Source organism: Plasmodium gonderi (genome assembly GCF_002157705.1).
Source record: "Plasmodium gonderi DNA, contig: Chr14, whole genome shotgun sequence".
Classification (NCBI taxonomy): domain Eukaryota; phylum Apicomplexa; class Aconoidasida; order Haemosporida; family Plasmodiidae; genus Plasmodium; species Plasmodium gonderi.
This window is the reverse complement of record NW_021628939.1, coordinates 1,451,871-1,557,576: the sequence shown is the minus strand read 5'-3', so window position 1 is coordinate 1,557,576 and position 105,706 is coordinate 1,451,871. Positions and strand designations below refer to the sequence as shown.

Genomic DNA, 105,706 nt, shown 5'->3' with positions numbered 1-105,706 from the left:
CCCCCCCCAAAAAAGAAGGTATAGAACTTATCTTCTTAAAAAATTTCTTCTAACAAGAGGATGAATAAAACCACGCATCCCCCATGTAGTAAACACAAACACGTTGAAACATTTTGTCTGATAAAGTGACCTAGCTTCCATTCACAAATAAGGGTGAGGATGGGAAATAAAAATATTGTTACATGTAAAAACGTTTTATTTTGTGTTGTCCGTTTTTTTTTTTTTTTTTTCATACTGTTTTCTTTTTTTCATACTGTTTTCTTTTTTTCATACTGTTTTCTTTTTTTCATACTGTTTTCATTTTTTCTTTCCCTTTTTTTTTTTTAACGCAAAGCAAAATTTATTGTACATTTTACACGTTTCTATTTTTATGCCAAGTTTCAATCTTTTTAACTGTTTTAATTAGTTAAATTCTGAATATGAATATTCCATTTATCGAAAAAAAATGAAGTAGCTTTACCATTCGTTAACCTAATCATTTTTTGTTTACGATTTCACAACACACCGTTCTCACAATTACGTTATAGGATAGACTGTATCATTTTAAAATTACACAGCCGATTATCATGTTCTGCATATTTTTTTTTTACAATTTTTAGATTCTACTAATTAGTTATTGCACAGTGGAACATTTACTTACATATTACACATGTAAAAATAGAGGGTGAGCGAAAAAAGGTTAGAAGTGTAAATAAAAACCCCTCTCCTCCTCCCCCCCCCAAAAAAAAAAAAAAAAAAAAACTTGCACATGCGTATGTGCATATAATACACACATTTAATAAAAAGGAAACATGATGAAACCTGAAGTAATCAATTTGAACGACGATAGTAAAGATTATTCTCGATGGAAAATTATATACCCCAATTATTTAAATAAAAAGAAAAAAGTTAAAGAAGGAAGAAAAGTAAATTTAAATTATTGTGTAACTGATCCATCCGTTGATGAAATTGCATTAGCGTGTAAAGAATTAAAAATCCAATGTGTTGTAGAAAAAAATAAATATTATCCAAGGGATTGGCTAGTTGAAGGGAGGATACGTATAAAAATGCCAGATGCTCAGAGTAACATATTAAGTAAATTTGCTTTAATGAAACAAATTGGATTGAAACTGCAAACCATAAAAGCCAATGTAGAATCCAATGTTTTAGTTAATACGCACAATATGCCAAAAAAAAAAAAAAAAAAAAAAAACAAAGATTAACTTAGACATGTGGAAAATGTACATAATTTCAACTACGCCTTGCTTATTTTTATATATATTTTCCTTATGTATTTATTCTATATTAACATGATCATTGTTAAATTGTTAAGAAAGGGGGTTATGTCAAGACTTATCAAAATTGTCAAGATCGGATATAATTTTGGCCTACGTATCTTGTAATTTTTTCCATTGAACGTAAAACCCCAACATGCCATTTTATGGGAGTATTTCCAAATTTACAGTTTTCCAAATGAAAACCCCTCTTATTTTTTATGTCGTGGCAAATATACACAACATATACATGTGTGTGTGTATGTAACCCAACACCAACCAAAGCAACATGTATGCGGAAAAATACACATATTTGTGTCCCGAAAAACTGTAAAATACATCAGCTAAATTGTTTTTAGTTATATATTATGCAATACAAAAACGGCGCACACATGTCTTCAACTTTTGCTTGAAATTTTTTTTTTTGGATTTTTTTTTATTAAAAACCTATAATAAAGCTTGAATGTTAAAGTATGTGTAAATTATCAGGAAAAATAATCCCTTTTTTTTCGTTCTTATTCTCTTCATTTTTTCGTTCTTATTCTCTTCATTTTTTCTTTCCTACTCTTTTTCATTTTTTCTTTCCATTTCTTTTTCATTTTTTCTTTCTTATCCTCACAAGTTTCATCTCTCTCATTTTTTTCCAAAAAAAAAAAGTAAAAGCATAATATAACATAAATAAAATTAAATAATATGCCTTATTCAATTTAACTACTCATACTGTTGTTGGAGTCGGAGGGGTAAATATTTAATAAGGCTTGTTTTAAAAAAAAAAAATGACACAAAATAATAATGTACAAAGAATGCATAATTAATGATACGTTTTATTGAGGGTATAAAAATTGAACAAGGAATAAAAGAAACACTTAACCTTGTATTCTTATACATTGCCAATGGTAAAAGAAAAAAAAAAAAAAAAAAAAATATATATATATATATATATATATATATATATATATATATGCTAAATAATGAATAAATAACAAGTTCATAATTAAGCAAAAGAAAAGGGTTATTATACATGGCTTGGAAAATAAAATAGAAACATCGTTACAAATATTTTTATCTCGGATTCAGAATTCATATTATTCTAATTCAAATTGTCATATAAGTGGACACGGAAAGCAAACAAGTATTCCCGCGCATAATATTGAACATATGAACACAATGTTCGTGCGAATATTTATGTCTAATATATACACGTACCGAATGCTTGAAGTAAACCATTCATCTTTTTACTATGGAGCTATAGGAGATACAACATTATTCATAAATGTTTTCAGCAGTTCATTGGGGTCTTCATCTTCAAATGATATTTTGTGAAGCACAGTGAAAAGGGGAAATTTATTGGTTAAGTTGTTCTCTTTAATCATTTGATATACGTATTTTAGGGTTACGATTCCCTGTAAAAAAAAAAAAAAAAATAGCAAAATATGGTATTAAACACTTCAACAAAAATCAACACATTGATAAGCGGGATGGACACGTTTCCAATGGTTCATGCGTGTGGTATCTGTATTTTTCACATTAAAAAATAATCCCTCTTCTTTCCATTTTCACAATTTTTTTTTGTTATTCCACTAGTTATATTTTTTCCTTTGCGAAATTTTATATGTGAGAAAAAAAAAAAAAAAAGAAGAAATTATTAACCTGTAATTTTTGCCCCTTAAGGATTTCATTCTCCAATTGTGCCCACGTCTTCTTAGGTTTACTTTTCACAAACTCGGCAGAACATTTTGCGTTTCTTCCTCCCAAAAAGGATGTAATAACATCAGCCACTCCGCAGCTCTCAAAAAATATGTTCACATCAGTGTAACTAAAAAAAATTTTCCCAAACATAAATGATTCTTTAACTCCAATTCTGATAATTGCAGATTTGGAATTAGGGGAAGCTTCAAGCCCATCGCAAAATCCAGCTGCTAGGGTTATAATATTTTTTAATGCACCAAAAATCTGCGTGTCGTGGATATGCAAAAATAGTTGTGCAAATATGTAGGTATATTTTTAATACGTGTGGCAATAAGATATCTTTAAAATACATTTTGGGGATAATACATATATGCATAAACACATATATATATATATATATATATATATATATATATATATATATATATATATATATATATATGTATGTATTTTATTTTTTTCATCAGTTTTAACCTCAACTCCCACAGTTTCATTAACGCAGTTTATTTTAAAATATGGCAAATCGAAAACCATTTGCCATATTAGCAATGCATGTTTGTCATTTCCTCCTATGGTTGCTTCCGAGAATTCTTCCTTAGCAACATCCTGTATTACGTGGATAGACAGATTGAGAAATGGGATTGGGAACATTTAAGGACATAAAAATTTTTTTTTTTTTTTTTTTTTTTTAAAGAATAAGTGGATATGGGAAATGTCCAAGATGCACTTGTGTGTGCTTAAGAATGTAATATTTTGCACTGCTTCCATTCTTTACAGAAAGTTTAATGTGCATATATAGTAGCTCATAAATATATAATTAAATATGTGTATACGTACCATAGCTATGTTTGCACCTGACAAAGCACAACAAGGGATATCCAAATAATTACTAATGTACTTAGAACAAAGGTTCAATTGATTATTTTTAACAATAAATCCTTTAGTTAATGATATGGCCTCTGCGTGCTTCTCTATTTTTATAGATTTGTTTTCTTTTATTAATGCTAATACACTTTCCAGATATTGGGATGGGATAATAAATATTAACAGGTCAGCAGTGTTAATAACTTTTGATAAATCTGAATATGCAACAATGTTATGCGGTAAAGAAACTCCTTTTAAATATTTTATATTTTCATGTGTTTTGTTAATTATATCTGATATTTTTTCTCCGTTTACCATTTCATCTCGAATCCACATTTTTACTTCATTCTCAAATAAATAATTATTCTTTGCATTTGTTCCTACAATTTTGCTGATTGCGCTGGCCCAATTTCCACTGCCTAGGATTGATATCTGTATATGCGGATGAGTGTTGAAAAAAAAAGAACAAATAATAGTAATAATAGTAATAATGATAATACATAAATAAACAAATACGTAAATAAATAAACACAAATGTATCATGTACAGGTAAACAATCGTTAGACTCATGCGAATACACACTTGTCACTGCATCATAGGCTTTTATTCTATGTTTACAGTAGCACTGTGGGACAAAACAAAATGGTACATATTTGTATGAACCTGCACATATATATATCTGTGCTTGTGTGCACGTATGTATTTGTGCTTTGCTTGTTTGTGTGTTACCTTCAAAGGGCCTTCCTTCAATTTATCGAAAAGGTTCCTGTGCATATTTTTTAACTTATAAAAATGGCACGCTTGTAAAGTTAGGGTAGGGGATGGGTTGTATATACATATGCGTATTAAATATTATTTGTTTTATTTATTGAATTATTTCTTTATGAGAAAAAAGTACTAGCTAAAGTGGCTGTATTCTTTAGTAATTCTTCATAGTATTGGAATATGTGTGCCTATATAGATATTTACACACTATCGGTATGGTTATTCCCACAATTTCTCCTTTGATGTTATTTGAATATTTTTTGGGGTTTTCATACACCTCCTGTAGTATATGTGATAGTTTTTTTCATCTTTTATTTTTTAAAAATAATAGCACTTATTTTCTGTAATATATGGGCCCCTCCACCTCCCAAAAAAAAGAAAAAAAAAAAAAAAAAGTAGCCTCAAACAACAACAAAAAAAGTAAATTATTTTGTACCCCCCCCCCCAAAAAAAATATTATTTTTTTCGTCAATAAAGATTAATGAAATTTAAAAGAAAATCATTTTAACGTCACCCATTTGTAATACTTTATCTCTCTATTTCCATCATATGCTCATGCATCCACAATATGCTGAAATGTTTTTACAAAATTTTAATACAGCATTCTTGAAAGGCCCTTAGGTGCTAATTTATATATATTCAGCGGCAACTTTCTTTTGGTGTTGGCCTTTTTTTTGTGCACAGTCCAAATAAAACAAATATGTGTGAAAATTATTTTACGTTTTATTAATGGGAATATTTTTAATATAATATATTTTTTTATTTTTCTTCAACTTAAATTGTGTATTTATTTTATAATTTGATATATATTAATTTTTTTTTTTTTTTTTTTTTTTTTTTCCCTTGTAAATTTTTAAATGACATTATTATCAAATTGAGAGAAGTGTTGTGGATCATGCATTTTTGCTTAAGTACAGAACCTCGTTAACCTTAACCACTTTTTTTAAAACAGAATTTAGTGAATCTTTTCAATGTTTTGTGTATTTATTTTTTATATATATATAAAGGTAGCACATATACATATATTGTAAGGTTGTTCTTTTTGATTTTATATCTTTATGAAAAAATATAGAAGTTCCTATATTGTTCGTTCGTTCGTACGTACGTATGTTTTATTTTTTTATTTTTTTTTTTTTTTTCCGCTTTATATTTTCTTTCATTTTTTTATTCACCAACTTTCATACACGTTTATTTTACACATTTTATTCCGTACGAACAGCTTTTTTTTTTTCCTGGAAATGTTATTTTTTTTTCCTGGAAATGTTATTTTTTTTTCCTGGAAATGTTATTTTTTTTTCCTGGAAATGTTATTTTTTTTTCCTGGAAATATTTTTTTTTTCGGATCAGTCATCTAATTGCATGGAAACTTTTCTTCCCCTATAAATCTGTGCCTCACTTATTAATAATAGAAGCAAATTAAATATAATAAAACAAATTAAAATCTTACACTGTCTAAACATCCATGCTGGTGTTAAACACTTGGTGTGTAGTAGGTAATAATTTAATAACAGTGACATATATGATATGATTAAAAGGAAAATGCTATCTCTTGGAAAATTTTCACATAATGATGCTGTTATTAAACCAAAAAATAAAGGGATTATGGAAGAAATAAAACGTAAACTGTTGTATAAACCTTTGTATTTTCTTTTTGGTGGTATTCCATATTGAATTAATTGGAGTAATGAATTAAACCCCCCATGAAATACTAAAAAACATGAACAAGAATAAATTTCTAGCGAAAATATATCTCGTATGTAATTCTCTTTATCTATTTCTGGTAATATGTGAATTAATAATACGCCGCTTGAAATAACAAACAAAAAAAGGTACTGACTAATTTTAAAACCTTTTGGTACATTATTTGTTCGTCCTTCCATGGGTAAATATTCAAACAGCAATTCGTTGTGACTCTTTTTTGTCATTATATCCGCTATTTTCCTCTCGATTAATTTGTTGTTAAAGTATATGTCTCTTGGATCTTCTTCATTTGATGTTTCGTCCAGTAAGACATTTGGTTTCCTATTTCTGTTCTCCTTATACTTTGTATTCAAATTTCTCTCCCATTTTGCCTTGTCGATATCCTGCATTCTATTTTTAATACCTCTGATCTTGCCATTTGAAAATTTCCTACTCAAATAATGTCCGTACCTAAAATACAATTCCCAATTTTTGTAACCTTTTTCTTGCTGAGCAATGATTGAAGCTGCGTAATTTTTTCGAAATAAACGCATCATCCTTGTGCTATAAAATCCATGTGGAAAAATAAAACATTCAGCATTTGGTACATTCTGCGTGCACCTGTGGATCATCATAAAAGCGTTAAAAAGTACATGATTTACATGCATATATTATACATACATATATATATATACACATTTATACATCTATGCAGCCTCTACATTTTTATTCTACCACAACCTAAAATTGTTATGTCAACAAGAACTTATTGAGCTAGCGCAGTTTTGCTGTTTCAAAAAAAAAAAAAAAAAAAAAAAAAATTGAGATAGTTTGTTAACATGGTTGTAGCGAGAAAATAAAATAATAAAATGAAAAAAAAAAAAAATGAATCTCATTTATAGCTTAATAATTTAAAAGAGCACAACGTGAAAGTAGCACACACAATGAGTGAGGAGAAAAAACTAAACAAATGAAAAAAGAATGCATAATTATAAAAAAAAAAAAAAGGAAGCTACGTGGTTTCAACAAAATAAAAACATCGACATCCAAAATTATATATGACAATAGCACAATCCACAATGCCCTTTATGACCATAATATAATAAGCATACATACATGCACATAACTAAATGAATACTTTCCAACAGAATGGTACAAAAATGGAAAAAAAATTAATTCACACCTTTGGCTAAAAAAATGTATTTTTATATCATCACATGCTATAAATTATTTCTCTTTTTTCCTTATAACTTTTGACAAGTTCGAAAGAGATGTGCAAAAATAGATGATCCATAAATATTATATGTGAAACCACAAATATGTGTAACATAAAATCGAAGCCTTTAAGAGGGGTAAGACTTGGTACATAGGGTGGGGACGGGTATCCTGTTTATACTACTGTTTATGGGGAAAGTATGCCAAAATAAATATGTACACAGGGACACACATAAACATGAAAAAAAAAAAGAAAAAACAGCGATAATGATAACGATCAGAGCAACGCCAGCAGCAACATCAGCAGCAACATCAGCAGCAACATCAACAGCAACGACAGCAGCAACAGGATCAAAATTTGAACGCGCTCTACAAATTAATGGTTGCCGCGTTCATAAATTTTCGTAAGGCCTTAGGAATAGTTAGCTGATTTTGTTCGCCCTTTGAAGTTCTCTGAATTTGATACTGCTCCAATATAATTGCCAAGACCCGCCCCACGGCCAAACCAGACCCATTTATAGTATGACAAAAATAATTATTCTCAGCCTTTCTATATTTTAAATTTAATTTCCTAGACTGGAAATCCAGGCAATTGGAACAAGAAGAGACTTCAATAAATCTGTTTTGACTTGGTAACCAAGCTTCTATATCATAACATATAGAAGCAGCAAATGGAGTTTCAAAAGAATTCAGGAGGACTAATCTGTATGGTATTTTTAGTTTCTTTAAAATATATTCACATTGTTTTATCAAATCATTGTAGAACATATGAGAAGTTTTTTTATCACTGATATTAATTAATTCGACTTTTTCAAAAATATGTTCACGTAACAACCCCTTGGATGCTTTTCCATAGGTGAAATTTTTTTCTATTCTAAAACATGACGAATGACTAACTAGTTTTATGGGTAAATTTTCATGATTTAAGATGGTATTTCTAAATAAATTTAACAAGGAGACTTCACTAGTGGGGATTAGATAAGCTTCTTCATTTAAAATTTTATAATTGTTATTAATTTTAAATAAATCATTTTCAAATTTTGGTAATTGTCCAGTATTTGTTAAGGCAGATTTTGTAACTATTACTGGAGTTTTAACATACGTATATAGAAATTTATCTACATGAGTATTAATCATAAAATTTATTAATGCCCTTTCTAACTTTGCAATATTATTTACTAGTATATTATACCCAAACCCTATTTTATTTGTTATATTAGAAAAAATATTATTATTATCATATCTTTTTAAAATATCTTCATGTGGTTCTAAAAATTTATTGTCTTTCCCAATTTTTATGTTTTTTATTTTGTACGTTTTAACTATTTTATTCTTGTTCATCGTTTTTCCATCTGGAACCATATCCAATAAGATGTTGGGTAGTATATTTAAATGCTCATCTATTTTGCATTTCAAATTTAATATCTTCGTTTCGATTAGGTTAATATTTCCGTTTATTTCATTTATTTGATTTTTCACTTGTTCAATTTGTTTTTCATCACAATTTGTGTTTTTCAGATTTTGCTGTTTTTTCACGTCTTCGATGCGTAAATTAGGCTGTTCATCCTGATTATCATCATAACCATTCTCTTCTTTTTTCCCGAATGTGTTGACTAAATCTGATTCGTTTAATTCCTTATCATTTTCATTGTTTCCATTAATTAATGAATTCTTTTTTTTTTCCTCTTTATCCTTCGTTGCATAGTGAACTATAGAATTTTGTGCAAACATCAAATTTTTCACCTGCTCGGACAGAATTTTTCTCCTATTCCTGAGATCATTTCTCAATATTTCAAACTTATTTTTTTCCTCTTTCAGATTTTTTAATATTTGAGCATGTATAATATTTTTTTCCATGCCTCTTTTTTTTAAATTTTCAATTACTACATTTTCATTTTTTTTTAAAATTCTCAGATGCATACTACATTCATTATGTTTTCCTTCACAAGGTTCTTCACGATTGCATTTTTTCGTACACCTAAAAGAAGTATTTTTTTTTAGCAAACTTGAACATTTGGATTTGTAGTTATTATGAAATACGTTAATAAACAACTTGTTCCCATTTTTGCTTACTTTTCCAAACACACAATAAACGCATAAAAATATGCTTAATAATGTTTTTCTTTTTATATGCATGCTACATATTTTGCATTTTTGCTGTTATGGTAATGTTTTCGCTTGGAAAAACTCTCCGCTTGCATCTGTAAGCGTATACACATATGTATATATATATACATGTACAAATACATCACCATCCAAGAATATCAACATGTGAAATATGAAAGTGTCTCTTTTCAATACATTTGAAAGGGTCCTCTGAAACTGAATTTTTCTTATTTCTTTCTTGTCGTTATTATGAGCTCATAAAAACCTCCTTCGCGTGAAAAATATGGCATAACCCATAGGCCTCTTGAACATTCTTGCACTTGTATATATTTACATATATATATATATATGCACACGTAACAGTGTGGTAAACACAGGACGAAAAATCAAAAATTTTGCAGCAAAATATGATAAAATGAACACTACACGCAACCATGGAAAATTTTGGTTGGTAATGTCACTAATGGGGCACTGGTTAACAACACAGCATACAACAATTCCCCACAGTAATAGGCATACGTCCTCACTTATGCCAAAGTTAATTAAAAAAAAAGAAAAAGGTAAATCGCTTTTCTTTCGAAGGGAATAGTGCTAAAATTTCACAATTTATTAGAAAAGAAGTGTTTAATCACGAAACCTTTTGATGCAGTATGTATAAGTGTGCATTTATATACATACATTCACACATGCATACTTTTATGGGTTATATATAATACAGGTAAATATGTACGCATGGGGAGGAACAAAAAAAAATCCAAATTTCTAGAAAAATGTTACAAAAATATTACACCAAAACAAAATTGTTAAAAAATAAAAATATGCAACGGAATAACAATTGTTGTAGATGCAAAAAAAAAAAAAAAAAAAAATTTTAATGTTTAAAAAAAGTTAGCCAGGGAGTGAAGGGGCAATTCGGAAAATCACATAATTTCTTTTAAAGGAATGAAGCATGTTGATATGCTATATATTCAATATGTATCATTCTAAGTAGGAACAGATATAGAGTAGAGGTATTCTAGTGCCTTATTTTGTGTTGGTGCATTATACCATTGTCCAATTGATATACATAAAAATATCGAATTTAAAGTTCACGTGGGACTGAAGCAAATATGTGTATGCATATACATTTTTTGTTTATATGTAACATGTTTTTTTTTTTTTTTTTTTTTTTTTTTTTTTCCTTATACTTTTTTTTTTTTTTTTTTTTATTTTTTTTTTTTTTTTTTTTTTTTTTTTTTTTTAACTACGTTTTATATGAAAACAAATTAATAAATTATTTATGAGGAGAAAAAGTAAAAAGGGTTAAAATTATAATACGAAATGCAGATATACAAAAAAGAAAAAAATAAGTAGCTTTATTATTTTATTTTTTTTATTATTTTGTTTTGTTATTTTGTTATTTTGTAATTTTGCTATTTTGTTATTTTGCTATTTTATAGTTTTTTTTATTTTACTTTTTTGTCTTGTGTTTAAGGGGATATGCCTATGATACACATCCTACACAAAATGAGGCACTAGTAAGGAAAATGTGACAAAAGGGAGTAAAAATATAGTGCAATATATATATAACAAATTTGGAATGGTTGATAAATATGTTAAGCATCGTTATTCAGAAACAATTTCATTTATTTTTTTTGCTAATACGTGGATGTAAATATCAACTTGTTTCAAACACGCATATTAATTTTTTTTTTTTTTTTTTTTTTTTTTCATTATAAAAAAGCTTAGAGAATTCACTTAAAAATTTTTTGTGTGCATACGTTATTCCACTATATGGTTACACATTGCAAGGGACACTTCAAATGATATTGCAAACATTGCTACAAATGGCAAGCTTAGGTGACATCTTCTGCAGTTGTCTTAAAATTGGAAAAATCCTCCATCTCGTCAATATCACCAATTTCAGTAAAGTGTGAAATTCTCTTAAGTCTATCGGATGGTCTGAACAACATAAACATGGCAGTGAGTATGATTAAAAACAAGCAGCTTACAATTCCCTCGCTTATGTAACATTTTAAGCTCCATATGGTGTTATCTACAATAAGCATGACAACAATATCTATGAGAAAAGCCATGACTGAAAATATAAGTGTAAATATTAAAACGTTAAAAAATTTTTTGAACATATTTAATTTTTCATATTGTTTGTCTTCATTTAATTGAATAATAATTTTGCTAGCTGATGTAAATACCCATAAGTATATGATAGAATATATGATTGTTACTGGTAAAATGCAGAAAAGAAAATAAACTGTATTAACTTCTGAATCAGTTAAGTGCATATCTAAGAACTGTTTTATAAAATCAAAAATGATAAAAAAAAAGAATAAGACTTTTATCTTGATAAATGTTTTCCTATCTAATGTTGGTATTACTAATCCCCAGCCTAATGCTCCCAATAATATTAAAAGATATGAACAAACATTTTTTAATATGCTTGAACAAACCGAAAGGAATAATAAATTGCTATTCACTCTTGCATGTAAATTATATGCCAAGAAGTATAGAAAGAGAAAAAAATTTTCTATAAGATATAAAAATATACAGACTAAAATCCATATTTGAATTTTAATAACAAATTGTTTATTCCTTATTAGTAAATAAATCCATGCAAATAAATAAATTGAATATATGGTCATACAAAAAACATATAAATTTAATTTCGGAACTTTATCTCCTGGCAAATATCCATACTTATTTAAAATATGTACATTTCCATGTAATTCTAATTCATATTTTTTACTTTTCGAACAATTTGACAAAAATAATGCATACACATTGGTTTCATCTATATTATATACATACTTATTTTCAATTTTTTTTAAAAGTTGTTCATGATTTACTTCATTTTCTGACTCGGATACTACATCATTTTGTATCCTATCATTTACAAAATACACTGGTAATTTTAATGAATACATATTTGATTCATCTACATATCTCTTTAAATATCCATTCCCTGGACAAGTATAAGAATCACTTCCATCCATACCTGTTTCTTCTGTATGACAACAAACATTAGAATCTTTAGGTAAATAATACTTATTAAAATCGCTTTCCTTCATTATTATCATTTCCAAAAATAGGTCTGATGAATCTAAAGATTCATCCTCCCCTCTTTGCATATATTCTTTTTTTTTTCTTAAATATGGGTTGTTTTTATACAAGTTTATTTTAAATTTTTTTTTTTTTTTTTTTTCATCATCAGAACCGGAATCATCATCATTTTCATCATCACTTTCATCTTCATCACTGTTGTTTCTATTTTCCCCTTTTGAATTATCGTCTCCTGTGTTTTCATCATCTGATTCATCTTTTCCCTGATCATTTATTTTGTTATCATCAAGATCGAAGCTGAAATATTTTGTATTCTTATTATCAGTTGTACTAATTCCTATATTTTCAAAAATTGCATGTGGCCCTTTTATGGCCATATCCTTTTTTTCCCCTAACAAAACATATGGAGTGTCATTTTTTCCAAATATGTATAATCCTTTCAAGACATACAGTATATAATTTGTGTTTATTTTCTGTCCATCCAATTTTATTAATTGGCTGTTTGTTATTCTAGTGAAAAACAAAAATAATGCAATGATGAGAAATTCGATTTTTCTTTTAATTTTCTGATTGGGCTTCCATGTCATCATGCTATAGTTCGTGTGCAAAATTTTAGGCCACAATGGCTGGTTTGAGAAAGGGATCCCTTTTCGTTTGCCTATCCGTTTGACTATTCGTTTGTCTGCTCGACTGGCTATTCGTTTGTCTCTTGGATTGGCTATTTATTCGCCTATTTGTTTTTTGCCTATTTATTTGCCTATTGGATTTCCTATTTGTTTGCTTTATTTATTAGCCAATAATTTATGTATTTGTGTATTATACGCTTTGCTGTGTATATGTGGATATTTGCTTGCTAATCCAAATAGGATAAATTCGGACAAGTCAAAAAAAAAAAATGATCTCCTGTTCCCGGTTACTGTATGCATACATATACAAGGCAAAAGCGTGGTCGTAAAAGTGGTGAGTTTATATGTGTGTATAAGGTTAAACAAATTCAGGGATAAAAGAACAAAAAAAAAAAAGTAAAACAAAATAAAGCAAGCAAAATAAAAGTAAGCAAAATAAAAGTAAGCAAAATAAAGCAAGCAAAATAAAGCAAGCAAAATAAAGCAAGCAAAATAAAGCAAGCAAAATAAAAGCAAATCGAAGAAAATCAAAGGGCTGAAAAGAGAAGCTAAACTGTATTTGTTTGCAATTATTCCAATTTCATCATTTTATTTCCTTTCCATTTTAACGAGTTACATTAAAAAAAATTGGCAACGAGGAAGAAAAAATTAAATTGTGAAAATGGAAAAAAGTGGATTAAGAAAATACCAAAAAAAGAACGATTTACGAAAATAATTTAGTGAGCATTGCGAAATTAAAAAGAAAAAAAAAAAAAAAAGAGGGGGCAAATTACGAGAATAATGAAGTACGGATTGCGAAAGAAAAAAAAAAAAAAAAAAAAGAGGCGGCAAATTACGAGAATAATAAAGTACAGATTGCCGTTTACCTTTGTTTGTTGTGGAACTTGAATTAAACGAAAAAATACAACTTGTACATACATTTACATATATTTATTTATCTTTGCACATAAGAAAAAAAATTAATGTATGTAAAATTTATGAATTCCTTTATCTCTTTTAATGTTGTTTTCAATTTTTTAAGCTCTCAGCGGTGGGAGAGCGTATTTCCATATTTATTTTATTTTGAACTCCTCCCAAGTTTGCAAATTAAGGCATTTATATGTACACATAAGAAGGCCTTAATACCCATACGACGAGGAATACTTTTGTTTGCCTTTCTTATAAAACAAATGTGTGTGAGAATATCGTATGCACATATGCTTGTGATTTTTGTGGAACGTAATATAAGCATGCATTTATTATTTTCCTTAACTCCCCTTAGATTGAAAATGATCTCCTTAAAGTTTTATTCAGTATTTTTTTAACTACCCAAAAATTTTCCACATGGCAAGTTCCCTCAGTTGGTATGACAACTTAGATCCATATTTTCGTTCTACTTTTTCTTTCGATTTTTACATTCGAAACATGTTAACCCCTCCAAAAAAAAAAAAAAAAAAAAAAACACCCATGTATAATCTATCAAAAGTGCTGATAAAGCGAATGAACATTTCGCAAGCACCCTTACGAATATTTCAAAAAAGGAAGAAATGGGTAAATACTGTACATGCATAGGATAAGAGGGATGAGAACAGCAAAAAAGCAAAATAAATAAAAAGAAATGAAATAAAAGGTATTTTACTTAGCAAAAAACTTATTTTATGTACGTCCTATATTTACACCAATGCTGTAAGGCATGAGGAATTATCTCATACCAAGGGTAACGAATAATTCTCGACCAAATAACATTTCCCCTGAAAAAATTTTGAGAAAATAGTAGCAATTTACAAAAAGGTACCCAGAAAAAGGTATCATAAAAATAAGCACAAGGGGGATGAATAGAACAATAGAATGGGCTACTTTTCTCGAAGGACACGCATATAACCCGTAACCGTATGCAAAATATGTTGCACTGAGAAATTTGCGATTGTTTGGAGTGAATCAAGTGGATCTTTACATATATTATTTCATATTTATTTTTATTCTTACTTTTTTTTTACATGTATTTTTTTATTATTTTATGAGCATTCCATTTGGAACATTAACATGAAGTCCTATTAAGTGTCCCCAATTTTTCACAATTTCTCGACCCCCGTAAAAGGGCGTAAATAGTTGTATTAACAAAAGTGACAGAGTTTAAACAAAAGTTTTATATTTAAAGGGTCCAAGGAGTGCATCCCGTGTGCATGTAATTTTATTTTGTTTCGACTTATTTTGTTTCGACTTATTTTGTTTCGACTTATTTTGTTTCGATTTATTTTGTTTCGATTTATTTTGTTTCTTTTTTTTTTTTTTTTTTTGCGTATATATGTAAATGTTGCTACGTGCAATAGGCACAGAAGCAACGATACATCTGCAGCCCTTTTTTTAAATTCGAAAAAGGCACATATTATTTTGTAATACACATTTGAGATGTATATGGATTGACATGCCTTGTTTGGATTTTTTTTCTCATTTTTACTTTTCTTGCACATTTTGCACACGATGTTATTGCTTACAATCACCTTAAATTCGTCATGCACTAAGGCAACAAAAAAGGGAGATCATAGTTAAATATTCCATTTCCTATGTATAAAGAGGCGTAAAATGGTGTGTTAAGAATATGGTAAAAGACATAACCCGGGTATAGACAATTCATGATTGAAATTTTACTTAACTGTTCATTAACTTTTATATTCCACATGCTTGCTGGAACATCGGATTTAATGGAATCCAAAAAATTATTTAGAAAAAAAGTATTACAATTTTTAATTTTATCATATGTTAAATTTTTAGGGTATCTAAAATGTACCCACGATGTTAATTTTAATGCATCTAAAATGTTTAGTCCTGTAAAATTGGCAAATTTCATTTCTAGATTATTTGTTATTTTAACGGAATTGTAGGGTACAATAAATGCTTCTTCGTCTATTTTCCTTACAATATAAGACAATCTCTCAAGTTCTGTCACAGTGCTCTGCTTCTCCTTTTTTGTATCTTTTTCGCTTTTTTTTTTTCCCTCTCTTTTAGGATTCCCGCTTTCTAATTCTTCACTTTTGTCGTTGTTACCTTTGGAGATGTCGCTGCAATCGCTACCATTGCTACCATTGCTACCATCGTTTTCATCATTTTCATCATTTTCATCATTTTCATCATTTTCATCACATTTATTACTTTCATCACTTTCATCATTTTCATCATTTTCATCACTTTCGCTGGTACCATCATTTTGACTCTCCACCTCTTCCCATATAGACTCACAATCGTCAGCATATAAACTGCTTGGAATTCCAGTAAACAATGTAAAAGGAATTTTCTTTCCTATTTTCTCGATCAACATGTCATTCCCTTTTATTATTTGTTTAAATTCATAATCATTATTACAATAATAAAATTTCTTTTCTGGAAAAAATTTGTCATTATTCAAATTGTAAGTTATATAATAATCATTTTCTATACCTTCTATTTTACCCCATAAATAGACTTCCTTATTTAGTTTCTCTTCCAAATTTGTCATGCCGTATAGTAACCCAAGTTTTTCCTCTTCATTAAAGCATCTGTTGGATTCGCTTAAATTATGTAAATGAAAATCTAAATTCTTTATTTCTATCATTTCGGCTTAATAGAAAAAAAAAAAAAAAAAAAATGTATACCGCTGTTTTTGTTACATGCATGGATTCAAACAAACATGAGATAATACACAGCTTCTATTTGGTACTCACAGATGACTAAAACGTGAATAACTCGAAATAAGCAAAAAGCTTTTTTTTTTTTTTTTTTTTATGTTATTGTGTAATATTTTTATTTTATTTTTTTTTTAGAAAATATTACTCTCACTTATTCTATACCTACGTTGGAACATTGAGGAAAAACAAAGTAGTAATAAATCAAATTCCATAATATTTTCTTCAATTGTACAGACATAGGGATTTATACATATTCTCTCTTAAATTTTAGACCATACCAATATGGTATATATATATATATATATATATATATATATATATATATATATAAATAAATAAAATGGATAAACCTAAACAAATTTTCCTATTTATAAGTGCATTATATTAGTTCTTTCTAAAATGCGACGCAATGAAAATTAGACATTTGCCTCTCGGTGAGACAAAAAAAAAAAAAAAAAAAAAAATTCATTCATTGGGATAGAAAAAAATAAGGTGAATATGCTTATGTGTGGTTATTTTCCTCAGCATATATCTGCAATTTTATTAGAGTAATAAAAAATAGAATAAAATAAATAAATAAACAAGTAAAATATAGACAAACTTACTTGTCTCTTTTCATTCGTCCGGTACTATTTGTGAAATGGAAGCGAATAGGTTTAGAGACTACTTGTCTATTTATCTCACAGTTCAAATTTTATTTATTCCTCTTTTTTTTGAAAAAAATGACAATTTTTTTTGCACATTTCTAAATAAAGTGAAAACAATTTTTGAGCTCTGGTGATAAACCTACGTTAGTGAACACTTATGTATGTATTCACATATGTATGTATGCATGTATGCACTAATGTATGTATTCACTTATGTATGTATGCAAAATCTTAAAGCACCGAAGATAGCACGTTAAATAACGAAAAAATATTCCCATTCTAATCATAAGAGAAAATGAACTATTTCATGAAAAGAAAAAATGAGTCTGTCAATAAAAGAGAGGCTTTTATAGCAAACGGTAAACATACGAAAAATGATGGAACTATCTTAAATGAAGACATATTCAATAGCATAAAAACATTTGAGAAACGAAATTCTCATCAAATAGAAAGAAATAACCACCAAATAAATGATAATCATAAAGACAAGGAGATAGACACAAGCTCGAACTCTTTTCTAGATAGTAGTTTTAACGAAGAAATGGGTATTGTGCCTCATAAAAGTGCAAGAGCAAATTCTAAACAGAATTTAAATAAGGATTCTCGCTTTGAAGAAAATAGCCATCTTCATCGCTCTAGCAGTAATTATGGCATGGAAAGCTACAACGAAGAAATACCAAAGGAGTATAATCAGAAGGAGCATAGTCATAAGGAAGTTACTTCAAAAAATGAAAATTTAACACATACGATAGAACAGTGTAACATTAACAAGAATAATGAATCCTGTGATAAGGATATACATAGCCAGGTTGAAGAGAGACACAGTAAAGATCAATCCATGCATAACAGTGGAAGGAATCGAATATTTTCAAAAGGTGTAGATAAGGATAGACAAAATTTTCCGAGTGAGCAAATTCAAAATGATTTTAAAAGATTTGTAGGTAGTCAAAAATATAATAAACATAATTCATCCTTTTTAAATAATCAATGGAAGGAAAAATATTCATCAAAAAGTGATGAACGAATAAATGAAATAGTATCAAAAAATAGCAATTCTATTTCGAATGAAAATTCTAACAATAGTGCAAGCAATAATCAAAGAGATAATAAAAACATAAATCAGAAAGAAGATGAACATTTTTATCAAAAGAAAAAATCAATCAACTTACATTCTGGATTAAATACAAGTAAGAGTTTGTATATGAGTAATGGAGATAACAAAATTCAACTTGATAATCTCATTTTTGGTCGCAGAAATCGAATATCACACTCAAATGTAAAAGCAGAAAAAGACACAGATGATTCTTCTTCTGAAACCTATTTGGAAAACACAAAGGATTATAAAAATAGTAAAGAATTTGCTTACGGAGAAGAAACAAACTTTAATGGAAATTCGTTAGACCAAAGAGAAAACCTAAAAAATTATGGTAATACCAACGGTGGATGTGCTGTCAACATTAGTACTAAAGGTAGTGCTTATTCTCATACAGGAAGAAATCTTAAGGAACCAACTAACGAAAATGTAAATTCACTTCACCTCTCGCAAAGGTATGTAGCCATAGGTGAATCTGTTAATATTCAAACTTCATCAAGTGTAAATCAAGAAAATAGTAAAAATATAAATAGCGAATTTTTGAAAACAAATATTTCTTCCACAAAAAATATGGACTCTTATAATAAATTAAAAAGTAATGTCATAGGAACCAAGGAAAAAATCAGTGAAAGTGATTTGCAAACAAGTGCGGATGTTGCTCTAGGGCAGTTAATGAAAGCTAGCAGGAAATTTAGATATTCCAATAGATCTTACACACAACCGATGAAGGGACATGCGGTAGTTAAAAACAGCTCTCTGTTGTTGAGCAGGCACTCAGTAGAGTCGAACGAGGAACTAGCCGAATCGAACGGGGGATTAGCCGAATCGAACGGGGGATTAGCCGAATCGAACGAGGAACTAGCCGAATCGAACGAGGAACTAGCCGAATCGAACGAGGAACTAGCCGAATCGAACGAGGAACTAGCCGAATCGAACGAGGAACTAGCCGAATCGAACAGTATATTATCTAAAAAAATTCTAAGTCACAATAAAGCACAGAATTCAATGCAGCTAAAATCGAGTCACATAATGTCAAGGAACAACTTACACAAATCAGTAAGCTACCATGATAAGTCATCCAAAAATGCAACAATACATAAAAATAGTGAAGTAGAAGAAGCATATTATGATATGGATCTCTCAAATAACATACCCATGGAAAATGGAAGAAGTTATATAAATTTAAACAATCTAAAGAATGAGTCAAGAAGTTATTCCATAACATCAAATAGAAGACACACAACAATGTCGAGGGAAAATTTTGAGGATTATAAAAACAGCATAATTCTCTCTCAAAATAGAACTATAATACTGCCTGAAAATTTAATAGAGTTAAAATTTAATCTAAATGGATCTGTAAGCGCCATTACAGAATCGACGAGCCAGATGCATATGGAAAATAGTTCAAACAAATCACAGACAAGACAAGAAAATTTAATGAACAAATCAGAAGAATCAATTAGCAGCAGTCGGAATATGAACCATCAAATGGAACACAGGAAAAGTTTTGCAAGGCAGAGCAGGAATCCTCAATCAGAAAAATACCACCAAAGTGGACATAACAGTTTATTAGAATCGAGAAGTGATGAAGTCACTAACCATTTATTAGAATCACATTATGAGCTACACAAATATAATGATAACATGCTAGATACTAATGATAGCTCTATGAACCTAAATAAAAGTCGAAACAAAACGAGCAAATGTACGGGAAAATCGTGTAAGAACTTCATTAAATCCGAAAATTCCACGCACGAGTCACACTATAGCTTATCAAACTCTGAAATGAAGAATATACAGTCTGAACGAAGTTCAATAACTTCTACAAGTAGTCAGATGCAATTAAGAAATAATATGTTGAATTCAAATAATAATCTTACTAACCAAAAAGAAGTTTATAAAGAATCGAATAGCGTTTCTATGGAATCATTCAGAGGTCATATGAATTCAAAAAATCATCACAACGAGCTGAAGGGAAATTTGATAGAAACGAATGATACCTTGGTGAATTCTAAATTTACCGGAAGTGTGACAAAATTAAGAGGTAGCAACTCAGGGCCAAGAAGCAGCAATGTGGATTCAAGAAACAGCCAAAATGATAACAGTAGGAATCATAACAATAGCAGTAGTAGTAGGGAGGTAAAAAATTACTCGATCAAATCAAAAGACTACAATGGCCACTCGAATAACAACATGGTAGAACACAACTTGAATTTCGCAAAAAGATATCAAGAGGAGTCGCAGCATCATTTTGTTGACGAATTTCAAAAAAGTAAAAAAGACGGAAATGAATTGAAATACCGATATGATGATAAGAGAAAGTACCATTTGAACAGAAGTGAGTATGTTCCCAAATCAAGCATTCAGTATGAATATAAAAAATTTAATACTTGCGTAAATAGTGAAGAGCAGAAGGCTGATTTGTTACAAGAATTTCAGAAAAATATTAAAACAAAATGGGAAACGAAACCTTTACAAGCTGAAAATGTGAATGTAAGGAGGAAATCACGAGAGAATTTAGAAAATTATAATGACCATCTACCAAGTTACATGAGTCAAACCTCTATAAATCGCAATATGAGACAAGATCAAAATCAAAATAAAAATTATTTCTTAACAGATAGTGGGAATTCTAATATGTCTAATATACATGAACAAGAAATTGAAGCGGGATTACGGGGGAAAATGTACTACAATGAATTAGAACATAGTTTTGAAGCCTTGCAAAAAGTTGATAATAATGATGATTCCAATATGGAATTTGACTTTATTCAGGAAAATAAAAAATGTCAATATATATCCAATGATTTTTCAAAATGCATTATAGATTCACAGATGTTAATTAATAGTTCTCACAATTCTATGCAACATTCTGATTTAAATGCTTCTAGCCACTTTGATTTAGGGGTGTCCAATAAATCAAATAAAATTTCTGACATAGAGAAATTTGCCATAGAAAATAATTTTAATTCCAATTATATTAAACGGTTGTCTATGAATGATAATTTTGTTAACACTGACTTGCAAATATCGTATATAGAAAATGAAATTCAAAACAAAATAAAGAATTTTGACAATATATTGGGCAAAAACTTTGAAACCAAATGTAATAAAGTGCTCAACAGAATTGAGAAGTTGCTTTCCTCAAAATTTTTCAGTGAGACATAGGCTCTTTAGATTTTATTTTAGACTTTATTTAACATATATTTTATTTCACTTATTTTATTTTGTTACATTTATTTTATTTTGCTCATTTTATTCTGCCCATTTTATTTTATTACACCTATTTTACTATTTTTTTTTTTTTTTTTTCGTTTGTCCGGGATGTGCACCGCATGGTACATTTCACCAAAAGACAATTTTTATCCAACACGTTTGGGTACGTCAAAAAACGAAAAGTTTTTCTTTTATGTAATTCTTCTCATTTATTAATGGGCACATTTGCTTATTCATTGAAAAAAAGTACGTTTTCCAAAAAAATTTGTTAAATTACCATTTTTAATCATCCACTTATTTTATATATACATATATATATATATATATATATATATATATATATATATATATATATATATATATATATATATATATATATTTATTTATTTACATCTTACTTTTAAATGATTAGCATTGCAAAAAGATGGAATTTGAAAAATCCAATAAACTTGAGTAACCCTACGAACTTGAAACGTTAATGTACTTTTTGTTTCTTAATTAAAACACCTATTAATCAATTCGAACCTTTACATAAACTGTAACATGGTAGATGAACTCACATGCGGGGTTCACATTTATACATGTGTGTATACATTATGTACATATACATGCTGAACCAAACTTAATGATTGTAATATTTTCTAAAAATCTGTGACTCTACAATTGTGTGACCAATCACCAAACATGGTTGGTTCATGCTTTTCATATTTATATCCATATTCTTGGGATACATTATTTTCGAAACCTGGTACAATTTGACCTTCCTTTTCTTCTATTATAGTTCCTTTTGTTATTTTTTCTGTTTTGTCAGTTTTTTCAGTTTCACTTATTTTTAATGTGTTGTCATTATATTCATTATTCCCTTGATAATTATTTACATTTTCCTTAGTATTACTACTTCTTTCTAGGGTTGAATATGCCTCACAGTAAATTGTGTGTGTTTTTTCTGCAAAATTGCATTTTCTAAAATGCTTACAAATATATTGTTTACTCATCATCCATTTTGCAGTTCTATAATAGTAACATGTGTTAAGGTTAAAGAATATATTTTTATTTCTTTTTATGAATATTATGGAACATCCTTTTGTCATGATTATATGTAAGTTTCTTCAATGTGTGTAAGCGTGAATTGGGACATGTGCTAATGCAATATTTTTGATTATATGTTTTGCCCTAAGCACAGGGAGTAATAAACTCTAATATACACACATACACTTTTATTTGTGTGTGTGTCCTTTCTCCCTTATTTCATGTGCTCACTTTTGTCTTTACATTTATGTGCAAATATGTAGATTTATATAGAATAAAAAAATAAATAAACAAAATAAATATTAATAAAAACAACACTTAAAATAACACTTACAATAACACTTACAATAACACTTAAAATAACATTTAAAATAACATTTAAAATATCACTTGCTTGCACATGTACATTTTAAATTCCTTTCCTTTGAATAATTATTATGAAGTTAGCTGAGACAGCATAGGCTTATGCATGTGTATTTTTACACGTATATTTCTACCCTTCCATCAATTTAATGGTTTATAAATGCAAACATTCGATAGTAATAACAGTTTTCCATTCGGCTAAGAAATGTTAATTTTTGAAAAAATTATCTACTAAGAAATTATTTGGCTCTTGTACGTTGTAGAAAAAGAAAAAAAAAAAAAAGCACAATACTTTTGAAGTACCAAAACAACTAAATTTATGCATATACGTATTGTTTGTATACACACAGTGTCATTTAAAATTTTCAAAAAGGCAAAAGGATAAAATAACTTTATTTATAATCCTCCTTCCCACACATATATATATGTACATATATATATAAAAATGGGAGAAAAGGATCTTAATTTGATTGAAAAAAATAACCTTGATGAAGAGACGGTATAAATATATATGCAAACATATGGAACGTGTGAATTGGATTAATTAGCTCCTAATTAGTGTTTTGTTCAACGGGAACATGTCAGTTAAATGTATATCTATTCACATTAGCAAAAGATATACCTAGGCACAAACTGGGGAAATTAAATAAACATGTGTCACATAAGTCGATATGCACACAAAAATATATACATACATGTGCACATTAATTTGGTCACCTTCGCCTCAGAACAATTTAAAAAGTGAAAATTCAAAATATATGGAAAACCATCCAGAGTTGAAAGATCTACTAAATGATTTCATGTCTTCTGTTTTGTTACATACACCGGTAATAATAAAAAAAGTGATGAAATTTTCTCTTTAATTGCAATTGAGATAAGGCAGAAAGCATAAAAAATAATTAACAAGCTGATAAAAGAATAAGGCAAAACAGAGCAAACAAAACAGAGCAAACAAAACAAAGCAAACAAAACAGAGCAAACAAAGCAAAACAAAACAAAACAAAAAAAAATATAATAAAACAGTGCAAAGTGAAATAAAAAATCAACGCAAATTCATTGTTGGCAAGTACACATCATAGTCTTAAAAATTGTAAAACATGTGCTCACGTTTTGAGAAAAATATTCACCACTATAGAGTTGCTTAAAAGCATGAACAAATTCCCAAACGAGTGAAAGAAAAAAGCAAAAATAAAGAAAAAAACTAAATCGATGCTTCATGTATATGCAAATTATATATACATATATATATATATATATATATATATATATATATATATAAAATACATACGTCAAATGTTTTCTTCAATCCCGTATAAAAAAATCCATAATTTTATGTTTCCTTTTTTGTTTCCTATTTGCTTCCCCGTTTTGTTTCCATTTTATTTTCCTTTTTGTTTTAACTTTTAGTTCCATTTTTTTTTTTTTTTTTTTTTTTTTTTTTTTTTTTTTTTTTTTTTTTTTTTTTTTTTTTACCATTTAGCATTTTTATGCAAAAGTTTTTCCCATTTTTTCAGTATTGCTAATTTTTAAAAAAAAATATGAATATGCATTTACCTAATGTCATATGGTGTAATTGCCGTTCAATTCCCAATTCGTTTTTTTATAAAAAATGTACATTACATATATATATATATATATATATATATATATATATATATACATACATGTTTGGTATATAAATTCAGGAAGATATTTTTAAGTACGCAAATGAGTATTTTTCTTACTTTAAAAAAAAGTAATTCATATATTTTGAAGACATAAAAAGTAAGGGAAATTAAAGCGAGAAGTTCATTCATACACAGCAGTTGCTGCCATTTGAAGAGTACACACAGTCTTGGTAGATCACGTTTGTGAAAGTTTTATGCACAAGTATATTTTTGTGCATACATGTGGGGTATGTATGCATTTGCATACACACATTAGTAGGCATTACCATCGTATTCCCTTATGCATACAAAATACCTGAAACAACACAAATACATTTACGATCAATTAAGCTAAGCAGAAGAACTGTGAAAAACTGAGGTTATTTCCTTGTGCTAATGCTAATAGAGAAAAAAGGCAAGAAGTGGTTCAGGGGAAATGTAACAATGATTAGACGTGAAAAGTATCCCTAGCTTTTGCAAAAAAAAAAAAAAAAAACATTATTTATTTATTTATTTTTTTTTTTTTTGTAGAGAAGAAATATTTGTTTGAAAAATAATTTTTTTATAATTTTATTATCAATGGCATATTTGTAGGAAGAAAAAAAAAAAAGATGACACTGCCGTTTTCATTAGTTATTTATAGATGTTGACACTTGTTTGATTTATTTGAAATTTAAACACATACTGTGTATAACAACATATTATTGTGGAAGACCGAAAATTATCTAATATGTATATAAAATTTCTTATACATTATTAAGCATTTGATATGGTATTGCATATACACATTTGTGCCAAACCTTTGCTTTTATCGTGTAACAAAAAAACATGTGTCATTAGTTCTATTTTAACAATGCACCTTTTTTTTTTTTTTTTTTTTTTTTTTTTTCATTTTTAGTAGATTGAAAAATTCAAATTAGGCATGTATAGATAATATATTCTTTTAAAAAATATCTTTTACTGTGGAAATGAAATACATATAAACTGTGTAAATATATATATATATATATATATATAATTATTTGCACTGACCGATATATCTGCTTTCCTATGAATGAGTATTTTAAAAATATATATATAAATAAAAATATTAAACTTGGATAAAAACACTCAAACATCATGTAGTGATGGCGTTTTTTTTTTTTTTTTTTTTTTTTTTTTTTTTTTTAGTTTGTATTAATATGTCTTATAAGTACATATGTATAGACACAAAAATATACATATGATATAATATTTGCCTTTTCACTGTTTACCCTTTCACTGTTCTCCCGTTCACTGCTTACCTTTTCGCGCATTTATTGCGGGCGTAACTAGCGAATGATTAGCCTCGCGGATATTGGAATAAAAATTATTACTTCATTTTAAGTTGAAACAATGGAAGAGGAAAGCAAAGTAAAAGACGGTGCATCGAAAGAAGAGAAAACAAGAATTTATAAAATTCTGCTACTAACGTACGCAAGAAGGTTATCAAAATATCAAGATCAAATAAAAAATATATATTTTCATAATAATATCATTTCATCTATAAAAGATGAAACGCATGATTATTTACTAAACGAACATGTAACATCACAGCATTATTTCATTGATACTTTAATTAAATCAAATGAGAATCAGGAATTTTTGAAAAGTATACAGTTAATTCAGAATCAAAATGATAAAGGGGGAAATAAAATAAACAAAGAACAAAAACAAGATACAGGCAATGGAAACAGAAACAGTAATATGAACAGTAGCAGTAACGATGGTGGTAATAGTAGCAATAGCAACAACAATGCAGAAAATGACACTGCAGCAGAAGTAAGTAATGACACACCAGGTGTCAATCAAGTAAATCAAAGAACCCAATTTAATAATTACATTATGGATATCATGGAAAGATTTCACTTATTTATGTTATTGAAAATATTATTTGTTTTATTTTTGTTTGAAGCAAATTCAAAAATGTATTTTATTGTTTCTGGATTGTTTATTTTATATAATAGAGGTTTTTTTGATTTTCTAATTAGCAATTTTAATTTTATATCAAGCAATGATTCCATAGAACAGGTTTTAAGACGCATGAGTGAATCCAGAAATATGAATAATATGATAGCTAATGAAAACAATGTTCAAATCAGCAACATGAGTGAGGGGGGGCCAGTTAATAATCAGCAAGAGGAGGAAAATATGGAAGAAAATGACAATCAACATCTTATATATGCATTGGAGTTTATACATAAAGAGGGAAAAAACACATCAGAAGAGGATATAGAAGAGAAGGAGGATGACGACAATATAAACAAAAAAACAAACGAACAAAACATCTTATCAACATCCACATCTAATTCTAGGGATTTTATTAATGAAAATAAGGATGATGAAGTAGATTCTTTTCATGCAGCATGGTATGAGGATGACATTACAGAGGATAAAGAATTTGTACGTGAGATTTATGATGGATATAATTATGAACTTAATGATGAAAATTTGCAAGAGACACATGGAAGTGATCATAATAGTAGTGTTAAATATATGAAAAAAAAAAATAAAAAGAGTTTATTTTTTTTAAAAAAAAAAAAGATAGAACAGAAAACACATGCAACTGAATTAGACATAAAAAATGATTCCTGTGCAGAATTCAATTCTTCTACAAATATGAATGAAAAAGGAGATAGTAATTACATCGACCATAGCACAGATAATATATTTCGAGAAATGAATGATTCTAAAAATGTTGATCTTGGGAACTTTTTAGGATCTAGGATAAGAAGAAGAAAAATAAATAATATCAGTAGTAACCCTAATGAAGGGGGGAACAAGGATGATAGTAATGACGACAAAATAAATGTTCAAAATGACAATGGAAGCGAAAAAAATGCTTTCAGTAATAACAAGATATATTATCACAAGAACTCAAAAACAGTAAGTAACGTTTTAAATAATAGCATGAACGAATTTGTTAATTCCGATTGCAACGATTCAGAAAACAGTATAGACAGTGAGCAATCCAGCAGTGGTACTTCTTCCTCCATGAAAAAAAAAAAAAAAAAAAAAAAAATACATATAGCTCAAAATACAGGAGGTGAGGAGGATCGTAATACAGATATTAATGTTAGACGAAAGCCAACAAAATTAGAAAAGTATATTTATCAATCTGTTGTAATGTTTTTCATGACTTTATTACCATGGTGGGTACCAGATATTGCGTATTTGGAGGATTGAAATATTTCCATAAGAAGTGTGTGTGTGGGGGAAATAATAATTTGTAAAATTAGAGTAAAAAAAAAAAAAAAAAAAAAAAAGAGTAAAATGGAATAATAAAATGGGGGAAATGTAGAGGGGAAAAAGTGATATTATCACTTTTGTGCTAGTAAGAAAGCCCTTATGACAAACTGATAAATATATATATATATATATATATATATGTGTATGCGTATGCTTATGTATATTTATGTGTGCGTACACGCAATTGACGGAGAACTTATTGCGATGTAACATATGCCAGTAAATCAGAAGAAGGAAAAAAACAAAAGAAATAACTTCTGTGCATATTGATTTTATTAAAAATTCAAGTGTTGAATTAATTCTATTATTTTTTGTGTGTGCGCATAATTTTACGCATAATATCTAAATTATTTGTAAAAAAAAAAAAATAATAGGAGGGAAATCAGGTGTATATATATGTATACACATTTTACATTATATGTTATGCATATCTCCCTTTTTATTTTATTTTTAAAAATTAAAATTTTATAGAACTCCTACATATTTGTTACTAAATAATTATTGTTTAAGAGCAAAAATTTACGTATAGATTAATCAATTTTTTGTAAAAGTGATAAGCCATTCTAGGTACTTATCTTTAACTAATATATTTCCAGGTTTGTGTCGTTTACGTGTGTTACAAACAGAATAAGGCCAATAAATGGGGCTTTGGAATTTTCACAACTATATACAAAAAAGAACATCCATGTGAAGTAGGTATATACATGTATACGGTGGTGTATTTAAACTTTTGTTTAACGTTTGAAACGTTACAAAAAGTGAAATTCATCTGTCAAGGAAATTCTTTTCTTAAATTTGGCAACTGCATAAAAAATAAGATGAAAAATGTTTTATTATGAATGGATGCAATTCATACCTCTGAAATAGGGAAAAAAAAAAAAAAAAATTATGCACAGGTATATATACACAAAGCACTAAATAATGGTAAAATTATGTCAAGCAACATCAAAGTAGTTAAAAAAAATAATAAATAAAATAAAGTGACTTTATTGTTTCTTGTGCACACAACCGAACGTTGCGATGTATATATTTTTTTTTTTTTCGTTTCGGTGCTCTATAATTTTTACTAAAACAGTAAGTTGCTTATGGCCCTACAAAATAAGATGATGTAGCATAATAATGTTGGAAGGATGTGAATAATTCATGTATGAATATATGTAATTGTCATATGAAAAAGGGATTCATTTCATTCCTCTTACATGAAAAAATAAGAACATAAAAAAGTACACAGTTATGGGGTAAATTATTTATACATACGTTTGCACTATTTAACAGTGTGATCCAAAACATCCAAATTTTTCGAATTTTTAATAAACATTATCGAACTTAGTGCGTAGATTTATGCACATAAAAAAAAGTGCCTTTGCTTTGAGGATGTTATAAAAAAAAAAATATAGAGATATTACATTTTAATGTAACATATATACATGTAAACATTGATGTACAATTTTTTTTAACAACAACAAAAAAGCATATATTTAAGCAAAATTTTACATTTATGAGTATACATATATATAAAATTTTTAAGCAAATAATAGCTGGAGATTACCAAACATATATACTTCCTTTTTCTGAACGCCATTTTTTATTTACGTGGAAGAAATTAAAAGTACCTTATTTATAAAAGAATCCATAACACATTTACCCCCGTATACACAGATCATACGCAGGAGTTTAAAAATGGTAATTTTGCAACAAGGAGAAAATTATACTTATTCAATCGTATATTCAATTGTATATTTGTAGAGTATATATATATATTTACATATTGTGTACCTTATGAGTGAGAAGTAAAGAACTTTGTTGCATATATATACAATACAAACCTATGCACATCAATTTGTATATCGATAAAAGTTTTAATAGTTAACTTAATGAAATACACAAAATAAGCAAATTGTTTACCTTAATACTTATGTTGTATAATTTAACATATGCATAAGCATGTATACATATATATATATATATATATATATATTTATATATATATGCACATATATAAATTTCCTTCTTATAGAGCTCTACAATAGCTAAAAAGTTTATTCCCTTAATGGATAGAATTTTGATAAGTAAAATTGTTCCAAAAACTACGACGAAGTCCGGCCTTTTTTTGCCTGAAAGCGCAACTGAACCGTCCTATACAGGAAAGGTAAAATTAGCGCAAAGTTAGCGCAAAATGAGCACATACTTGAACACAGTGTAGAGCATGCTGGGCACCAAGTTGAAGCATCATACATGGCACATTTTTTATTATTTTATTTTATTTTTTTTGGTATTCATTCTTAATTGGAATATCATTTAATGAGCACACTTTTCTTTATTCGTTGTACATTGCCCATCCTGCTTATCACAGGTTTTAGCAGTTGGACCTGGTAGGATAACGAACAATGGAAGTAAAATCCCTCCCAGCGTAAAGGAAGGAGACGTGGTTGTTTTACCTGAATATGGAGGTTCTTCCTTGAAGATTGATGGAGAAGAATTTTTTGTTTACAGGGATGATGATATAATTGGTATTATTAAAGATCAATAAGAGGAAGATGCTTGAGTAATATCCTATAAAAGACTCAAACATTTAATGGGGCTATTTTTTTTTTTTTTTTGCAACACTTACAATTGTACGTTATTTATTTTAAGTAACAAATTTGAATACCCTCATTTAGCATTTTTACCATTAATTATACTTGTAGATTATTTACTGAATAATTTTTTTCTTTTAATATTTTCGTCAACATTTTCTTCAACATTTTTTCAACATTTTTTTCAACATTTTTTTCAACATATTTTTCAACATATTTTTCAACATTTTTTCAACATTTTCGTTATTTTATTTTATTTTATTTTATTTTATTTTTTTTTGCAAAAAAAGTGAAAATATGAAAATGCCAAAATATGACTGGAACAACCACATGCATGTATTTTCAAAATGTGTCATTTCCCCATCTCTCCCCCCAAGCGCATTTTAAAATTAGTATGTCCTAATGTGGGAAATGAGGCATCCGTTGAGGAAATTAATACACAGCATAAACACGAGAAAAAAAAAAATTAAAATAGTAAAAGTGGTAAAAATGTGAAATAGTTTGTAGATGGAAATGCACACACACACAAAAAAAAAAAAAAAAAAAAAAAAAAAAAAAAAAAAAAAGGGAAAAAAAAAAAAAAAAAAAAAAAAAAAAAAAACAAACAAAAAAAAAAAAAAAAAAAAAAAAAAAAAAAAGAAGAAGAAGAAGCAGGGAATAAAAAAAAGGAAAACAAAAAAAAAAAAGAATAATAGAAAAAAAAAAAATAATATAATTATTGCACATAATAGAAATTGTATAAATTCAATAAATTGTAAAAACAGCTAGCTAAAAATGCCCACTAGGCATAGACATAAAAGTATTCACAAAAAGAAAAAAAAAAAAAAATGTTAATAAAAAAATTGTCCTTTATTACAAGATAAGAAAACAAATAAGTTACCATATAAAAGTAATAGTGTTACACGTAACAAAAGGTGTGTATAGTTAAAACAAATCGGCGTTTTTTTTTTTTTTTTTTTTATTTTCGAAGGTATTGAATTTTTAAGAAAGTACTCATTTCTGCTTTTCAGGTTTTTCAATTTCATTCATTAAGGACTGCCTCTGCTCTTCAGACAAATTCTCGAATTCTTTTTTGGAAATAATATTTTTATTAACATTGTCTGAAATGTTCATCATATTAAAAAATGGAGGACCATCCTGTTCTAGGCTTTTGTACAAACCACAGTTAATAATTTTTACATTATACATAGGATTGCCTAATTTTGTACCTACATTTTCAATCATTCGAATTATATCCATGCCTTTCAAAACTGTTCCAATAACTACATTATGTTTGTGTAATATTGGCATTGGAGAAAAGGTTATAATAAAGTGGGAGGAGTTACTATGTGGCCCTTCATTAAATAATGCCACGTCACCATCTTGTACAAATTCCATATCAAAATTTTCATCTGGAAATTTCTTTCCATATATACTTAGGCCTTCCTTATCATTTAATACATTCCCTCCTACTAACCCAATACCCGGATAAATTTTATGAATAAACGTATTTCTATATCCAATATATTTATCTTTAACTTTATAACCTTCAGCTAATTGAATGAAATTTTCAACTGATAAAGGTACTTGATCAGAATACAATCCAATAAGAACTCTTCCTATATATTTATTTTCAATTGCCATGTCAAAAAAAACATAATCTTTTATCGATCTATTGTAGTATATCTGTTTTTCTCTTGCCTTTCTTCTTTCATTATAATTCCAAAGAGGTGGAAACAGAACGGAAAAACCTATTGCAAATTTCCATGATACATTGAGATTATCCCACCATTGGAAACATCTCTTCCCTATTATTTTAGTTGCCCTCAAGCTTTTGTTAAGCATATTACAAAAAAAAAAAAAAAAAAAAAGAGAAAAAAAATGGTACAACCCCTGAAAAAGTTATTTTAAAGCATACACCTTTTTTCCTTCTTTTTTATATCTATTATGTATGCATTTGGTGTGATTCCCAAGAATAAGGAATACAACAGGGATATATAAATGAAGTCTTAATTTGGTTGCCTCAATGGGAGATAACCCAAATGGAACATGTTCTAGCAGTTAATGTTTAAGTGTTTCTCCTATTTACAATGATAAGCAATTGGGTTCCTTTAAATATTTTCTCCTTTTCATATTTTGCCATATAATGTATGGAATAATTTCCATTTTGTTCAGGGACGCATTTATTCCTCTGTCATTAAACATGGCATTATGCATGTTAGAAGTGCTTCACGGATGCTTGACAAATAGTTTACTCTTTTTTTCTTTATTTTTTATTTTTCATGCATTTAGTGAACGACACACGTGGCGTGGTTAATTTTAACCATATATATAACAACAAATAATGTGCAAGAAATAATGAAAAATAAAAAATAATTCTAACGATAGCATCAGATCAGTAATTGTTTGCAATGGTATAAAAGCATGTTCGAAGACGAAAAAAAAAAAAAATAAATAAATAAAAAATAAAATTACATATCATTTGTTTAATCAAAATTTTAACAAAACTTCAGATGACATGTAGAAATGGAAATGAATCAAAATTTAATAATATTTGACATTATCAAATTACTGAAGGAGTATCTCACGCGAAGATAAAAAGAAAATAAGGAAATAGTAAGTAAAAGTGCTTGAAAGTATACGAGGGTACACATGTGCAAATATTGTAGAAAAGTATAAAAAAGAATAAACAGAAAAAAAACGTAAAAAGGGCTAGTCAGTAATAATTAAAAGAAAACTAGGACGAATTTTGCTATGGTATATATTATAACAAATCCACTAAAAATGGGAAGATCCAAAATATGGAGCTATTATAAGAGCATTTTAATATGCTCGAAACACAAAAATATGTTAAATATCACGTAATTCATCCATTGGGGATAGTGTATAAAATGCAATATGGATGAGAATTACAAAAAAAAAAAAAAAAAAAAAGATTAACTCTGTGACAATAAAAATGCTACTTGTATTTACGTGTGCATTTTTTGCCATGTACCTTCAGTCTGTAGACACATGTGTATGGGGCACCATAATTTTCTGTGAATTCAAAAATTATGCTACAAGTTGGGGAAGGATTGGAAAAATAAAATAAAGTAAAATAAGAAATGGTAAATAAAACAATGCGCAGGGTCAGATCATGACATTACGCAATTGCATGAGGAGTGCTATCATAAAAATAGAGATGAGTAAAGGGGATATATATTTTTTTTTTTTTTTCAGAATTTAGCAAATTCTGTATTAGTCTCCACAATTGTTCCATTTAAATTCACATGCTTACCGCTTCACTGGGAAACAGTGCCTAGTTGGGTAGGTAGATATGCGTTTCTTGCGATCGAAGTAAAAATCTCCAAGGTGTATAAGGTTAGGGTTTTTGTTATTTTTCAACCATTTTTCGAGAATATCTCTTGATTGTAAATTTCCATATACAGAGTGCAAGCAGGAGTATAAAGCACTATTTTTAAAGTCGTCAAAGTTAATATCTTGTGATTCGAAATTTTCAGGCCAATTTAAATCTACTACACCATAAACAGAAAAATATTTAGGTGTTGCATTGGAATTATTACTAATATTCTCATGGACATGTTGAATTGAAATGGATGAAACGTCAATAGTTGCTGGTAGATGAATTGTTATTTTTCCTTTATTTCCATTGAAAGAAAAACAATCTCCTGGAAAATTTGAAGGCTTTAAAATAATAGAAGGATCTTTCCCCATTGGTTTAATCATTCCATATATTTCTTCTGATGGTAGGAAAGAAGCAATTTGATTTAAAAATTTCTCAATAAAATCATTTCGATTTAGAGGAGAACTTGTCATTTTGTAAACAATTCTTGCACCTAGAGATTCTAAAGCCCAATCAATTTCGTTGTAATCTAATATAAATTCGTTGTATAATTCGTCAACTTTTTTTTGTAATATTTCTAAAGAGTCATAATTACCTTTCACTGTTTTGACAGCATCCATGTTATCATTTTTGATTTGTTTCTGTTCTACAAGAGTATGTAAATACTTATTTAAATCATCTTTCATAATTTTCGTTTGTGTCTTTACTTGACTATTAATAGTTTTTAGCAATTCAGATTGTATTTTTTCTTGTTTTAATGCAATGTTTTTATATTTCTCTTCATTATATATCACTTTCGATTCAGTAATTTCATTTATGATATCCTTTTTATACATTTCTAGATAATATTTTGTTTTATTTTCTACATTTTTTAATATTTTATCTTCAAGTAATGGAAATACATCATCCAAAATAATATCTGTTGATTTTTTGGTACTTTTCTTCAGTATTTCTAATTCATTTTTTATATCTTGTATGATACTGCTATGTTCCGCATTCCACATGGCGTCTTTTTGTTTGGTTATATTTACGTTCCCTGTTTGTTCATCATTTTTTTTTTTTGTCGACCCTTCATTTTTTCCATTGATTTTAGCATCTGAAGTAGATGCTCCGTCGTCTATCCCGTTTTTATTTGAACTCTCTTTTGAGAAATCAAGCAATGAATGAAGGGGAGGTGTGTCGCGAAAGTTCAGTTTAGATTCCATAAAATGGATTTTTTGTTGCAACTCATTTATGGTATTTAGAAGGTTTCTTTTTTCATTTTCCACCCTGGCAGACATGTCCTTTTTTATATCAATTTGGTTTTTATTCATTTTTTTTTCGATATCATTTATAATAGAATTTTTTTTATGAATATCCTTTTTAATTGCATCAGTAGTTTTGAGATAATCCTTTAGTTTACTTTGAAATGATTCATAATTTTCTTGTAATAATTTTTTAATATTTTCGACTTCTTTTTTTGAATTCATTTTAAAATAATCTATGTCTTTCGTATTAACAAGTAATTTTTTTTCTAACTCTTTTAATTTATTTTCAAGATTTGTATTTAATTCATATAATGCATTATTTTCTTTTTTATTTATTAAATATTTATTCACATTTTCATTCATCCTTATTTTGAAATCTTCTAGCAATTCATGAAGTCGTGATAAATCGTTTCTGTTACTATCTTCATTTCCCATTTTTATGTAATTCATAAATTGGTTTATATCATCATAATTATTTTTGGATGTATTTAAATTAAAATTATTTTTTTCACTTGTGTTATTAAATAGAGTGATAAATCCAGAAATGAATGTAATTAAAACAGATAAAATTATCATAACTGTTGCTATGTAAGTCATACCTCTTTTATCATTTAATGTATCATTTATTAGTATGCTTAAATTATTTGTAATAGCATCTATGTAGGATTTATTTTTTGAACTTTCTAGCTTCAGGTCATAATCAGGGTTATCATGTTTTTCAACTTCATTCCACATAGCCGCTCTACTGGTTAAAAAATTTGTGCCCTGGGATTTTTTATTATTATTACTACTGTTATTGCTATTTACACTTTTACCATTGTTATTTTCGTCTAAATTTATATTGCTCATTGTGAATAATTTCACTAGCGATTTCCTCATTTTCATTAATTGAGATTCTCTTTTCCTATATGGGTTTACTTTCCCATAGTTCATATTTTTCTTCTGAAAATCTTCATAGCTGTGTAGAACCTGTATTAGTGTATTCGGCTCGTCATTGTCTATGCTGCTGTTATTATCCTCTACACGATGTGTTACTCTATAACCTGTATCCGTGTTTTCATTTTCTCCAAAATTTTTGTAGCTCGGATTATTATGGCCATTGAGGCCGTTCTGTGTATTGTCCTCATTTTGTATATTATGCGTATTCTGATTGCTCTTGCTACTTTTGCTACTTTTGTTGATTTTTCCTCTATTGGTTCCGAGGCCGTTGTTAATGGCGTTTGCACACATATTCACTCTCCTTATGTTCCCACTCTGTACTTTTGCATATGTTTAATTGGTAATGGTTCTCAAAATACACACAGATGATTCACCAGAGCAACGCAATAATTAATGTGTACCACTGTCTGTGTTTATGTTTTTGTGTGTGTACCTATATGGAATGTATAAATTTATATCCTGCTCGTTTATGTTCTTCCCTCATGGGCTCTGCTAATTTATAGCTCCATCTGAGGCCATATTTCGGGGATAAGTTTGCTACACAACATTAACAGAAAAAATAAATAAAATAAAAATAAAAAAAAAATGCATGAATGAATCAATGAAATGAAAAAGCTGAGGAAATAACTAAAAAAAGAGGTAATTTGTTAATTAAATTTTAAATGGATTATACCTATTTGATTTTTGTTCTTTTTTTTTTTTTTTTTTTTTTTTTTTTTTCTAATTATAGACTGTTATTTTGTACGATTTAAAAAAATTTGCATTCCTTATGTAGTAGTATGCCCTTATTTTTTCTCATTTTTTAGGGCAATATCTTTTTTATGTGTAATTTTTTTCGAGAATGTATAATTTTTTTGCTCTCAAAAATGTTACTTTACATAGACCTCTTTTTTGCCAAATAAATAAAATAAAATAATACCTGAAAACATTTTTGTTATTTGGGAACTATATTATATTATGCTGCCTCTTTTTTTTTTTTTTTTTGTGCTCATTTTGTAGGTACCTAAAAATGTTGGAGCTATTTTTTACTTGTTCAATTAGAGATCCACTTTTTTTTTTTTTTTTTTTTTTTTTACTTTACACACAAAAGGAGGTATTTTTTTTTTTTTTGAATCAATAATAATTCATATATATATGTGCTTGTGTTATGACCTTTTAAAAAAAAAAAAATAAATAAATATCGCACTTGTCCAGTGTGTAATTTTGTTTATTTATATACCCAAAACTTATTTGTATATTTACCTACAAGTTCTTATGAATATGCAATTTTTCGTATCATTAATCATACGCATATAAAAAGTTCATCATATAATGTATCGTTTAAATATTTCAAAATGTTTTCTCAGTGGTAACTTTGTGTTTTGTTCGAAGGTACGCACATTTCCTTTTACAAAGTTTGTTTATGCGTAACTGCTACAAGATGTTGGATTATATATAACTGATGAGTGCGTGGGATAAATGGAGATACAGGAAAGAAAAAGACTTCAACGGGTTGAATGGATGCGCGTATGAATAAACAATGGAGACTTCTAAAACGGAGATGGAATAAAATTGAGGTAATAACGTAAACCGGTATTATAAAATTATTAGTTTTTTTTTTTTATTTTTTTTTTTTTTTTAAAAAACAAAATAGTATAAATGTATCATTTCGCTATTTTGAAATAATTATATTCTTGCAATGAACACATATAAGTGCATGTGTACACAATCATATATGTAACTTGGCCTCGTTCTTGATATTCATTTTGTTCCTTTTTACAGATTCATCAGCTCATATTCAGGGGAATGGGGCATTTGGAGATTGTTTACATTCGACACATTTTTTTCAATTTCTACATTTTCTTCATTTTTTTTTCATTTGTTTGGCCCACTTTTACGGATGAATGACACATAAACTATTAAGCAGGTAGAAGATGTATATTATGTGGACGTGTTTGGGGATTATTATTTCTTGATTTCAGTGTTTAAATAGTCTAAGAGTGATTCATTTGTTGGCTTAAAAGATTTGTCTCCTTTCTTCCAATTAATTGGACAAACATCACCACTTTTATCTACATGAATAATAGAATCGATTGTTCTCAAAACTTCATTTACATTTCTACCAATTGGTAAATCATTTACAGTTTGATGCCTGACTTTACCCTGTAAGTCAATTATAAATAATCCTCTTAATGCAAAAGAATTTTCATACAGCACATTATACATTTTAGAAATTTCTTTATTTATATCAGACACTAGTGTAAAATTAACATTTCCTATTCCTCCTTTTTCAATTGGCATATTTTTCCATGCCAAATGACTGAACACAGAATCTACTGATATTCCTAGCAGTTCCACATTTTTCTCTTCAAAAGATTTTACATGTTTATTAAATTCTATTATTTCTGTTGGACATACAAAGGTGTAATTTAACGGGTAGAATAATAAGCAGCAATATTTTTTGCCTATGTACGAGGATAATTGCACATTTACAATTTCGTTGTTTTTATTTATTCCTTGCGCGGTGAAATCATGTGCTTTTTTCGTTACCAAAGAAAAATTTCTTCTTCCTGTTCTGAAGGCATTGTTAAAAAGACTACTTAAAATTGTCATTTTGGCTATTATATATATGTATATATAAATATATATATATATATTTTTATTTTCGTACTACAAAAAAAGGGCACTTCAAATGATTGCAAAATATGATATTACGAAACGATATGAGTTGATTTATGCGAACATGTATCATTAAAAGAAGCTTGTGCATAACAATCTCTATACTAGCATGTGTAATTGCTATGGGAGTGAATATGTTTCCTTTTGCCTTTCTTAATTTAATTCCACTTGATTTGACGTAGAAAAGTATGAATGCACGTAAAAGTGGTAGTTCTTCGGTTGTACTACAATATTGCTTCGATGATACTTCAATATTGTTTCGAAGGTACTACAATATTACTTCGATATTGGCTTATTATTGCTTCACTAGTATTTTGGTAGTACACTTACGCTTTTATCGAATAATAAATAAAATATCTTAAAAATGGGAACAGAAAATTGCACAATTTAAATATTTGTGCATGTGTTAAATTCCCAAACACATAAGTAAATATTGTGCATACATGATTCACTCATAAATATATAAATAATGCACATGCATAACGCATCCCCCCACATAACCTTTGCATGTGCATGGGTAATACTACCATAACATTTCGATGTTATGTTGAAAAAATTCAAGGCACGTAAACTTTGCTTCAGCCAAAAGCTGTACCATTTCCAATAGGTGTAAGCCTTAAGGAATATATCCGGTTTGATGAATGGTGATGGTTCATTTACACATACAGAATACAGAGGCTACCTATATCATGTTTCTTTTTCTTTTTTCCTTTTTTTTTTTAAAATAAAAATTTGATTTGTTAAAACAAAGTCGTAAGAGAAGTTTTCTTTTTTGCTTTTGAATGTCAACACATTTTATCATTTTCAGATAAATTAAAACAACACATATCAAAAGTAAAAATGAATAGAAAAATGAATAGAAAAATGAATAAAAAAACGAATAGAAAAACGAATAGAATAATGAATAGAATAATAAATCATACGCGTGAGAAATGAAGTGAACAAAAACAAAAAAAAAAAAAAAAAAAAAAAATGTGAACAGTTGCATTTAAGCCAAATAAAAGATTTTTCTTTTTTTTCTTTTTTTTCTTTTTTTTCTTTTTTTTCTTCTTTTTCTTTTTTTTCTTCTTTTTCTTTTTCTTTTTTTTCTTATTTTTTCTTCTTCTTTTTTCTTTATTTTTTTTTTTTTTTAATTCTGTTCACTTAAAATTTTATTTTTTCGGTTTAAAATTTACACGCGAAAAAAAAAAAAAAAAAAAAAAAAAAAAAAAAAAAAAAAAAAAAAAAAAAAAAAAGGGGAAATAAGAAATAATATGCATTCCTAAACTTCATCATCAAATTCGGTAACGTTTTCAATTTTGTAGGCTTCACTTTGTTGCCTAAAAACTTCATTTCCAAATCCTGCCTAAATATATTAAAAAAGGAGGTAACATGAAATAAAATGAAAATGGTTAACATGTCCATATTGTAAGGAAGGCTCGAATGGGTTAAATGTAGCACACACGTATACACACACACACAATGGAGGTGAGGAATATAAATTTACTAATCCTCCTAGAATAGCCCCTAAGGGAAAACAACAGTTTTCTGCCTTCATCAGAGCCAAGCGAATATGATGGGATGATTCATCTTCTACATCAAGCAAGCCAAAAATAAACCCGAATATTCCACCCATTGTTATTGTAAACAACAGAATCAAATAAACCTACAAATTATGAATACATTACAAATGTGTGTTTATGCACGAGTCTGGGAGAGGATAGCATTTACATTTTCGAACAAGTCTCCATGCTTTTATATGCATTCGTTCTCTTTCGATCTTTCTATCGTTCGCTCCTTCTATCGTTTGCTCCTTCTATCTTTCACTCGTTCGTATGTCCCCGCACTTTCTCGTGCAAATTACCTGCGCTACTGATTCAATCAATGGTCTCGTTATCGACCCTTGAATAAATCCAATTAGATAATTAATCAAATCTATTAAACTGAATGTTAATGCGAAAGAAATGCTAATTCCGAGAACGCAATAAATGGGAACTTTTGATAAGGGGGATAGGGAAAAAAGCCATGAACGCTCAAAAAAGAGACACAGAATTCCTGAAAAAACAATCTGAGCAGTAAATTTTGGAGAACACGTGTAAATCCATAATATGTATTTGTATTTTTAGCTCTCCCATTATGTATATATATACAATGTTTGGATGTGCACCATTTCCTTTGCATGATCGTAGCAACATAAACATGAGTAGTTGTGAGATCTACAAAAAATATATACATTCATACCAGTCCTGCTAGGATCATCAATTGATTTCTTCTATTTTCAGCTTCTTCAATCACATTCGCGTTAAGCCTCCAAAAAATTATAATTCCAACAACGATAAATAGTATACCAAAATACTGAGATGGTAGGGGTGTCAAAGGGATATATATATATATATATTTAAATTAAATAACATGCTCCCAATGCAGATTTATGCAGCTCTCATTCATACGTGTGTGTAAAGGATTATGCATTTCTACACATGTGTGTAATGTACTGAGGCTTCTACAGATGCCCCTTTCCATTCGTAATGGTTGGAAAAAAAAAAAAAAAAAAAAAAAAGGGGAAATCTGTACATACATATGAATATGTACATATGTATTACGGTGAGAAACTTACCATAGAAAAAAATTTCGACAAGGAAACCTCAACTAATGTACAGTTAACTATGAGAGAACACATTATTCCTAGTATCATGCCTACTATGGCACTTATACTTCCCTTAAAAACCAAATCCTTTGTGCAGTTAATTCTAAATCCTGAGAATTTATCGAAATCCTTAATTTCCATGTCCATTGTTCTTACTCAAATATTTCAATTGACAAAAATTTTATTGTGCAAATTAGTATATATTATTATGTGTACCCTGAATTGATATATAAATAGAAATGTATGCATAAAAATACATACATATGGCATATATATACATGTATAATATGTACTATCATTTAATCGTCATTACTACAAAAAAAAAAAAAAAAAAAAAAAAAATTAGAATATACATAAATCCTTTAAGAAATGTAATTTTTTATTATTCGTTTCTATGCAGTTTTTTTTTTTTTTTTTTTTTTTTTTTAATTGTACTTTACAGGAAAAAATGTGCAGATAATATTGTTCGTTTGTGCTTCGCATATTGCTTGGGATGATTAATACAGGTGAATACCGATGTGCTCTTATTTTCATGTATACATTTTGTATTTTAGTTTATTGAATTTGTAACGAGTTAAGAAGTACTTTTCATACATTCTTGAAAAAACATTTTAGCAAAGAAAAAAAAAAAAAAAAAAAAGTTTTCCCCTGTATTTTAAAAATATAGTTTAAAAAAAGAAAGCGCAATTTCACTAAATTAGTTTTTCATATATATACACAAAAAAAAAATCAATTTTGTCGCAAGTATATGTGAGTGTTATATAATACTATACATACAACAGGTACAACACACAATTGTTATAAGCATGAACAATGTATATGACATTACACCAAAATGTTATGATCTGATTTTGTTACAATAATAATATTCATTCCACGAATTTGACAACATTTTTTTTTTTTTTTTTTTTTTTCACTTGTTGATACAGAGATAGAATACTCTTATTATCGTTTCATTTCAGAAGATAGCAGCTAAAATGAAGCTACGTTGTTTTTGTTTCTTGTGTTATGTTTGGTTTATTTTGTTGGATGTGTTTTATTGGTGTGTTTTGTTTGATACATTTTGTAGGATGCATTTTATCCGTTCTGTTTGGTTTAATTTTTATTGTTTAGTTTTACGTCTTTAGTTTTGCTTGTTCAGCTTAATGGGTTTAAATTTTGTTAGTCGTGCTTTCTCTTACATTATCCACCGCTTTTCGTTGTATTCCCTTTTTTTTTTTTTTTTTTTTTTTTACCATATTGTTTAAGTTTAATGTTTAATTTTAAATCTAAAAAATTACGAATTTTGTTTGTACGAAAAAAAAAAAAAAAAAAATGTCTCAAGCGCTGTGGAAATGTTATAAAGGGAAAAAAAACAGGAAAAAATTGGCATAAAAAATACATCCAACGTTTAACACACTGTCCTTTACTACTTTTTGAAATATATGAATTTGGTAGTCTCATAAAGGTGAAATGAAGAGAGGCATGTATAAATTGTTATATATATGTATATATGTGTGTATATATACATATATAATCATATGCGAGTAAAAATATAGGCACACATTTTTGTTGGGAAAGAGTCGTAAAGAGAACTAACACTGTAAAGATATTTCTCCAGGAACACATGATGAACTTTAAGCATGATTTTAAATCAGCATGCTTTATTTTTTTATTTTTTGAATTCGGAGCATGTATTATTCTGTATCATTTAATTTCATCTTATCTGTTTTTGTTCGCTTTTGTTCGCTTTTGTTCGCTTTTGTTTGCTTTTGTTCGCTTTTGTTCGCTTTTGTTTGCTTTTGTTCGCTTTTGTTCGCTTTTGTTTGCTTTTGTTCGCTTTTGTTCGTTTTTTTTTTTTTTTTTTTTTTTTTGTTCATATAATCCAAAAATCATTTGAAGTGACAGGTGTGTGACGCATCATTTACTTTCACTCCGTAACTGCTCGAAAGGGCATATTTGAATAACATTTTAATTTTCATATTCCAATCGCTGTCGTTCTACTTGAAGGGGAATTGAACTGAATCATGCAAATGTGTGATAATTCAGGATCTCTTAAAAAATATATATTGTTTGTAAAGAACTCAAATTTTATGTATACATGTATATATATATGTGTACACTTATGTGTATCGCACCCACAAGTTACTGTTTTCAAAATTAGAGTAAACTTTTTACGGATACACGAATTTTATAATTTTAACAGGTCCGTTCACATTTCTTTTTTAGACATTTGTGCACCGTAACATTTTTATTTATTTTTCTTTTCTTTCCCCTTATTTTGGAATTCGTCTTACCATTTTTCTAATTTTTCAAATGTTCCTAACCCTCAAATAAGTACTCTTTAAATTCTTCCAACTCCTTAAATGGATACGTCATTGAGTAAATTAAAATGGCTTTAATTTTCTCTGTATTGTAGTATGGTGTTTTCGGACTTATGTAAATAGTCCAATCTCCTATATCAACGTTCAACTGAAAAGGAAACAATAAAAAAAAAAAATTAAAAATTAATCGGGAGAAGGATTTTTATGAGCTAAAAGTAAGACCACAATTATGGAAAATATCCTAAATAAAAAGAAATCCATTTGTAAACCTACAGAGGTACATCATTATATGTTTCGTAATTATGTGCATGTCTTACTTCGTTTTGCATGGAGTCCTTCGCCCTTGACCGAATTTGATGAAAATTGGTCTAATGAGGAAGTATATTAAAAACAAAAAAGGGGTGAAGAAAAAAAAAAAAAAAAAAAAAAAAAAGGCAGACAAGTATAATAACAAAAATATATTAACTGTGTAAAAGAACAATCAGGATGAGGAATTTATATATATATATATATATATATATATATATACAGGTTTTATCGCCTTGAATCCTTGAGATAAAATTTTCAGGTTATTTATGTCTTTTAATCTTCTATAAGCAAACATTGAATTGATACTTAGCGCTGTCATTAAAACGTAAATGAAAAATCGAGCCCTCATTTTTGCTTTGCGTCTAGTTGTCACACAAAAATATCTTTGTAATGATTTCTTTTTTTTATTTTATTTATGCTTTTTTTTTTTTTTTTTTTTTTTTTCAATGTATTCTTATTTATTGTTACTGAGAATATTAAATCTTATAAAATGAAAGAAAATGATGAAAATAAAAATTCGAAAAAAAGAAATTGTTAAAAAATAAATATGTCTTATGAATTTCAATTTTTTTTTTTTTCATTTTATTCTTTTCCATTTCACAAAAATGAGATTTTATTTTTTGTTATATATGGGTAAAAATCCACATGCTCATGATACATTATTTACCCATTGAATTAAAGTGTACCTACACTTTAACAATAATTGCAAACAAACGCATATGCATGTATGTATACAGTTTAAAGTGGGAAATCTTTCTGTTGTTCGCATGAAATTACTAATACATTTGATCTGAATCATGTTATATTAAATTGATAACTTAAGACATACAATCCTTTTCCTCAGTGTGGCTTCTCGTGGGGTCATGGTAGGTAGTGAATCACGTGAATATGTATACATGCACGTGCATATATATATATATATATATATATATATATATATATATATATACACGCACGGGTAATGATTTTAAAACGTTTTGAGCTGTTTTATAACATTCTGCGGTATCCCAAACGCATTGCGTTGTTTTGTAAAAATGGGGGTTATTCAGTTTTACTCAATTGAAGTATGTTCATGCGTGTATGGACAGATTTCCGTGTATAGGAGAATGCATATGGAAATAAAAATGTGTAAACAAAATTAAACAAAATTAAACAAAATTAAACAAAATTAAACAAAATTAAACAAAATTAAACAAAATTAAACAAAATTAAACAAAATTATACAAAGATTAAATGGGGAGAATTATAAAAACAGAGATAGGGAAAAAAAAAAAAAAATTATAAACATTTATGAATACATAAAAAGAAATTCTGTGAATACTTAAAATACTAGTCATCTTTTAAATATGAAAACTTTTTCGTTGAGTACTTTTTTATGAGAACATTTATAGACTGACTTAATTTTCTTTCATCAAAAGATTTGCAAAAACGGGTATGCGCATTTTTTTTCTAAATAAATTCTCAAAAAAAATAAAAAAAAAAAAACAAAAACAAAAACAAAAATTCTCAGCACTACAAATTATCTAACGATATGTCCACAAAAAATTATATTAGCAAGTCACACCTTAATTTATGATTATTCTAATGAATGCACAATGAATGTTAAAATGGGGGAAGGTAATCTGAGTCATCGACAACTATTCTATATAAAAAGGAATTGTAATTTGTATAGTTTTGTATGTTTTTGATTAAAATTTGTCCATGCATCCTATTGCAAGCCAAGAGATAATTCTCACTTTTTAACCAAGTTGAAACAATAATATATTTATTTAAATTATTTAAATTATTTTTTCTTTTAACTATTTTGGTGTATAAATAACCAGGTTGCTTTTGATAAAATCTACACAGGTCTTTAAGTTTTTCTTCAAATACATTTCCATGATTTTCATTAACTTCTAGAAATGTTAAATAAGCATATTTATTTTGCTTGAATATGGGAAAAAACTCATATACTGTATCTATATCAGGATTTGCAAAACTGTAGGTAAAGGCACCACCAATAATGAAACACACTAGTCTGTTATATGTACGTATTCGAAAGGCATTATCAAATATTTTCCCTATCATTTTTTTAATTGTTGCATATTTTTGTGCGTAAGAAATGTTTCGTCTAATGGATTTTTTACTACGAGTCAAGTTCCTCTTTTTTTTTTTCCCCTCCTTTAATACTGTTCAATTTTGTTTTCTTTATAATTTTTAACACTTACTCCATTTAATGTTATTTCCTTTTTGATTTATTTTATATTTTTATTTTTTTATAATATAGTCTCTATTATCATGAGCTTAGACGGTAAGACAATAAGGTAAGTTTTTTTTTTTTTTTTTCTTTTTTAAACTACCTATGCTCTCATTTGATAGTTTCTCCTTTTTTTTATTTCCTTGTAAAATCGACTGTAATTTGTAATGATCCCTATTATAACAATATCAACAATCCGATAGATGTTGTAGTGTACCCAAGTATTCATATGTCTGAAGTTTTTTTATGTATATTTATGCATACGTTTATTTATACATGCATAAACCTACGTAAATGCGCAAATGCCTTTTTTTGAATAAACTGCTATATATATAGGGCACGGAGAAAAGAAAAAAAAGAAAAAAAAGTGTTATATCAGGCTAAATGGTAAAATAAAACTTCACATTTTTGGATCTCAGGGAATGAAAATACACAAAATAAAAGGAGTAAAATGTACCAATAATATAAAAAATGTCATCTATGTGTAATTCTGATTTCACGCTTTTTTTTATTTTTATAGTTTAATATGAATCCATATATAACATATTCGTGGTAAAAAAATATTCCAAAAGATGACAAAACTTCAGATTTATAACTACCAGCTTTTAACGACACTTGATTGAAAAAAATACAGAAAAGTGAAAAAAAAAAAAAAAAAAAAAAAAAGCGGAACTTTTCTAATGGTACTGTAATACATATATTGTGTCATATACATGTTTTTTAAAATTTATTTTGCCTTTTCCCTCTTACTTTTCCATTTTTGTTTTTCCCATTTTCAATTTTACTTTTGATTGCATTCAAGAAAAAAAAAAAAACAATTTTGAATTTTTTTTTTTTTTTTTTTTTTTTTTTTTCCTATTCAAACCAGTCCCAATACATTTTCTTTCCACTATACCATTTTCTTCCCATGTAGTGTATAAAATAGGGAATTAATTTTTTAAACATCCTTTAAAGCACAATTTTGAAAAGCACCATTTATGGCATCTTTTAAGTTATAACCTAGTCTCTTTTCATTATTTTTGTAGCACACATTTACACAGCCTGTTTTGAAATACAAGGGAACTACACTGTAACAAAATAAAGCCGAAATATATACAGTAAAAAGAGCAAAAACAGTAAAAACAGCAAGATCAAAGTTTGTGCGAATATATACATAGTTTTGAGAACAAATTTTACAAGTTAAATGACGGAGAACAAGGAAAATGATTACAAGTAAGGGGAACAGAAAAAATGGGAGAAAAAAGACATAACTGTATACAACGTATGAATAACTTACGTATGTACAGATATATAAATCTGTACATGTAATACAGCAAATGCTCATGTATACATATAACACTAATGCATCTCTCTTCCCCCCCAAAACAGAATTTAGTTTTCTCAGTAGAAACGATACATTCAAAAGGATTTTATTGAACAAGATAAAAAATAAATGCTTTTGCTTTAATTATATCAGAGAGTTCACGACTCAGAGTACCGACGAAATGTGAGTTCACAAAGGTGATATATATATATATATTTTCCCATACATGCGCAGATGCGTGCGCACATATATATATCAAGAAAAATATACACTGCCTGTACTTTTAGGAACATTCAATTTTTCATACCCTATATAATTCCATAAACAGTTAACATCTTTTTTTTTTTTTTTTTCTCTCCATTTCCTAGTGACGTAACTTTTATAAATCAGGACAATTATGAAAAAACAGTTAAAGCTAAAGTTGGGGATAGCATATTAAAAGTTGCTCATGAAAATAGCATAAATATAGAAGGTATAGTTGGCATGCCAAATCAGCACTTAACAATTTCACTATTTCACAAGTAAATGTATATTTATCTTGTGCTAAATAACCACAATTTTATTCTTTCCTTTTCTTCTCGCTTCTTTTATTTTATTTATATTCATTTATGTTTTTATAGGGGCATGTGACGGTTTTTGTGCTTGTTCCACCTGTCATGTGATAATTGATGAAAAGTATTACGACCTTTTGCCTGAAGCCCAAGATAATGAAATTGACATGTTAGAGCTAGCACCATGTATAACCGAAACGTAATGAAGATTGAGTGTTGACACAAATGTCTGTGTACTTGTACCATATGCTCACATAGATATGCAAATATGTATATATATAAAATATATGCACATGTTCATAGCGCGTTATTTTTCCTTTTACTGAGGAGGGGGGGGGGGGGGGGGGGGGGAAGTGGGTATACACACACAAACCTTACACTTATCAAAAAGTCAAGGCAATAAAAAAAAATATATATATTTGTTATGTTTTTCTACCCATTTTTCCATTTATAGTTCTAGATTAGGATGTCAGGTGAAACTAAAAAAGGAGCTAGATGGAATAAAAATTAAATTACCTCCCATGACAAGAAATTTTTATGTAGATGGTTATGTCCCCACTCCCCATTAATTTTGTTTTTTCCTTAAACTTTTAAAAAAAATAATTGTCTTCTTTGTTATTAAATTTGTTTGAAAAGGAAAAAGTGGTATACTTGATCCTAAATTTATACATTTGTATATGCACTTATATATACGCATATGTGTGCTTAAATATTTTTTACTTTTTTATATTATTTTTTTTTTTTTTTTTTTTTTTTTTTTTGTTTAAAACCTCCGTTTAGCCTGAATTTTGCCATTCATGCAAAGATATATAAAATAAATAAAACAATACGAAACAAACTAGATAATTGGTATAGTATTTTTTTTTTAAAAAAAAAAAAAAAAAAAAAAAAAAAAAACGCATAGAGTATGATTAAGTCACTTGTCTCCTCTAAACGTACCTCATTCTGTACTAATTCAATTTTCCTACACTGCCTTGCTCCTTCATCTTAAGTATTTCTTCAAATTAAATTTCCTTTATCGTGATCACATCATTTTTATGAGAAGAAAGGGAAAATAATATGAGGTTTTTTTTTTTTTTTATTTTTAATGAAAAAAGCCGTGCATTTTGAATTGTTATATAACATAGCACGAGATTAAAAATGGAGCTGTGTCAAACTGCGTTATGCTAGGTGCAGTATTGTAGAAAAATTAAAATCCAACTTGTAATTTTCTGCTTTTTTCTCATTATATGTTTACCTTTTTTCTTCCGTAAAGCGTTTTTGCTGTTCGTCAAGCTGTTTGTGTGCAGAAAAGGGAATAAGTATGTGACAACTTGTACACAAGTACGTATATATGCATATATATAAACGTGAATAAATGTGCTAGTTTATCGTGTATATAGACATTATTATATATTTCTAAAATAAATTTAGGCACATCAAACACATACGTCACGAATTCTTGAAAATGCCACGTCCATTTGTTCTTCGCCCGTTAGATCTCGAATGTCCGAGTTATCCAACCTGTCCGTAGTGTTATTCTTGAGTGGAAGGTGTTGAAAAAGAAATGGAAATATTTGTATACATATGAAAATAAAATAAACTGTATTTAATCGAAAATTATATTTAATCATGAGGAATGTGTTTGTGCCATATACATGATTGCAACATTCTGTTGTTCCTTTTAGCAATTATTATGAATATATATTTTTCTTTTCTTTTACTAATATTGATTTTTCGAAATCGTCTGAATATGTTCATAAAAGGAGGAAATAAAAAAAAAAAAAAAAAAAAAAAAAAAAATGGATGTGTACTACTGTAAAGGTCACTAGTTTTTTATTTTATATTCAATATAGGTGTAATATTATGTTAGTTTTATTCTTAATGCACAGGGAGGGTGGTGGTGGAGTAATAAAATAATTTAAGAATAAATAATAACAATATATAAATAATGTAACCATCATCTATTCTACTAATAATGATATATGGAACAGGCTCAGCGAAATTTCTTTCATTTCCATTTTCCTCATCCTGAATTAAATAAGACAAGTCCTCGTAATCCTTAGAATTAGGGAATTTTATTTCAAGATCGAGAGCATTGCCCTGTTCATGTTCTGCAAAAATTATAATAAGAAAAAGGTGTTCTCATATCGATGTAGCAACGTGAGTATTATACATGTATATATCGAGCATAGACCAATGTCTGCACAAAAATGTGAATATCACATAATTGTCCCTTTTAAGCACAACCACGTGAATGTATCAAATATAACCTGACTTATGTGCATCCTTTTCATCACGTATATCATACAAAATATTTTCCAGTTCGGCTAAAATAAATTTAGAATTGTTATATATATTTGTTAACTTATCATGGGAGCATAAGACACTAGAACAGTTATGCAAACTATTCCTATCATAGATATTTGTCGTAAAACATTTTATATTTGATAAGAGGTAGGAAATAATAAGCAGGGACACGTGGAATATTCTATACATTCTGACATGAAAATAAATAAAATAAAATAAAAGGTGTGAACAAAATGCAAATTTTGCTGAGAAAAGGAAAATAATCATTAAATGTTCTAATGCCTGAACCTATGCATATATGTACGTCTGTATATATAGCACAGTCATGTACAGGTACAACCCAGTTTTACAAAACAACAAAAATGACAAAGGATAAAGGAACAATGAAAATTAAACAAATAGTAAAGACACCGTCACGGGGTTAACAAAATTTATGAAAACTGTATTCAGTAAATATCGATTGGAAATGTCAATTAAGGGTATGTTGGGAGGATGTTAAAAGAGATTTTTCATTTTTATATATTTTGTCTGTACACATAATATAATGCATTACATATGCTTTTTTGGTGCATGCACAGAAAGCCATATAAAAATAGTTCAATAGAAGTGTCTACTTCCTACAGATGAAATGACATATGTTAAAAGTTTTAAGAAAAGAATTTTAATTTGTGTATCTACACATTTTTTTGTTACTTGTAAAAAAGGGAAAAAAAAAAAAAAAAAAAAAAAAAAGAGTTGTATCTTTTCATACATGCCTGTTTTATAAAACAATAAAAATGAAATATGTGTGAAAAAAGATTAACCTTTTCATTTTTATCACCTAATATTATGTTTCAGTAGTGGCATAACTGTATTATAGTTGTTAAATTAAAATGATGTCCTATAAGATGTCATTATGCTTTTTTATTCTATTTTACTTATTTATACTTTTTCAAAATAACCATAAAAAAGGGAAAATATATGATGCACCTTCATCAGTTTTGTAAAATTTTTAGAAGGTGAATGTTAGATTGGCGTATTCTTTTTTTTTATTTCTCTTTTTAATTTCAAGACTTGGTGGTAATAATTAATCTTAGGATTTACATAAATTCAAGTAAAGGGAAAAAAAAAAAAAAAAAAAAAAAAAAAACGAAATCCTTATAATGTCCCATGTAACATTACTTAAGGCTTTAAAAAAGGAATTCGTATTCCCTCATTATTGTAACATTAAATTTAGAACTCTAAAGTGCATATAATTTACACGTTTGAAAATTTTCTTTTTCACAGGGGGATGAGAGGAGTCATTCCCTGTAAACTTCTTTGCACCACTTAAAAAAGCATAACGAATTTTTGACCTGTACGTGTTAACTACTATCACTTCCTCGCTGCTTACCATGAAGCTGTAAAAAATAAATATTCAATTTCAATATGTGTTTTTCTCAAAATTGTTAATGTAACATGCGGAAATTTTTTTACACCAGTTTAACTGAAAAATACGCGATCATATAAAATTGTTTAAAGTATGCAAACTCTTTGAGAGCCTTATTTAATGGATACTATTGCAAAACAACGAAGATTTATTTTCTTCTTTTTTGATTTAATTCTGACAAGATCATTGTGCCCAAGTTAGGATTCGAAAAGGGGGAAAATGCGTTTTTTCTTTTTTTTTCTATTTTTTTTCTATTTTTTATCTATTTTTTTTTCTATTTTTTATCTATTTTTTATCTATTTTTTATCTATTTTTTATCTATTTTTTTTCTTTTTTTTTTTTTATTTTTTTTGACATGTTCTGCTAGCTTACCTAGCATAGTTTTCATAAAACTGCCTCCGTGATCCACACAACCTGAATAAACCTGAATATATCTGAATATACCTGAATAAACCTGAATAAACCTGAATAAACCTGAATAATTTATTTCTTTCCGCTTTTTCAAATCAATAATGGAAGCAAAGCCAAATGTGAACAAACAAAATGTAGTCATTTTAAAAAACATCTTAGACGCTAAGTTGTCAAAGGATAAGAATTATAATGAGAGAAGAATTAGGCACAATAAGCATTCATTAATTCTGAGCAAACAATTTCACGGAATAATTGGGGGAATTACTGTTGGTATTTTAGGGGTTCAAGGTATTTACGGTTTTTTGCTTTTTTCTATATTTACTATGATAGGAACTCTTATGACCTTTTCTCATATTCGAGCAGATTACAAATCATTTTTTATCAAAAAATCGGACATTTTTTGTCGTGACTTCTTTAGTGGATTGATAGTAAGACCTAATTAAAAACACATCCTACGAATTGTGTATTATGTCCATTTGTACATCATCTAGTATGTTCACACGCTGTTTTATATGTGGGTGTATACACCCATGTACAAATTATATAAATAGTTCAGTTTCATGCGAAATTTTTTTTTTTTTTTTTTTTTTTTTTTTTTCTTTTTCTTTTTTCCCATTCCACCTTTTTCCTATTTTTAGTCCTTTATTTTGTTTTGGACCCTATCGTACGACCTAATATATATTTTTTAACGTCCATCATTTTTAAAATATTTTGGACTTACCTAACTCTATGTGAAAAAAATTGAATTATAGTTATACATCGTTCCCATGATTATTTGCTTTCGCCGTTACCACGCTTATGTCCCATTTCCCAACTCACATATCTATGCCCTTGTGTATTGGCCAATTATAAATCTGACATACCTATAGGAGTAGCATGGATTTAGACTTAAAGTTACATGAAAATTATTTTTTAAACATAATAAAAGAAAAGCTAGGAAATAAATATAGTGAAAATGATGTATGTAGTAAATATGAATCCATATTTCTTAGTGGTATTTTTTGGGTTCTTAGCGGACTTTGTATGGTGAAGAAAAACAGAATGAATTTAGACGAAGTACTAGACAAGAAAATAATAGACACTTTATACAAATTAGTAATGCAGAGTTTACAAAAAAAAAAAATTAAAGAAAAATACATTTATAAGTTAAAAAAAGAAAAATATTTTTTATCTAATGAGGATATTAATAGAATAGTTGCTACATCTAAATGTGACCCTAGCTATTTTAATAAAAATGTTTCTGCAATGGGAAATAGTAGTGGTGGTAAAATCGAGTCAGAAAATGAGAGAATTTCTTCCAACTTTTTTATTGAAAAAAGTGTTCATCAAATCGAAAATATTAATTCTCGAAATGAAAGCAAAACAGATAATTGCAATGTTGTAATGAGTGCGGTAACTGAAAAGATGAGTAACCAAAAAATCTCATCTGTCGAAAGCATGAATAGTAAACAGACGGATAGTACACAATATGTAAATAAAATGGAAGGCAAAGAACTTAAAATAATTATGAATATGACATCTTTAGGTAAAAGAAAAAAAAAGAAATTCCATTTGACAGGATTTAGCCCCTGTGGCAAAATATGTTTATATGAAGCAAATGTAATATCAACATTAAGTGCTATTCAAATTTTATTCTTATTAAATAAAATAAGTGAAGATGATATAAGCACGAATATACTATTAGAAATATATAATTTTTTATATTTTATTCTTGATGAAGAGAAAGGATTTTATCATTTTTCTTTAAACAGTACACGATTTCATTATGATGGCGATATGCGTTTTATGTTTTGCTCTCTCTCAGTCTTATATTTTATAAATCTTTTATTAAAGAAAAGAAATATATATATGAACTTATATAACAATAACGAGAAATGTGCGCAGTGGATATTAACATGTTTTAATCTAGATGGAGGATTTTCTAATTTCCCAGGTTCAGAATCACATGCAGGTACTACATTTTGTGCCATCAATTCCTTAAACATGCTAAGAGCTAACAGTAATGGGAACTACATATTGGATAATGTCATAGTACGGGAAAAATTAATTAGGTATTTAAAACTATAGTTACTCGTTAAAATTCATCTTAAATGTGCATACAAATATATGAGCACACTCGTACGCACGTGTTACATGCATGCACATCTGTCAATGATGAAATTCGATCTACTTCAGCAAAGTAGAACCTATACATCTGCATCGATTGCAGCAGCCGTTTTTTGGCAATATCTACGCAAGACGTGCCTGTGCATGTCTGCACAAATATATACACATACATACGTACATATATATATATATATATATATATATATATATAAGCATATATTTGTATGTATGGTTACCCCCCCCCCCCCCCCCCCTGATTAGATGGCTTTGTGATAGGTGTGACAACTTGGGCATTAATGGGCGAGTAGGAAAAGAGCACGATGTATGTTACGCTTGGTGGGTTTTGGGAAGTTTAGTTTCATTGAAAACAAATTTAAGTGAATTATTCAATGTGAATATATTAATAAATTTTATTTTGAAGTGCCAAGATCAACAGAAAGGTGGTTTTTCCAGAACTGAAAATAAGGATAATTATTTTAAAAAAAAACACTTCTTTAATATTTATGAAAAAGAAATGTTATCTCACCAAGAAGTGGATCTGTTTCACACATTTTTTGCCTTGTGTGCTTTGTCTCTTATATATCAAAATATTTGTTATTATAAAAAGAAGCAAAGAAAAAAATATAAATTCTTTGATGATGTTGTAATCCCGATGCATTTAGAATCTATTCTGAATGATATGGCAAAAATACACCAGTTTCTAGCAATGCCTATTCATATGACATACTAGCATTTTTTTTTTTTTTTTTTTTTTTTCCTTAAACGGTTACATGTTCCAATAAGAACGTAAAAAAAGTGTCAATTTTTTTTCTTTTGCTTCGTCGTCGTCGTCTTCTTCCACAGCTACATGTGTATATACGTATATGTATGGGTATATGTATATATATATATATATATATATATATATATATATATATTTTTTCTCTTTTTTTGTCACAACTGACATTGTCAGAAACGCTTTTGAATATATGGAATCCCTTGAATGCCATTTTCTTATTTTGACATACGTTCCAAGTTTTTTCTTTTATCACATGACATGGCATGACTACATTTTTGATGGATGTACAACCGCCTTTCCATTGCTGTGTGAGTAGGTCAAATATTTTCTTAAAAAAAAAAAATATGCATAATTTATTTCCTGATTGAGAATTCCAAAAATTCATAACTTGTGAATTCATGCTAATGATTGGGCAAAAAAAAAAAAAAAAAAAAAAAAAAAAACTAATTAAAAAATGGAGAAACAAACTTATGCATGCCTGTGTTCCAAACGTACATATATATACACATACATACTTAATATGAAAACATGTATAAAGGCGTGAATAAATACGCTTGCACACATTTTAAAAGCAGCTTCCATTGGCTTTGGCTTGCGAAGATTAGTACGCGCCGTACTCATTTTCTTTTTTCGATTACCCAACTTTGTCAAAACACACGTTACATATTTTCAAATAAATATAGGAAAATATATTATAGGCCAAAATAAGAAAAAAGGCCAAATCCTTAAAAAGGATCGATTTATAGAACGCTACTGATTGAAACCAGTTTAGAAGTGAACTTGTAAATATATATTTATTTGATTTCATACATGCCCATTCTGAAAATTTGAAGAAATACGCATTTTTTCACACTTAACATGATATATGGAATTGTAACTAGTAAATATGTACCACTACTCAAGATTGGTTAAGTTAAAACGATTTATGTTTGGTCATTCGAAAAAAAGGTTTTGTTAATTCGTTACGTAACATTTTTTTTTACGCATTTTGCTCCTTCCCAATTTTTAGTTGTACTGTGTGCATAAAAATGTGCAGATGCACACATAGACATAGATATACATACACAGATATAGATACATAAACATATATACACATGTCCAGAATTTATGCGGTCTGATAGTATAACCCAAATGATTACTGGTAAAAGAAGATTTCATAATTATTTTGCAAAACATGCTTTAAGACAGGCTTTAAAAAAAGAAGAGATAAATTTTCACGAGTTGCACAAAAGAGTATACGTTGGCGATTCTTCCCTCAACGGAGTTGGTATATTCTCGTGTGACAAAATAAAAAAAAATGAAATTATTGAAATATGTCCAACAATGAAAATTAAAAATGAAGATATTCCAGAAAAGTTAATTAATTATTTATTTGAGGGAAAACAAGAAAACATGAACACACAAATAGTGGAAATCCTTATCAAAAAAAAAGACGCTGTGAATTATAAGCTCTTTCCCTTGGGTTACGGGATTTTATACAACCACTCTGATTCCCCCAATGCCTCTGTTCATATAATACCAATGCAGGAGCACAGGGACGAGAAAAATGTTACACACCTTTTATTAGCGCTATTACTGCTACTACTATTGTTGCTACTGCTATTATTGCTACTGCTATTATTGCTACTGCTGTTATTGCTACTGCTATTATTGCTACTACTATTATTGCCATTCCTGTTACTATTTTTACTTGTAGTTAATATCCGTATTGCTGCTTCTGTAGACCATTTCTCACGCCTTCTCCCCCTGTGTGCTGTATTTATCTTTTCCAAACTTTTCTACATTTCCATATCACCTGTATTGTCAGCTACACATATTTTACTTCTCTCTCTTCTATCCCCTCTACAGGAGACAATTGCGTCCAACCAAATAATAATGTTGCGCGCTCAAAGGGATATACAAGAAAACGAGGAAATTTTCATTTCTTATGGACATTCTTGGTGGAGCGTAAGTTAAGGATGAGGCGAAATGACATATTCGTCAAAAAAATGAGAAAAAAAAAAAAAAAAAGTTCGGAATTTTAAAAATTAAGAGATTAGAGCGCTCTTCACGGGATGTAAGGGGGAGCGCACGTGAACTCGCGTGTTTATATATACATATATATGCCCAAAAACACAAGCAAATTTTTTGTTAAAAAAAAAAAAAAAGTTTGTAGACATACTATTACGTGACATATTTTGCATGCATTATAAATGAAAATTTATAATTAAAAGGTATAAATTAAGTTTGTAAATGAAAAAAAAAAATGAGGCGGGGATATACAAAACAACTTCGCGAAATGTTCATGTGATGTGAAAAAAAACGAAAAGTATAAAGTGTTTTCCTTTTCTTGTTGATTTTCAAATATGTTGTTTTTCTTCGTCGACATATTTATGGGCTACATATATGTAGGTACATGTTAAGACCCAAAAATAAAATTCAAAAATGATACAAAAATATGCTATTCGTAATTTACATAAATTGGTGTGACATGTTTATGCGTAGGAGGTTGGAAAACTTGTACATCCAAATAACTGCTCATCGTTTTCGTTCATTTTTCTGTCCATTTTTCTGCCCACTTTTCTGTCCATTTTTTTGCCCATTTTTGTGCGACAGGATAGGGGCTGGGCACCCTTAGGACGAGAAGACACAATGAAGAAAATTTTTCATCCATCCAAACAAAAAAAATAATAACTATCTTAAAAATATGTACTTCGTCAGGGATAGTATTAAAATAGAAACAGTGATGAACACAATATTTATTGAAGTTAAAAAAAAGTAATTCGGTATAAAATAGTCATACAGCTGAAAGAGGTTAAAAAGGGAAGGAAATGAATATATGTGTAAAGCTTATGCGTGTACTAATACACGAGGAATGCGGAGTGGGGTGGGGGAAGGGAGAGAGAGAGAAGCATGGGATAAAGATAAATACAATGTGTTATTAGGATCCATTCAAACATGTGTAGAAACATATTTTCTTATCCGTTCTACACATGTTTTCTCATGATGATGTGCATACCATGAGGTGCGTCTCCAAGTAAAAAGCCACCCATAAGGAAGTAAGACACTTACAGCAGAATATGAAAATGATCCTAACAAAACCGGGGGAAAAAAAATGTAATGATGAGTAGTAATTAGTAGTAATAGCAGGATCACGGTGGTGCATCCAATTTTGGCATGATAAGGGGACCATATGCTGAGATGCCGTTTCAGTTGCTTAACCGCGTAGGTACACTTTTTTTTTTTTTTTTTTTTTTTTTTTTTTGGTGTATATATTTTCTAGACTTACTTGAAACAAAAATTAATCAAGGGGTAAAAATAAAAATTATACAAATCGACTTGCTTAAAGGACGTCAACAATTTTATCTTTCTTAAATTGAACACATAAAGAATGAAAATAAGAGAAAATAACATAGGGAAAAATACATGAATAAATATATATAGCTGACTTATAGGCCAAACATATTTGTTAAAACCAATATATGCCGCAGTTAATGGAAAACTATTTAACACAAATTTATGTCCTGTTAAAAAAAAGGAATATTTAATAAGTATTGCTGATAATAAATAAAAATCTGTATCATTAATATTGAAAAATGGGATACTTTTTACTAACTTGCAAATTTGAATTTGAGTAGCATCTACTTCGTTAAGTATGCTGCATTTATCCAATAACATACACTTTTGTTGCACAAGTTTCAAATCAAATTTTTCTTTTACCCATGTATTTACATGATTATGATGATTATTTTCAGTATTACATTCTTGTTCTTCATCTATCTGGGTAAACATATCTATATGTCTATTCTCTTCAATCCATTTGATTTTAATATTATTCATGTCTATATCTCCTTCTGATTTATTCGTGCTCACAAAAAAAAAATAAAAAAATATTAATGTTGTATATAAAAAGAACACTACACTTAAATTTGTATTACTATACACAATAAACGATAATTGAAGTGAGGAAAACAAGATGAGGAAGAGACTGATAGAGACTTCATAAATTTTTTGAAAAGATTCTGATACTTTTTCTTTTTTTATTATACTACTTTTGCTTAATATAACGAAAAAATACAGTAAAAAAGTTATGAGATAAATAACTGGGGGATTCCAAAATATTACTTGTTCATTTACTTTAAGGAAATATAAAATTACAAGTGCGAATTGTAGGGTCCACCCTACTAACATTATTAATTTTATTTTTCTTCTCAACTTTTTATTTAAACCACAATTTATTAATAATATGCTTAATAAATAACACGAAATTGGCAATGCCATTTCCAGAATGGATTTTTTTAAGTAAAATTTTTCTACATCGTGCTCGAAATAACGAGGGGTATAACTCAATGCTCCATTCAAAACCAAAACGATGAGAAGTATCATTCCTCTGCAGAGATTCAAAAGGTGGGAAAGAGTGTATTCGGATCATTTGTCATAAGATGGTATATAAAACAAACATTAGCACGGGCTATATAGGATAAGGAAAGAGGAATATATCACAAATTGGAGAAGATTATTACAGGCTTGGCTATGTAACACACACGGACTCAATTATTGTATGGACGTATTCGTGCGGAGGATGCATGTAAATGGGAGGGAATATACTAGGAAAACATATGCGAACATATGCACATCTGGGTAGAAGCAAATCTGCAGAGAAGCACAACCACACGAAGAGGTATACACAAGTGCCTACCTTAAAAGGTGCAAGGAAAAGAAGGAATCATTCTTGAACAGAGATAAGAAGACGTAGGAAATTAAAATGAAGTGGATGTAATGTTTCTCATTAAAGACATAATAGTATGACAATTCAAATGAGCTCCAAATAACAACAAATAAAAAGTAGTTGTTATTGACTAATATTTTAAATAATTTTTTCATTTTCGTGAAAAAGAATTTTATAATATTAAAAACATGTGGAAGTACTATATTTGTACTTTTGGTAATACTTCTCTTAATTATTACAAACAAGCATTTAAAAAATCTGCAGAATTTTCGAAAAAAGGTGTCCTTATCTTGACATTTGTTGTTAAAATTTTTATTTTTCTCATTATAAATGGATTCCGTATGTTGAGGATGTATAGCTGTATATTTCTTTAGGTTTTCATCTGGAAGATTACTATATATTAAAAATACTTTTATATACATAATAAATCTGAAAAAATCTGTATACTTATTTCGAGAAAACAAATGTCCAACAACTAACAATGCAAACAAAAATGTAAACGTAAGTAAGTTTAAGGACTTGTTATAAATGTCTAGTGGAATTAGCATAATGAACAAAATTGTTAAGAAGAGTATAAATGTGCCTACTGAAATTGATTTGTAATAATAATTTAATTTCGAATTGAGATAGAATATTTTAAATATAATAAGAAAAAATATGTTTATTATAAAACATAACAGAATAAATGATGGTTTCTTAACAGCAAAGATAAAATAAAAATATTTCTGTGTAATTTCCATTAAATTTCTCATTTTATTTATATATTTTATATATTCTTCCTTTTCACTTGTTAAGATTTCTTCAATATCCATAAACTTTTTATATGGTTGAAAAAATTTCTCCTTTTCATCTTCAATATTCTTCCAATTATTTTTAATGAAAAAATAATCTTCATTTTTTACTATACTATAATGTTTTTCATACTCATTTAGGTACCTATTTATTTGCCATAAATTGGCATAATTAAGTTCAGCAATGTAGTGTAAATTTAACAATTCATAGTATAAGTCTGAGTGCTTACTATCATCCTGAATTTCATTCAATTTTATGTTTTCTACATCATTTTCAGAAATGTTATTCCCATTAATTTTATTTTCACTATTTTCACTATTTTCACTGTTTTCATTTTTTTCATTTGTATTATGCTGAGCCTCTGCAGTTTTACCATTACTTTTATTACTCACCTTTCCATATGCATTTGGAATAAGGTCCATCATAACATTTCCTACGTTACAAAACGGGATAGTAGATCCAATTAAAAATGACAAAGTACTTACTAAATTTATCTGTCTTGTGTTTCTTACATTATAGAAGTAGGTTCTATCGTTATTAGAATTATTTAAAGCAGAATGATAATTTTTATAACTTTCAATCAAACATGCATTATCCTCCTCTGGAATACATGCACTAGATGCATATGGTGAATCTGAATTGTTTCTATCTAGCCACTCCTTATCATATAAAATAAAATTATTGTTGTTAATATTTTTATCTAATTGCATAAATGTTAAGGGGGAATACATAAATAAAGCAGTATCAGTTTCATCTGCACTTAATCCACTGTGATCTCCTGTTTGTGTTTGACCATGGTCACCCATAAGAACAAATAAAGTTTTCTTCTTCTCCTCTGATTTTACCTTCTCTACTATGTCGTTTATAAAAATATCGAAATCTTTTAACACACTTTTCATCTTTCTAGAATTAGGTTTTCCAACATGTCCTACATGATCAACACCCAAAACATGAACATAGAGGAGGTCCCAATAATCTAATGGATATTCTTCATAAAAATGATTCTTGGATTTGATGTCTAATGAATATAAATCAAAAATATTAAAACTTTCATATACTAATTTTCTACTTACATTTTTTGTTAATTTTACCATTGTATCATCCCCAATAGCAGTAACCGTTTTTCTATTATAATAAAGTTGTTCTATAAAATTATCTTGTATATCATCAGTTGGGGAAAAATTTTCATTTATATCTAAAAAATTTGGTATAGATCCAATTACCATAGATTTTAGTCTTGAAGTTGTAACTGTAGGTGCATCTGCTTGAAATCGAAATAACCTTGTTTTTTCTTTTTCACTTTTTAATATATTGTGCAAATTCATCATATTATTTTGAAAAAATCTCACATTATTTGTTGTATTCTTCTCTTCATCTATAGACTCATCATCTTCTTTTTCTTTTTTATAATTTGGATCGTATAGTGTAAAATCAAATCTCAGCGCGTCTATAAGTAATATAACTATTCTATCATACGGAGCATTCATAATGGAATGCACATTCTTTTTTTCTTTTAGCGATTCTATATATTCATCTCCAAATACATTTCTACTAAATGTTTCCAAATCCTCAGATTTGTTAGTAATTCCTTCTCTTGGAAATAAGAACCCATTAATAAATGAAAAGAATATCAATGCATTTAGTAGAAAAATCAAGAAAAATATTAGTACATGGTTGGAGAGCAAATTATCAAAGAGGTTGTATTTCACTTTAGCCTTCATTCTTGCCTTCACTCTTGCCTTCACTAATTTATGTTTTCTCTCGCCTATAATTGCTGATGAATTAGGAGTTTATTTTTCAGCCCCCACGTATAGATAAATATGAAAGTGTCTACTGGTGTGTCTACCAATGTGTCTATTAATGCTTCTGTTAGTACTTCTATTACTACTTCTATTAGTGCTTCTACTAGTGCTTATGGTTTTGTACGTGTATTCACACGTGGAAATATTCATGGGGGAGAAAACAATGTTATACGGCAAAAACAAATACAAATGGGATAAGGAACAACGGTATAAACAAAGAAAGTAAATATTACAATGGTCAGTGCACTTTTAAAAAGGCATATCCAAACCTAGGCAGGATATAACAGTAATGTGTGGTTACCCCTCATATGTAAGCGTACCCTATACATATACACATATTCATGCACAAGTTGTTTTATAAATGAAATGCTTAATTGTTGCTTATGATAAAAAATTAAAAAGGAAAAATGTGTCAAATGATCCGGGCATAAAATGGAGAAACAAGCTAACAAAATATACACACACACACATACATGCATCCATATATACATAATGGATAATGCGACTGCCCGTTCATTCAAAAAAGAGGATGAATATTTAGAAACTTTGTGTAAAAAAAAAAAAAAAAAAATGTATGGGTGTATATATACTGGTATAATAAAGTAACTCAGGGTGATCTAATAATGTACAAAAAAAAAAAAAAAAAAAAAAAAAAAAAAAAAAAAAAAAGAAACGTTTAGGTTTAGCATACTTTTGGAAAAAAAAAAATTTCTTATTTGCAAGAAGGAATGTCAATTGTTAAAATAGTAACTTTGCACAATATTTCGGGAGAAAAAAAAAAAAAATAAAATAAATGAGTAAACAAAACAAAACAAAATTTGCTAAATAAAATATACACAAAATAAAAAAAATTTGGAGACTATTCTCTTTGACGCTCCTTTTTTTTACATTTTTTTTTTTTCTTTTCTTACCTTTTATTTTCTTTTCTTACATCTTTTTTTCTTTTTTTACATTTGTTTTTCCTTTTTTACATTTTTTTTTTTTTTTTTTTTTTTTTTTTTTTTTTTTTTTTTTTTTTTTTTTTTTTTTTTTTTTTTTTTTTTTTTTTTTTTTTTTTTTTTTTGGTATAAATATTTCAAAATTTCCTAAGCACAATGCAATAATGGGGAAATAACATTATGTACATTTGATAATGTTTTTAATATCAGTGAAACATGTAAAAGCTGCTAAAGAGGCAAAACAAATAAAGCAAATAAAAAGAGCAAGGGAGCATATTTTATATTCTTGTTACTACCAAGTGTTCATGCGGTAAATTCTTATGCAGGTGTAAGGAATTCCATATTGTTGTGTAAGAATCTCGCTTTTTGAGACATTAGGAGTACTTTTAAAGGGGGCCATAAATTACATTAATCATTGCTAGTCATAAGTACATATGTGAATAGATATGTATGCTTACATAAAAAAAAAAATTATATATTACATACACAGGTGAAGTAATTACATAGTTTGCATACATATGAGCTGCATTCGTATTATACTTAGCATCGAAATAAGTTTGATCTTTCAGAGCCGTGTAAAATTAATGAAATGTGTAACAATTGGGAATTCAATGTAAAATTAACATTTTCTTATAAAAGCGTTGAAATACATAGTAGTTTTTAGAGGAACGAAAAGGAGAGGGAAAAAGGAGAAAAAAAAAAAAAAAAAAAAAAAAAAGAATGTTCAAATTTCAGCAGATAAAAATAGGATGGAACGAATTAGGTAGGACAGCAAAAATAGTGTATGGATGCTTCTTTTTCAACATCATTTTACTTATGGGAATAACCACTAGAAGACATATGGCTAATAAAAAGGCAATTGATTTCTACACAAACAAAATAATAGATTCCAAAAATGAAAATAGTGATTGGAGTTGTTACAACTCAGCAAAGCAGTATCATTATGAGTGTGCATACTTGAATGAGTAAGCAGACATAATAGCAAAAAAAAAAAAAATAAAATAAAAATAAGAAAAAATATGAAAAAATAAGGAAAAAAAAAAAAAAAGAAAAGGAAAAAGAGTTTTATACAGCATACACGTTCATACACATTCATGTACCCAATGCATCCAAGAGTTCAGCATTCATCCATTGTGTAGTGTAGGTTTCATATATGCAATACGTATATAAATGCACTTATATTATGTTCTTATTTGTGTAAGCATAATGGAATTTTTTTGTGATTAGATCATCTAAAAAAAAAAAAAAATTCCAAAAGGTTATTTTATTGTTATATATACTACATATGACTATTATGAAGAACGCCATTCAAAAGAAATCGCCTTGGTTAGTACAAGGTATATGTTACACACAAAACGTGATTATTTTATTTTATTATTTTATTTTATTTTATTTTATTTTTTTTTTTCCTTAATCTCACGCATTTAAGAGAAGAGACGCAGCAGTTAGATATATGTCAGAAACTAACTATTGAATTGGAAAATTGTCGAAATGATTTGCACAAGTTTATAAATGAAGATACACCACCTGCTATGAAAAAAATTCCATACATTATAAACAAGCCCAAGTGGTTGAGAGACCCAATTTGGTTTCAAAATATGCAAAATCAAAAAAAATGAATGATTTTAAAATTATAAAATAGAGATGTTTGCAATTTGGTAAAAAATGTTCCCAATTCTATAAACCACAATACTATTGTTTATAGAGTGTTTCACACACATCACATTGTACACTTTATTATAAAAAAAAAAAAAAGAGTATATTGCTTTTTCTTTGTTGCTTTTCTTTACTTTGTTTTTACAGTTTTGCTTTACCGTATCGTATCAGAGATTTGGTTCGCCACTTCATGTCAGATATTTTATTCATCACTTCTTATCAGAGATTTTATTCCCCATTTCGTTTTATAGTTTGACTTTTTTTTTTTTTTTTTTCCTTTATTCATTTAACCATCCTCTTTTCTTATATGAATAAAATGTTTTAACTAAAGAATTCTCCTTATTGTGTATTTTAAAAAGTAGTAAAAATACACCTATTTCTTTCTTTATATTTTGTACAAAATTGTGGAGCACACATATATAATGTGAAGTATTTTTTTTTTTTCTCTACCATTTTTAAATCGTGTCGATTTTTATATTCTGAGACTCCATTTAATGGTTTTTTATTTTTCCATATATTATTCATTGCCTTTCGGATGCCAATGAATACACATAGTGGATAACAAATTAAATGTTTTTTTTTTTTTATATAATGTTCTTCTAATGGCGTACTTATTTTATTTTTTTTTTCTGATTCATCCCTTAAGAGGCACATATTTACTGAAACATGTGTGTATGTATGTAAATACATAGTATGAGATAGATAAAATAAAAATGTATTCATTAATCGCGATAAACCTTTGCAAATAATGTATTCATATTCGTTCTATACTTGTATATTTATAAAGTAAAATTATGTTCCGTGCACGGCGGTTTTTAGTTGGTGAAATGAGTTTGTTTAAGTGTATAAATGTATAAAAACTGTATACATACATACGTATATATATATATATATATATACCTGGTGAAATATTTTCCAATTTGTCGGTTCATTATACCATAGGGTTTTTATATTTTATTTCTTTCCTAAGTATACTTAATTTGCTTTTACATTTTATACACTTTATGAATTAAGCTTTTGCTTTGAACCTTGTATTTTATTTTGAGCCTTGTTTTATTTTTTATTTTTAAATTAAACATAAGGACAATAAAAAAAATTAACACTGATTACTTCGAATGTAACATGAAAATTTGGTACCCTTTTAAATGAAGAAATAATTCCGAACTTTTTTTTTTTTTTTCTTTCTTTTTAAAACACGTTAAAAAAGTTACATTTTTTTTTTTTTTTTTTATCTATCTTTATCTCTCAGTTGCAAGTTTGTTGTAATTTTGAAAAAGAGTGAAAAGTCCCTTTTTCTTTTTTTCCCTTTTTTTTTTTTTTTACGTGCCATATAGGCATTTAGCAAAGATATATAAGGTATACACATGAATGCATGTAAATTTTCATTCATCACAAGAGATTACATTTACACAAAATAAGGAGAACAGAAGAAAATTTTTCATTGTTTTAATGAAATGTACAATAAAAAAAAAAAAAAGAATAAAAGAATAAACAAATTAAACAAGAAGAAAAGTACAGCTTTAACTTACGATATATAAGTATCTCCTTCATTGTTATATTATTATAATATTCTGTTAACCAATAATTAAAGCTTAAAAGAAGGTACTCGTGGAAAGTAAGATAAATAAGAACTTGCTTTCTACAGGTGACATTACAACGAAAGTTTTGTAATTCCCCGTTTGTTACACACCTAGTAAGGAATAAACGTGTGGAAAGAAGAGCCAAGAAGATTTAAAAAAAAAAAAAAAAAAAAAAAAAAGAACAAACGAACGAACGAAATTGCAAAAGGGTCAAATACACAGAACAAGTACTAAAAAACTAACAGATGTACAGGAGGGAAAATTGCATAGATACACCAATGCTTGCGTATAAAATTCGAGGGAACTGAAAAATGAAAAAGGATGCAGATTTTAACGTGTTCTATGATGAGGAAAAGAAAAACCTTGTAGGGTTATTAGTTGAAAATAATTTTGATGAAATATATGAGCCGTTAACAACTGAGAGTCTGAGATTGTTTTTGCCGCTTAATGGAGTGTACCTAATTGATTATCAGTTACATTTTTTTAAGCAAAATAATATTAAAAAGATTTATATAATAGTAACTCATCATGAAAAAGAATTACTTCATTACATTGAAAAGTTTCAAAAAAGTAAAAAAAGATACCACGATTTAAATATAGAGATAATTAAATTGAGTAAAAAAGTAAAAACATTAGGAGATGCATTGAGAGATTTTAAGAAATGTGTAGAAATTTATCATGATGTATTATTGTTACTTTCTGATACAATTCCAATTGCAAATGTAAAAGAAATTATAAAAGCACATTTTACAAATAAGGAAAAGTGCAAAAATCAAATTATGACACTTTTCTTATCTCATTGTAGTGATGAATATAAATCACACAATGACGATTTTGTAATAGGATATGACAATTTTTCCTTCAAGCTTTTATTATTTGAATCATTAAAAAATAAAAATTATTTAATATTAAGTAGTGAAATATTTGATGAGGTAAAAAAAAACGATAAAGCAGTAGCAAGTGGAAAAGGAAAAGGAAAAAGTGGTGGATGTGATGGAAGAAAGGTAAATGAAATATCTTGTGTAGATAAATTAAATGAAAATAAAGAACACAAATTTCCATTGTCCAATTTTAATACATGTACTAACTCTATTATTATTTCGTATGATTTAGTAATACCAAACATTTTTATTATTACTCCTCAAGTTTTCAAATTATTTGATGATAATTTTGATTATCAGTGCATAAAAAAAGATTTTATATACAACATACTGAAACAAGAAATTAAAATAGAAGAAATTTATGTACATATTTTGAATAATGATTACAATTACACCGAATGTAATCAAATAATAACAACTTTAACAGATTTTAGAATATATTTTAAATTTTTTAAAACATTAATTGAAAGAAATATACATCCATTTCTAGCCAATTCTTCTCATTTATTACCAGATTTACCAAAGTTTACGTTCTCGGAACCAGGATTATACAAGGCAAAAAATGCCATTATTAATGATACCTGTAAATTATTAAAAATTGTACTAGTTGAAAATTATACAGAAATTTTAGAAAATACAATTATTGAAAATTCCATTATTTGTAAAAATTGCAAAATTGGAAAAAATGTAAAAATTGTAAATAGTATTATAGGAAAAAACTCTATAATTAAAGATAACGTAATTATACTCAGTTCATTTGTCAGTGAAAACAATATCATTAATCAAAATGTGCTTATTGATGAATGTTGTGTAATCGGGAAAAATATGAACATACCATTCGATACACAAATTAATAAACATACTAGGTTAAGTGTGTACAAACATATAAAGGAACAAATGAAATTGCACAAACAAAGCAAAAAGACGGAAGACAGTAGGCTTGAGAATGAGGAGGAAGGGAAGAAGAGTAAGGAAGATAATGAGGATAAGGATTTTATCACAAACGTAAACAAAGATGTGGGTATTATGAAACTTGAGCAATTCTCTAATGCAGAAATAAATGGAGAAAGCACACGGAATGAAAATGCGAACCAAGAGTGCTATCAGCCAACCTGTGCAGAAGTTGTTCAGGAGGAGATGAATGCCTCTAAAGAAGTAGATGAAATGAAGGTAGAAATGGGTTCTTCCAATGAAGTAGGAGAAATGAAGGAAAATGTGGATTCTTCAAAAGGAGGAGAAATGAAGGAAGATGTGGATGCTTCAAAAGGAGGAGAAATGACGGAGGGGACAAAAAAAGGAACCCACGAATGTGACATTTTTAATGCAGAATCATTTGATCTGAACAACTTCATCGTAAAAACCAAGTATTCAGAGGATCAGCTGAGGTTATTTTCGTTAATTGGGAACGCCGAAAATTATGAAAAAATGAAAATGGCTAATTTTTCAGAATATGATTCAGAAGAAGAAAGTGACGAAGATTCTGTTTATTCGACATCTAAAAATTACAGCACTTTGAGTGACACAAATGTAAGTAACAAAGAAGATGAATTGAATAAAGATAACTCTACAAGCATTAGTGATATTAATAATCACTTTGAAAATATAAATGTGGAAAATGAGAAAACCTCCTTTGTAAAAGAAATAAGCTTACTGTGTAAAGAAGCACTTGAGAAACCACAATATATGAGTCACAAAATATTGGAAATGAAAAGTTTCAGACTTTCATTAAATTACACAGATTTAGATGTTATCATTTCATTTTTTCCAATTTTCTGGGATTTTATTAACAACATGCAGTTTGATAAAAATACATGGGTTGGAAATTTCGACAATGCAAAATTGGATTTGTTATTTTCTTCCTTCCTTCTAGATGATCAGATATACTATGAGACAATTTATGGGTTGATTTTAGACTTTTCCAAAAAACAATACTTGGAGAATAATGTTAAAAATAATATATATGGCTCTGATAAACTGTGCGGGGCCTTTGAATACATTTACCACTCGGATATATTTGAATTTAACCATTTTAATGAGTACGCAGAAAAAAAACAAACGTAAAAAATAATAACAAGAATGATGTTTATATTAAGCACTCATCACTAAAGATACAATCCGTTTTACACACCAATCAAATGATGTGTGAATCAATTTTGTATCTCCCCTAGCTGTGCATATTATTTTCGAATTTGTACTTCATCTGATGTGCATTCATCCCACTAAAGGTGTGTGTAATAAGTATTTTCAATTTTTATGTATGTATAATTAATTTACATGTGTTTCTCCTTTTTTTTTTCTTCCCTCCCTCTTATGCAGATGGGTCTGCAAGAACGAAGCAGATGAATATTTGACAAACAACAAGCGCTTAAAGGCTTTTGCAGAATGGCTATCAGAAGAATAAATTCATGTTAAAAAAAGAAAAAAAAAAAAATTAGCACTCGATTTTTTCTCTTTTATAAAGAAGACAGTTCTTTTTTTTTTCTTTTTTTTTTTTTTTCTGTTTCTCACATGTTGCTATATATTACATATATGTTTATGAATACTAATGATGCGCAACAGGTTGCATCATTTAATGCCTTATTTTTAAAAGTTAGAAAACAATTTACGTGAATGTTATGTTTACGTACTTTACATATATATTTCTCCCATTTACACCCATCACTCATTCTTGTATGAATTGTTCATTTATGAGATATATATAATTCAATCGAAAGAATTTTTTTTTTTTTTTTTTTTTTTTTTTGTTACATATAGAATATAAATTTTACGCATTTTTTATTTATTTTTTTTTTAATATCTTTGAAATTGCCTTTCTCATTTTTTTACCTGACGAAAAAAAAATTCATAAATTTAAAAAAGGAAAAAAGGCTGCAATGAATGTGCCGTTATTATGTGTGTATATCCTATATGCATGCCTATCCATGTATATCAATAAGTGTCCATATTTATACACTTACGTATCCATATGCACATTTACAAGTACATGAACATATGTGACGCCTTTTTAAAGCTAACAAAAAAACATGCACAAGTTTCATTATCCATAAGTTGTTAGATTCGTTCTGCATAATGATATTTTTATAAAATTGTCATGTCGTGTTAAAATCGACTATACATATTTATATGCATTTAAAAAATATGTTTAATAAAAAGTATTTTTCAAAAAAAAAAAAAAAGACAACTAACAGATGACACTCCACACTGGATGATCATTTGTTATGTCACTTTTGACATTTTTCACACGTCATTACTGATGCATACTCCATATGTATATGCTTTTTTGTTATACACCTGTACATATAAACATGTATAAATACCATACATACATAATAAAACTAAAGTATAGGATAAAAATGTGAAAAATTCTTTATTAAAAACTTTTATTAAGTTACCTGTACCAAGATGTGAAAAAGAAAAAAAAAAAAATTTGTACTGTATAAAAAAATGGTATGTTTTTACATTATATTTTGATAAAGCTCTTTCTTGTATCATAAAAAGAAAGGCAATAAAAAAAAAAAAAAAAAAGTATTAACTCATGTGTAAATTTAGTGAACCTCCCAACTATGGTCTCGATTCTGATTGGCCACTTTATATGCATTAAACCTTCATCAGAAAAGTAAAAGAAAAAGTCACGAAATGGGGTTTCCGTCATGTATGGAAAAACAAGAAAAAAACTTGATAATAAGTGACAATGAACAGATCACAAATAATAGATTAATTACAAACAATAGATTAATTATAAATAATAGATTAATTATAAATAATAGATTAATTATAAATAATAGATTAATTATAAATAATAGATTAATTATAAATAATAGATTAATTATAAATAATAGATTAATTACAAATAATAGATTAATTACAAATAATAGATTGCATTGTTCACCAACTTGTTAATTAACATACAAACCTGACACCAAGTGGTCTCATTCAGTACCCAAAACAACGCATAAGTGACAAAAGAAAAAGAAAAAAAAAAAAAAAAAAAAAAAAAAACCATAGCGTAGCAGTGAATTGTATACAGATTTAAGTAATCCTTTATTTTTCCACTTACTATTTTAGGAAAAAAACCTTATTGTTATTTTTCCATAGTTTATTTCTGAATGTATAAATTTAAAAAATATGTTCTTAAAACAGTTTAAAAAAAAAAAAAAAAAAAAAAAAAAAACTACATTTTTTGTAAGGTATTTGCGTTAAAGCTATGTTTCAAATTATGTATTTACAAAATAATATATTCTATCATTTTTTTTTTTTTCACACATTCGCATGTAAAAAGAAATATTGTCAAATGTTACACTTTCTTAAAGAACCCTCTTTTAAATGTACATAATTAATGTTATTATCACTGTTTTTATTTTATTGTACTTTAACCAAATTGCTTGTTTTGCATGTACCTTAAGGTAGTTTATATATATATATATATATATATACATATGTAAGTCCACACTTACATGACATGTAATACTTAAACCTTTTTTATATATACATATTTTTTCATCCCAATATAAAAAAAGTGATTTGTTCAACTTTATTCATAAGTAAAAAAAGTTTGTGCTTAGATAAAAATAGATATATGACAAATTTGTGGTAAATATAGTACCATTCTTCACTGTACCTTTTTTTTTTTTTTTTTCGCACATGTATTATATTGTCATTTTGGTGATCTGACTTTTCCAGTTTGAACAAAATTGCTGCAATTTATGTTCGTTCAGTTGCAACCGTAACTTAGAGCACTCGTTCGTCCATTCTGCTACTTTCTGTATTGAAATTTTTATATATTTTTACATACCCTTGTACATATTCATCAATATATATATATATATATATATATATATATACCGAGTATGCCACATACGTAGCATTTCCTGGTTGCGTACCATGGTTTCATCAAAGAAAAAAGGGAAAAAAATAAAACAAAGACGTATGTAAATAAAAACAAATCGATTATAAACAAATATTTTACATGTGCATATATATACGTACATGTATATGTGTGTACAAATACACAAAACTGTGTTCATGAACCTATGCAATAACCCACCCCTCCTTTTCCGTTGATTATCACACGTAAGTTTTCATCTGGATTAAAAGCTAAGCTTCCCATTTATGGTATCATGAAAAATTCATGAGACTTTTAGAACCCCTTTTACATAATATAATAAAAGTCCCCAATTGTAACAAGTTATTGAACACCTTTGTAAGAATTAATTATATTTTTAAAAAAATGAACAACCCCAATTCTAAGGAAAATGTGTTAGAGGAAGAATTACAGAAGGCTAAAATTTTATGTAACGAATTAGACGAATTAAAAATTAGCTATAAGGAGGTAAAACATGGAAAGGCTGATTGTATTCAGGATTTATTAGATATGAATTTAGAAAATTCGAAAAATATTATAAAAAATTTATTTTTAAAAGATAAGAAAAAAAATTATTTTTTTTTATGTACAGTAAACTGGAAAGTAGTGGACTTGAAACATTTATCGAACATGTTAAATACATCAAATTTAAGATTTGTTGATGAAGGAAATTTGAAAAGCATGTTAAATTTGCAACCAGGTTCTTTAACTCCTCTTGCAATGAAATATGACAAAGACAACCTCGTAAAGCTTTATTTTGATGAAGAAATGAAAAACATGCAAGAAGTTATTATTCATCCACTGCATAATTACAGCAGTTTATATATGAAACTAGAAGATGTAGTAAAATTCTGTGAATTGCATAATCATTCTCCAGAGTATGTTCACATTAAGGAGGGAAATGATAAAATAAAGAAAGAAGATATGAAATTGGAAGAGGATAAAATGGAAAAGAAAAAAAGTAGTAGTAATGGAGAATCACGCATAAATGGAAAAGTAAACCCAAATAATGACGACAAGGGAAAGGATATCAACATATTGGGAATTACATCCAAAAAAACTGTAAACTTTTCAGATTGGTATACACAAGTAATTGTAAAAAGTGAACTTATAGAATATTATGACATCTCAGGTTGTTATATTTTACGACCAGCTTCCTATTACATATGGGAATGTGTACAATCTTTTTTCAACAAAGAAATAAAAAAACTAAATGTCGAAAATTCTTATTTCCCCTTATTTGTAACGAAAAATAAATTAGAGAAGGAAAAAAATCATATTGAAGGTTTTAGCCCAGAAGTTGCATGGGTAACGAAATATGGTGATTCTACACTGCCAGAAGAAATAGCCATTAGACCAACAAGCGAAACTATTATGTATTCTGTTTTTTCCAAATGGATAAGATCTCATAGAGATTTGCCTCTTAAACTGAATCAATGGAACACTGTCGTTCGATGGGAATTTAAACAACCAACTCCATTCATCAGAACAAGAGAATTTTTATGGCAAGAAGGACATACAGCACATAAAAATGAAGAAGAAGCTGTCAAAATGGTTTTTGATATACTAGATTTGTACAGAAGGTGGTATGAGGAATGTTTAGCTGTACCAATTATTAAAGGAATAAAAAGTGAAGGGGAAAAATTTGGAGGAGCTAATTTTACATCAACTGCAGAAGCTTTTATAAGTGAGAATGGACGAGCGATACAAGCAGCTACTTCACATTATCTTGGTACGAATTTTGCAAAAATGTTTAAAATTGAATTTGAAGATGAAAATGAAGAGAAGCAATATGCTCATCAAACCTCCTGGGGATGCACTACGAGATCCATAGGAATTATGATTATGACTCATGGAGATGATAAAGGATTAGTTTTACCACCGAAAGTTGCAAAATTTAAAGTTGTTATTGTTCCAATTTTATATAAAAACACAGATGAAAATGTTATATTTAACTATTGTAAAGATATAGAAAAGGTTTTAAAAAATGCACAAATTAATTGCATTTTTGATGACAGAGATTTATATTCTCCAGGGTATAAATTTAATCATTGGGAATTAAGAGGAGTACCCATAAGAATAGAAGTAGGACCAAAAGATATTCAAAATAATTCCTGCCTTCTTGTAAGAAGGGATTCTAATGAAAAATTCAATGTGAAGAAAGAATCCGTTTTGTTAGAAACACAACAAATGCTTGTTGATATTCATAAGCATCTTTTCCTAAAAGCAAAAAAGAAATTAGATGAATCCATCGTTCAAGTAACAACCTTTGGAGAAGTTATGGATGCTCTAAATAAAAAGAAAATGGTTCTAGCTCCATGGTGTGAGGATATATCAACAGAAGAAGAAATAAAAAAAGAAACACAAAGATTATCGCAAAACCAAGGAAATACTGAAACGTCACTATCAGGCTCCATGAAACCTTTGTGTATTCCATTAGATCAACCCCCACTTCCTCCAAGTACAAAATGTTTTTGGTCAGGAAAACCTGCCAAGAGATGGTGCTTATTTGGTAGAAGTTACTGAGAATTCTTTTCTTTTTTGCAAATCATTGTATAGCTGGACTTACTGTTGAATTTGCAAAAGTCTACACTATTTTAGTTAATAATATATATATATATACTATAGAAACATTTTTACGTACAAAATTTTTCTTTTTCTATTTTTAAGACGAGTCAAAATAAAATAGTTTACATTTAATTATTCCATTATATCGAGTAACCTTCTTGCCACTTTTACGTTTTGTGAAAAGGGTGGTGGGCCACCATAACCCTCGCCACTTTATCACATTTTTATCATATGTTATATGTATACCGTCATAAGCACGTAGCGAATAAAATTATATAAATATTTTAAAAAAAAATTGTAAATTGAGGTAAAAATATGTAAAATAAATAGTATCCCCATTTATTTTTTCATAGCTGTGTATTACAATTTTTTTTTAATTTTTTTATCTTTTTTAAATTCCGAATTATGTGTAAAATACACCCATCAAAGGGACTTAACCGTTATCTGTATGAATAACACTGTATCTTAAGAACACTAAAATAATTTGTATCAATTTATGTATCACTACGCCAGAGCTACAAATTGAAAATCATATTTTGTCTTTCATGGTATAAAACGCTTTCTTCTGCACAAAAATGTTCGCAATTATATCTCCTTTTTTTTTTTTTTTTTTTTTTTACAATTCTATTTTATACTATTTTTCTTTAAAAAAAGTAAAAAAAAAAAAAAAAAAGGATTTAAGCTTTTATTTTTCTTTTTTGGCAGAATTTGGATTGCGTTTTTGTAGTAATTTTCAAATTTTGTTTTTTTCATGTGTTGATTTGTTTACGAAACAATTTCGAGGATGTATAAAAAGTTTATACACAATAACATAATGATGTAACACCATTTTTTTGTATTTTTCCTACACACAAATGGAACAACTTTTCCAATCATCATGGATCAACAATTTTTTTCTATAATCACATTTAGTGATTGATCCTTATAAAATAAATAACTAGTTATTATTTTCATTATCTCTGAAAAAGGAAAATGTTTTTTTTTTTTTTTTTTTTTTTTTTTGTTTTTAAATTTGAACATTCTTAAATATTGAATTTTTCTTCTTCGTTTGATTTAATGGTACTCACGTAATTTATAATATATTCACACTTTTAAGGGAATCTTTATCTTTTTTATAACGTTTCCTACTTTTTTTTTTTTTTTTTTTTTTTTTTTTACTTAAACTAGCCCTAAATTTTTAAGATTACAACATTTTCAAATCTACATATGAAGAGAAAAAAGTATGGTAACGCTTCTTTTTATATATGTTCATAACGACATTAATGTATAATGCTATAATAATACACTTGATCAGTTTTCTATGATTTATTATTATATTTTTTTTTTCCCCCCTTCTTTTACTACATTTTAATGATCACTTTTCACCTCTTTTTTTTTTTTTTTTTTCAAAAATTTGTAACAGCAATAAAAGCTAATAACTTTGCTTATGCAAGATTTGTTTTATTTTACATATGTTAAATTTATAAAAGAGGGGAAAAAAAAAAATATATACTATGGCGTCAAACACATTGTTTGAAGATCGTTTTGTTATAAGCAGTGTAGATAATTCTAAGTTTGAAAAAGTGAGCAGAATTAAAGCGAAAAGCACGGGTTATGACGCAGAATTAATTCTTGATGTCCATTCGGAGTTGTTTAAAGTAGAAGAAAAGAAGGTAACACACAGACTGAATTTTTTTTTTTTTTTTCCCAACATTACCTCTTCACCTCGTATCTGATTTGTGTAGATATTTATTTCATCCTATTATGTGAACATAGAATATTCCCCTAACACACATGTTGTATATTCATGCTATTGGCAAACTTCTAACAGGCTATTTACTTAGCTCTTCAAGACAACTTTTTGGGAAGAAATGAAAATAGCTCATGGGAGGAAGGTGAAAACGTTTCTTTGAATACTGTTGAGTACATTATGAGTGGAAGGATTTTTAAGTTTGAAGAATTGTCCTCAGAAAGGAGGTTCGTTCGATTTATGCTTATGCCCATAACCACGTTCAATAAATCCTTATTGTGATACAAAAGAAATTGCGCTAATTTGGTGCAAATTTTGTGCAAATTTTGTGTAAATTTTGTGCACATTTATGTGATGTATATATTTTTTCTATTTTTCTATACACAAATATTGTCACATGGAACATTGCATATACCCATGTACACATGAGTGTACTATTAAGAATATTAACTTGTTTATTCACTTGTATGTTAACGAGTGTTTTAATTACTGCTTTAATTAGTGCTCTAACTAGTTCATTTACATGAGCCCTTGATACAGAAAGGGAAGACATATTTATCCATATGATCGTTTTTTTTTTTTTGTAGGACTGTTTATGCTTCCTTTGGTGGACTCATGATGGCATTAACAACTGATAAACAGTTTATTGGAGATCTTGAGGTTGATATGAAAATTTACCTGCTCACAAAAAATGTAGACATCGAAAGGGTATGAAAAAAAAAAAAAAATAATACCAAAAAATAATATACAAGAAAAATGATTTTGTAGCATATTTTTACCTGCAATATTCTTCAGAAGCGATACTAATTACAAAAGAAGCTTAAAGTTAAAAATTTGGACTCTTCACATTTTCAATTAAAAAAAAAAAAAAATGCCTACTAGATTACGCTGTTTTTAGATTTCATTACTTTAATTAAGCTTAATTTAATTTAGTTAATTTTATTTATATATTTTTTTGTTTTTGTTTATAAGTGTAATTATTTTAAATTCAACGAATGTATTTAGGACGTGTCTTCTTAGGGAAGGTGCTGTATCTTAATTTATTAATCAGCACTTTATGTACACGAAAAATGAATTCATATTTGTTTTGTGCGTTTTATATATATATATATATATATATATATACATACACGTACACATATGCATGTAAACTTAATTCGCCTTTTTTTTTTTTTTCGTTTTTTAAATTAACTTTCGACATACAAGGAAAAACACATGATAAATTATTTTTGTCACTAATTGTTGTTACAGATATGTAAGTTGGATTTAAGAATATGTTGTCATACTAAAAATATTACTAAATGGATTATTTAAAATGAAAAGGAAAATTTACTATTGTGATTTCTTTGCTATAAAATATTCATACTTTATTCAAAAAGGAAAAAATATGTCGAAATGAAATGCAAATTTTCAAATTAATATAGACTGTTGGACATACATACAAAAAGATGTGTGTATATGTAGGTGCGTAAGGGTGAGGGGAAAGTTTTCATTGAAATTTGTGAAATGCATAAAAAAGTAAATGCAATTTAGCGGAAATGCGAAATTGAGAATTGTGTAAACAAAAAATAGATTGATAATTGGTTATCAAAATGGAAATAGGAACGTGTATAAGTAAAAATATGTATATTCGTGTGTATTTGCATTTATATTTATCTTAACACATCTCTGCTTAATTGAAAAGGGACATGTATGAAAAAAAGAAAAAAAAAGGAAAACGTAATAAAAAAAAGTTCACTTATGAAGAACTTTTCTGCTCATAGTTTTATATATATATATATATATATATATATATATAATATAGTATTCTCTATTTCGCATATATGACGCGAAACAGTTCTCCGTTCTTAAGGTCATAAATGTTTATGTTAGTCTTCTTATAGAACATCACGTGTGTTTATTTTTTCTCCACTTGTCGTTTCTATCAAATAGTATATCTACACCTTTTTACATAATATCCCTCTGAATTATTCTTGTCAAAATATAAAAAAAAAGAAATAAAATTAAAGACAAAAGAAATAACACAATGGGGGATATATACTGTTATCCTGATTTAAAAAGCAATATAGCCACTTGTCCAATATAAAAATAAATAAAATTCTTAGTTTCATGTGTAACATAGGAACCGAAATTTCTGCCCACTACACAGTGCCATGTTGGATCATATTTTCTGTCAAATTCTTTTTTTATATGTGCTGCAATATCTTTTTCTACATTATATTTTTGTAAAGCTTGATTGGCACAATCAATAGCATCAATTTGCATTTCTTCCGTCATATCTACATTTTTGACAACGGCATTTTTATTTGATTTTCTATCTGCCATTTTGTGATATTATATGTATAAACTGGTGCAAAAAAAAAAAAAAATTTCTTTCTGTGAAATATCTTATATATACAATATGACAATGTATTTGTTTGAATAAAATTTATATAATTTTGATCACGTAAAATAAGACTCAATATATATGTACGTGGTAATTCTTTATATCCCATTAACTGCTCTTAAAAATTGTGTGTGCAAGTCACAATGTACACATATAATCAATCCTTAAATATTATGACATGAAAATTTACGTGCCTTGCGCATGTATTCGTAATGTAGTAGTAAATAGGTACAAAGTGATTTAAGATTTTTTTTTCATTTTTTTACACTTTTTTTCACTTTACTCATTCGTGTAGGTATCCCTAAATAAATGTTGACGTTTCTTTTGAATAAAGATAGAAAATGCAAAAAACAGAAAGAGAAAAGGAGGGAAAAAAAAAAAAAAAAAAATTAAACAAAAAATAAAACTCATATCAAGTACATATTACACTTACCTATTTCAATCGATTATTATAATTTTTTTTTTTTTTTTTTTTTTTTTTCAAATGATGTTCGCCTTTTTTGTGGTGCTGAATTTTGGCATAAAGAGAGTCACCACCTGTTTTGGTTAATTTTTACACAGTGTTTTAAGCATGTGCATATATGCATATATATATATATATATGTAAAGTGTAAATATGCCTTAACATATATATATTTTTTTGTAAATATCTACACTTGCACATGTGAATATTTTCACGTGACTATAGCTGGGGAGACGACGTGCTTTTGACACACAAATAAGCTCTAGGTATAGTATTCACGGAATCATAACATTTTTTCCATGCGTCTAAATAGCATTCATATGGAACCTCTAAATAAAAGATTCCTAGTGGGTCATGTTATGGCTTCAAGAGGAATTTAATTCTGGTATGTTCGTATGTATGACGCATATATAAAAATTATTCCCGAAGCTAAAATGTACTATTTTTCATGTATAATTGTATTTACAAATTTATGCATGTGTAAATAAAATGCATAGGCGCACAAAAATAATGCATTGATATCTTTGTATGACATAAACAAATATTCAAGAATATGCTACTGGATAACATAAGTTTCTGTAAAGTAAAATAAAAACCTCGAAATCTTATATAAATTTTTTTTTTTTTTTTTTTACGTTCTCATGATAGCCATTTCGAAAGGTGTAAATTTTATTCAGGTGAGAAAAATAATGGTATGTACTTACACCCTATTGCCAAAGTGAAAGGTAAATTTTCTAAATATCAAAAAAAAAATGTGTGAGCTTAAATTTTACTTACATTTGAGATTGTCCGCTAATTTTTAATTTCGTAACACTTGCTTTTCTCGCTTGTTTGCTCTCTTGTTTGCTTCATTGCTGGCTTGTTTTGTTTTATTTTAAATTTTTTTTCGTTTTTTCCCCCTTCATGCCATTTATGAGCAGCACAGAATTAAGAAATGAAATGTTAATTAAAATGTTGAATAAAAGACAAAAACTAAAAAAAAAATATCAAAGCCTATGTATATGCATAAACATACCCATACACACACGTGCAGATATATATATATATATATATATATATATATATGCAAAATTTCCACATATACAAGTATGTACTCAATAGGTACATAACATTAACAGAAAAAAAAAAATAAAAAAAAATAAAAAACATAAAAAACATAAAAAATATATAAAAATATATATAAATAAAATAAACATGCTCTATAGGGAGCGAATTAATTAAGGTATAAAATTTTTTTTTTTTTTTTTTAATATGTATGAACTTTCTGATTAAACCAACTGGTGGTTGCTCCAGGAAGATCACTTGCTGACATGTCTGAAACTTTAAAATATTCCGAATTTGTTAGGAACATTTTTGTAATAAAATATGTAGAAACGAACTGTAAAAAAGCTGTTCCAAACAACATAAATCTTTGTCTCCAGTATGTATCAAATATGTAGCATATCATAAAAATTATGGGAAAAGAAACTATGTAAAATAATCCACATATATATATCTTTTTTAAAAAATTACGAATAGCAGGAACCTTTGCCACTAAAAATAAATTATTTATATTAACATGATATACTATTGCTAGTATTACTCGCAAAACTATTATTATGTATCCTGTAATATTATCATTGTCAAAGAATTTTGAAGATGACTCCATAATGTATGTATTATCCAATATTACTAAAATAACCTAAAGATAAAAAAAATAAGAATAAAATAATAATAATAAAATAATAATAATATAATAATAAAATAATAAATAAATAATAATAATGTCAAGTACGTGTATGCTGTAGATATGAGGGGCTATATCATCACATAGAACTTAAGGTGTCTATGAGACTAAAAGAGTAACACAGGAGATGGATAAATGGAAACATTATGACGTCGAAACGACACAACGTCATTTAGAATAATGGGGAAAATGCAAGATCTCATTGAAATTCTCATTGTTTTGCAATTCTCATAATTGGTGAATAATGTTAAAAAAAATAAATAAACTGTATAATATATTAAATGCATTATTAAAATTTTATATCGTAGAAGTAGCAATATTATGTAGGTACCACAAATACTTAAGCTTAGGGTGTGTGAGCATGTGTATATATACATATGATTATATATATGTTTGTATGTTCTTATGTTTTGAGAGTTTGCCGTTTCTTATGCATATGCTGGATGCGCTACTTACGTGAAAAAAGGTAATAACAGCAAATATCAACTTTATCCTTGCAAAAATATTGAACGTGGCTTCGAAGATTGTTAAACCATAACTCAAAGAAAGCAACATTGTACACATCATAATCTGTGCCAGAAAATTCATAATATTGAAAGAAATCTTAAAAAGCTCAATTCCAATTCCATTTTTTGAATATACTAGTAAATGTATAAATAATAAAGAGTTAGATATTAACTGTACTAGTATTACAAAAGCGACACACAATACCATTGTGTGTTTTTGCTCTTTTGATAAAAGGTTTTGAATAATTTTATTACCATATTGTAAAATTAAAAAGATATATAAAACAGTCAAAATAAAGGTAAGAAGAGGAGAGTATAATAGTTCATAGGAAAAATGCGAATTGTTCGTTTGAAATATATTTATATCATACTCCACATTAAAACCTTCATTTTCATATATATAATCTAGTACATGTTCGTAGAACCCATTTTTATATAAATTGTTGTACATATTAGTAAAACTTTTCATATTTTTAAAGTTATGATATTTAAGGAAAAAAGAAATATCTTCTATCTCCCCTTTTGTAAAATTGTTTTCGAAAAATAAAAGTCTTTTAGGATTTTCTAAAAGGGTATTCTTATCAAAATTGTATGATGTATAAAACTTTGAATTACTATCATCAGGTGTGCTATCATTGAGATTTTCTTCATTCCATGCAGTAGATAATGAACTTGAGATATCGTTCTTCTTTGAAGCATTTATAAAATATTCCCAGTAAGCTATTTTAGCCTTTATGTTTAATTTCAAATTACGAATAAAACTATGATAGCAATCATCAAACATTAAAAACCATACATGAACACGATGTGTTGTTTTAGCACTAATATTAACGAATTCATAATTTGAATCCTTTTCATTTATAACAGATGCATGCTTAGAAATTTCAGATTGTACTATTTTATTATTCTTTAATTCGTTATGAATAGTATTGAATGGCGTAGTATATTTATTGTTCATAAAATTTTTTATGTTGTATGTTTTGCTATTAATTAAATCAGAATACTTAAAATAAAAAGGTATCTTCAACCTATGTACGCTCCTTAAATTTCCCAAAGCTTGACATTTATTACCTTGATTTACATAATTCTGTTCAATATCAAGCATTAGGGTTATTCTTTGAGACACAGCGTGTGTGTCATTATTTGTTAACACATAGTATGCATTGTCATAATCCATGTGAAACAGCTTTTTTTCCTTGTCTTCAGAATCATTTGGTAATTTACCATCCAGTTTATAGTAGTAATGAAGTAATTTCGAAATGATGTTATCCTTAAGTTTCATTTTTATGCTAAATTGGCACGTTCCTATACTGCAACTAAATTTTGTTAAGTAATGAATTTTTTCATTTTTTTTTATGTTGAAATTTCCGTGGAACACTTTGCTTTGCACATTAGTTCGGGCTATTAATAACCCCAAAATCCAGAAAAAAAAAAAATAAGTTGCTCTTTTTATCATTTGTATGGATCACCGCCGTACCAAATATTTAACAAATCTTTCCTCAAAATATTTTCAATATATAATTCTTTTATTTCTTTTTCCTTTTATCCTATGCATGTGTTTTTTATGCGAATGGCATAGACAATTTGTCAAGGTAGTTGTAGTAGAATTAATATATCCAGCCCTTCTGTGAAAAAGTGTTACGTCATAACGAAACATGCATATTTATATTACATTTATTATGATACATAAACGCCTTTCTTATGTGCGAGCTTAAATTTATGTTGTAGCGTAACGTACACACATTTCCGAAGATCTTACCATGGCTAGAAGAGGCAACCAAAGTTTTCCTCTTTATTTAAATATTAATGCTTAGAAGAAAATATGTAAAACTTTTGAAACATATATATATGTACATATAAAAAAAAAAAATTAGAAAAATGTACGTACAACTGAAACTGAAAAAAAGTGTTAAGGTGAAAAAAAGGAAAATAGGAGCAATGAACAAAAATATAGCGCGGAAACAACAACAAAAGTGAGACAAAAATGAAAGAAAAATCTTTCTAAAGGAAAAAACAAGTAAAATAATTAAAAAAAGGAAAATTTTCTATTGTTTTAAGTAGAAAACTACAAACTTTAACTTAAGTACAGTATATTATGATAGTTGTATATAATAAACATTTAAGGGCATTTGACAGCATTTTTTTTTTTTTAATTTTCACTGATCGACTTAACATTACCTACTAAAATGTGCCTAAGAACAAAAAAAACTGCTAACCTATATACATGTGCAAAAGGCAATTATAATCCTAAAGAACCCCTTAAAAAAAATGAAAAATGAAAAATGCATGGAGGGTTGTACAAGAACGCATCAAAATTTCAAAAAAGAAAATTCCTTTTAAATGTTTTTTAAAAAAATTAAGATTACACCTGTGTTTTGTGATTATTTTTTATCCCTCATGTAAATTATTAAATGCCTGAAAAAATTTCCTAAATGTTGTGAGAAGCTTTTTTTTTTTTTTTTTTTTTACCACACATTGTGAAACATGTTGTTTGTAATTAAACATGTGTAAATTCGCACATATATATATTTTTTCGTGTACGATTTTAATTGAGTATTTCAATTGTGAACAACCTTTTGTTTAAGAAAATATAAAATCGATTTTCTATGACATACCTTTATACTACCTTTTATTTTAACCGAATGTGCTGTCTTATATATATGGTTGCATGAGGACAATGAGGGATGAATAAAAAAAAAGTGAAATGGCACACACTACATATTCTTATTTAAAATGTAACTAAGGCCATAATACATAAACTCATTAACACATGAACATATTAACGAACGAACACATTAACACACTTTCATTTTGCATGAACACGTTTCTTTTCATGTCAACTCCACTATACATTTATAATAATGGTACGAATACATAAATTCGAGCTCAAGTGATTAATTTGTATCATGTCTACAATTTTTATTTCTTTGTTAAGCATTTGTAAACGCTCAATGTTAATTTTAAGGGCCTATATTAAGAAGAAGCCCTCATTTTTTTTTTTTTTTTTTACAAATTTAATGTTAATTTAAAACATAAAATTTTTTTTTTGGAATAAAAACGCAAAAACAATGATTTTGCATTTGCAATATGTGAATACGCATTTTTAGAAATATTTACATGCCTTAATTTTGCTTATGCATGTTGTAAGGCTCAGAATATAAAAGAGACAGGTAAATAAATAAATAAATAAATACATATATATATATATATCATTTCACACTTAATAGCTAGCTAACTACATGCATTTGAAAGTTTTAATATTTTTTTTTTTTTTTTTTTGTTCATAGTACGCATGTTCATAAATATTTACATGGAAATGAAACATGCTTTCTCTTAAAATAGCATTTTCGTTTTTATACTTAATTTATGTGTGCAATATTTCTTAGCAATTACATAAGATTCTTTATGTGGCTGTTTACGTAAGATTTTTTAAATGTTGTAAAATCTGTTGTCTTTTTTGTTCTCTTAACAACATATATATGTATATATGAACAAAAATATATATGTAATTGTATGGACTTAAGTTGATGTGTCTCAATTGTGCTCAAATAATATTTTTTTTTTTTTTTTTTTTACATGTGTCACTTTGCTTGTAAATTTATTTTGCAATCTCTTCAATTTTAAAAGGCATCACAATAACGAACGTGTTAAAAATAAAATAAGTCTCTATATTTTGTTCTGTATATAGTACCCCCTGAAAAAATTGGAAATTACAATTAAACAAAAAATTTGACGAATAACGAGATAAATCAATAAATATGCATGAATACGTACATATGAACAAATATAGGTATAAACTTATGAACACAGAAAAGCGAATGTTTAGCTCAAATCAAACAGATTGTCAATTCGTTTTGTTCTCATTATACACATCTTCGCAGCATATAAAAGCGTATTAATTTTTCCACAATCACAATATGTGATTTCTTTTTTAATTAAAAAGATAGGGTAAAAAACCAAATTTCACCTGTTTGGAGAAGGATAGCTACTGAAATATTGGAGCCCCCAGCGCATCAGAGAAATCATATAGCTCCCCTACAGTCATCAAAATGTCAGATATATCAGATTTTTCAGAAACGGCAGAAATTTCTGAAAATGAAAAGGAAAAGAAATTCTTCAAAAAGAAAGCCTCAAAGAATTCAACTCTCTCAAAGAATAATACGATGGACAAAACGGAATTGCTCAGCAAAACCAGTAGTATCAGAAGTGTTGACAATGTACAAGATGAATATGGGAAATTATCTATACAAAAATCAGGAACACTTAAATCGACAAAAAGTTTGGCTACGAAAAAAGAGTCTGAAGATGATCATATGTTAATTGGAAATTATTCAAAGTCATTTAAAACTTTAAACAATGCTTCGAAATTGAGAGAAGACGGAAAACCTAATCCCCTCCCCAATGCAAGAGTAGCAGATTGTGTTATGTCTCCACCAGAATTTTTTTTGTCTCACATTTATCATGATAACAAAGTGTTTACAAAAAAGTATGGTCATTCTATAGTAGAATACGAGAATGAGTTTTTTATTTATGGAGGAATAAATTCAAATAATGAATATTTAGATGAATTCTTAACATTCACTTATGGTCTTAATACATTTACATCTAAAAAGTTGGATCTTAATCCAGGAAAAAGAGCATATGCATCGATGACATTAACATACAACATTAATAATAATCCATCATTATTATTATTTGGAGGATTATGTGGGTCAAATACATTGGCAAAGGATTGTTATATGTATGACTTTATGGAAGATAGCTGGTCTAGATATACACACAAATTAGAATCCATTCCAGGATCAAGATATGGACATGCTTATACCTTTTGCCCTAATACATACACAACAATTATATGGGGAGGATTAAATAGAAATAATGAATTGTTAAATACGGGTCATAAATTCGTTGGAGGTGAATGGTCTGAAATCAAACATAAAGGTTTATGCCCATCAGGAAGAGTTCATTCTTCCATTGTTTGGTTAGATAGGGTTACAAAAGATAACGTAAATTATAGTTTTCTTTATCTATTTGGTGGAGATCTTACAAATAAAGGTACTCCGACAGATGAATTATGGGTATATAATTTGAATAATGAGAGTTGGGCAATGGTTAAAAATTCATCTGGTGCATCCCCTTGCCCTAGATGGAAACATGGAGCTGTTATTATTGATAAGAATATGTGGATTAGTGGTGGACTTTGCTCTGGATGGTTTTCAAATTATTCTATTCCAGATTTGTATGTATATGATATACCTTCCAATTGTTGGTTTAACTGTCAAATAGCATCTAAGCAAATTCATAATTGTTATGATTATGGTACATTAAATATACATTCTCAAACAAGGGCTTTCTTTCTATTTGGGGGGAAAAATGCTAATAATGATCCCACCTCAAATGTATGTAGGTTTGCACCTCTATGCACAAATGTATCTATTATGACCATGCGGAATGAGATAAAAAGATTCTCCAATTATGTACTTGAAGTAAAGAAAGAATCTGAAGAAACTGCAAACAATGTGTCAGAAATGCAAAAGATTATTCATACCTTTAGTTTAGATATAAAAGATTTTAAAATATTATTTGAAGCCCTCACACGAAGTATACAGATGCTTAAGGAAAATATAGAAAATGTCGATCAGGAGGTTGCTCTTCTTAGAAAGCAAATTTCTGAAGGTGAAAAAAAAGATGACACTGATAAAGGACAAATAAACGTTGTTGAGACTTCAACAAAAGAGCCTGAAGTCGAAAATGTAGTTAAGGAAGACGAAAGTAAAAAAGCCGAGGGGTTGTAATTCTTTTTCTGGTCCGAGATTTCCCATTCATGTGGAATGTCTTATACACTTATGAATGCCAGATATATGTGCATATAAGCTGTTAGATGTAGATGTGTTAAAAAAAAAAAAAAAAAAAAAAAATGGGTTAGGGGTAGAAGAGAAAGGCAAAGAAAAAAACACATGACTATCTGTTATGGTTTATTCGCTTGTTAACATTATATTATTACTGCATCAATCATTATTTACTTTATACCATATGTTTATTGCTTTTCCTTCTTTGCAAAATTAAGATAAATGCCTTTCATTTGATTACATTTTAAAATTACAATTTTTAACCGAACATGCTGATTTTATAATCTTATGTGTTTGTGCCTATATTGGACCATCCGCTCCTTGATGAAAATTTTCATATAACGTATCTGTGTTTATATCGAGTTTTTCTTTCTTTTTTTTTTTTTTTTTTTTTACTTTTTCCTATTTTTAAAATATTTATTCATTCCTTATTTTTCACTTCATGACAACACTTCAGATTGTCTACGTTTTGTACATATACTATTTTAATATAATTTTTTTTGCAAATCGATAATTTATTCATACTATATGCATTAATAAAAATAGTGATATGTTATTCATATGATATATGTAGCTATTCAAACAATGCTATGTTATGCTAATAGGCTCATTAAATAAGTTTATTCGTCGATAAATATTTTTAAGATAAAAAAAAAAAAAAAAAAAAATGCAAAATGTTGAAATAGACACGCAGTATTCATAACAAAATTGTAAATACTGTGGTGAGGAAATAAGAAAAACGACAAAATAAAAAAAAAAAGAAAAAAAGTTCTTTATTAACTTAAAAAAAAGGAAAAAAAATTTATGATCTTTCTTATGAATAGTTATTATACATGTGGGTAACTCTAATTAGCAAAAGAAATGCACATTGACTCATGAAATAGCAAGTAAAAATAATTTTCTCAAAGAATTACTAAACTCATTCTGTTTTTTGCATATAATAATCAAATGGATACAATCATGAATTTTAAAAAAACAGAGTTATCGAAAAATAATGTTTCCTTAAAAACATGTCAAAGTAAGGACATTTCCATGTATGGAGAAGATGATTTTTTCTCTAATTCCACTTTATCTGATGTTGAAGATTCTTATAAATTTTGGGAAAATGCCGATGATAGGTATGAGAAGATAAGTAAAAATAAAGTAAATGATTCCATACACATAAAGTTAATGTGTAATTTGCATAGGCAATTTTAGATATATTTTTATTAAAAACTAGCAATATCAACTTAAAAAAAAAAAAAAAAAAATTTACACTTATCTTCTTAATCAGCAACATTTTTGAAATATGCAAAGAGTTCGAAAGTTCGGGAGATGAAACTGAAAAAAACGGTATAGAACACAACCTAGACACTCCCAAATTGTACTCTAGCGTTGAAATTAACACGTCATCAAATGATTTAGGCATTATTTTGGAGGATGAAAATTATTTTAAAAAGGATGTGGAGAAGACATCATTAAATGATAATTAAAAAGTGCAGGAACATAACCTCATGGAGTCATAAAAATATACATATGTACGTGTACGTATGTATGAAAGTAATTTCAAGGGGAAGAAAACAAAGGTTGTAAGTAGATGGTGGTGGTAAAATATGCTTACCTATGCAAATGCAGAAGTTGTTGTATCTAAAAAAATATTTTGAAAAAATGTAGAACAAAGTATACACTACAAACACCACCTGTCATGTAAAAACTTGCTACAAAATAATAAAGAAAAAAAAAAAAAAAAAAAAAGGTGATTCGATGAGTCAACAGACGTGTTTGTATTATTTCTTATTTTTTAAGCATATACACTTGTATATACTTAAGAAAGTATATTATTCGAGTTGCATCTACCTAGTCGATCATTTCGAGGCATCCTGTAAATTTAAAAGGTTCTGGAAAGACTGTCCTTAATTTGCTCCACGAAGTTATTATCCACCTTTCTAAGTGAGATGTATGGCTTGAAAATTTCTGCATAGTTTAGAAGATTCTTCTGGGTTATATCTGAATATTTATTATAATTTGAATAAGATTTTATCTGCACAAGTGCCCTGTCGTGAAATAATGGATGCAGAAAATTCTCATCTTTGTAATGTCTCATGACTAATATGATTATGTGATCACTGTTTCCATATTTACTATGGAATATATGAGCTTTTGTATATATTTTATGACTCAATTGATAGTCTAGTGATTCAATTATGTTTTTATAAGTATCATGAACAATGTACTCAGATACTATTTTAGTATCTACTTTATTTTTTTCAGAAGTTTTTAAAATAGCTCCTTGTTCATATTTTCTTAGTACAGACATATTTTTTAAATGATTTGGCTCTAAATATTTTCTAAAGAGAAAATCCTTGTTTTCAGATCGTGGTGTTAAAATATTAAATTCTTCCTTAACATCAAATTTGAAATAATAATCAACCCACTTATATTTGTTATTCACATCTGATGCTTTCGTTATTATATTTATAAATGTTTCAAAATTTACATCTTCTTCCAGGGAAATTGTGTCATCTGACATGTATAAGCTACTTAACGAATATTCCGTGTATTTGAAAAAGTTCTTTTTCCCTAATTTTTTTAATATAGCTTCACTGAACACGCAAGATCCCTCTCTGTTACTAAAATAAGGGACGTTTTCATTATTCCCACCATCTGCATAATATACACCCTGTTTATCATTTACATCTGATATGAAATCGTTGAATATTTTCTCTAACTTTTCACTCATTTGATGAAGTGGTGTGCTGCATATATATATATATATATATATATATATATATATATATATATATATATATATATATATATATATATATTTTATATCTGTATGGTTATAAAAATGAGACACTCAAAATTTTATACACGTTATAGATAACCCTAAAGTGAATCCACACTTTTTAAAATTGTATTTATAACATTATATGATCCTTATTCTCACAAATTGTGTATAAAAATGTGGTTTGAAAATGTTATATTATAATGAACTGACATGGGCAGGGTTAAATCAAGGCATATTCATGCATGCAAGAAACATTTTTATTTGGAAAAAAAAAAAAAAAAAAAACATAATGAAATGAGATAGGATGGGATGAAATTCGATAAAATTATCAAGTGAAATAAGATATAATAAAATAAAAGGAAATGAAATGCATATTCCTTGATGTGCGAACAATTTGTCATAGGGGCACACATCTTCACCTTTTACATGATTAAATGCAATAGATAAACTGAGAAGAATGGAGAAAAGTTCCTACAAAAATTTTGCACTTGCAATAATCTTCCACTTTTATCAACCTTGACAAGGTGTAAAAACAACATTATAAAAAAGGACATCTGTTAATGGAAACTTACACATGCAGCACATAATAAATAGTTTTACTTACATGTAGAATAGTGCAAAGATGAGATAACTACAATTCTGTATATTTGCTTTACTGATCGTCTTGCAAAAGAGAAAAGATTCGTTGTTACTCACATCTCAGTTCTCATATTAAATGGAAAATAAATGTAAAGAATGCTTCACACGTTAACAATATTTAGTGCTATTTTATTGCTATCCCTTTTTTTATATATAAAAAAAAAAAAAATAAATAAATATAATAAAAAATGGGGCTAAATCATCAATTTTATATATTTAAAAAAGGAAACACCTTCATGGATTGGCATAAAAAAAAAAAAAAAAAAAAAAAAAAAATACTTGACTCAGTTTGCTCAAAGAAAAGCATATACATGTAGGAAAAAAATTGATGCAAAGTAATGAAGTACAATTTCAGCATTGAAAAAAGAACATAATAAAATTATGCACTGTTTAAAATTTAACTTACCTGGCTGGCGTTTGGGGTAGCTCACGAATTACCCTGGCGTAGTTCGGAGCAGAGCATTGCACTCAGCTGACTGTGATGAGCTATAGACTTTCCACATGGAAGGTGCTAACAGCAAAATTTTTGCCCGTGGCATATTTCATCTAATGAGTATGCCATTAATCCCTACAATTATAATTAATCAAATTTTTTGCACATCAAATTGTTTGTATAATTAAATTCCTCCCCCACCCCCCTCCCCCCAAGTGTGTGTATGTATATATATATTTTATGCATTTTTTATTTGTGTAAATAATAAATAAATTTATTTATACACAAGAAAAAACGAGTGGGAGTACGTACTTATTATATATAAAATGTGTCAATTTTTATTTCCCAGCGCGTGTTGTTGTGATTATTGGATGATTTATATAATATATTATGAATAAGCAAAAAATATTACAAATCTATGCTTTTAATATTTGTTCTCATTTTTTAAAATGTGGTTATATATATTGAATTATCCAGTGTTTCAGGGAATAGGAATTAATATTTGAATTGAAGAGAAATGTATGATTACATGTGACGTATATGTTATATATATATATATATATATATATATATGGTGTTATTAATTATTTCGCGCATAACATATATATATAAGTTAATTTTGTTATGACTTCATGTGTAAAGGTATCATTAAATAAGTACTATTATTTATGAGAATAAAACAATATTATATGGCACAATATTGTTCTTACATCATAATAATATGTAATATATGATTAAAAAATTTTATATTTCATATTTATCATATGTATGGTGTTTTTTGCTATTTTAATAATTTTTAATAAACAAGGTTTTCAACATATAATGATAATGATGGTCTTAAAATTCTTTTGGTAAAGTTGTTTGTTCATTTTAAATATTTAGTTCTCCTTTTTTACATTTTTTTTTTTTTTTTATTTCTTTTTAAATGACAAAAGAAAACAAAAGCAAAAGTAGCAGTTGTATGTAATATGTTATTTAAAAAATACATTTGGTAATATGGAAAGAGTTACCAAAACTTCTATAATAATTATTGTGAGTTGTTCACATTTTAATGCGTTGTAATAAAAAGAAGACGGATAATAAAATACTATAATGTGGAATAGAAATTTGTATGCAGCATCTCATAACATATCTTTTGTAGATTAAGAAAAGTAAAAAATATGTTCTATGTGTATGGACAAACATTAGTGTTACATAAGCATTTAATAAGTAAACTATTAACGACAGGTAAGAAATTATTTTGTGCCAGTGTAAGAAATCATTCAGTATATTTAAGTAAATGGAGGAGAAACAGCAATTTGTTCACCATTGCAGTTGCTAACAAATTAATTGTGTGCAAAGCCTACATAAATATATGCAAGTATTTATAAAAGGATATGATATATATATATATATATATATATATGTGTGTACATTTAATACTATGTGAATAAAAACATGAATGTATGAACACACAAAAACCTGCACCTGTTTTTGTGAGAGCTGATGAAAGCATCATGCATAGAAATCTAAGCGCTTAGAAATTCTCAAAAAAAAAAAAAAAAAAAAAAAAAGTAAAAATGATTGTAGCTATTAACGTAAAACTGCTATGTGACCAAATTGAAAAACCTCCGTTATTTTAATTTAAAAAATCAAAACTTTGAAATTCAAAAAAAAAAATAAAATACTGTATATTTCGAAATATAAAATTTATTCAAAATTATAACTTCCACATATTTATTTTTTCCCTATGATTTAAAATAAAAGAAGCAGGATGGTATGATTATTTAAAACATTTTTGATAAAGCACATCTTAAATTTGTGTACTACCCAGTTGTGGACATCCCCCGTGCGGAATTTGCGTCCAGAGCTTCACTGTTATAGCTATTAAAAGTGTACATTATGAGCATTTCAGAAACGTATATGTATGTACATATATATATATACATATATGTATCATTCTGTGCACATGCATATGTTCGTATCTGCCAATCCACTTAGATGAATAAGTGACGTGATAACAAAGAAATACATTTAGTGCCACACAACTAATTATCACTTTGTTACAGGATCAAAAAATCGAGCTTAATCTATACATACACACCCTATACATACATAATATGCATGTATTTATGTATGAATGTGTCCATTTTGTGTTGTGCTTCCCAATTTGGAGCTCCGTCGACACTATAGCCCGGAAAGGAATGAATTTTAAAAAAAAAGTTCCATTGTTGTGCATTTACGCATGCTAAAAAGGGAATTATAATACGTTCAAATCTTCTCTAGTGGTGTTTCTATTTTCATTGGTACTGATATTTCGTGTTGTTTTAAAACACACATTAGCGTTACCACTACAACAAGTAGAATGAATTGTGAAATCTTAAACCACTTATTATTAAAAAAAAATATACATTATGAGCATATACATATGTACAAATGCTAACGATGTGTGTCCACTATGAGACATGCAATTTTTAACAGAAAAAAATGCTATTTAAAACCATTCAATTTTTCCTAAGCTCTGAATTATTATTTATTCAAAAAATTATTTGTCATTTTTTTGAAGTAACCAAAATGGAAATCAAAATTGAAAGAGCTAACATAAAAAAAAAAAAAAAAAATTCTTCTGTTCATTGTTATACCTTTCTTCTCATTCAATGAACTCATCATAATAAAAAATTGAATAAATTTATTTGTCCCAACTTCCCCCCCCCCCCCATATAAACTCTACCACCTTTCCACGCATAAAAAGTAAAGAAACGTAAATATAAACAGTAGTATGCAAAAGGGTTTCACGTATAAATGCTTGTTATATATATATATATAGAAAACGGCAAAAAAAAAAAATTATATTTTTTACATTACATGAGAATTTAAAAAAAAAAATTCATAAAAAGCCTTATTTTTCGCGTCAAATAATAACAACTGCGTATATGTATTTATTATGAGTAAATTTTATATATAACACAATTATGAATATTTTGAACGAACATCACATTTCATATATTTGTTCTGTTTTTGTCACATTACGGTATGTATATAAAATACATAATATTATAAACCTTAGAGCCTTCCTTAAAATACACTAGTGTTTAATTAAATCTTAAAAAAAAAAAAAAAAAAAAAAAAAAAAAAAAAAAAAAATAAAACCTGTTTAATATTATAATATGGTACATATGAGCAATATTAAAAAAAAAAAAAAAAAAAAAAAAAAAGCTAAAATCTTATTTTTTTAAATGCATGTGAGTATTTTTTTTTTTTTTTTTTTATAATTTAAAAAAAAAAAAAAAAAAGGATGAAGAAAAGTATAAATTTATATGTACGCATAAATTGAAAAAAAAAAAAAAAAAAAAAATGGCACTTAAAAAGGAAATATTGCCAGGTTTTAAATAAAAATTAAGCGAAAATATAAAATTCAAATTCAAAAAAAAAAAAGCACTAAAATTAATAAAAAAACGCATTACAAACTATTTTTGATCACCGAATATACATATTAAATACATTAAATAAGTACAGAAAAAAAAAAAAAAAAAAAAATAAGCAAAAAAAGAAAAATACATAAAATGCAAGTTTTTTTTGTTTTAAAAAAAAATAAAATGTAACATACAATTTTTATGTATCTTTAAAACTCTACCTTTTATTTATATATATATGTAAATATATATATGTATGTATTTTTTAAACATACGAAGAATTTTTATAAGCATTGTGATGAAAATACGTAATATATATTTTTTCACATACATATATATATGGTTGCTTATTAATTATATATATCTTGTATATTAAATATGATTAACATATGAAAATATACATATACTTCATGTATACGAACATATATACCAGCTTACTTATGTACACTTGTGCATATACGATCTTTTATATATAGAATACATTGAATATATAACATATACATTAAAGTATGTACATACACTGTACATGTTAATGATTGTACATATACATTGCTGTACCTGCAGCGAAGTAAAAGTCAAATTAAAAAGTTTTGCAAATTCCCCGTATAATGATTAGCGGCAGAGAGAAAAAAATGTTTACGTGAATACAAGGAAAGTGCAAGAAAATTAAAAACTACGTAACTAAGCACATGAGCCTTTACATGTATATATATATATATATGGCTCTACACGCACACTTGTATGTATATTTACAATACGACGTTACTTGTGCATATATACCATCTTACAGTTACTTGAAATTATTTTCATTCTTCGTCCATAGAGGAGATCATATATATATGTATAAGGACAAATATTGACATCAACAAAAAATGAAATGCATCAGTGTTATTATAACCTGATGTGTACCTTTTTTTTTTTTTTTTTTTTTTAAAACTTCACAACAAATATTTACCAAAATAACGTTATTTATAAAACGCAATTATTAAATAAAAAGGTCACAACAAAAAAGATGAAAAAGAAAGAAAAAAGGATATAGCAAAATTTTAAATAACAAATTTTATTGTACACACGAGGCATGACAAATTTCGTTAACAAAGATTTCAGTTGAATACAACATAGCATATAATTTATTCTAGTGATATATAGAAATTACACGCACCGGTTTGTAGAACACCCAAATAATACTGGGTAGGGTAATATTGGAAACCTAAATGTAAAAGAAAAACCCACAGAGGTGTGGTATTATAGCAAAAGAATCTCTCCAACGCATGTTATATATTCACCAACGAACAATGATATTGAATTTGTAAAAAAAAAGAAACTAAACGAAAGTGATAAACGTGAATAAAAAAAAATTATACATAAAAATTAAAACTAAACTGAACAGCGTGAACGTGCAAATAATTTTGTAAACGAAAAAAATAGGTAGAATAATAATGCTATTAGTAAAGCGCTTAAATGGAGTAGTTAATGACTTAATTAATGGTTCAAGTTATAATAAAACCATTTGTGTAGTTTTATCCCCTCTACTTAGTGATATGTGTCCATAGCTATATATATATATAGTTATGTCATGACGCTGTTTATGAATATATAACTATGCAATTATAATAACTCCCCCAATACTGAAAATTAGCAATAAATTCCAGCCCCCATAATCAAAAAAGCTAGTTCATCTCTAAATGACACTGGCAATATATAGGGAATTGGAATATATTTCATAAGGGCGTAGCAATTGCGAAAAAAAAAAAAAAATGAATTCCAATAATCACGAAATTGATGTAGTTTCTAATGATAACAATACTTGCAGCAGTAACATAAGCAGTGTTAATAATATTAACAATAATTTAAACCATATTGACTGTGATAAAAATATAAACGGTGGTATCATAAATGCTAACCATTTTAATAGTTCAAATAACTTAGAAGATTTAGCTAAAGGAGATAATAATGATCTTCTTGGACTAAAAAATGCTCATATGAGAAATAAAAATATGAACAATTATAGATCATTTTCAAATGAGAATACAATTGATGATAACGGAAATGATATAAATTTTCTGAATGATGATGATAATGATAATTATAATGAAATTAATGAAAATAATAGCAGTGGAAATATTGGAGTTATGATTGAATGCATGAACATTAGCAATAATAATGGAAATGTGGATAATTCAACCCAAGCTATCGGAATTAATAATGTGGATCAGGGACAAAGTGAATGTAATGATGTATCAAGGAATATCAATGAGAATAATAACGATATTATTAACAATTGTACAAAGGACGATGGGAGCCATAACATGAACAATAGCAATAATGGCCAAACGAGGGATGATGGACATACAAATAGAGATAAAAAAAATTTGCAAAACAGTAATTACAAAAGCGCATTTTTTAGGAATGTAGACGAGGTGCGAAGCTTCGAAAGAGGTATTTTGTATTTAACAGATGAAGAATTCAATTATATATCGAATGCAGTTAATTTATTGGGATTTCGATTTTTTGAAATTCCTTCAGAAAAGAGCAAGAATGAAAAAAGAAATACTTATAGTTCTGTATCAAAAAGACATTTAAATGAAATAAAAAACTTACGTTGTTCATTATCGAATAATATATACGATGCAGGAAAAAGGAAGTCAAAGAAAACTTTTGATCGATATTATTCCAAAGATGAAACTAGTAGCACAACCACGAAAGATAATAACGACATACAAAAAGAAATCAACAGGAAAAGGGGAATAGGTGGAGGATATAATAATTATGAAGATGACAACAATAGTAATCCATACGATGATGATAATAAGTACAACAATAGTAACCTCGTTAGTAATAATACATCTACTTTTGGTGCATCCTCCAATAGAGGTTTAGGAGGAGGAGGGTATAATAACAAAATGGCTAGTAGTAATGGTTCAGGTATTAATAACAAGATAAATGAAAACGATAAATTTTCACAAGGAAAAAATAATAATATGTTAAAAAAAAGTTCTCTTACTAAGAGTGAAATGAATAACAATAACAGTGTGAATGAAATTGTCTGTGGTACATATACCGATGTAGGAAAAGGGAAATCGTATAAATATATTGGTAGTAATAATAGTAAAAATAATAATACTAGTTTGCATCATAACCAAAGTAATTATAAACAAGGAGCAGCAACATCAGCAACTTCCGGAGGAGGAAAGGAAGTTCAAAAGAAGAGACAAAGAAATAACATTAATAGTGTCCATGAAGATGACATGGTTGATGAATATGAACAACATAAAAGAACGTATAAAAAAAGAATTTACAAAACGAATAACCCATGGAAAAATTGGTGTTTTAAAATATTACACAAACTAAAAAAAAAGGAAATTTGTTGCTGGTTTTTAAAGCCAGTAAATCCTGAATTAGATGGAATACCAAATTATTTTAATATCATAAAAAATCCCATGGATTTTGAAACAATAGAAAATAAGTTATTAACAAATAAGTATAATAATCCATTTGAATGGCAACAAGATGTTAGACAAATATTTTTTAATGCTTTTACATATCATAAAGTAAAAAATTGTGTTTGGAATGATGCATACAAATTAGCAAAAGAGTTTGATAAATTGGTTAAGCAAAACACAGAAATGAAGAATATTCTCCACGAATGTACAAAAGGTACTAATTCTATGTTCTTAGATATGAATAAATATAATGAAATTTTGGCAGAAAAATATGATTATGATGAGAATAATAACAATACTACTAGTAGTAGCTACACTGGAAGTTCCAGTGAAGAAATTAGTTCAGATGAATACCATAATAACAAAAGATATAATAAGAATAATAGTTCAAGTAATGCATATTCAGTAAAAAAGAAAAACATGATGATGCATGGTGGAGGAGGTGCTGGAAGTAATGCATCATCATTCCACAATATGACAGGGTCGAATCATATGTATGGAGCGCATAATAGAAAAGGACCAGCAGGAGGAGGAGGAGCTGACACTAAGCTTAACAGGATGAATAAGCAACTTTCCTCTATGCCATCTAAAAATGCGCGTGATAAATTTATGAATAATAAAAAAGATAATTGTTTTAATTTAGGAAATAATAAAGGTAATAGTAAAATGAACATGAACAACAACAATAATAATAATAATAATATAGAATTCGAACCACCGAGCGTAGGAACCATACCTGAACCTCCAGGAATTCAAAAAATTGGAGCAAACGACAAAGGATTAAATAATTACCAAGTTAATTTACTTTTTAAAAATTTAAGGAGATTGGCGCCAAATCAAAGAAGAGCAGCATTAGAAATTATCCAAGATGATTTGGGTATACTAGCAGAGAATCATATGTTTGATAGGTTCTTCACATTTGATACTGATTTATTGTCAATTGAAAAACAGAAAAGAATATTTCTATATATTAATCATATGGGTAGAATTAATTTGGAACAATATAAAGCATCTTTAATACCATCAGATCATATGCCAAATTGTAATATACCGAAAGGAAAAATGCCAATAAAAAATATGAACAATAAGAATTATTTAAATAACATCAATAGCCTTAGTAATAATAATAATAGTAATAATCCCCATTTTGATAAAAGAAGAACAAATAGATACTTGTCATCTTCATCGAACTCATCTGATTCTTCTTCATCGAATTCGTCTGATTCATCCACGTATTCTACTTCAAGTGATGATAGCGAAACAGAAGATAGTGATTCGGATATGGATTCAGATTCTTATGATAAAAAAAAATCAAGAAAACAGTTATCATCAAATGAAAGGAAAAAAGAAATAGTTACAAATAAATATTTTGATAATAATAGAAGGAAACCCATACCACAGTACAAACCAATAGATGAAAATAAAAAAAATATACAATTTCGAGCTGCCATGGGAGGAGGAATGCATTCTGACATTTTAGCATCTATGGATGGATCAAAGAATTCCAAAAAAAATCTCAAAAATTCGGGAACTGCTTGGCCAGAGTGGAAGGGACAAGTCATTCAGCAGGCAATCCTGACACAGCATCAGGCAAATGTGCCATTAAACAAAAAGGAGTTGATAGCTGAAGGGTATGATGCAAAAATATAAACCCATTCAGAAGAAAAAAAATAACAGAAGAAGACAAATGATAATAAAAAAGAAAACACAAATGTTGAAAAGCTTTCATGATCACTGTGCAAGTATTATACTCTTGTAGGAGAGAAAAAAAAAAAAAAAAAAAAAAAAAAAAATTATAATACATGAACATTATGTAAAGCACACCTACTAATAAATGTCGTTATATCTTTATGTTATTATGGATGAAGATGATGCATTCTAGTAGTGTGCTGTGTATATATATACTTAACGACCTGATTATTTATTCTGGATTTTTATATAAATAATTTTATAACATTTTGTCGAATGGAGAAAAAACCCCATGTGTATGGTTCAAAGTAAAATGAAGGAGGGAAAGAAAAGGTATAAAAGTAAATAATTAAATTAAAAAGTTTAAAAATATAACAATATAATAATAAAATATATTGCAATTATGTGGGTTGAAACGATATAAAAAATTTGCAACAAAATATATTACATATGTATTGAATTTTCCACCACTGTGAAGGAAGATAAAATATGCCAGAGGGAGTTTTCATTTTCATATATATATATATATATATATGTACTATATGCATATACATATATATGATGTTGAAGAAAATATAGTTTTCAATTTGTAGAAAAAGGACTAGTGCATCAATTTTATCAATTTATTATTTTATTCTATTCTTTTTTTTATAAAGCAACTAATATGCCGGCAAATTAAATGGGCGTGGTGGTGGACTAATGTATTAATGGCAAAAGATGTTTGTGTTTTTAATTTATATAACAATGAAGTGTCCTAAATGTTTGTTATCCAAAAAAATGTTATAGTATTGTTAAATAGAATAATACATTTGGATCAATAATGCAGTGTATACACATAGCACAAAAAGCCCTTGATGAAAGGTTAAACCGAAAATAAAGCATTATACAATTTATTTCATCAGTTCTAACATTCTTTTTGCCTGGTGTACATGTATGCAGATGCAATGTACTAAACACTGTATTGAATGTTAATGCGTACGCAAATGTTATTATATATATATATATATATATCACACTAGTGTGAATTAATGCAAAATTGCACAAAAAGAAAACCCTGTGCAAGTTAACAGCGTACAAGTTCTCCATTTTTACTAAGAAAACTAAAAGATGTGAGAGCATATTTATTATTTTTAAATTTTATTTTATGTACGTACCTGCATATATATTTCATTTATTATTATTTTTTTTTTTTTTATTCTGATAAGATAAAGAATGTTTGTACACATTGTGTGCATACGTAAGAAAGATTATTCTTTGATGATAAGGGTGAAAGAGTTTATTTTGTTTAACGTGTATATATATAACAATACATACATAAATATGTAGTTATTTTATTATTTTATTTTTTTTGAGGCAGTATTCTTTTATGCCCATTGTTTTTTTAGCTCCCTTGATATTACTGAATTTTCCATGTGTAAATTCACCAATTTTGTACATTTCTATGGTTTGTAAAAATGAGGAAATTAACCTTCCTATTTTTACCAGTTTTTTTTTTTTTTTTTTTTTTTTTTTTAAGTCTCAATGCTATATGCATATAATAAGAATGCACGAACTTATATTCTTACATATGTGTATCTTGTTACTATCATGTGCATATATATATAATATATATATTTACGTGGTTTAATACCGATTCATTTTTGCCTTTTTTTTTTTTTTTTTTTTTTTTTTTTTTTTTTTTTTTTTTTTTTTTTTTTTTTTTTTTTTTTTAATACAAGGGAATTAATTAAAAAAAACATATCACAACACAACAGAGTGTACAAAATAAATACAAATTTTTGTGAAAAAGGAAAAGCAAAAGTAATAGGATTTGTTCTTTCATAGGAAAAACATTTTTTATACACGATTAAAGTTAAAAAAATAATCCATGTGAAAATATTTACATTTATTCTTTTACATGTTGGGTGTATATTATAATTTTGTATATTTTTTTTTTTTCTTTTTTTTTTCTGATCGTATGGTTCATTTATATCAAAACAATAAAAAAAAAAGGATATGTGAAGCGTTGATACTGTGTTATTCTTACACAGTTTGCTAACCCTGAAAAGTTGTATTTTTATAGTTTAAAAAAAAAAAAAAAAAAAAAATTAAAAATAAATATTATTGTAGGTATTTAAGAAATATGTATATTGTATAATTGCATTTTTGACTGTATTATTGATATATCATTTAAACTAAAAATAATCCACAAAAAGGTGTGGTAAAAATAAAAACATATCTTATTATTTATCCATCTTAACATAAAAAAACATTCGTAAAAAAAAAAAAAAAATAAAATAAAATAATAAAAAATAATAGAAAGCAAATAAATAGGTAAATAAGCACACATTTATTGCATGTCAAGTATGACGTGCACATAAAAAAAAAAAAAAAAAAAAAAATGGATAAAACGAATATACAAATCTTAATTTACAGGTTTTCCCTAATATATAATGTAATTAGGACGACGAACAGATATTCAGTTAAAATGTTCTCTAGCTACTTGGTTTTTTCCATCTTTTCCTTCACATAATTCGAATGTGATTTTATATTCTCTTTGGAAAAATTTTCCTGAACTAACTCTTTCATATTTCTAATGGCTTTAGCTGGGTCCAAACCTTTCGGACAACATACGGTACAATTCATAATGCCATGACATCTGTACAACTTCATAGTGTCATTAATTTCCATTAGACGCTCTTTTGTGTATTCATCCCTACTATCAACAATCCATCTATAGGCTTGCATTAATGTTGCTGGGCCTAAATAATATTCTGGGTTCCACCAATAAGATGGACATGACGTGGAACAGGATGCACACATAATACATTCATATAAACCATCTATTTTTTTTCTATCCTCAATGGATTGATGAAATTCTTTTTGTCCTTTTTCCTTCTTTGTTTTTCTTTTTAACCATGGATCAATTGATTTGTATTGATTGTAAAAATTTGTTAAGTCTGGTACTAGGTCTTTTATAATATATAAATTTGGTAGAGGATGAATTTCTGTGATTTCCTTTTTATCTTTATTTACTTCAGTTAAGCAAGCCAATCCATTTTTTCCATTTATATTCATAGCGCAACTGCCACATATACCTTCACGACAACTTCTCCTAAAAGATAGAGTAGAATCTATTTCATCTTTTATTTTAATCAATACATCTAAAACCATAGGTCCGCAGGTATCTATATCTACTTCAAATGTTTCCATCTTGGGTCTTTTATTATTCTGTGGATTATATCGAAATATGGAAAATTTCTTCAGTTCATTTTCTTGCACATTTTTTCCCGTATACTCGGGATTGTTTTTCACAAATGCGTTATTCTTCCCTGTTTCTTGCAACGTGTCTGGATTTTCTGCTGTTAATGAAAATAGCCGTTTATTTGAAAATTTCCATGATCTGTTATTATAATGAATAAATGATCGTTTAGGGAACATTTTCCCTACAGTTCCTAGGTTCCTTGCTGTTCTCCAAGCTCCGGTGGCCCTTGGCATGCGTATTGTATTTGCTATTCCTACAACATGCGTCACACTTGTCATTTTTTTTTTTTTTTTTTTTTTTTCTTCACTTAAAAAGGAGAGAATGCATTGTTGTAATATAAATATATAAGTACGAGTCCATGAGCATGTGTCAAATTGTAAAATATTTTTTATTCCTTTTGTGAAAAGGTTGCTTAAATATGCTTATAATATGAGAATTATTCCACAAAAAAAAAAAAAAAAAAAAAAAGTTGCACAAAGGAAAATTATTAAAAATGTGTGGGTACCACAATTATCTCAACTTTAAATTGGTGTTTAAAAAAAAAAAAATAAAATAAAAAGATAAAAGAAAAAAAAAAAATGGAAAACAAATAATTAAGCAAAGAATTAAGTAAAGAACTAATCAAAGAATTAAACAAAATAAGTAAATAAGTAAAAAAGTAATTAAATGAAAAAAAAAAAACCGTGGATCAACAGTTGTGCATTGCGTGTCACATGTGTGTTTTTTTTGTTTTTTATTTGAAAAAATTATACGCCCACATAAAAGTTATTAACACAAATATACTTGAGAAAATGAGCGATTTCGAGCTCATTAAAATGTGAAACCACTGGAAAAAATTTACGATTTGATTCAAAGGTTTTTAAGATATTCATGCAGGTGGGCTTCGCATTTTTAACTTATCCTTTTACCATTTCACAACGTTATTTTATTCCAAAACGGAAACTTTTTATATTTTGCGTGATTAATTATTTCTTTATGTGGAAAAGTGACAAAAACATGATGAGTAAAATTCCTGTGGAAGAACATAAAAATGTACATATATATATGTGTACATAATATTTTATTAAGTGTTCATCCTATTAAATCCCTTGGGTTATGAGTGGAATTATGTAAAAGCATTCAATTATATGCACACAAAAAAGAGGATACACCGCCCTTTATATTATATAAAATATGCTGTGATAATGTAAGCCCTTTTTTTTTTTTTTTTTTTACTGTTCGTATATGTGACATACGTATAAATATATATGGAGAAGACCATTAATTCCTGTATTGTATAAAAATTTACAACACATTGTCAATCATTTGTGTGTATGTGTGTGTGTAGCGTTTACGAAAGTGTAAAAGGGTTAATTCAAAAGGAATTTAAAACAAAATGTTATTTGCCTTTTTTTTCTTTTTTTTTTTTTTAACCCTATATGGATGTAGATAAAAACGTACCGTAAAACTGAATCGTCGTTCTTTTAGTTTCACAAAATGGGGTGAATATTCTATGCGTAATTAGTAAATATATATTGTAAACGTATTTATTCAAAATTTTAAAATGATTACTTTTATTTTAGCAACTCTTATATTGTTATATCACTATTTATTCCATTCAGTGCATTGTATGCTGTTCTAGACTACCCTTTTCACGTTAAAAAATAAATTAAATTAACAATACTGCATACCATATATATGAATTCGTCAAATTAATATGGAGATACCACCACCACTACTCCCTTTACAAATATATGCTTTTATTATATATGAATACCAATCTTTATTTGAAATATATACTGAATTCAAAATAGAGTTGCATTTCACTACTGTTTTTAATACGCATATACCATGGAAGAATGGTGTAAGAATTTTGGTTCATATATTTACTTATTTTTTTTTAAGGACACATAAGAATGGCCATTCTGGGAAGAGAAGCTGTTTCTGTTCTGTCATTTATTCGTATTTTTCTCATTCTTCTTATATTTTTATCTAAAAATTCGGCACAAACTAAAAGTGTGTTGTATGGATGGAGCTGCTTAGAATGTAAATCTCTGCTGTAAAATGAAATAAGCTTTTTTTACCTTTTAATTTATGTTTTTTTATAATAAAAAAATGGGGGAAAGCACATTTTATGTAAAAATGTTATTAGTCGTTCAAAGCATTCAAAAAAAGGGTAAATATATTAAAAACAAAATAAAATAAAACAATATAAAAAAATTGTAAAACTATACATGTGTTGAAAATATTTTTTTACCACCACATGAACCAAACATTTTGATGATGATAATAAATATAGAGTGGGGATATTTTTTTCCCCATTTCTTGGGGGGGGGGGGGGGGGGAAAAAGTGTCCATTATAATTATTTTCGATTCAGTATTTAAAAATTTATATATATTAATATTTATTAAAAAAAAAATATGTTAAACTTTTTTTTTTCAAGAACCCCTTT

The 105,706-nt window shown here is 27.6% G+C and overlaps 34 protein-coding genes across 34 annotated transcripts; 16 read left to right on the top strand and 18 right to left on the bottom strand.

Annotated features, from left to right (window-relative positions):
* Window positions 1–791: 791 nt before the first annotated feature.
* On the top strand, window positions 792–1,202 carry PGO_143420 (signal recognition particle subunit SRP19; the record flags this gene model as incomplete). Its single annotated transcript, XM_028690333.1, has 1 exon — window positions 792–1,202. One exon carries the CDS (start codon window positions 792–794, stop codon window positions 1,200–1,202), a length of 411 nt encoding a protein of 136 aa, XP_028546134.1.
* A 1,289-nt stretch (window positions 1,203–2,491) lies between these two features.
* On the bottom strand, window positions 2,492–4,580 carry PGO_143410 (glycerol-3-phosphate dehydrogenase; the record flags this gene model as incomplete). Its single annotated transcript, XM_028690332.1, has 5 exons — window positions 2,492–2,656; window positions 2,904–3,206; window positions 3,417–3,548; window positions 3,780–4,238; window positions 4,536–4,580. 5 exons carry the CDS (start codon window positions 4,578–4,580, stop codon window positions 2,492–2,494), a joined length of 1,104 nt encoding a protein of 367 aa, XP_028546133.1.
* Window positions 4,581–5,914: 1,334 nt separating this feature from the next.
* Window positions 5,915–6,808, bottom strand: PGO_143400 (hypothetical protein, conserved; the record flags this gene model as incomplete). The annotated part of the gene is made up of 1 exon (XM_028690331.1): window positions 5,915–6,808. The coding sequence occupies one exon, from the start codon at window positions 6,806–6,808 to the stop codon at window positions 5,915–5,917; it is 894 nt and encodes a 297-aa protein (XP_028546132.1).
* Window positions 6,809–7,835: 1,027 nt separating this feature from the next.
* Window positions 7,836–9,602, bottom strand: PGO_143390 (serine--tRNA ligase; the record flags this gene model as incomplete). The annotated part of the gene is made up of 1 exon (XM_028690330.1): window positions 7,836–9,602. The coding sequence occupies one exon, from the start codon at window positions 9,600–9,602 to the stop codon at window positions 7,836–7,838; it is 1,767 nt and encodes a 588-aa protein (XP_028546131.1).
* A 1,805-nt stretch (window positions 9,603–11,407) lies between these two features.
* Window positions 11,408–13,219, bottom strand: PGO_143380 (hypothetical protein, conserved; the record flags this gene model as incomplete). Its single annotated transcript, XM_028690329.1, has 1 exon — window positions 11,408–13,219. One exon carries the CDS (start codon window positions 13,217–13,219, stop codon window positions 11,408–11,410), a length of 1,812 nt encoding a protein of 603 aa, XP_028546130.1.
* Window positions 13,220–15,752: 2,533 nt separating this feature from the next.
* PGO_143370 (hypothetical protein, conserved) lies at window positions 15,753–16,823 on the bottom strand (the record flags this gene model as incomplete). The annotated part of the gene is made up of 1 exon (XM_028690328.1): window positions 15,753–16,823. The coding sequence occupies one exon, from the start codon at window positions 16,821–16,823 to the stop codon at window positions 15,753–15,755; it is 1,071 nt and encodes a 356-aa protein (XP_028546129.1).
* Window positions 16,824–17,838: 1,015 nt separating this feature from the next.
* On the top strand, window positions 17,839–21,804 carry PGO_143360 (hypothetical protein; the record flags this gene model as incomplete). Its single annotated transcript, XM_028690327.1, has 1 exon — window positions 17,839–21,804. The coding sequence occupies one exon, from the start codon at window positions 17,839–17,841 to the stop codon at window positions 21,802–21,804; it is 3,966 nt and encodes a 1,321-aa protein (XP_028546128.1).
* A 689-nt stretch (window positions 21,805–22,493) lies between these two features.
* Window positions 22,494–22,943, bottom strand: PGO_143350 (hypothetical protein, conserved; the record flags this gene model as incomplete). Its single annotated transcript, XM_028690326.1, has 1 exon — window positions 22,494–22,943. The coding sequence occupies one exon, from the start codon at window positions 22,941–22,943 to the stop codon at window positions 22,494–22,496; it is 450 nt and encodes a 149-aa protein (XP_028546127.1).
* Window positions 22,944–23,689: 746 nt separating this feature from the next.
* PGO_143340 (conserved Plasmodium protein, unknown function) lies at window positions 23,690–24,983 on the top strand (the record flags this gene model as incomplete). Its single annotated transcript, XM_028690325.1, has 3 exons — window positions 23,690–23,743; window positions 23,973–24,071; window positions 24,930–24,983. 3 exons carry the CDS (start codon window positions 23,690–23,692, stop codon window positions 24,981–24,983), a joined length of 207 nt encoding a protein of 68 aa, XP_028546126.1.
* Window positions 24,984–26,264: 1,281 nt separating this feature from the next.
* On the top strand, window positions 26,265–28,094 carry PGO_143330 (hypothetical protein, conserved; the record flags this gene model as incomplete). Its single annotated transcript, XM_028690324.1, has 1 exon — window positions 26,265–28,094. One exon carries the CDS (start codon window positions 26,265–26,267, stop codon window positions 28,092–28,094), a length of 1,830 nt encoding a protein of 609 aa, XP_028546125.1.
* A 1,743-nt stretch (window positions 28,095–29,837) lies between these two features.
* PGO_143320 (10 kDa chaperonin) lies at window positions 29,838–30,687 on the top strand (the record flags this gene model as incomplete). The annotated part of the gene is made up of 3 exons (XM_028690323.1): window positions 29,838–29,840; window positions 30,175–30,306; window positions 30,511–30,687. The coding sequence occupies 3 exons, from the start codon at window positions 29,838–29,840 to the stop codon at window positions 30,685–30,687; spliced, it is 312 nt and encodes a 103-aa protein (XP_028546124.1).
* Window positions 30,688–31,726: 1,039 nt separating this feature from the next.
* Window positions 31,727–32,557, bottom strand: PGO_143310 (cyclophilin; the record flags this gene model as incomplete). Its single annotated transcript, XM_028690322.1, has 1 exon — window positions 31,727–32,557. One exon carries the CDS (start codon window positions 32,555–32,557, stop codon window positions 31,727–31,729), a length of 831 nt encoding a protein of 276 aa, XP_028546123.1.
* A 1,114-nt stretch (window positions 32,558–33,671) lies between these two features.
* Window positions 33,672–36,532, bottom strand: PGO_143300 (hypothetical protein, conserved; the record flags this gene model as incomplete). The annotated part of the gene is made up of 2 exons (XM_028690321.1): window positions 33,672–33,768; window positions 33,990–36,532. The coding sequence occupies 2 exons, from the start codon at window positions 36,530–36,532 to the stop codon at window positions 33,672–33,674; spliced, it is 2,640 nt and encodes an 879-aa protein (XP_028546122.1).
* Window positions 36,533–38,185: 1,653 nt separating this feature from the next.
* On the bottom strand, window positions 38,186–38,833 carry PGO_143290 (thioredoxin peroxidase 2; the record flags this gene model as incomplete). The annotated part of the gene is made up of 1 exon (XM_028690320.1): window positions 38,186–38,833. One exon carries the CDS (start codon window positions 38,831–38,833, stop codon window positions 38,186–38,188), a length of 648 nt encoding a protein of 215 aa, XP_028546121.1.
* Window positions 38,834–40,160: 1,327 nt separating this feature from the next.
* On the bottom strand, window positions 40,161–41,672 carry PGO_143280 (hypothetical protein, conserved; the record flags this gene model as incomplete). Its single annotated transcript, XM_028690319.1, has 5 exons — window positions 40,161–40,244; window positions 40,386–40,544; window positions 40,743–40,946; window positions 41,120–41,233; window positions 41,496–41,672. The coding sequence occupies 5 exons, from the start codon at window positions 41,670–41,672 to the stop codon at window positions 40,161–40,163; spliced, it is 738 nt and encodes a 245-aa protein (XP_028546120.1).
* A 2,154-nt stretch (window positions 41,673–43,826) lies between these two features.
* PGO_143270 (hypothetical protein, conserved) lies at window positions 43,827–44,486 on the bottom strand (the record flags this gene model as incomplete). Its single annotated transcript, XM_028690318.1, has 3 exons — window positions 43,827–43,976; window positions 44,146–44,196; window positions 44,358–44,486. The coding sequence occupies 3 exons, from the start codon at window positions 44,484–44,486 to the stop codon at window positions 43,827–43,829; spliced, it is 330 nt and encodes a 109-aa protein (XP_028546119.1).
* A 1,253-nt stretch (window positions 44,487–45,739) lies between these two features.
* Window positions 45,740–46,204, bottom strand: PGO_143260 (hypothetical protein, conserved; the record flags this gene model as incomplete). The annotated part of the gene is made up of 1 exon (XM_028690317.1): window positions 45,740–46,204. One exon carries the CDS (start codon window positions 46,202–46,204, stop codon window positions 45,740–45,742), a length of 465 nt encoding a protein of 154 aa, XP_028546118.1.
* Window positions 46,205–47,556: 1,352 nt separating this feature from the next.
* Window positions 47,557–48,796, top strand: PGO_143250 (adrenodoxin-type ferredoxin; the record flags this gene model as incomplete). The annotated part of the gene is made up of 5 exons (XM_028690316.1): window positions 47,557–47,585; window positions 47,749–47,859; window positions 48,045–48,148; window positions 48,297–48,426; window positions 48,682–48,796. The coding sequence occupies 5 exons, from the start codon at window positions 47,557–47,559 to the stop codon at window positions 48,794–48,796; spliced, it is 489 nt and encodes a 162-aa protein (XP_028546117.1).
* Window positions 48,797–49,209: 413 nt separating this feature from the next.
* PGO_143240 (hypothetical protein, conserved) lies at window positions 49,210–50,705 on the bottom strand (the record flags this gene model as incomplete). The annotated part of the gene is made up of 6 exons (XM_028690315.1): window positions 49,210–49,240; window positions 49,465–49,502; window positions 49,658–49,747; window positions 49,931–49,953; window positions 50,165–50,320; window positions 50,480–50,705. The coding sequence occupies 6 exons, from the start codon at window positions 50,703–50,705 to the stop codon at window positions 49,210–49,212; spliced, it is 564 nt and encodes a 187-aa protein (XP_028546116.1).
* A 1,731-nt stretch (window positions 50,706–52,436) lies between these two features.
* PGO_143230 (conserved Plasmodium protein, unknown function) lies at window positions 52,437–53,024 on the top strand (the record flags this gene model as incomplete). The annotated part of the gene is made up of 2 exons (XM_028690314.1): window positions 52,437–52,763; window positions 52,974–53,024. The coding sequence occupies 2 exons, from the start codon at window positions 52,437–52,439 to the stop codon at window positions 53,022–53,024; spliced, it is 378 nt and encodes a 125-aa protein (XP_028546115.1).
* Window positions 53,025–53,211: 187 nt separating this feature from the next.
* On the top strand, window positions 53,212–55,171 carry PGO_143220 (geranylgeranyl transferase type2 beta subunit; the record flags this gene model as incomplete). Its single annotated transcript, XM_028690313.1, has 2 exons — window positions 53,212–54,386; window positions 54,703–55,171. 2 exons carry the CDS (start codon window positions 53,212–53,214, stop codon window positions 55,169–55,171), a joined length of 1,644 nt encoding a protein of 547 aa, XP_028546114.1.
* A 1,155-nt stretch (window positions 55,172–56,326) lies between these two features.
* Window positions 56,327–57,175, top strand: PGO_143210 (SET domain containing protein; the record flags this gene model as incomplete). Its single annotated transcript, XM_028690312.1, has 2 exons — window positions 56,327–56,767; window positions 57,068–57,175. 2 exons carry the CDS (start codon window positions 56,327–56,329, stop codon window positions 57,173–57,175), a joined length of 549 nt encoding a protein of 182 aa, XP_028546113.1.
* A 717-nt stretch (window positions 57,176–57,892) lies between these two features.
* On the bottom strand, window positions 57,893–62,440 carry PGO_143200 (GPI ethanolamine phosphate transferase 3; the record flags this gene model as incomplete). Its single annotated transcript, XM_028690311.1, has 4 exons — window positions 57,893–58,003; window positions 58,218–58,290; window positions 58,488–59,588; window positions 59,898–62,440. 4 exons carry the CDS (start codon window positions 62,438–62,440, stop codon window positions 57,893–57,895), a joined length of 3,828 nt encoding a protein of 1,275 aa, XP_028546112.1.
* A 1,739-nt stretch (window positions 62,441–64,179) lies between these two features.
* PGO_143190 (hypothetical protein, conserved) lies at window positions 64,180–65,078 on the top strand (the record flags this gene model as incomplete). Its single annotated transcript, XM_028690310.1, has 2 exons — window positions 64,180–64,424; window positions 64,889–65,078. The coding sequence occupies 2 exons, from the start codon at window positions 64,180–64,182 to the stop codon at window positions 65,076–65,078; spliced, it is 435 nt and encodes a 144-aa protein (XP_028546111.1).
* A 1,928-nt stretch (window positions 65,079–67,006) lies between these two features.
* PGO_143180 (hypothetical protein, conserved) lies at window positions 67,007–69,977 on the top strand (the record flags this gene model as incomplete). The annotated part of the gene is made up of 2 exons (XM_028690309.1): window positions 67,007–69,612; window positions 69,893–69,977. The coding sequence occupies 2 exons, from the start codon at window positions 67,007–67,009 to the stop codon at window positions 69,975–69,977; spliced, it is 2,691 nt and encodes an 896-aa protein (XP_028546110.1).
* A 2,727-nt stretch (window positions 69,978–72,704) lies between these two features.
* PGO_143170 (bifunctional aminoacyl-tRNA synthetase) lies at window positions 72,705–74,963 on the top strand (the record flags this gene model as incomplete). Its single annotated transcript, XM_028690308.1, has 1 exon — window positions 72,705–74,963. The coding sequence occupies one exon, from the start codon at window positions 72,705–72,707 to the stop codon at window positions 74,961–74,963; it is 2,259 nt and encodes a 752-aa protein (XP_028546109.1).
* Window positions 74,964–76,498: 1,535 nt separating this feature from the next.
* On the top strand, window positions 76,499–77,448 carry PGO_143160 (RNA polymerase subunit 8c; the record flags this gene model as incomplete). Its single annotated transcript, XM_028690307.1, has 3 exons — window positions 76,499–76,657; window positions 76,816–76,961; window positions 77,322–77,448. The coding sequence occupies 3 exons, from the start codon at window positions 76,499–76,501 to the stop codon at window positions 77,446–77,448; spliced, it is 432 nt and encodes a 143-aa protein (XP_028546108.1).
* A 1,329-nt stretch (window positions 77,449–78,777) lies between these two features.
* PGO_143150 (dynein light chain 1) lies at window positions 78,778–79,059 on the bottom strand (the record flags this gene model as incomplete). The annotated part of the gene is made up of 1 exon (XM_028690306.1): window positions 78,778–79,059. The coding sequence occupies one exon, from the start codon at window positions 79,057–79,059 to the stop codon at window positions 78,778–78,780; it is 282 nt and encodes a 93-aa protein (XP_028546107.1).
* A 1,770-nt stretch (window positions 79,060–80,829) lies between these two features.
* Window positions 80,830–83,271, bottom strand: PGO_143140 (integral membrane protein GPR180; the record flags this gene model as incomplete). Its single annotated transcript, XM_028690305.1, has 2 exons — window positions 80,830–81,264; window positions 81,766–83,271. 2 exons carry the CDS (start codon window positions 83,269–83,271, stop codon window positions 80,830–80,832), a joined length of 1,941 nt encoding a protein of 646 aa, XP_028546106.1.
* A 2,593-nt stretch (window positions 83,272–85,864) lies between these two features.
* Window positions 85,865–87,610, top strand: PGO_143130 (hypothetical protein, conserved; the record flags this gene model as incomplete). Its single annotated transcript, XM_028690304.1, has 1 exon — window positions 85,865–87,610. One exon carries the CDS (start codon window positions 85,865–85,867, stop codon window positions 87,608–87,610), a length of 1,746 nt encoding a protein of 581 aa, XP_028546105.1.
* Window positions 87,611–88,624: 1,014 nt separating this feature from the next.
* On the top strand, window positions 88,625–89,136 carry PGO_143120 (conserved Plasmodium protein, unknown function; the record flags this gene model as incomplete). The annotated part of the gene is made up of 2 exons (XM_028690303.1): window positions 88,625–88,782; window positions 88,938–89,136. 2 exons carry the CDS (start codon window positions 88,625–88,627, stop codon window positions 89,134–89,136), a joined length of 357 nt encoding a protein of 118 aa, XP_028546104.1.
* Window positions 89,137–89,531: 395 nt separating this feature from the next.
* PGO_143110 (hypothetical protein, conserved) lies at window positions 89,532–90,383 on the bottom strand (the record flags this gene model as incomplete). The annotated part of the gene is made up of 1 exon (XM_028690302.1): window positions 89,532–90,383. The coding sequence occupies one exon, from the start codon at window positions 90,381–90,383 to the stop codon at window positions 89,532–89,534; it is 852 nt and encodes a 283-aa protein (XP_028546103.1).
* A 6,272-nt stretch (window positions 90,384–96,655) lies between these two features.
* On the top strand, window positions 96,656–99,991 carry PGO_143100 (bromodomain protein; the record flags this gene model as incomplete). Its single annotated transcript, XM_028690301.1, has 1 exon — window positions 96,656–99,991. The coding sequence occupies one exon, from the start codon at window positions 96,656–96,658 to the stop codon at window positions 99,989–99,991; it is 3,336 nt and encodes a 1,111-aa protein (XP_028546102.1).
* Window positions 99,992–102,508: 2,517 nt separating this feature from the next.
* PGO_143090 (iron-sulfur subunit of succinate dehydrogenase) lies at window positions 102,509–103,552 on the bottom strand (the record flags this gene model as incomplete). Its single annotated transcript, XM_028690300.1, has 1 exon — window positions 102,509–103,552. One exon carries the CDS (start codon window positions 103,550–103,552, stop codon window positions 102,509–102,511), a length of 1,044 nt encoding a protein of 347 aa, XP_028546101.1.
* Window positions 103,553–105,706: the final 2,154 nt, after the last annotated feature.